Source organism: Onychomys torridus, chromosome 9 (genome assembly GCF_903995425.1).
Source record: "Onychomys torridus chromosome 9, mOncTor1.1, whole genome shotgun sequence".
Classification (NCBI taxonomy): Eukaryota; Metazoa; Chordata; class Mammalia; order Rodentia; family Cricetidae; genus Onychomys; species Onychomys torridus.
In genome coordinates, this window is record NC_050451.1 from 41935499 (window position 1) to 42066706 (window position 131208).

At 40.6% G+C, this 131208-nt stretch overlaps 1 protein-coding gene and 12 gene segments (V, D, J or C); all 13 read left to right on the plus strand.

Moving 5' to 3' along the window:
• Positions 1–4663: 4663 nt before the first annotated feature.
• Positions 4664–15030, plus strand: LOC118590712. The gene is made up of 4 exons (XM_036198494.1): positions 4664–4703; positions 5147–5438; positions 7246–7328; positions 14780–15030. The coding sequence occupies exons 1-4, from the start codon at positions 4664–4666 to the stop codon at positions 15028–15030; spliced, it is 666 nt and encodes a 221-aa protein (XP_036054387.1).
• A 24-nt stretch (positions 15031–15054) lies between these two features.
• Positions 15055–16085, plus strand: LOC118590713. The segment is given in 3 exon segments: positions 15055–15106; positions 15250–15537; positions 16063–16085. Coding segments are annotated over 3 exon segments (363 nt in total).
• A 14570-nt stretch (positions 16086–30655) lies between these two features.
• On the plus strand, positions 30656–31431 carry LOC118590714. The segment is given in 3 exon segments: positions 30656–30707; positions 30875–31267; positions 31349–31431. Coding segments are annotated over 3 exon segments (528 nt in total).
• A 4781-nt stretch (positions 31432–36212) lies between these two features.
• On the plus strand, positions 36213–36792 carry LOC118590716. The segment is given in 2 exon segments: positions 36213–36264; positions 36425–36792. Coding segments are annotated over 2 exon segments (420 nt in total).
• An 8393-nt stretch (positions 36793–45185) lies between these two features.
• On the plus strand, positions 45186–45677 carry LOC118590717. The segment is given in 2 exon segments: positions 45186–45234; positions 45343–45677. Coding segments are annotated over 2 exon segments (384 nt in total).
• Positions 45678–67482: 21805 nt separating this feature from the next.
• LOC118590718 lies at positions 67483–68226 on the plus strand. The segment is given in 2 exon segments: positions 67483–67534; positions 67703–68226. Coding segments are annotated over 2 exon segments (576 nt in total).
• Positions 68227–73003: 4777 nt separating this feature from the next.
• On the plus strand, positions 73004–73703 carry LOC118590719. The segment is given in 2 exon segments: positions 73004–73055; positions 73282–73703. Coding segments are annotated over 2 exon segments (474 nt in total).
• A 1988-nt stretch (positions 73704–75691) lies between these two features.
• LOC118590720 lies at positions 75692–76183 on the plus strand. The segment is given in 2 exon segments: positions 75692–75740; positions 75849–76183. Coding segments are annotated over 2 exon segments (384 nt in total).
• A 10565-nt stretch (positions 76184–86748) lies between these two features.
• LOC118590721 lies at positions 86749–87339 on the plus strand. The segment is given in 2 exon segments: positions 86749–86800; positions 86969–87339. Coding segments are annotated over 2 exon segments (423 nt in total).
• A 6188-nt stretch (positions 87340–93527) lies between these two features.
• LOC118590722 lies at positions 93528–94098 on the plus strand. The segment is given in 2 exon segments: positions 93528–93579; positions 93731–94098. Coding segments are annotated over 2 exon segments (420 nt in total).
• A 7118-nt stretch (positions 94099–101216) lies between these two features.
• Positions 101217–101713, plus strand: LOC118590723. The segment is given in 2 exon segments: positions 101217–101265; positions 101379–101713. Coding segments are annotated over 2 exon segments (384 nt in total).
• A 14716-nt stretch (positions 101714–116429) lies between these two features.
• LOC118590724 lies at positions 116430–117014 on the plus strand. The segment is given in 2 exon segments: positions 116430–116478; positions 116665–117014. Coding segments are annotated over 2 exon segments (399 nt in total).
• A 10254-nt stretch (positions 117015–127268) lies between these two features.
• LOC118590725 lies at positions 127269–127926 on the plus strand. The segment is given in 2 exon segments: positions 127269–127320; positions 127490–127926. Coding segments are annotated over 2 exon segments (489 nt in total).
• Positions 127927–131208: the final 3282 nt, after the last annotated feature.

Below are 131208 nucleotides of genomic sequence, written 5' to 3' on the forward strand. Positions count from 1 at the left end.
AACTTTCCTAATCTACAGAAAGAGATGCCTATCAAGGTCTAAGAGGCATTTCAGAAAACCAAATAGACAGGATCAGAAAAGAAGCTCTCCATATTATGTTATAGTCAAAGCAATAGATGTACAGAATAAATAAAGATATTGAAAGCTGCAAGGAAGGAAGACAGAATTACCTATAAAAGCAGGCCTGTCTCACTTTTTCAGTGGAGATCAATGAAAACTTTAAGAGCTTGGATTAATGTTTTACAAGTTATTAAAGACCACAGATACTGACCCAAGCTATTATACCTGGCAAATTATCAATAGTAATCCAGGGATAAAGGAAAACTTTCCATGATAATAATAGATTTAAAGGGCCAGAGAGATGGCTCAGTAGGTCAGAGCACCAGCTGCTCTTCCAGAGGACTTGAGTTCAATTCCTAGCACCCACATGGCAGCTCACAACTGTCTATAACTACAGTTCCAGAGGCTCTGATATCCTCACGCAGATGTGAATGTAGGCAAAGCACCAATGCACATAAAAAAAAAAACCTTAAAAATAGATTTAAAAAATTTATGACCACTATAGAGGATACTGTAGGGAATACTTAGAACACTAAAATAAAAGTGGCCTAATAAAGCACCGTAAGACAAAATTTGACAGGAATTAATATACATTATTCAATAATAATTCTTAATATTAATGATACCAACTTTCCAATAGAAACACAGGCTAATAGATTGATTGGATTAGAAAACAGGCTAATTATTAACAGGATTATCTTTTTTGTCTAAGAAACATACCTCATTAAAAATAACTAGCTCATTTGGTAGAACATGAGACTCTTAATCTCAGGGTTGTGGGTTTGTGCCCCACATTGGGCACCATATGTAGGTGGATGTTTCTGTCCTGCCAGAAACTCCAAATATCCAGCAGCTGCTTCTCAAAATACCATGTAGAGGCTGATATTAATTATAAATGCTCAGCTGGTAGCTCAGGCTTATTACTAACAAGCTCTTACACTTAAATTAACCCATATTTTTTTAATCTATGTTTAGCTACATGGCTTGGTACATTTTCTTAGTATGATATTCTCATCTTGTTTCCTCTGTGTCTGGCTGATGACTCCTGACTCCGCCCTTCCTCTTCCCAGCATTCTTAGTTTGATTGCTCTGCCTATACTTCCTGCCTACCTACTGGCCAATCAGTGTTATTAAACCAATTCAAGTGACAAATCTTTACAATGAATTATTTCACAGCAGATATTGCCTCAGGGTGAAAGGATGAAAAAGGGTATTCAAAGTAAATGAAACTAAGAAAAAAGCAGATATAGCTATTCTAATATCTGATAAAAATAGGCTTCCAATCAAAACTAGTCAGGAGAGAAAATGAGGGACACTTCATACTTAATAAAGGAAAAATCCACAAACGGTATTAACAATCTTAAGCAAATGTGGACCAATCACAGGAAGACCCAGTTTCTATGACAGAAGCACTATAAGGTATAAAACAGCAGATTGATCTCTGCATACTGATATTGGGTAATTTCAATACCCAATAGACAGGTCATCTAAAAAACGTAAACAGGGAAACTTGGGTTAAGTGACATCATAAATCAAATATATCAAAGAGATGTCTTCAGACCATTACATACAAATAGTAAGGAATAAACATTCTTTTTCTTGGAGTTTTCTCCAAAATAGACTATATATTAGGGTACAAAGAAACTCTCAACAAATATAGGAAAACTGAAACTATATCCCACATTCTATCTGACCACAATGGAATAAAGCTAGATATCAACAACAACTGAAATCACAGGAAGTACACTTATGGAAACTAACCACCACAGAACTGACTCATAATTGGGTCAAGGAAGAAATCAAGAAGGAAAATTTAAAAATTCCTTCAGTTGAATGAAAATGAAACTACAACACACCAAAATGTATGGGAAAAATTGAAAACAGTCTTAAAAAAGTTTATAGCACTATATGTTTAGATAAAAGCTGTTAAGATTTCCAATTCATAACTTAATGATATACCTGAAGGCCATGTAAAAACAAGAGCAAGCAGCACTTCTCCAAAAAAAAAAAAAATAAGTAAACAAAAAGTAGATGACAAAGAATCAATGAAACAAAAAGTTGGTTCTTTAAAATGTTTAAGCTGGGAGATGGTGACACATGCCTTTAATCCCAGCACTCTGGAGGCAGAGGAAGGTGGATCTCTTTGAATTTGAGGCCAGCCTAGTCTACAAAGTGAGTTCCAGGACAGCCAGGGCAATACAGAGAGACCCTGTCTTGAAAAACCTAGGTGGGGGGAATAAAAAGTTTAGCAAGACTGAGAAGTCTTTAGCCAAATTAACTGAAAAAAAAAAAAAAGACACCTGGGGCCATCCAATACTTTGAATTAAGAATCTATGCTTCTCCTCAGCTGTAGCTGAAGAATCAGCTGTGATTAACAAGAGACAAGAACCACTGAAGGGCAACTTTCGCTTTGTAGGAACAATCAATATTGGCCCTCTGGGGCTAAAGCACTAGCTGTGATTAAGAAGAGGCCAGCGTCATTAAGGCAAAATCTTCTGGGAAGTGTTAGGGTCAAGCACACAAAAGCTGTGGTCTAGAGGGAGCCAAGATGTACTTTGTGCTGGCCACTGAACTTGGTAATGGGTAATAGTTTCCTGGGTGGTATTGTTTTTAAAGGTGTGAAGGGGTTATGGAGAACAGTTGAGATATTGTACCATGTGACAAGGTTAGAGTCAGTGAAGAAAGCTCAAGAGAGGCTATTGGCCAAGATACAGCCCAGTTGTAGCAGAGACCCCAGCATTGTGGAGATGCCACTACCTTGGAATGATCACTAAGGACACAGCAACTGTAGAGCAGAGGTGGCCTGAGCCTAAAAGACAAGCTGTGTGTGCTGCTTAAAGTAGAGCAGGAGAAATGGGGCCCTTTGGATCCCAGAAGACTGTGACACTGAGCTACACCCTGGCTCAAATGAGTTTTGCTTTGACTTGGTTGTGACTGTGCCCTCATTCTCCCTCCCTGAGCAAGAAAGTATTTCACTTACTTTTCATTTATTTTATTTGACTTTATTTTATGTGCATTGATAATGAAGGTGTCAGATCTCCTGGAACTAGAGTTACAGACAGTTGTGAGCTGCCATGTGGGTGCTGAGAATTGAACCTGGGTCCTCTGGAAATGCAGCCAGTGCTCTTAACGGCTGAACCACCTCTTCAGCCCCTTTAACTAATTTTTGATATTATAGGAGCCCAAGGCTGGAAGACTTAAAATTTTTAGAGAGACATTATAATTTTATAGAGATTTTGGACATTTTAGAGAGGTTTTGGATCTTGAAAGAGACTTTGGATGATTTAAAGAGACAGAACATTGAAGTGTTTGAGTTTTTAAAGACACTGGGACTTTTAAAAGTTGGGATGTTTGTTATTGTGATGTGAATATTGACATAACATCTTGGGGAATGAATGGAAAGGAAAGGCCCTCGTTGAATTGTAGTATGTTTGTGCTTCAAGTTGATAAGGGGTCAATTGTGACGCATGGTTCTATGTCAACTTTACACAAGGTAGAGTCGTTTGGGAAGAGGGAACTTCAATTGAGAAAATGCCCCTGTCACTATTCTATTATTGTGAATAGACACTATGGCCACAGAAAATCTTAGAAGAGAAAGCATTTAATTGGGGACTTATTTTTTATTTTTGTGTATATACTTACTATACAGCATAAGACAACGTTTCAGCCCCAAGCATCTATGTGGGAGCTTGCTTTTTCTTTGTTGCTTCTTCATTGAAGAAACCCCATTCTTCCTTCCATGTAATACAAGGCATTAGCACCCCCTTCACCATCTTTGCCTGTTTCTCCATTTTTCCTTTTGTTCAAAGTTGTATTTCCTTGGTTTATTGGAACTTGTCTTTCAGAAAACTTGGTATTGCAATAGACTGTAGTGCCCATTCTGTATATTTAAAACTGTGATGCTGTGTCCCCTCTCTCCTATTATTTTTACAAGAGGGGTCCCCTTTGGGGGTTCTTAGTCTCATTAATAAGTTTGTCTCATTTTCTCTCTGGTTCCATGAATGGCTCCATGACAAATATCCCAGCTACCTGGTAATGTGACCTCATTGGTCATCTGTTCATTTTCATCTGTTCTTTTTTTGAGGATGAGATTAGGGGTTCCTGTTTTTTCTTATTTGCATATTGGCCAATGAAGCATATATTTTATGGCATAGTAGGCTAGATAATGAAGATTTTGCTCCATGATATGATTGTCCATGAGTCTGTGAGTGTTGGACATCTAGAGTAGCTGACCTCCCTCTGGGGCTGTCTAGGACGGATGGGTAAAGAAGAGCATGAGTGAATCTCTGTTATGTACTTGCTTCATGATCCTCGAGTGGATTAGACCTCACCAAACATTTAGCATGAAACTCAAACTGCTGCCCTCAGAGACTGCCTTCCCCTTGAACTTCCTTTTGCTTTGAGGCTTTGAATTTTGAAGGGAAGTCTTTCTCCTAGCAGCTGCTGCCCTGCTATAGGCTGTTCTCTGGGGATCACAGCCAGGTGAGGGCAGCAAGAGTGTTATCTGGCAGTGGCTTCTGTGTTTCTCCCCTGGTTCCCATCCTAGTCTAAGCTCAGACTCAGCCAAAGAGCTGGAATCTGGGCCTGTGCTTACCATGAGAATATGAAGCAGATGGCAAAAGTGACTGTACTTCTGACCTTGGGTGAGTAATTTTTGGACTACAATAAGTGGGGACCTGGGCTTGAGAGTGCTGGACAGGGATCTTCAATGGTCAGGCAACTGTTCTTTATCCAAGATGTCTGGGAAAGCTTTGTGGTGTTATTTTGTGCTGGCAGTTACTCAACCTTTATGTGAAGCGTATGTTGGGGGTACTGAAGGTGTCTGGGGTTACCGATCACTTTACATCCATATTAGGGAGGGAGAACATAAACTGGTCCCACTGTACCTGTGATCTTGGCATCTCTTGAATAAGAGGAAAGGATAGTTTTGTCCTGAAACACAAACGGGAAGTAAATTGGGTGCATGTGTATGGTTGGCAGGAAGAGTAAGGGGTAGTTCCATCTGAGAAAGAGCCATGGGAACTGCATGGAGGCTTCTAATTATCTTGTTCCAGGATGAGAATGAGGGTTGTGTTTACTCCCACAGCCACATGGAGCCTTGCTAAGACCACCCAGCCCCTCTCCATGGACTCCTATGAAGAGCAAGAAGTGAATGTGTCCTGCAGCCACACAAACATCGCTACGAGCGAGAACATCTACTGGTACCGGCAGGTCCCCCATCAGGGACCACACTTTATAATTCAAGGATATAAGGTCCATGTGGCAAATGAAGTGGCGTCTCTGTTTATTTCTGCTGACCGGAAGTTCAGCACTCTGAGCCTGCCCCAGGTTTCCCTGAAAGACACTGCTGTGTACTACTGCATTGTGGCTGACACACAGTGAGGTAGCTGGATCTGCACCTGTGCAATATCCTGTGGCAGGGTGGAAGCCATAGTCTAGAGGGAAGCATAGACCCAGTGCTTTCCAAAGTGCCATGACATTTTCATTTTTAGAAGGTATAAGCATACGTTCTTATTGTTACCTAATTTTTTTCATGTCATTTAACTTTAAATAGGCATTTCAGTTAGATGGTGTAAAATTCAACAAGTAAGAGGGCAGGGGCTGGAGAAGTGGCTCAGTGGTTAAGAGCTCTTGTTGTTCTTGCAGAGGAGTTCAGTTTCTTGCCCAGCATCCACATGGTGGCTCACAGCCATCTGTAACTCTAGTTCCAGGGGATCCAATGCTCTTTTTCTAACCTCTGCAGGCACCAAGTGTGTGGGTTATATACAGCAAAGCCCTCATACACCTAAAATAAAGAAGTAAGAGACTGCAGTGCTGTTGCCCACAAGAGTCCTGACCACTTGTGGTCTCAGTGAGGTCATGTGCAGTGCTTAATGTTCTTCTCAGCTAACCCAGAAACTTTAGTTTTGGAGTGTAGATGTGAACACATGTGCACACACAGATATTACACGCTTGCTACGCAGACAGAAAATGTAAAATATATGCTTCAGTTTTTGAAAAGTGTAGCCTACCAGGTTGTTATTTATAATGACATAAACTTTGAATGTTTTTTTTTTTATGGCTCTGTTCAGTATGGCATCCCAAGTTTAGATCACTCTTCCTTCCCCTTCCTCCCTTACGCTGTTTGTTTCCTGACACTTTTGTAATTGCTGCATAAAGGAGAACAAGGATGATGGTAGAGCAGGGGATGGAGAGGGTTTAGTTTCTGATTAACATACAGATTTTTTTTTGTGTGACGATCTCTCACTGTGCCAAGCTGGGCCTGAACTTGCCATTTTCCTGCTCCAATTTTCTGAGTGCTTGGGTGAAAAGTGTTTGCTGACACATCTATAGATTATTTTGTAGTATGAAATCAGATTCTGGGTCATTGTTGTCTTGGCATCTTATTAGAGGTATTTCAGCTTTATCAAGACCATGAGGGTAGGGCTGCCGGTTTTGATAACAAGGAAAGCGTGTGATGGTGTTTTCTCTTCAGCCTAATGGGGCTAGACATTGGGTGGGAGGTGCTTCTGTCTCATCCCTCAGAATTTGATGGGGAAATATTATGAAAAGAAAAAAAATTACTTTAGAGTATTAGAGACCACAAACTCATCTTTTGTTAACATTTTCTTTCTCTTTTTAGTGTGTGTGTGTGTGTGTGTGTGTGTGTGTGTGTGTGTGTGTGTGTGTATGTTTCTCTGTATAGCTCTGGCTGTTCTGGAACCTGCTTTGTAGACCAAGCTGGCCTCAAATTCACAGAGATCTGCCTGCCCCTGCCTCCTAAGCACAGAGATTAAAGGCATGTGCCACCACTGCCTGGATTTGTTAACATTTTCCTAAGCAAGAGTGAGAAGTTTACAAAAGATTGAACAGAGCCTGGGGACTGAATGTCCAGGATACAGCCAGGCATCACAAACTTAGAACAGGACATGGGTTTAGGTTTTGTCACTGCTCTGAATATATTATAGGTGAACACACAATCTCAGGGGTGTGTGTGTGTGTGTGTGTGTGTGTGTGTGTGTGTGTGTGTGTGTTTTATAAAATGCTTACTAAAAACACAGGATAGGGCCTGGAGAGATGTCTCAGGGATTAAGAGTATTTGCTGCTGCAACACTTGGGAGAGTAGGCCCTGCAACTTGCCTTGGCCACACAATAGAACCAATCCTGTTGGCGGAGGTGTGAGTGAGCCAGCCCTGAAGTTGTAAGCATTGGAGAGCTGTCCCCATTACTCATTGGCATGGGTGGGGGAGAGATGACCCCCCCCCTCTGCCCATTAACATCTGAAGCAGGTGGGAGAGCTGGTCCTGTCCCTCATCTGCTGCAGCAGGGACAGTGGCCCTTATGCCATGCCTGGGCAACACAGTAGAGCCGGCCCTGAAGGTGTAGGTATGGGAGATCTGACCCTCAGGACATGAAAGCAGGAGAACCAGCCCTGCCCTTGCTCATCACTGCAAGGGGTGAACTCGCCCAGGCAATGCAGGAGAGTTCACCCTGAGAGCTGGTGGGCAGACAAACCTGCAAATACCCAAGCCCAGAACTAGAGTTATGAGTTGGCCCACCCCAGTACCCATCCAATCTGTGGTCTGCTGGAGCACATGAAGGGACTGGTTCTTCAGACCCAAAGCTGCAGGGTTTCCACAACATAGAGCTACAGCCGAATATCCAAGAGGAGTCCCAGTGAGGGGTCAGCATTGATAGTGTAGCAGAAACCAGAGGCCTGGAAGCAGACCTATGACTCTTTGCAGTGAACACTTGTAAGTAAAGATATATAGAGAAAATGGTTACTTCATGACTCACTGTGTCACACTACAGCTTCCATGATGAGATTCACCCCCTTTTCCTTTTTTCTCTTAAATTTTATTGGGTGTGTGTGTGGGGGGGGAGATGCAAGAGCAGAGGGTGTATATGCAGGGATGGGAAATGAATGGGATTGAGATGCATGATGTGAAAGACACAAAGAATAAATAAAAAGAAAGTTAAAAAAAGAGTACTTGCTGTTCTTCCAGAGGATCTGAGTTCAATTTCCAGAACCCACATGGTGGCCCACAACCACCTATAACTCCAGTCCCAGGGATTTGACACTCTTTTCTAGCCTCAGAAGGTCCTAGTCACATACATACATACATACATACACACATATATACACACAGATACACATGCATAGGTACACACATACATAGACACACACATATATGCACAGATATATACATAATAATACATATATGTATATATAATATATGAACATATGCAATCTATACTTAAAGGGAAAACACTCATTCACATAAAATAAAAATAAATAAAAAAATCAGAATATATGACTATTATTTCTTTTTTGTTTTTTATATAATTTTTTATTAAAACTGTTTTCTTTCCTTTTACATACCAACCTCTGTTCCCCCTCCCTCCTCTTCTTTCACTTCCCTGCACCTACCCCCATCCTACCCCCATCCTACCCCCATCCTACCCCCATCCTACCCCCATCCTACCCCCATCCCCTCCTCATAGAGGGTAAGGCCTCCCTTGGGTAGTCAACACAGACTGTTATACCATGTTAGGGACGGACTTAGCCCCTGTTCCCTACATCAAGGTTGAGTAAGGCATGGCACCATAGGGAATGGGCTCTAAAAAGCCAGTTCATGTACCCAGAATAAGTCCTGGTCCCATTGTCAGGGGACCCACAAACACATCAAGCCATGCAACTTTTGCCCACATTCAGAGGGCCTAGTTTGGTCCTATGCAGGCTCCCCAGATGTCAGTTCTGTAGTTGGAGAGCTTCTCTCCAGGTGCCACCAAGCCCTGTTAGTCCAACAACCCATTTGTAAAATAAACACACAGACATTTATATTATTTAAACTGCTTGGCCATTAGCTCAGGCCTACCATTGTCTAGCTCTTACTCTTATATTTAGCCCATTTCTATTAATCTATATGTTGCCACGTGGCTTGTGGTTTACCAGTACCTTATCTCTTTCTTCTCATGGCAGTGGCTGGTGGTGTCTCCCCGCTCCAGCCTTCCACCTCCCAGAATTCTCTTCTCTCTTGTCCCGCCTATACTTCCTGCCTGGTCACTGGCCAAACAGCATTTTATTTATACAGAGTGATATCCATAGCACTTCCCCTTTTCTTTTTTTTTTTTTTAAAAGGAAGATTTTAACTTTTACATAGTAAAATTACATATAACAAAATAATTATCAAGCAAGAATTACAGTTACAATATTAAAGAAGATATCCTATCTGTCTTATATTTGTGAGTCTAAGGTTTTATATCTAACTTATCTTTTATCATAATTGAGGAAATTATAACTATCTAGTATTCAACCACATCAAAGACCTCAGAAGGATATAATATTACCTGAGAACCAGGAGAAGGATGCAAGCAACTTTCAGGAGTCTTGTAGGGTAGACAGAGACAGCTGGCAACCTGAACAGTCACCTAATGTTCCTTTGTAAAGTTGGGGCATTTGTCTTCAGCCCACAGGGCTAGAGTCTCTTGGTCACTTTTTCAGTGTCCTGTAGAATGTCTGGCAGTTTCCTCTGTGAAACAGGAACCTGAAGGACCATTTTGTCAAGCACAGTTCAGTGGTCATCTTTCTATGGGTCCTGCATGTCCAGTTGATCAAGCAGTCCAGGTAACAAGAGTTTCTTGCCCAAATGGCTATTTTTGCCAAGGTGAAGATATACTCCATATGAAGTGTCTTCAATGCCCATCCTCCTCTCTGAAGTAAATCAGTGCTGCCAGGAGCAGACATGTCTCACTGTCCAGAAAGTCTAAATTTTAAAAATAGTTTAAATGCTATATTCTGTAGGTCTTTGAAGTATTTGAAGATTACCTATCTATCTGAAATATCTCTGTGTATACCTAGAAGACTTAACTAACATGGCTACAAGTATGATTATCATAGATGACTAATTATTAATCTATTTTTAATTATCCATTACAATTTTAAATGAGCTGTACAAACATAATACCTTAAACAAGAGTAGAAATATACACACAGTATAACAAAATTAGTCAATAGACTAAAATCTATACCAATGTAAAACATTTTAAACAAGTTGTTGTTCTTTAGAAGTAAGTTCCTTGCCCCCCCCCCCCCCCCCCCCCGCTGGATCAGGCCCTCTGGATAAGTGAGATAATTGAATAGCTTGAACTGTTTGGGAGGCACCCAGGCAGTGGGACCCGGACCTGTCCTTAGTGCATGAGCTGGCTGTTTGGAACCTTGGGCTTACACAGGGACACTTTGCTCAGCCTGGAAGGAGGGGACTGGACCTGCCTGGACTGAATCCACCAGGTTTAAATGAATCCCCACGGGAGTCTTGGCCCTGGAGGAGATGGGAATGGAGGGGAGTGGAAGGGAGGAAGGTGGGGCTGGGGGCAGGAGCAGGGAGGACAGGGGAACCCATGGCTGATGTGTAAAATTAAAACACCAATATAAACAAAAGTAAGTTCCTTAATCTACACTTTCATCCTATTATATCTATATCATATCCCCTTTTCTTCTTTAGAAAGAGATCACATTTATAATTAACCTATTTTAAATAAAAATATTGTTTTTTTTCTGTCCCACACAAGAGGGCTCTTCTGATTTGGGACACAAAAATCTCTTAACCTTTTCTTTTAGCAATATGTCTGGGTTTAGAGAAGGAGTGAGCCAATTCCATCTCCAAAGCCAGCTTGATAATTTTGGGAAATTGGGCATAGTTTTTCTTACTACTTCCTGCTGGAGGGGGGCGCTGTATCTTATGGGGACACAAAGAAAATTTTAGGATTATGGAGTACTCCATGAGGGTAAACCTCTGAGCCAGTTGTCTTGAAACCATTCTGGATGTTGGATCATCTGGGCCATTATGTCATTGGAGACCTTTCAGGTGGTCTTGGCTGATCAAACCTGATGTATCTTAATCTGGAACAAATCTGTGGAAACAAAAGCAGAGCCTCTTTTCCAAAGCAACATATCCTTATATCCAAATTTTGAAGTCAAGGTGTCTTTAAAATTTACAGATTTGTTTAACTCAACAGCTTTTACAATCAAATCTTTTTCTGCAGTTAAAAATCCCAAAGACAACATATTTGTTGTGTAATATACATGTTTATAAGACTGAAATGCTGCTGTGGCTGCTGGCTCTGCCCACCTCAGCTTTCCAAAGTGGTGGTGGTACAGTTTACTGCCAGCTCTGGGTCTGGAGCCATGTGTACCATCAACTATCAGAAGCAGTTCTATTAAAGTAGTGCATAGCCCAGAAACCTTTTTTTTTTTTTTTTTTTTTTTTTTTTTTTTTTTTTTTTAACTAGCAAAGGCTAAATCCACCATGCAGCAGAGTAAAGTACCGCTTGTAGATTCCTCATTCCCGCCACACTGCAGGTCAGATGCACATGCCAGGGACCCGCCATAGTAGCTCAAACTGGCAGGCTGCTGCTAACTTGAGAGAGACAACTAGGAAGCTGTATTTAGCTCCGTTTTAGAATCTTTTTTCTCTGGTTTTAGGTGGAAACTCTAGCCAATGCGTAGGGCACCATTTGTGGTTGGAGAGCTTCTCTCCAGGTGCCACCAAGCCCTGTTAGTCCAACAACCCATTTGTAAAATAAACACACAGACATTTATATTATTTAAACTGCGTGGCCATTAGCTCAGGCCTACCATTGTCTAGCTCTTACTCTTATATTTAGCCCATTTCTATTAATCTATACTTTGCCACGCGGCTCATGGCTTACCAGAGTCCATGAGCTCCCATTAGCTTGGGTCAGCTATTTCTGTGTTTTTTCCCATCATGATTCTGACCCCCCTTGTTCTTATAATCCTTCCTCCCTCTCTTCAACTGAACTCCAAGATCTTGGCCAAATGCTTGGCTGTGTGTCTCTGCATCTACTTCCATCATTCACAGGATGTAGGTTCTATGATGTAGGTCTAGAGTAGACACTAATCTGAATGCAGGGGAAGGGTAGTTCAAGGACCCTGTCCACCATTGCTGTCAGTTTTAGCTGGGGACAATCTTGTGAGTTTCTGGGGTTTTCCCTAGCTGCAGCCTTATCCCCATCCCCTTAATGGTACACTTTGTGAAGATATCTTTCATTGTTCTCTGCTATGGATATTGCTCTGTGTAAATAAAGTTCTGATTGTCCAGTGGCCAGGCAGGAAGTATAGGCGGGACAAGAGAGAAGAGAATTCTGGGAAGTAGAAGGCTGGGAGAGACATTGCCAGCCGCCGCCATGAAAAGCAACGTGTAAAGACACTGGTAAGCCACAAGCCATGTGGCAAAGTATAGACTAACAGAAACGGGTTAATTTAAGATAGAAGAAGTAGATAACAAGAAGCCTGCCACAGCCATACAGTTTCTAAACAATGTAAGTTTCTGTGTGCTTTCTTGGTTGGGTCTGAGCGACTGTGGGACTGGTGAGTAAGAGAGATTTGTCCTGACTGGGCCAGGCAGGAAAACTCAAACTACAAATGGCGCCCAACGTGTTTGCAAGAGTTTCCACGGCCATACAGTTTGTAAGTCATATAAATCTCTGTGTGCTTCCTTGGTTGGGTCTGAGCGACTGTGGGACTGGCAGGTAAGAGAGATTTGTCCTGACTGGGCCAGGCAGGAAAACTCCATCTACAGTTCTCCCTCCCTGTCTCTCCGCCATGTTCCCACCTCCCATCTCTCCCATGCACCCACACTTCTATTCCCCCCTCTCAGATTACCCAGGAGATCTTAACTCTTTCCTCTTCCAAGGGTGATCCATATGTGTTCCTCTTAGTGTCCTCCTCTTCATCTAGCTTCTCTGCGGTTGTGGATTGTAGCCTGGTTATCCTTTGCTTTTCGTCTAAAATTCACTTATAAGTGATTATCTTTCTGGGTCTGGGTTACCTCACTTAGGATGATTTTTTTCTAGTTCCATCCATTTGCCTACAAATGTGGTGGCATTGTGTTCCCCACAATATTGTGCACCCTAATAAATTTATCTGGGGTCAGAGAACAGAACAGCCAGTAGACAGATACAGAGGCTAGAAAATCACACCTTTAATCCTAGCATTCCAGAGGCAGAAATACGTCTGGATCTCTGTGAGTTCAAGGCCCCATTGGAAACAGCCAGGCATGGTGACACATGCCTTTAATCCCAGGGAGTGATGACAGAAAGCAGAAAGTTATATAAGACGTGAAGACCAGGAACTAGAAGCTTTTAGCTGGTTAAGCTTTTAGGCTTCTAGCAGCAGTTCAGCTGAGATTCATTTGGATATAAGGACACAGAGGCTTCTAGTCTAAGGAAACAAGATCAGCTGAGGAATTGGCAAGATGAGGTGGCTGTGGCTTGTTCTGCTTCTCTGATCTTCCAGCATTCACCCCAATACCTGGCTTCAGGTTTGATTTCATTAATAAAACCTGTTAAGAATTCATGCTACATACAAATTTCATGATGACTTTTTTTTTTAAACTTCTGCATAACACTCCATTGTGTAAATGTACCACATTTGATGGGCATCTAGGTTGTTTCCAGGTTCTGGCTATTATAAATAATGCTGCTATGAACATGGTTGAGCAAATGTTGTTGAATGTATTCTTGTACCGGCATCTACCCATATCTTCCTTCAAATTGGTGCAAATGGTGTCTGTGTCTCAGGGAGACACTCTTGGTCCAGTCGTCACTGGCAGTGTTTGTGTCTCAGGAAGGTGCTGGGGTCCCCAGTGGATAGGTAGGATTGGGGACAGAGTGGGGCTTGTAGATTGCAGGGTCCAATAGGGGGTTGTGATGGGAACACCTGCCCTCAGGATTCTTGCCTGCTGGCCTGCAACTGGGCATGCAATGGGTGGGGGTATGGGGGCACAGGTTGTGTCTCTGGGCCTAGTCTAGAGGCTGAGGATCAGCTAGGAGAACAATGACTCACCTCTTGATTCAGTCAGATCTGGCAGAGTCTGTGTCTCAAGGAATAGCTCTGGTCTCAGGGGATGGGTGGGTTTGGGGGGTGGAGTGGGGCTTACAGGTTATAGGGTCTGATGGGGGGTGGTGGCAGTCAGGCCTGCCTACAGGAGTCCTGCCTGCTGGTCTTCAACTGGGGCTGCAATATGAACTTGATTTCTTATACAATCCGTGACCACTTGCTGAGGGATGGCACTACACATAGGGAGCTGGACTCTCCCACATCGATAAATGCCCCAAACATTTGCTGACATGCCAGTGTGACAGATTCTCAATTGAAGTTACCTCTTCTCAAATGACCCTGGCTTGTGTCAAGTTGATAAACAAATTAAATAGCACAGTGACTTAGCCACATTTATTAAAGGACCATCCACAACACTGCCTAGTTCCTGGGATTGGGAAAATACCAGAAATTGAAGGCGCAACATCCACAATATCATAAATATGATATATTTTGTGACTCTCTGTCGCCCTAATCCAATATCTGTGCTTAAATTCTTCCCATAGGTGTAGTTTTTCCTCTGTGAGAGCTGAATCAAGATGGCCTACCCAGCTGGTTGCTATTGTTATCAATTTTAAAAATGGAAGAAGGAGGAGGAAGAAGAACTTTGCTTTTATTTGCTTAGTGGACTGGATGGTTCTCTGATTTCAAACAGACTAATCTCGTTGCTCAATAAGCATCACTTAAAACTTACTTAAATTTTACTCTTAGCTTACTTAAGGGAACTCAGCAGTGTGCAGAGAACATGCAATGCAATTCTGTACTCTCTCTTTTCACTATATTTGTTTTCTGTTACACAATGCCAGTTTTAATATTGGACACCCTTGCAACTTACTTCAGTGACCTGCTATTTAGTGTGTCAGAATATCCTGGAGATACAGGATCAAAGAGGATTGGAGCCGCTGGTGCAGCTGGTAGGACTGTCCACCAGGGGGCAGAGCATCTCTGTTGCTGCAAACTTAGAAACTTTTCATTTAACTTCTGAAAGAGCAGCTGCAGTCAGCAGCCTTCTGTGCAGACAACTGAAGAAGCTGCAGTGCAGTGGAGGACAGAGGAGCAGAGCTGATCACAGAAGCATCTCGCCTGACTGAAGGCCACCGTCCCCAGGGACAGCCATGAAGACACTGCCTGGACCTTTTGTCCTGTGCTTGTGGCTGCAGCTGAACTGTGAGAGGTTTTGGGAAACAAGGCATTTGGCAATGTTCATTTTCAGTCTGAGGGGCGGACTGGTTCCTCCAGATTGAGTGAAATCACTGTGGGAAGAAAAGCAAAGTCTGAGGAACGGTGGCCTGACGTTTCCTTTTGCACAGGTGTGAGCAGAGGAGAGCAGCTGGAGCAGCAGCCTTTTCTCCTGAGTGTCCAGGAGGGAGACAGCGCTGTCATCAACTGCACCTACACAGACAGTTCCACTTCTTACTTCTTGTGGTACAAACAAGAGCCTGGAGTGGGTCTCCAGTTCCTTATAAGTGTTCTTTCAAGTGTGGACAGAAAAGAAGAACAAGGATTGATTGTCCTACTGAAGAAGAAGGACAAACATCTCTCCCTGAACATCACAGCTGCCCATCCTGAGGACTCAGCCACGTACTTCTGTGCAGCAAGTGCACAGTGCACCCCAGGCATCTGCTGCCTGTACATAAAACTAAGACCAGGGCTGGAGAAAAACTTTACATTTTTTTTTTTGAAATAGAAGATTTTTCTTTTATTTTTGACGATTGCTTGTATGTATATGATGTATCTTAATTATATCCATTCCATGCCCCCATATTTGCTCCCCTCAATGCCTGACACATCTTCCTCCTATCTTCATGTCTTCTCCTTCTGTTTGCTTACCTCCTGAGTCCAGTCAATGCTGTCTGCTGGAACAGGACTGATGTTGACTTGGTCTTGTGCAGGGGCCCATAAATTCAGTGATTTCATGGGTGCTCTGGGCATATCACGTCCAGAAGACAGCATTTTGTAGCACTTCTCCCTATCCTCCGGCCTTTACACTCTTTCTGCTCCTAATTCTTAGATGTTCCTTGAGCCTTGAGGTCAGCAGTTGATATAGATGTCCCATTTAGGGATGAGAACTCTCAATACTTTGACCAGTTAATGGTATCTGTGTTGATTTCTGTCTATTGCAGAAGGTGCTTTCATCAAGGCTTAGAGCAGCACTAATCTATGGATATACAGAAATATTTAGAAGGCAGTTTGACATGCCCACTTAGTTAAAAATAGTAGATTATCCACCTGTTATGATCTATGACCTCCTGAGACATGGCTTTGACCAGGTTTACAATAGTAGGCAGGAACTCTCTGCTGTGAAACAAGTCTCAAATCTAGTTGGAAAGTTGGTGGTTACCCCACAGTCTTTGAGAGTCCTGCCTCTGGGACCTAGGCCCTGGGACACAGCCAGTCCCCAGGAACCTCCACCCAACTCTGCCCCAGTTGTTGGCCAGCAGGGAAAACTCCTGAGGCCTGGTTCCTCCACCAAAACCCCTCATTGGACCCTGCAATCTACATGACCCATGCCCTACCCCAATACTCATCTGCCTGAGACCCCAGTAACTTCCTGAGACAAGGAATCTGCCAGCTCCCATTGGACCAAGAGTGGCTTTCTGAGACACAGTCTTCATGCCACTCTTGTATCATGGACACATTTTTTTTTTTTTCTTGCCAAGTTGAGACTGTAACATTCAAGGTTTACAGTTGGTGATTCTACAGATAACTTTTCTCCCCCAGCAGCCTTCACAGCCAGCAGGAAGGAAGTTATCAAGTCAGCTTGATTTCTTTTTGTCCTGCCACCAAAGTGTGTTGTGTCTTCAGCAATTTTATCTCACTATGTAAATATGGTCGGTGTGATGGTTAGGTTTTTTTTTTTTTTGTCACCTTTACAAACTGTAGTGATCTGGGAAGAGGTAGCCACGATTCAGATAATGCTTCTACCAGATTATCCCATGGGCAAGTTTGTGGTGGCATTTTCTTGATTAATGACTGACTGATTTCAGAGGTCCTGGCCCACTGTGGTTGGTATCAATTCTGGGAAGGTGGTCCTGGCTTGTATAAAAAGCAATCCAAGTGATCCATAGAGAGTAAGATATTAAGCAACATTCCTACAGGGCTTCTAATAGAGTTCCTGCCTCCACATTCCCATCGTGAGTTTCTGTTCTGAAACTTAAGATGAAACAAACCTTTTTCTCCCAAAGTTGTCTTTGGTCATGCTGTTTTTTATAGCAATAGAAAGCAAACTAACACAGTGGACAACTAAGAGAAATGGTAACAGCCTAGACTCTTGTGAGGGGACTCCTAGTCCTTATTTGACCAGTAACTTCAAGGAGGTATCTATTATCTAGTACTGAGATTTTCATTTAATAGCTCATGTCTTCTGAGATGCAGCATTGTCCACTTGTGTAGGGTATTTCATTCAAACCCCCTATTTAAAAAATGTATGTTCTTCATTTAGTGTTTTGGCTTGAAAGATAAATGTCCCCATGGGCTCATGTATTTGAACACTTCATCCCTAGTTGTGGTGCTGTTTGGGGAGGCAATGGAACTTTAGGAGGGAGAGCCTTGCCGGAGCAAGTGCGTGACTGGGGGAGATTTTGAGGTTGTATACCTTGCTCACACTTTCTGTTCTCTCTCTGACTTTTGTGTGTAGATGAAAATGTGATCAGCCATGCCTTGTTCTCATCGTCACACATTCTATGACTATTGCCATGCTTTCCTTGTCATGATAGACTATATATCTCTGGATTTATAAGCCAAACTAAACCATTTCTCCCTTAAGCTAGTTTGGTTAGTGTTGTATCATAGCAACAGAAAAGTAACTGATACAATTAGCTTAAAAAGTGGTGAGTTTCTACACGTGTTTTTCATACATCCTTAGTTTATTCCCAAGTATTTTGTTTTGAAGATAGTGCACATAGGATTGTCTCCTTGATTTCTTTCTCAGTAGAAATATTTGTCATTATTGTATAGGAAGGCTAATGATTTTTATGCATTGATTTTGTTGTATTTTGGTACTTCACTGAAAATGTTCAAAAGTTCTATGAGTCTTCTAGTGACCCTTTAGGGTCTTTTATATATAGATTCATGTCACCTGCCAATAGAGACACTGACTTCTTCCTTTCCAGTTGCATTCTTTTGTTGTCTTATTTGTCTTATCGCTCTAGCTAAGACTCTAGTACTATATAGAATAAGAGAGGAGAATATGGGTCTCTTTGTCCTGTTCTGGATTTTACTGTAAAGGGTTTGATTTTAATATAATGTTGGCTGTAGATTTGTAATATGTAGCCTATATTACACAGAGATATGTTCTTCCTATTACAAATTTCTTCAGGACTTTTAACAATAAGAGAGGTTGGATTTTGTCAAAAGTATTTTTTGTGCTCAGTGAGATGACCATGTGACTCACCTATCCTTGAGTCTATTTATGTAATTTATAACACTTGATGATTTATGTATATTGAACATTCAGTGAATTTGTAAAATGAAACCAACTTGATCATGGTGAATAATCTTTTCTATGTGTCCTTGATTTCAGTTTGCAAGTATTTTATTTTAGGAATTTTTGTGTCTTGGTCCATTAGGGAAATTGATCTATCATTTTTTCCTTGTTATACATCTGATTAAATGGTTTATTTTGTGTGGATTAATTTTGGTAAGTCACATGCATCTAGATATTCATCCATTTTGTTAAGGCATCTCAATTTAGTGGAATATATGTTTTCAAAAAACTAATGATTTTTCTGAATTTCATTGGTATCCCTTTTCATCCTCTTACTCTTTATGGTCAATAGGGCTAAGAGGTTGTCAATCTCATGTTTTCAAAGAAACATCTATCTGTCTCACTGATTATCTGTATTTTTCCTTCCCATTCCATTATTTATTCTTTGATCTTAATAATTTCTTTCCATCTTCTGATTTGGGGTTTGTTTTTTTCATTAAATTATTCATTTATGATATCTCTAATTTCTTTTTATTATTTGAAACAATTTTTAAAAATTTTAAATTTATTCTTCTCTCCTATATTGCATCCTGAGTGCAGTTTCCCCTCTTTATTTCCTTCTAGTCCCTCCCACCAACCTCCTCTCTCCTCCAGATCCACTTTTCCTCAGAAAACCTTCCAGGGATATCAACCAAATATGTCATATTAAGTTGTAATAAGACTAGGCACGTTCCCTTTTATAAAGGCTGGCTGAGGCAACCAAGTAGGAGGAAAGGGTCTCAAAAGCAGATGAAACAGTGAGAGACACCCCTGACCCCACTATTAGGAGTCCCACAAGAAAACCAAGCTAATTAATGGTAATATATATCCAGGGAGTCTAGGTCAGACCCATATAGCCTCCCTGATTGTTGGTTCTGTCTCTGTGAGCCCCTATGGACCCAGGAGAGTTGATTCTGCGGGTGTTCTTGTGATCTTGACCCCTCTGGCTCCTACAATCCGTCACCCTCTTCCACAGGTTTCCCTGAGTTTTGCCCATCTAATATTTGGCTATGGGTCTCACATCTGCTCCCATTAGTTGTTGGATGAAACCTCTCCGATGATAATTATGCCAGGTTCTAGTCTACAAATACAGCAGAATATCATTAGGAATCATTTCCTTGACTTTTTTTTTCCATTTCCTTTTCTATTCTTTTTTTTTTTTGCCAGTTGTTTTTGGTTCTATTCTTGGTCTTTGGGCTTTCCAGCCTCTGATTCCTGCCCCTCTAGGCAATGCCAGGGGTAGGTTCCCTCTCATGGCATGGGTCTCAAGCTGGATCAGTCACTGATTCACCACTCCCACAAGTTCTGTGCCATCTATACCCCAGCACATTTTGCAGGCAGGACAAATTGTTGGTTAAAGGTTTTGTGGTTGTGTTGGTGCCCCAATCCTTCCACTGGAAGCTTTGCCTGATTATAGAAGATGGCCACTTCAGGCTCTGTATCCCACATTATTAGAAGTCTTAGATAGGGCGACACTCATTGATTGATGGGAGTTTCCCTTGCACTAGGCTTCTGCATTTCCCCCATATGCTCCCCAATTCCCGTTGTCTCTCTCATTACTCTCTCCCTCCATTCTCTGTAGTATGAATCTTAAAAGGTTCTTATTAATAAGAACAAACCCAGGGCCAGGTATTGGGGTGAATGCTGGAAGATCAGAGAAGCAGAACAAGCCACAGCTTCCTCACCTCAACAGTTCCTCAGCTGATCCTGTTTCCTCAGACTGGATGCTTCTGAGTCCTCACCCGAATGAATCTCAGCTGAACTGCTACTAGAAGCCTAAAAGCTTAACCAGCCAAATGCTGCTAGTTTATGGTCTTCATGCCTTATATGTCTTTCTCTTTCTGCTGTCACTCCCTGGGATTAAAGGCTCACTTCTTGGGATTAATGGCGTGTGTCACCACGCCTGGCTGTTTCTAATGTGGCCTTGAACTCAGAGGGATTTCTGCCTCTGGAATGCTAGGATTAAAGGTGTGAGTGCCACCATTTTCTGGCCTCTATGTCTGTCTAGTGGCTGTTCCGTTCTCTGACCCCAGATACATTTATTAGGGTGCACAATATTTTGGGAACACAATATCACCACAATTCTCCTGCCGCCTGGTCTCTCCTATTCCTTTCCCTCTTGCCCACAGTCCATCTGCGATATCTGTTCTATTTCCCCTTCCTAGGGAGATTCATGCCTTCACCCCTTGAGTCATTCTTGTTACTTATCCTTTCTGGGTTTGTGCATTATATAGCATGATTATCTTTTACTTTACAGCTAATATCCACTTACAAGTGAGTACATACTATGTTTATCTTTTTGGTTCTGGCTTACTTTACTCTTGATGATTATTTTCTAGTTCCATCCATTTGTCTGCAAATTTCATGATGTATTTTATTTTTAACAGTAACAAATGGAGTAACACTCCATTTTGCAAATGTACCTCATTTCCTTGATCCAATCTTTGGTTGGGGGACATCTAGGTTGTTTCCAGTTTCTGGCTATTATGAATAAAGCTGCTATGAACACAGTTGAGCAAATGTTCTTGTGGTTAAGATGGAGTGTCCTTTGGGTATATGCCCAGGAGTGGTATAGTTGTATTGAGGTAGATCTATTTTCAATTTTCTGAGAAACTGACATATTGATTTCCAAAGTGGTTGTACAAGTTTGTACTTCCACCAGCAATGGAGGTGTGTTCCTCTTGCTTCAAATCCTCAACAGCATGAGCTGTAACTTCTGTTTTTGATCTTAGCCATTCTGACAGGTATAAGATAGAATTCAAAGTAATTTTGATTTGCATTTCCCTGATAGCTAAGGATTCGGAATGTTTCTTTAATTGTTTCTCAGATATTTGAGATTTTTCTATTGAGAATTCTCTGTTTAGATCTGTGTCCCATTTTTAAATTAGATTGTTCGGGTTGTTGATGTCTAGTTTCTCCAGTTCTTTATATATTCTGGAAATCATCCCTCTGTCAGATGTGGGGGTTGGTGAAGATCTTTTCCCATTCTGTAGGCTGTCATTTTGTCTTGCTTAATGTGTCCTTTGCCTTATAGAAACCTTGCAGATTCATGGGGGTCTCATTTATCAATTGTTGATCTTAGTCTCTTCCATTGGTGTTCTGTTAATAAAGTTGTCTTCTGTGACAATTGCTCAAGGCTATACCACACTTTCTCTTTTATTAGGTCCAATGCATCTTGTTTTGTGTTGAGATCTTTGGTCCACTTGGACTTGAATTTTAGACAGGGTAATAGATATGGATCTATTTGCATTGCTCTACTTGTTGAGATTCAGGTAGAACAGCATCATTTCTGATGATGTTTTCTTTCTTTCCCAGAATATATTTCTGACTTCTTTATCAAAAAATCAGGTGTCCATAGGCATGTGGATTTATGTCTGGGTCTTTGACTTAATCAAGCTGATCAACCTGTGTTTTTATGGCAATACCATGCTGATTTTATTACTATTGCTCTATAGTAGAGCTTGAAATCAGAAATAGTGATATCTCCAGAAAGTCTTTTTTTTTGGGAGGGTTCTTTTTTTAATTTTGTAATTTAATTTAATTTTACATATCAGCCATAGGTTCTCCTGTCCTCCCACATCCCATCCCTGCCCCCACCTTCCCCTCAGCCCACCCCCCAATTTCCATCTCCTCCAGGGCAAAGACTCCCCTGGGAATTCAGCTCAACCTGGTAGATTCAGTCCAGGCAGGTCCAGTCCCCTCCTCCCAGGCTGAGCAAAGTGTCCCCTCATAGTGCCAAGATTCCAAACAGCAGCTCATGCACTAAGGACAGGTCCAGGTCCCACTGCCTGGGTGCCTCCCAGACAGTTCAAGCTATTCAATTGTCTCACTTATCCCATGGGCCTAATCCAGCTGGGTGCTCCACAGCTTTTGGTTCATAGTTCATGTGTTTCCATTAGTTTGGCTATTTGTCCCTGTGCTTTTTCCCATCATGATCTCAACAATTCTCGGTCATACAATCCCTCCTCTTTCTTGCCAATTGGACTCCTGGAGCTCCACCTGGGGCTTGGCCGAGGATCTCTGCATCCACTTCCATCAGTGAGATTTCTAGCATGAGAGTTAGGGTGTTTGGCCATCTGATCACCAGACTAGGTCAGATCGGGCTTTCTCTCGACCATTGCCAGTAGTATATAGTGGAGGTATCTTGGTAGATTTCTGGGGACCTCTCTAGCACTTTGCTTCTTCCTATTCTCATGTGGTTCTTCATTTATCATGGTCTGTTATTCCTTGTTCTCCCTCTCTGTTCTTGATCTAGCTGGGATCTCCCACTCCCCTAAGCTCTCTTTCCCTCGAATCTTGCCCTTCATTATCCCCACTCATGTCCAGGTTGTTCATGTAGATCTCATCCATTTCTCTGTCATTGAGTGATCCCTGTGTCTTTCTTAGGGTCCTGTTTTCTAGCTTCCCTGGAGTTGTGAGTAGCAGTCTAGTCATCTTTGTTTTACATCTAGTATCCTCCTATGAGTAAGTACATACCATTTTTGTCTTTTTGAGTCTGGGTTACCTCACTCAGGATGATTTTTTCTAGATACATCCATTTGCCTGCAAACCTCATGATGTCATTGTTTTTCTTTGCTGAGCAGTACTCCATGTGTATATGTACCACATTTTCTTTATCCATTCTTCAGTTGAAGGGCATCTAGGTTCTTTCCTGGTTCTGGCTATTACAAACAATGCTGATATGAACATAGCTGAGCAAATTTCCTTGTGGTATGATTAAGCATTCCTTGGGTATATGCCCAAGAGTGGTAAAGCTGGGTCTTGGGGGAGATGGATTCCCAATTTTCTAAGAAAGTGCCATAATGATTTCCAAAGTGGTTGTACAAACTTGCATTCCCACCAGGAGTGGAGGAGAGTTCCCCTTGCACCACATCCTCTCCAGCATAAGCTGTCTTCAGTATTTTTGATCTTAGCCATTCTGACAGGTGTAAGGTGGTATCTCAGAGTCATTTTGATTTGCATTTCCCGGATAATTAGGGATGTTGAGCAATTCCTTAAATGTCTTTCAGCCTTTTGAGCTTCCACTGTTGAGAATTCTCTTTTTAGTTCTATAGCCCATTTCTTAATTGGATTGTTGGGCATTTTGAGGTCTAGTTTCTTGAGTTCTTTATATATTCTGGATATCAGCCCTCTGTCAGATGTGGGGTTGGTGAAGACCTTTTCCCATTCTGTAGGCTGTTGCTTTGTCTTGTTGACCATGTCCTTTGCTCTACAAAAAGCTTCTCAGTTTCAAGAGGTCCCATTGATTGATTGTTTCTCTCAGTGTCTGTGCTACTGATGTTATATTTAGAAAGTGATCTCTGGTGCCAATGTGTTCAAGAGTACTTCCTACTTTCTCTTCTATCAGGTCCAGAGTAACTGGATTTATGTTGAGGTCTTTGATCCACTTGGACTTAAGTTTTGTGCAAATGGTGACAGATATGGATCTATTTGCAGCCTTCTACACATTGACATCCAGTTATGCCAGCACTATTTGTTGAAGATGCTTTCTTTTTTCCATTGTACAGTTTTGGCTTCTTCGTCAAAAATTATGTGTTCATAGATTAATATCAGGGTCTTCAATTTGATTCTATTGGTCCACATGTTGGTTTTTATGCCAGTACCAAGCTGTTTTCATTACTGTAGCTCCATAGTAGAGCTTGAGGTAGGGGATTGTGATGCCTCCAGAGGTTGTTTTATTGTACAGGATTCTTTTGCCTATCCTGGTTTTTTTGTTTTTCCATATGAAGTTGAGTATTATTCTTTCCAGGTCTGTGAAGAATTGTGTTGGAATTTTGATGGGGATTGCGTTGAATCTGTAGATTGATTTTGGTAAGATTGCCATTTTTACTATGTTAATCCTGCCTATCCATGAGCATGGGAGATCTTTCCATTTTCTGACATCTTCTTTAATTTCTTTTTTCAGGCATTTAAAGTTCTTATTATATAGGTTCTTCACTTGCTTAGTTAGAGTTACCCCAAGGTATTTTATATCATTTGTGGCTATTGTAAAGGGTGATGTATGTCTGATTTCCTTCTCAGCCTGTTTGTCTATTGTATATAGGAGGGCTACTGATTCTTTTGAGTTGATCTTGTATCCTGCTATGTTGCTGAAGGTGTTTATAAGCTGTATCAGTTCCTTGGTTGAATTTTTTGGGTCACTCATGTATTCTATCATGTCACGCAATAGGGAAAGCTTGACTTCTTCCTTTCCAATTTGTATCCCCTTAATCTCCTTATGTTGTCTTATAGCTCTGGCTAGAACTTCAAGTGCTATATTGAATAAGTATGGGGAGAGCAGACAGCTTTGCCTTGTTCCTGATTTTAGTGGCATTGCTTTGAGTTGCTCTCCATTTAATTTGATGTTGGCTGTTGGCTTGCTGTAAATTGCCTTTATTATGTTTAGGTATGTTCCCTGTATTCCTGATTGCTCCAAGACTTTTATCATGAAGGGATGTTGGATTTTGTCAAATGCCTTTTCTGCAACTAGTGAGATGATCATATGTTTTTTTTTTCTTCTTTGAGTTTGTTTTTATGGTGTATTACATTGACGGACTTTTGTATGTTGAACCACCCTTGCATCCCTGGGATGAAGCCTACTTGATCATGGTGGATAATTGTTTTGATGTGTTTTTGGCGTCTGTTTGCCAGAATTTTATTGAGTATTTTGCATCAATGTTCATGAGGGAGATCGGTCTGTAGTTCTCTTTCTTTGTTGCATCTTTTGTTTGGTTTAGGAATCAGGGTAATTGTAGTCTTATAGAAGGAGTTTGGTAATATTCCTTCTTCTTCTATTGTGTGGAACAATTTAAAGAGTATTGGTGTTAAGTCTTCTTTGAAGATCTGGTAGAATTCTGCAGTGAAACCATCAGGTCCAGGGCTTTTTTTGGTTGGGAGACTTTTAATGACTGATTCTATTCCTTAGGGGTTATTGGACTATTTAGATGGTTTACCTGGTCTTGATTTAACTTAGGTATGTGGTACCTATCCAGAAAATTATCCATTTCTTTTAGATATTTCCAGTTTTGTAGAGTATAGGTTTTTGAAGTATGACCTGATGATTCTCTGGATTTCCTCATTGTCTGTTGTTATGTCCCCCTTTTCATTTCTGATTTTGTTAATTTGGATGCTCCCTCTCTGTCTTTTGGTTAGTTTGGATAAGGGCTTGTCTATCTTGTTGATTTTCTCAAAGAACCAACTCTTTGTTTCATTAATGTTTTTGTATTGTTCTCTTTATTTCCATTTTATTGATTTCAGCTCTCAATTTGATAGTTTCTTGGTGTCTGTTCCTCCTGGGAGACTTTGTTTCTTCTTGTTCTAGAGCTTTCAGGTGTGCTATTAAGTCACTAGTGTGAGAATTCTCCAGCTTCTTTATTTGGGCATTTAGTGCTTTGAATTTCCCTCTTAGCAGTGCTTTCATAGTGTCCCATAAGTTTGGGTATGTGGTGTATTCATTTTCATTGATCTCTAGGAAGTCTTTCATTTCTTTCTTCATTTCTTCTTTAACCCATTGGTGATTCAGTTGAGCATTATTCAATTTCCATGAGATTGTAGGATTTCTGTAGTTTTTGTTTTTGTTGTTGAAATCTAACTTTAAACCATGGTGGTCTGATAGAACACAGGAGGTTATTCCAATTGTTTTTTATCTGTTGACATTTTCTTTGTGGCCAAGTATGTGGTTGATTTTAGAGAAGGTTCCATGGGATGCTGAAAAGAAGGTATATTCTTTTTTGTTCAGGTGGAATGTTCTGTAGATATCGATTAAGTCCACTTGAGTCATAACATCAGTTAAGTCCATTATTTCTCTGTTAAGTTTCAATTTGGCAGGTCTGTCCAGTGGTGAAATTGGGGTGTTGAAATCTCCCACTATTAATGTGTGGGATTTTATATATGATTTAAGCTTCAGTCAAGTTTCTTTTACATATGTGGGTGCCCTTGTGTTTGGGGCATAAATGTTCAGAATTGAGACTTCATCTTGGTGGATCTTTCCTGTGATGAGTATGTAAAGTCCTTCATCATCTCTTTTGATTGATTTTAGTTTGAAGTCTATTTTGCTGGATATTAGGATGGCTACACCAGCTTGCTTCTTAAGACCATTTGATTGGAAATTCTTTTCCCAGCCTTTTATTCTTAGGAGGTGTCTGTCTTTGAATTTGAGGTGTGTTTCTTGAATGCAGCAGAAAGATGGGTCCTGCTTATGTATCCATGCTGTTAACCTGTGTCTTTTTATAGGTGAATTAAGTCCATTAATATTAAGGGATGTTAATGACCAGTGATTGTTCATTCCTGTTGTTATTTTTATTATTTGGTGGTAGTGTGTGTGTACTTCTCTTCTTTGGGGTTTACTGCTGTGTTGTTATCTATTGCCTGTGTTTTCATGGGTGTATCTGCCTTCCTCAGGTTGGAATTTTCCTTCTAGTGCTTTCTGTAGTGCTGGGTTTGTGGATAAGTATTGTTTAAATCTGGCTTTGTCCTGGAAGGTCTTGTTCACTCCATCTATGATGATTGAAAAGTTTTGCTGGGTATATTAGTCTAGTCTGGCATCCATGGTCTCTTAGTGTCTGTATTACATCTGTCCAGGTCCTTCTGGTTTTCAAAGTCTCCATTGAGAAATCAGGTGTTATTCTGATGGGTTTGCCATTTTAAGTCACTTGGCCTTTTTCCTTTGCTGCCTTTAATATTCTTTCTTTATTCTGTACATTTAGTTGTTTAATTATTATGTGGGGAGGGGTCTTTTTGGGGGGTCTAGTCTGTTTGGTGTTCTATAGGCTTCTTGTATCTTCATAGGTATTTCCTTCTTTAAGTTGGGAAAGTTTTCTTCTATGATCTTGTTAAATATATTTTCTGTGCCTTTGAGTTGGTATTCTTCTCCTTCCTCTATCCCTATTATTCATAGGTTTGGTCTTTTCATGGTGTCCAAAATTTCTTGGACATTTTGGATCATGAGTTTGTTGGCTTTAGTGTTTTATTTGACTGATGCATCTATTTCTTCTACCATATCTTCAACACCAGAGATCCTCTCTTCCATCTCTTGCATTCTGTTGGTTATGCTTGCAGCTGAAGTTCCTGTTTGTTTACTCAGATTTTCTATTTCCAGCATTCCCTCTGCTTGTGTCTTCTTCATATTTTCTATTTCCCATTTCAGGTCTTGGACTATTTCCCTCATCTGTTTCATTGCTTTTTCATGATTTTCTTTCAGGGATTTATTGTTTTCTTCTGCTTTATTTGTCCTTTCCTCTAGTTTTTTTTTAAATAGCGTTCTTCCCATTTTTTGTTCGTCTGTTCCTCCACTTTATTTTTGATTTCTTCTATATAAGGCTCTAGCATCTTCATGATGTTACTCATAAGGTTGTTTTCTTCTGCTTCTTCCATTTTGTGATGTTCAGGTTCAGCTGTTGGAGGAGGGTTAGGTTCTGGTGATGGTGTATTGCTCTTTATTTTGTTGTATGTACTTCTGCCTTGATGTCTTGCCATCTCCTCATGGATTTGTTCTTGATCTTATCAGTGTACTTGGTCCAGACAGAGCAGACATATTCAGGAAGCCTCTCTCTGGTCCAGATGGAAGCTCTGGGCCGGATGGGAGCTGGGGGCTGGGCTCTGAGTCTCAGGCAGTGGCTGGGGTCTTGGGTGGATGGGTGTGGTGGCAGGGTGTGAAGATTGCAGGGTCTGCTGGGGGTCTTGGAGAAGGAGAACCTGGGGCCAAGTTGGGCAGGCTTTCCCGGAATGGCTGGTGCCCAGGGATGGGACCTAGGTACAGGCCTCTCTGAGTATGACCCCAGGCACTCACCTCTGGTCCAGATGGTAGTGCTGGCTGGCTGGGATCTGGGGGCTGGTGTCTGAGTCTCAGGAAGTGGCTGGGGTCTCCAGCTCTTGTCCAGATGGGAGCTCCACTGGATGGGAGCTGGGGGCTGGTCTCTAATTCTGAGGAAGTGGCTGGGGTCTCGGGCAGATGAGTGTGGGGGCAAGTTGTGAAGATTGAAGGGTCTTCTGGGGGCTTTGGAGAAGGGGAACCTTCTCGGTGGGGGTGGGAGTGTCCTGCCCGATGGCCAGAACCTGGGGCCAACTTGGGCAGGTCTTTCCAGAATGGCTGGTGCCCAGGGATGGGACCTAGGGCCTCTCTGAGTATGACCCCAGGCACTCACCTCTGGTCCAGATGGGAATTCTGGGGCAGATGGGAGCTCCAGAAGTTCTTTTATTGTACAGAATTGTTTTAGATATCCTTTGTTATTTTTATTTTGTTGAGTATTGGTCTTTAAAGAATTGTGTTGGAATTTTAATGGGGATTTCGTTAAACCTATAGATTACTTTTGGTAAGATGGCCATTTTTACTATGTTAATCCTACCAATCTGTGAGCATGGGAGAGCTCTCCATCTTCTAATATCTTCTTCAATTTCTTTCTTCAAAGACTCGAAGTTCTTGTCATACAGGTCTTTCATTTATTTGGTTTAAGTTACCCCAACATGTTTTATATTATTTGTGAGTATTGTGTAGGGTGTTGTTTCCCCAAATACTTTCTCAGCCCATATGTCATTCATATATAGGAGGCCTACTGGTTTTCTTGAGTTAGTCTTGTACCAGCTACTTTGCCAAAGATATTTATCAGCTGTAGGATTTCCCTGGTAGAATTTCTGGGGTTGCTTATGTTTACTATCTTATCATCATGCCTGCCTTCTTCAGAGTCTGACCATGTGCATGTGGGCATTTCTCCTCTTCCTGGAATCACACAACTCTCAGCATTCTCTTCCCTGATCTTATTTGTTTCATTCAGATCCCTGTATTACAGTCTTCTTCATTAGAGACTAAACAAGTGTCTCCTCCATTTTTATGTGTTCTTATTATTCACTTTCAGTAAAATTTTAGTTAATGCTTATGGATTTATTTTGAATTAAATTATGTAAATCTAATAAATATCACACAATAAAAAGTATCGGCTTATTTAGAGGTTTAATTTCCACAATGTACTACTTTTAAAGTGGTTCATCTTTACCCCCCATTCCATGCAGACTGTCATGTCTTCTGACCATCTTGCATTTCCTCCACCAGGAATTAAAGAAGTGAAGAGGGTTTCTTTTGTGTGACTTGTAAAGTTATGGCCTGAAGTCACCTTTGCTGATGGTCTTGGTCCACTAGGGGGCACTGCAGGCTTCCCGGAAATGACTTTCTGAAGTGCCTGAAGGGTTGGACAGTTAAAGAGACCAGAGAACATGTGAGACTATTAGTCACAGAGAGCAAAGTTTATTCGTGGTCCTTAGCTTTGCTATTCTGTGGAGCTATAAAACTAGAGGAGCCTGAAAATCCACTGTGAGGATGATTTCTCGAGCAGAGATAAGGAAATAGAATTTTACTGGGCAACATGAAGTGTGAAATTCAATAGAAAATATCTAACTCCATGACTTTAAGTTTTAATATTTTATGATGAAAATCCCCAGAGTTCACTGATCCAGGATTATTCCTATATCTGTGATAGCCAAAGTTTTCATTGTCTTCACTCAGGATAGCAGGAACAAACATAATTAGTTGAGAGGAGAGAAAGTACTGAGGCACAAAATAGAAGACTAAAATAAATACAGAGACCAGCACTGCACTTGACCATCAATGTGTGGGTCTGTAGGGTGCAGGGAAGGGACTGGGGAAGGACAGAGGTGGAAAATGAATCAGGGTGAACGTTGTGTTCATAACCTGCTTGTTTACACAAATGAAAGTTTCATTGGAAACATTTTCTTTGCAGATGGTGATCTGCTGATTTCAACAAAGTGTATTTATTCTCCAGCACAAATTGCACTCCTTTAAAGAGTTTTTTAATAAGACTTTTCATACAGCTGATCTCTCAAATTCTGTCAAATTATAGATCAGAAATGGCTTACTCTATCTACTCTTCTATGTTCTGTGATGTACAGAGACTTTGGCTCTTTCCTGATATATCATCCTTTCCTCACAATTTCTTTCAAATGTCTCTTACTTTAATTGTTACAAACAAACAAACAAACAAACAAACAAACAAACAAACTCAAACAAACAACCCAACCAACCCTCTTTAGTTTTCAAGCTGGAGGTGACATAGCTTCCTGTTCCCTGCAGGGTGTTCATCCACAGCTAGGGAGCAGTTATTGTGAGGACTCACTGGGCTGCTGTGGGTGGGGATTTCCATCAAGATGAAAGAGCTCAGATTTTATTGGTGCTCAGTGGGTGAGGGAGAGCCTGCTGCTTGTTGGAACTAAGCTAGACACTGTCTGGAGCTGGGTGAAGGCACTTCAGCAGTTTGACAGGATCCATGGAGAGGAGCCTGGGAGCTGTGCTGGGGCTGCTGTGGGTGCAGGTTTGCTGTGAGTTGTGGCTCTCCCAGATGGGATAGGGGTGCTCCAGAGCTGCCAGAGGGAGGGCAGAACACAGGTGACCCAAAGCTCCTCATGGCTGCCCCCTGGGATATCTGACAGGGTGGAAACTAAGGAAGGATTGCTGGTTATATGATTTCTTTTCTCTCTTTGAGCAGGGGTCAGAGGGATGCAGGTGGAGCAGAATCCTCCAGCCCTGAATCTCCACGAGGGTGCCAGCTCTGCTCTGAGATGCAATTTTTCTATCACCATGAGAAGTGTGCAGTGGTTCCAACAGCATCCCAGGGGCTCCCTCGTCAATCTTTTTTACCTGGCTCCAGGAACAAAGGAGAATGGGAGGTTAAAGTCAACATTCAACTCCAAGGAGCTCTACAGTACCCTCCACATTAGGGATGCCCAGCTGGAGGACTCAGGCACCTACCTCTGTGCTGCTGATGCACAGTGCTCCCAGCAAGCCTGCAGCCTGGCTCCAAACTGCAGCTGGGTGTGCAGCTACCACCCTGCCACAGGGAGACACAACAGGAGGCTTTGCACAGCTGTGGGGTTTCCAAGTTATGTGTGTCTCTGTCATCTCTGCTAACACTACACAGTTGAGGATTGCTGTTTCACATCATTGTGCCCTTTCCTTACAGATACCCATTTTCAGGAAGAAATTCTCATGAAGAGTATTCGAACAACTGACAAATATAACAAGGTTCACAGTACTGTCAGGTAGATCCACTGCACAGTGTTCACTGCTCTTTATTGTTCTACAAAAGCATCAAACAGGCATGCTGTTCAGGGAACAGAAAAGAAATGATCCAGTGTTTCAGTCAATTGCAGATCTTTCAGTTATCAGAAGAATGAGACTCTTATTAGTTTTTTTGAGAATTTCATACAATGCACTTTGATCATATTCAGTTCTCCACCAATTCCTACCAGTTCCCCCCTCGTCCTTACTTTTCAGCTTTTCTCTCTTTGTTTTTGGGAAAAACCAAAACTTTCAAGTACTGTGTGTGCTGTCCTTACCTCATGGATGTGTGGCCTTCACTGGAGTGTGGTTGACCTACTGGGGCCATACCCTTAAAGAAAACAGATTCTCCATCTCTTAGTAGCTATCACAGGCCAACATGCCCTTAGTTAGGGGTGGGACTCTCTGCCCATGCCCCTACACTGGAATTTTGTGTAGCCTGAGCTTATGTAGGTTTTTGTGTGTGCTATTCCAGCTGTTTTGAGTTCAAATAAATTAATTTTCCTCATAATTGAAGACTTAATGATAAAATGCATCGATAATGATTCTCAATTACATGCAAATTACATTCGTTTAAATGAAAATTGCCCCCATGGGCTCATATATTTGCATGCTTTGTCCTCTGTTGATGAACTGTTTGGAAAGCATTAGGAGGTGTGGTCTTGTTGGAGGAGGCGTATCTCTGAAAGCGTTCTTTGAGGTTAATAAGCTCACACCTGGCCCAGTGTCTCTTTCTCTGCCTGCTGCCTACTGATAAGGATGGAAAAATTCTCAGCTACTTTTCCAGTACTATGCCAGCCTGCTGCCTTGCTCCCAGCCATAATGGTAATGGACTAACACTCTGAGGCTTTAAGCAAGTCCTGAATTAAATTTATTTTATAAGTTGCTTGGTCATGTTGTTTCTTTACACCAAAAAAACAGTAACTAAGACACAAGTAATGTAGCCATTTTTACTTTATCAGATTTCCACAACTTACAAAAAATGTCTGAGAAAGTAATATTTCATTAAAAGATAAGTTTATGTTTGCACTAAAAGAAGACTTACACAAAACTCATTTGTATTAGTAATTAAATCATTTTAGAAACAGTGTTCCACTACAATCATCAAACCTAGATTCAATAAAGTCCATGTCTTCAACTGTTCATCAGATGTGTGCTGCTATTGCACAGTACACAAGATAGCTGTAAGAGCTCAAGTGTCAGCTTCGTCATTTCCCTCATTCAGAAACTGTCACATGTTCTTTTTGCAGTTTTACATTTCTGAGGAGCACCTGACATCATCTAACTATACACCTTGAAAAGGAAGTTGCTAAAAGAATAACACTGTAAACACTAGTGAGTGAAATTGTACAAGGTCAGGCAAAAAAGTCACAGGATATCATGCACCATTGCACCCAAACTGAAGAAACACTAACAGAGCAATGTCAGTATATTTTATGACAATTTTTATTATTTTTGAACTGTTTATATAATGTATATGGATTACATTCTTTCCTGTCTCTCTAGTCCTCCCTTATCTCCCTTCTTGCCTAACTCAATCAATGTTCTCTAAAATAATCCTCAAAAACAAACAAACAAACAAACAAAACCCCAAAAACCAAGAAGACAAAACAACGTCCCTCCAAAAACAAAATCCCACTACAACATAACAATAACAATAACAACAAAAGATTCACACAAGCATGTTTGTGTTGGTCAACTACTCCTGAACTTGAGGTCTGCCCTGGTATGTGATTAAAATACCTATTATCACTCCACTGGAGAAAACTGATTTTTCCCTCTCACAGCAGGTATCAGTGGCAAAAGGTTTCTGAGTTAGGGATGGGAGTTCGTGTCTGCTTCCCCATCTCTGTGCTGAGATTTTGTGTGACTTGGGTTTGTTCAGATTTTGTGCACACTGTTATAGTCTCTGTTAGGGTGTATTTGCATCAGCAATGTCCTTTCATTTTGCTCAGAGACAAGTTGATGTAGTGTAGTGAATTCAGAGTGGTTATGTAGTGCTGGCCTGTAATCTCAGCACTTAGAAAGCTGAAGCAGGAGAATCATAAGTTAGAGGCCAGCCTAGATTTCATAGCAAGATTTATCTTAATTCAATGAGATAGAGTGTGTCAGTTCATTCAAAAGTAAGTGAAGGCCCAGAGGTAATGCAGAAATGGTTGTGCTGCACCCAAACTTGATGCTATCTGAATGTATTCTAAACTTGAACCAGCCTTTCTGCAGTACTCTTTGTAGGGCTTGCGCTGTACATGAATCAGTTGTCATAGGCACCCAACTGTAGCAGGCTTTCTTTGCCTGTCAGCCTGCAAATCATGATAAGGAGACTTATTATTAATTATGAATGCTTGGCCTTAGCTTTTAGACTTGTTTCTAGCCAGGATTTTTTTATGGCTTACTAACTCATTTCTATTAATCTATGTACTGCCCTGAGGCTTGTTTACCTCATTTATGTACTGTTTATCTTGCTATCCTGCTTCCTCCATGTCTGGCTGACCAGGCCGCTCTGGATGGTTCTCCCTCTCTTTCTCCTTCCTTCTCTCCCCAGAACCTAGATTCCTCCTCCTACTTATTTTCTCTGCCTGCCAGTCCCACCTATCCCTCTCCTGCCTATCTATTGGCCATTCAGCTTTTTATCAGATCAATAAGGTGTCTTAGGCAGGCAAGGTGAAACAGCAACACATCTTTAATCTTTACATTATTAAACAATTGCAGCACAAACAAATGTAACATATCTTTTTTTTTTTTTTTTTGGAGCTGAGGATTGAACCCAGGGCCTTGTGTGTAACACATCTTTACGTCATTAACAAATGCAGAAGAAACAAATGTAACACCTTCACATAGTTAATGTAATACTCTTCAGCATAGACAAATGTAACACATCTTTACATAGTTAGAATAATATTCCACAACATCTGTGGGCTTAAGGATAAGTATTTAGAATGTGATTATGGATTATACTGGCTTAGGAAAACGACAGTGGGAAGTTCTCTTTTAGAGTTCCTGACCTCTCCAGCCATGGGTGCTTGTTGAAGTTGACAGTACCATCCCATTGAGTGAGCTGTAAGTTCAATTCAATGGATGTTGGTTACCTCCAAGATATAAGTGACACTATTGAAGACTTGGATGATGGTCATTGTTGTGGCTCTTAGGTATTATAGCGGGATAGAAGTATTGACTGCCTCTTTCCTTGGCTGGTTTCAGAATATCTCTGGAAACTATGAGAGTCCTCAGGAAATAGACTCCTAGGCCAGTTGTAGCCCATTCTTCCAAGTCCTATGTCCAAAGTGTGTAACATCTCTAGGAATAGGGGCTTATCTTCAAATCTGTGAGTCAAGTAAAGACAATGGCAATAGTCTATGTTGTTTTGGGAGTCTTGTCTAGGGATGTCCTGACTGAACACTTGAAATGAGGTTTCTCATGCCAGGTATTATGTTAAATAGTCTATGGCTATAGGGGAACTTTATCACCCCAAGTGGCATAACATCATTTTAATTATTTATTTATAATACAAAGTGCATTGTATACAAATGCACTTATATATATTACATGTAATTTTGGGTAAATAGAAAATAATATGATTGCCTGTGACTTTTTCAAACACCCTGAATGTTATTTATCCCTCCTGTCTCCCTGCTGCATTGATCTATGTCCTCATTCTCCATTTAAAGCCCCCTTCATTTTTTACATTTCCCACTTCGTAGAAACTGTGTCCTGCTATTGCTCTTTTTCCCATACCCTCTCAGTCCCTGTTTACTGTCCTGGGGTTCATCTAGGAAATTACCACTGGAGAACATTTCTATAGCACTGGTTGGTTTTGTGGGTGTGCGGGTTGTCTTGCCTTTCATAATGCTTGTGTGTTTGTGATATGGTATAGGCATGTAGACTTCTTTCACTGTGTCTGATACTGTAGCCTGCCTTTGTTGAGCAGAATTTGGTTTCTCTTTTTGCTGTTGCTCAGATCAGGTTAGTTTCAGATCAGGACTGAAGTGTTTGTATGTCACTCAGAGATACTCATTATTAATGGCAGGGATGAGAGTGATGCTAACTCAGTGGTTATCAAGTGAATCTGTTGATAAGATTCAAGGTCTATGTTTGTGTGCTGTTGCCAAAGCTGTTAAAGTCCAGCTATGCCTGAGAGTGTGGTGGTCACACACACATGTTCTGGAAGACTTAACAGTCTGGGTTGATATGAAGGCTGCAGAACCGACAGCAAGCTTTCTGGGAGTGTGTGGAAGATATGAGTGGATGGGGATCTAGATACTCAATAGGCTAGACTGGTGCACAGGATGTGTAGCCATAGGTAGGCCTGGGGATATGAAGATTGAGTGTGATAGTGGGGATCTGGAGCACTCACCTGGCTAGATTGGTTCACAGTTATGTGACCCTAGGTATGAGAATGTGGTCCTTACATGCATGAGTGGGGGTTAGTGCACTCAGCTGGTTGAGCAGGTGCACAGGCTGTGTGAGCACAGCTAGGCTGGAAGAGCAAGGATGGCAGAGGAGGGCTGACTTCAGAAACTTTCCTGGAGTAAGAGAAAAACAAACTAGATTTCTGCAGTGAGAAATCTGACCACAGGATGGCAGTACACCTCAGCTGATGCACAGAAAGGCCATCTTAGTGAATTCTAAATGAACAGGCTTTTTCTTATTGGCTGGGCAAATAATTCAGCATGTATTGTTTTTATAACAACAAAGGACCAATTGGAACTTTCAACTTGCTCAGCTGGCTAGAGACTGATCACCTACAATTGATCCAAGTAGAAATCACAATGAGGACAGCTGTTTATGCTTCATTCATTTTCCTCTGGCTGCAGATGGACTGTGAGTTGAGGATGTGAGATGATTGTGTATGTTAGTGGGAGGTCTGTGGATGTTCAGAAGAATGGCTCATTTGGGCTTTCTCTATTTACTATAGGAAAAAAAAATAAGGAAGCATAATGATTTGGCAACCTTTCTCCTTTCTCTCCATCTTTCTGCACAGGGGAGAGCAGAGGCGAGCAGGTGGAACAGCACCCTTCCACCCTGAGTGTCCAGGAGGGAGACAGCGCTGTCATCAACTGCACTTACACAGACAGTGCCTCAGTCTACTTCCCTTGGTATAAGCAAGAGCCTGGGAAGCATCCTCAGTTCATCATTGACATCCGTTCAAATGCGGAAAGAATGCAGAACCAAAGACTCACCCTTCTATTGGATAAGAAAGCCAAGCATCTTTCCCTGCACATCACAGCCACTCAGCCTGCAGATTCAGCCATCTACTTCTGTAGAACAAATACACACTGCTCCCCAGGCACCTGCAGCCTGTCTTCAAACCTGCCACCAGGGCTGGAGTGGCACCTTTCTTTTTGCTAAGCCAGACATTCTAAGACAACATTTGTCACATTGTTTGAGAGTGAAAACTAACATGTAGGTATTAATAGGACATAAGATAAGACCCGGGATGACCCAGGAAGTTTAGTACTTGTTGTTGTTTGATGCTTAATATTTACTTGGAAATTCATATTCCTTGTATATAAAACTGTACTGTGCACTACGATATCTTGATTTAAGTAAACAGTGGTAATGAATAATTTGATGAGTAGGTGCAGAGAGTAACGTCTAAAGTAAAGGGTCTGCCTTCACCTTCTTTCTGTGTGAGCTAATTCTAACATGTCCATGTGTTTAGCAATCCAAAAGCTCTGTATAACATATTCTTACAGGAGTTGATGATATTCTGCTTAGAAAATAATGCATCTAGTGAACTTAAATTTGTCATTCAGATTTCTATCTTGTGTAACACCCTGTAGTTTCAATAACATAATCCCTAGTACCCCTGGGATTTTGACTCTTCAGATAAATGCTTTTGCAATTTTTGTGACTATAATTGACTTGCCAAATATACATATACATAAAAACAAAATGTATCAATGTGATTGACCTTTTACTCAGACTATAAGTTGCTGAAGTTTGTTCAAAGGTGAGTAACATATTGTATCAATATAGTCAATGATCTATTATACAATGTCAAGGCCATATACAATTAAATTATAGTAAAATAGGATTTTTATTAAATAAATAGTTTTGGCTGTTCTTGTCAAACATCCAGAAAGTAACTAAAAAGGACAGGGATGTTGATTCAATCCATTGTGTGATCATGTGATTACACACATGTATCTTATACCAGCCATACTTTGGGAACATCAAATATGAGCAGCACAGTATATTTTAAAGAAACACATTATTTCTTTCCATTCATATGTTTTACTAAAGATTCCACATCTTCAAGAAAACCAACTCTGTTTCTGTTGCTACTTTATCTTTCTGGTGTATGTGAAAAAGTGTGTGTATCAATCACTTATTCAACTCTAGCAGTGGATAGAGAAGGAAATGGACTGGTGGTCTATTTACCAATAGTTTTCTACAGATTTCTCTGCTCTATATTCATGTTCTGGAGGAATCAAATATTAGTGCCATATAAGGTGTATTTTTGATGGTGGATTAATCAATGGTAATAATGTATAAAAACAATTCCTTAATATTCCTACTTCTGACAAAGTTGGGATAATTTCAGAAGCATCCATATTCTTCTAAGAATAGACATAATTAACTGTTGGTTTGCTGAGTGTGATTCCCTCTTGACAGTCTAACCCTCACTGACTTATCTTACTTGCCCCTCTGTAACACTTGGTCCTGTTCTAGAGAAGCAAGTTTACTCTTGATTAGCCTATTTGCCCTGTAGTTGATAATGCTATGAAGGGCAAATATGGCTTACATTTTACTATTATAGGAGATAAAGTATAATTAAATGATTATTGATTTTCCACAGTAGCATTTAAAGTCATAGCTAATAATAGCTAGGGTTGTAGCACTAGTGATGGTTTTGTAGAAGTGAATACCTTGTTAGTGTAGCTACTGCCTAAGTAAATCCTGTATTAATCAAATTAGTAAAAAAAAATAAGACAAACTAGAAACACATAGCCTTCTAGTATTATTAAAGTAAGAAGAAACACCTAAAGGAAGAAAAGCAAGTGATTCTGAAGGAGAATTTGACAAGTAGTGTCTACTGTCATTGAAAATTCTACTATGACAAGCCTGGTGGGCTGTCTAGTTCATGCAAGTGCACATGTGTTTCAAAGATTCAAAGCCAGTTCTCTTCTTCTGTGGACTATGTAGATTTGCTGGAGATTAGTAAATATCTTAACTATAAGTAACTTTTTGGTTACTATTATTTTAGGATGAATGAAGTCATACTAGTTGGCAAAATGCAACCAAGGGGAAATAACTCTTCTTTTTCTGCTGACCTGGTTGAAAACTGTAGTGATGAGGTAATTTCCACAATATTCAGTGATGTCTTTCTCTTGAACTGTTTTAAAGTACCACCTCATCAGGGTTCAGGTCATACAAAGAAAGAGTAGGAAGGTCAAATTTTTGGTCTGTTTATGAAGGTACTGTTCATTATTTTATCTTGCTAAGTCTATGGATGGATTTCTGTATGTGTTGTGATAAACATGAATGTGCAGGCACCTCTCTCCAATTATGTTGACTTTGATTCCTTCAAGAATTTATATAGAGTGGTAGCATGGAGCCATATGGTAATTCTATGTTTAGTTTTTGACAAGCCTTCATAGTGATATCTATAGTGGTTGTAAAAATGTACATTACCACTAGTAGTGTTCAAGGCTTCTTTTTCTCATATATTCTCATCAACATTTGTTGATTTTTATTTTCTGGAGATTATCATGTTAATCCAAATAAGTCAGACTTGGAAAGACAAATACTGAAGGTTTTCTCTCACATGAAGAATCTAGATTTGAAAACAAAAAGATATGAAATTGGAGGGATACTATTTGGGACGACTAAGAGGAATATAGGATATGAGAGGGTAGGTAAGACTGCGTTATAGCAGAATGGATCTGATTAGAATATGTTATACACACATGTTATCTGTGCAATTAGCATAGAGTAAAGAAGTAAAAATACGTATGATTTGATGTGCCTGTTAGTGACCAGTTCATGGAAGACAACATAAGACTCTCTGAGGAAGAGAAATGCAAAGGGAAGGAACACTTTGCATAGCCCGTGTGGTTCAAGAACAAACACAGCGATGCGTGAGAGCCTTTGCTTGTGGTTCTGAGGATTGAATGTAGAGTCTTGAAAACACTCAGCAAGTGTTCTAGCATTGAGTTATGACCCAGCATAATATAATAATGAACTTCAGCTTTAGCATATCCTTGATTGTTTCCACTTTTTCAGAAGATAGCAGGTGATGAAAAAGTGAAATTTCTGAGTGAGTGTAAGGTATAACTTAGTGCTCCAGGAAACCTTTCTCAGTGAATAGAATAAATACAGGTAGAGAGCACAAAATGAAACTGGATTTTAGCCATTGTGAGTTTTGTAGATGGGATTGTTTCTACTTTTGATGAGCACAAAACTATGTATTATTACTAATATATACTTACTATTGAAACAGGGAATGAAATTTTATAAAATCACTGTGGAGATATTTAAATGATCCCATTGGATCGAGCTATTATTGAAACACCAGCCTTTAAGTTTTTATGGGATTTTTGTCATTTCAAAGACAGAGTTGCACATTTCCTGCTATTCTAGAAAACATTTCATATGAGCAATGAAGTTTCATCTGTTATATCCATGCTGTGATGAGCTGCCTCTGCAAGATTCACTCCGCCAGACTGCATTTCTGGCTTTGATCATTTCCTTCTTCTATTGATGAAACAAACTAGTCCTTTGTCATGTTTCTGTACAACACGTTGGATCATGTGTTAGATGCAGGTATTCCTGTAAGTAAGATAGACTTACAACACTTCCCCATGCATTTTGTTTTTTCGCTTTTAGACATCCTTTATTAAAGATGGGAGTAACTAGGTCATGTTTAATTACCTAGGTCATCTGTTCACGTGATGGCCAAGTTTCAATATTGACTCTCCTTTTTTTTGTTTTGTTTTGTTTTTTCGAGAGAGGGTTTCTCTGTGTAGCTTAGCACCTTTCCTGGATCTCACTCTGTAGACCAGTCTGGCATCAAACTCACAGAGATCCACCTGGCTCTGCCTCCTGAGTGCTGGGATTAAAGGCGTGCCCCACCACTGCCCGGCCTTCAATATAGACTCTTAAGTTGTAGGATTTTTAATGGAAGAAATCTCTTTGAGTAGTATTAAGATTTCAAACAATTCACACATTCATTGCCCATTTACAATAGGAATACATAGTTTCAAGAAGGTTAGGAAATACCACTGTCACTATAATACATGGAAGTTTTAGATATCAGCATTTTTATCCTATCTCTGCATATATTTATAATTTGATATACCCAAGAGGGAGCCATATGTTTAGCTGCATGATTAATTTTCCTTCTCTGCAAGAATTGGATTTTATAATGGAGTCAAGAGTAATTGTTTGCCTTAGCCACATCCACAGCCAGCATGTTATAACAACCCCCTGCGAGTAATAGTGACTCACACATATTGTAGCAACCAACTAATTTCTAATTGGACTTAAGACCTACTCAACAAGAGGGATGCTATGCCTTCTACTTGAAGGTTAGGTAATTACTCAGTGCTAGTGAAATTATGGCTATATAAGGAGAATTTATTATCACTAATTTACTACACCAGCATAATTCCTAAATATAATCTATAAACATTTATCCTTATGCCCACAGGTACTTGTATTCTCCATTCCTCATCAAGGAAACTTCTCTTTGCAGTAGATGGAGACTACTACATAAAACTACAACCAATCAAACTGCAGAGTTGTGGAGCCCAGTTCTCTCAAATATTATTTAAGAACCAGCCTTAATATTCTTCCCAGGGGCCCAGAAGAGGAGCTATGAATGGCAAGATTTATTTTTCGGAAAAGAATACACCGAGCTCTTTTGTCCATATACTTTTTCCCTCTGGGATAAAATTTTGTCTACACAGCTTCAGTTTAGCTCTTATGCCTTGCTCTTTTCTTGCCTGATTTCTCTCTACATTTATCTGCTGTCTCTTCTAAGTTCTGTCTTAATTCTCTTACCTTAGTTCCGCCCCATCTAGGTTATCCATCTAGTTCTTTCCCATCTCAGCTCCTCTCCCATCTCCTTCTTTCCCATTTTATTCTCCCTCATCTTCTTCTTCCCCATCTGGCTCTTCCTCATCTTCCATCTCATTCCTCTATACTCTCTTCTAGCCTTTCATTCTACTTCTTCCCATTTAGTTCATTCTTCCCCAGTTCTTACCCATCTAGTTCTTCCATTCTCTTCTCTCTTCTCCATCTTGTCCTTCTCTGAAAACAAAACTGCCTTTTTAACCCTTTGACCCTTATCTCTCCAAGCCTTCTCTGCTTCCACCATTTCTGGCAAGTGTGCTCAGTCACTAGGCAACTTGGCTAGGCAACTTCTATGACAGCTAGATGTACCTGTAAGTTGGAACCCTTTAGTTCTTATTTAATAGTTAACTCTCTAAGACTAGAGATAAGACTTTGGAAAGGAGAAGGTTAAGCTTAATTAGCACATCCACCAGATCTTCTCAAACAGGTAGTCTGGATGCTTAAGTCTGTTCTTAGAGGGTATAGAGGTATCTCTGATAAGATACTTTTGTCCTTCTGGGAATGGTCCTGTCCAGATGCTGCTAATGACAATAATTACAGAAGGTCCTGAAATTAGGGATCCTGACTGTGATAGTGCTCAGAAGGTTATCTAAATATTCCTTTAGTAGAGGGGAAATTGTGCCCAAAGAATGATGGAAAAGCTACAATAGCACACGAGAAACTCATAGTAGGAAACAGCTAATAATCAAAATCCAATTTCACCAAGACTCCTTGAGCCTCAGCTTGACTCTGGAAGGCCCTTGGCTTCTTCCAGGTATTAGCTTGTCATAATCAGCTGAAGTCCTACTTCATATATTTTCACGGCTTGCAATACAGTTCCAAAGGATACCTCCTCTTCCAATTTTTAAAAAATGATTTTTAATTATAAATTGTGTGTGTGTGTGTGTGTGTGTGTGTGTGTGTGTGTGTGTGTGTGTGTATTACATATGTACCTGGTAGTCATAGAGGTCAGAAGAAGGCATCATGTCTCCTGCAATTTGAGTAACAGAGAGTTGTGAGCTGGCATGTGGGTGCTGGGAATTTAACCTGAGTCTTCTGCAAGAGCAGCAAGTGTTCTTAACTGCCAACTACACTCTTTTTTAAAAGATTTATTTATTTATTATGTATGCAATGTTCTGCCTACATGCACGCCTGCAGGCCAGAAGAGGGCACCAGATCTCATTACAGATGGTTGTGAGCCACCATGTGGTTGCTGGGAATTGAACTCAGGACTTTTGGAAGAACAAGCAGTGCTCTTAACCTCTGAGCCATCTCTCCAGCCCTATACTCTTAATTTTTAAGATAAGACTTACTAAAAAGGGATCTGGGGAAATGACTCAGCCATTGAGAGAATTCCTTACTCTTGCACAGGACTGGAGTTCAGTACCCAGTGATCACACCAGGAGGGTGCACAACCTCATGTAATTTCAGCTGAGGAAATCCAATGCCCTCCTGTCTCCATGGACTCCTGCATTTCCTGCACAGACCATGCATAGACATACAAGCATGCACCCAAGTTAACAATACCTTGAAAAGTCTTTTATAAACTCAAAATTAATTTAAATTTTGGCATGGCAGTATCAAAACATTTTAGAATAGACATGACCACTTTTTGATTGGCTGAAGTAGAGTTATGCAAGCCCCTTGAGTGGCATATATAATGGAGTTATATTCTATGAGCAGAAATTAACATTCTTAGCTAACCTGCCTCTAGACAGCTGTCAATTATTTGCAGAGAAGATAAAGTTATGCATTCAGTGTGTCATCAGATTGGATGGAGATTTCAGCACAAAGTCTGGAGGTCTTCAGTCAAGTTAGACAATCCTGAAATTACTTGGAGACAAGGAGACTAGGCTCTGACTAGTATACCTGTCCTAGTTTGCTTTCTGTTGCTATGATGAAGTATTCTGAGAAAAAGCAAGTGATGGGTGGTGACCCAGGACCAGAAATTAAATTACCATACTGTCTGTCACCTATGGATCCTAGCTTCAGATGTTTACATTTTTGTCTTTAAAAGAGTCACTGTAGAAGCCAGGAAACTACAATAGGGTCACTGGAGAAAAAAAGCATATAAATCCAATGGTGACATGACTGTCTTTAGGGGCAACTAACTACCTTCTCATTGGACTTGAGGCCTACTCTGTGGGAGAAGGCACATATTCAGTGTGTCATCCTGTAAAACAGCCTATGGCTATGAAATTGTAAAAAAAAGGAAAAAGGAAAGAAAGAAAGAAAAATGACAAGAAGAAAGGATATATTTTTTAGTACATGATTCTACATCTTATTTAGAAACACAGTGTGAAGAGAACATTCTGAATCAACTATAGTCCTGATGATCTCAACCTCTATTACCTTGAACACAAAGGTTCTGAACCAAAGGCTGGCATTTACAGACTACAATTATAACTTTAAAAAAACAAACAAACTAGAATTAGGAAACAGATGTGGACAAAGGTGAGAAAGAACACCTTTGTAAGAAGACCAATTCTGTCAGTGAGGAAAAATTACTAAGACCAAATTGAAGAACAGAAAGACCTCCCACAGAAACATGGTATCCACGAAAGCCAGACTCATGAGTAGAAGCTTTGACACCTGAATGAAGAAGCTTTTCTGAAGACACTTATGTGAGCTGGCTGCTTAGAATGCCCTCATCAGATCTGCAAGGAAGATTCACAAATGTCTCCCCAAACCCAAATGATAGTCAGCTTTGTGATTCCTAACAGCACACACCACTGGTCACAATGACATTTACAGGAAAGAGTTAAGAAAATGGTCATAGCCTATGTTTGATGTAGAGTCTGGAACAATATGAGTCCTACATGCCAGTCACAACTGCTTCCTTATTGTGGTTGTGCTGTACAGTTAACCCTCAAACATTGTTTCAAGATACCAATGACCTCTAAGTAAATGAGCAGCACGAACCCATCATTTCAAATTTCTAGAATGTAAAAGAGCAGTTCCTAGTCATTACACATTCTTAGAGCCATTAATAATTATTGCATTTCATAATAAAGTAAAAATTTTAAAGGTATGTTTATATCACTTTATACACATGAATGTTTTGCCTGCATATCTTTTTAGTACCCATGTGTTTGCCTGGTACCCACAGGGGTCAGAAGAGAGAGTGAGTTCCCCTGGAACTGGAGTAACAGATGGTTATGAATCACTATGTTTGTTCTGAGTATCAAACCTGCATCTTCTGTAAGAGCAACAAATTTTTTCAAGTGCTGAGCCATCATTCTAGGTCCACATAGTATCTTAATACAAATTCGAGTCATTGGAAATAAACTAGGAAAATGTACTTCTTTACTTTCAATTTATATGCTAAATACCCAAACAGAAAAACCATCAGTTGCTCCACTACAACACTTTCATGTCAGGAAGAATCCCAAGAAGGGCAACATTGAATATGTTAATGGCCACTGTTTATGTTCTTTACATTGATAAGGGCCACTTGACTTCTGACATGTGTCTTGCAAATGATATTGAGGATGAGAGCACATTTCAGACTTCTGGGAGGTATGCAAGGGTCCCTAGTTTAGTCTCTGTCCACCAGGGGGAGAAGTTTCTTTACACAAGATCATTATCTTTGTGAATTATAAGCTTCCTAGTTTCATCATTTGATATCATTTCATCATTTCTTCATGTGAAGAGTCAAGCACATTACTTGGGTGACACTAAAGATGAATATTTCCCCAGCTTTAGTGACTGTGGTGCTGCTGTTCATGCTTGGTAAGTGAAGTGACTTAGAATTTGCACTCTTCTATGCTGTCAGAAAAATATTTAATCATCTAAGAGCTTTGTCCTTAGTGTGACACAAGTATCCTTTTCTTCCTTCAGGGAGGACCCAGGGAGACTCAGTGACCCAGAAGCAAGGTCAAGTGACTCTCTCAGAAGACGACGTCCTATTTATAAACTGCACTTATTCAGCCACATCTTACCCAACTCTTTTCTGGTATGTCCAGTACCCTGGAGAAGGTCCAGAGCTGCTTTTGAAAGTCGAAACAGCCAACAACAAGGGAAGCAGCCGAGGGTTTGAAGCCACATATGATAAAGGATCCACCTCCTTCCACTTGCAGAAAGCCATGGTCCAAGAGTCAGACTCGGCTGTGTACTACTGTGCTCTGAGTAACACAGTGCCACAAACTGCAGGGGGAGCTGAGCACAAACTCTGAGAAACAAAAGAAAGCCTGACTTCTGATCACCTGTTTCCACAGTCTGTATGGTGTGCCCCAATATTTCCCTGAATGATGTAAATCATACTAATAGTCAGAGCAGAACAAGAAGTAGGTGTTACCACAGCTGGATTTCATAGGGGAAACTGCAACCCTAGGACATTGGTGGTTCCTTCTAGAGGGTCACAGTGATTTCACAGGAGAGCCATGGAAGCAATGAAATGCTGTCTTGATCTCCATATACAAGTCACTGCCTTCATATTGTTGCATGTCACCTCTGGCCTAACTTATTAAAAGAGGGCTAAAATGCCAGAAAAGGTGGCATCTTGATAATGTCTACCTAATACTATGGAAGAAGACGTTATAGAGGGCTACAGCCATTCTATACCTCACAATTTCTAAGAGAGACATAAGGGTAACTAGAAAGGAGAAAGGGAAGCTGGAGCAGGTACATGATCTTCAGGGTTTCTGTGTGCCCCTCTTCTCTAAATCCTCCCCAGTCTCATCACCAGCTCTGTAGCTGACCATCAGCTGTGGCCTCTCCCCTCTCTTTGTCCTCATTCCCAGAGCACTAAGCAGATCCTGATGGCACACAGTAGATTTCTCTCTTCTGTGGATCTCCTCACCCCACCCCTGTTCCAGCTCAACTCCTTGCCTAAGTTTCAGCACCCAGTACCAAGAAACACGTTATATCTGGAATCCTAGTGGCCACACCAGGCAGGATCTCAGAAACATTCACTACCAGGCAACCCACAGCCACCACACTCTTCTTATGACCAGAGAGGGCAAGAGCAACAAATATCCATCAAAGACAAGACCAGATAGCAGCACCAGGAATTACAATGATTCCCAACCCAGATGCCTAGATTCCAGCATAAAAATCAATAACAGCCAGATGATCTATCTCCACTAAAGCCCAGAAACCCTGCTATAGAAGGTCCTAAAAAATGCAATGTAGCTAGAGCATTAAACAAGCACTTCAGAATAGCCTCCATGAACATGTTTGAGGTTTTGAAAGTGGAAATGAGTAAATCTCTAAAGGAAATCTAAGAAAACACAAACAAGAAATGGGATGAAATGAAGAAAATAGTTTAAGATTTGCAAATGGATAGAGAATCTAAAAAGAAAGCATAAACTGAGGGTATTCTGGAAACCAAAAGTTTAGTAACTCAAACAGGAAGCTCAGAGACAAGATGGAAGAAAAAATTTCAGCCATTGAAGACCTGACAGAAGACATGGTTTATTGGTGAAATTATTAAGGCCACTCCATGTAGTTAAAAGGGAGGTTTATTTTGTGGGGTAACTTACAAATGAAGGTTTAGGTTGCAGGGTCTGGCAAAGGTATAGCACAGTCTGGCGGTGTTCTCTGGAGAACTCTGCTTGGTCTACCTCCAGCATCCAGGGTCCCGGAACCAAGAGAGAGAGACCTCCTCTCGAACCTTGGTCTTCTGCTTCCTCCTCTGCCCTGTCTTGTGGGTGTGACCATTACCAAAGCCTCAATGGGGGTTGGAACTTCCAGGCCAATGCTGGGATGGCTACCCACTACATCTTCCCCTTTTGTCTAAATAAGAAAGTTGTAACCTAATACAAGACTATATACAAAGAGATGGTTATCAAATATTGTCCAGGAGTAATGAGGGATAATGACTTAGATAAGTTGGAATTACAGTAAGTGGAAACAATATCAAGCAAAAAACATATAGTAAAATCCAGGGAAGTCTAGGGCATGGGTAGGTGGCATGTTATAAAGATCATTCCAAAAGGTGTCCTATCCTAAAGAACCTGAGTCTAATATTTAATATATTTTATTTAAGATATTGTATATGTATATATATTAAGTTGTAACTATAACTGTTAATCTTCAACCTCATCAAAGACCTGAGAAGGAATATAATAATACCTGAGAAATGGGAGAAGGATGCAAGCAACTTTCGGGAGTCTTGTAAGAGTAGACAGAGATAGCTAGCAGCCTGAACAGTCACCTAATGTTTCTCAGCATCATTGGTGCATTCAAATTGGCTACAGGCCTAGAGTATCTGACAGACCATTTTCAGAAGCAGGAATTCTGAAAGACCATCTTATCCTGTCTTGGCAAAGCATAGTGGTTGTTTTCCTTGTGTCTCGCTTATCCAGAAAGGACAGCATTTGTACTGTTAGCAGTTGAGGCAAGGGCAGTTCTTTATCCAGTAGGCCATTTTGTGCCAAGAAGACAAATTTCCAAGTGGAAATGTCTTAGAAGCCCAACATTTTCTTGGGATCAAATTGGTATTGCCAGGAGCAATTGTGTCTCACGTCAACAGAATTCTAAGTTATTTAAATGCCATATTCTCTAGGTCCATGAAGTGTTTGAAGATTACCTGTCCATCTGACCTATGTATTTATAAATCTGGATAACCTAACTAACATAATTATAGAGATGACAAGCATAGGTGACAATAACTCTGTAAGTCTTATCTATCTAAACAACCTAAGGACTAAGGCTTCCTATAAATAAGGCGAACAGTCTGTAAGCAAATGTACAGTAAAAGGACAATGACTTTAAATTGTGACAATACACAAAATATCTTTAACAGAGGCAGGAATGTACAGTGCAATATGTAATATGATAATAATCCTAAATATATATCAGTATACAGAATATCTTAAACAGAAGTAGAACATACATAAAGTATGACATATAAATTTACATTTGTATCAATATAAAAATATTTTAAATAAGAGTAAAAATATGTGTACATTTTAACAAACATAGTTCTGTATTTGTATCAATATACAAATTATCTTAAATAGGAATATAAAAAGTTTATATTTGTATCAACATGTAAGAATTCATAACAGTGCAAAATTTGTTTACTAATATATATGATAGTCTACCATAATATCTTATACCTATCCATTCCATTTCTTCTTTTCCCTTTTTTTTTTTTTTTTTGTAGGTGTCCCCTGGTTAAATGGAATTTTGTAGGCGGGTTTAGGTACCCGCCAGCCAGGGAGGAGGCTGAGGGAGGGAGCCGCCTAGGCCTTTGGAATTTGCCCCACGTTGGGTGCCAGATATTGGTAAAATTATTAAGGCCACTCCATGTAGTTAGAAGGGAGGTTTATTTTGTGGGGTAACTTACAAATGAAGGGGTAGGTTGCAGGGTCTGGCAAAGGTATAGTGCAGTCTGGCGGTGTTCTCTGGAGAACTCTGCTCGGTCTACCTCCAGCGTCCAGGGTCCCGGAACCAAGAGAGAGACCTCCTCTCGAACCTTGGTCTTCTGCTTCCTCCTCCGCCCTGCCTTGTGGTCGTGACCATTACCAAAGCCTCAATGGGGTTGGAACTTCCAGGCCAATGCTGGGATGGCTACCCACTACAATGGTTACCTTGGTCAAATAAAATGTTAATCTAAAATGATCCAGGCACAAAGCATCAAGGGAATCTAGAATACATTGAAAAGACCAAGTCTGTGAATAATAGGAACATGGAAAGGAGTAGAAACCCAAGTCAAAGGCACAGAAAATACTTTTCAACAGTATCGTAGAAGAGAAATACACAACCCTAAAAAAGAAGCGCCTATCAAGGTACCAGGAACACACAGAACACCAATTATACTGGACCAGGAAAGGATGTCTCATGATGCATAATATTCAGAACACTTAATGTACAGAAAAAAGAAAGAATATTAAATATCCAAAGGAAAAAGCCCAAATAACATATAAAGGCAGACTGTTAAGACAACACCTGATTTCCCAGTGGAGACCCTAGGAGCCAGGAGGCCCTGGGCAGATGTTGTACAGTTTCTAAGTGACCATAGATGCCACCCAGACGACTATATAAGCAAAATTTCAATCACTGTAGATGGAGAAAGACATTCAATGATAAACCAAATTAAACAGATGCTATGTACAAATCAGTGCTATAGAAGCCACTAGAAGGAAAACGTCAACCCGAAGAGGATAACCATACCCAAGGAAACACAATAAATAAATAATGCCAGACTAGCAAATCAAAAAAAATGGGTGAAAGAAACCCACTACCACGACAAAAACAGAGAATCAATAAACAGTGTTTATTGATAACTCTTAATAGAAAATAGTCCCAATTCCCCAATAAAGAGACACAGACTAACAGAATGTGTTAAAACAAAACAAAACTAAACAAAACAAAACAAAACAAAACAGGATCCATGTTTCTGCTGCATCCAAAAAACACACTGTAACATCAAGGACAGACATCACCTCAAGGTCTAGGGATGGAAAAAGATATTCCAAGAAATTGGACCTGAGTAGCAAGTCAGTGCAGTCATTTTAATATTTGACAAAATAGATCTCTAACAAAAACTGCTCGGAAGAGGTATGTGTACTACATATGCATCAATGGAAAAATCCACTAAGAGTACATTACAATTCTTAGCATCTATGAACCAAATACATGGGAACCCAAGTTCTTTAAGAAATGCTACTACAGATTAAATGACATATTGACATTTACACACTGTTAGTGGGAGATTTCAATACCCCATTCTCACCATCAGACAGGTCCTCCAAACAAAAACTAAACAGAGAGATGCTGGAGCTAACTGATGTCATCTGGTTCTGTTGTATACTTTGGGACTCCCACACTTCTGTATATTGCTCCCCTCACCTGGCAGCCACACATGTGATGCTTTGTTTCAGGTTCACAGTGATGCAGGAAAGTGCTGTGTGTTTCTAGTAGGTCATCTTCCTGCTCTTCCATGAGAACTGTTAATCCAGTCTTATACAAGTTTAGTTTCATGTTTCTTTTTGGACATTTCCCAAGGCCACTGTGCTTGTTCTCTTCAATCTGGTCTCTTGTCCTTTAGTTTTTCTGAGACAAGTTCTCCCTGTATGCTCAGGCAGGCCTCAAGCTCACATTCTCTTGCTTCAGACTCTCAAACCTTAATCCCTTCTGGGATTATAATCATGTGACACTATGATTACCTCCTTTTTATAGTTTCACATTTACTGAGAAATGATTGCTGTTATTATTGTCATGGACAATGCACTCTTGCAGAAAGCAGTTTGAGTCTGAGCATTTTCCCTCATTCTGTTCCCTTTGTACTTGTTGACTGCAAAGGAAGGGCATGATCAAACCATGTTTTGTGTATGCTGATCCATGGCTCTTGAATAGGAAAAGGTCTGAGAGACAGAGTAGGAGGCACAGAGATCCTTGAGTTCACGGATATTACTAGAGGAACCTGGAGTGTGAAACACACAGAGTTGGTCCTTCCAAGGAAGAAATGCATTATCTTTTATCTGCCCAGAAGGCTGGGAGCATAATGGATGAATAGCCTGGTGACCTGTGTGCTATCTGTGTGGCCAGAGACCTCAGAATCTTCCCCCACCCCACACCATTATTGTCAACTTGTTTTTCTTAGTCAATATATTGAACACATCTTTATGAAAAGTATCCCATGTACTTTACAAAGACTTTCAATATTGTAATTTCCAGTCTTTATTTAGCTTACTTTCTTCATCAGGGAGATTTATGTATGCCTTTTTGATAACACAGGATTGAGTTAATCATCACCAATAATTCTTTAATGGAAATGTGCTGTGCTTGAATATGTCTAAAATAAACTACTAAATATCAGACTACTAGAGAATGAACCAATACCTGCTACTTATCTGTGTTGAACCAAACTGCCTTCTTACCTCCCACAGATCTTTACTGGCTTTGGAGGTCTCATATACCTCTGGAGGACAGCTGTTTCCTGACTTCTTCTGGACCCAGCTCAGCTGTGACTTAGATGTTCCCCTGGTCCACAAGTCTTCATGACTATGTTAGAAATGGAGAGTGAGAGAAAGTGACAGTGTTAGGGAAGAAGAGAGAGAAGGAAGGAAGGGGAGGAATGGAGAGGGGGGTCTGTCAGAAAGAGGGAAGGTGACAGAAACCGGATCTAGAATTTTCATAGATCATTCTCTACACAAAAGGACTTTATTCAAGAAAGGAGGGCAAAAAATTAGAAAACGAACACGTTTCCTGGGTTTTATTAGGAGTTTAGGTACTGAACACAGCTCCATCTCTTCTGGTCTATGCACATTAAGTTCTGTTTACACACAACTGTGCCCTTGGCACAAAATGGAATGAAGATTTCCAGGCCTTTCTAGGCTCTGGCGAGATAACCAGCCTGTCCAGGCCATCTGTAAGCCTTGAAGAAGAATTTGTATGAGGGTATCTGGAGTAACAATAGTTAGAGCTATGCAGACATTTCACAAGCGATTTTTCAGTGCAGATGACTGCCTGTGTATGATACCTATGGAAGAAGATAACATATGTTGAGTGTGCACACACGTGTTCATCTCACTTCCCACCTGACTTGAAGCATGTGTCTCTTATAAGCACCCTCTGAGGACTTTGCAGTTTCAGCATTTCTTTGGTTGCTATCATGAGCCCACAAGGTGGCAGTGTTTTCTCAGGGCTCCAGAGCAAACTTCACAAGTGGGAGAGAAGAGGGGAAGAGGGGAGGGCAGGAAGAGGAGGAGGGGGTAGAGAAAGGGTTCTAGGAAAGGCTTGGTGCTGCTGAGGTGATGAAGAGTCACTTTTCTGATTGCTAACAAAGCTGCTTTTCATGTTTCCGTAAGCAGGACATGTGGAAACTGTTGAATGTGACTCTATGAGTTTAGCGTTGAGAATCTGAATCCTCAGTGAAGAGGGAGGAGGAAAGGATGGAATCCTTGATTGTTTCTGTGGTGGTGCTGTGGCTTCAGTTAAACTGTAAGTCTGGGAATTCCTGTGGGATACATGTGTGATATGTAAAGTTGTTGCCCACTAAAGCCAATGGTAATAACACATATGTTTTTAATCTCTTGTTACGCAGTGAGAGGCTTATGAAAAGCCATATGTGTCCTGTCCTGTTTGTCTGCTATTTGTCTTTCTGCACAGGTGTGAGCAGCCAGCAGAAGGTGCAACAGAACCCAGAATCCCTCAGGGTGCCACAGGGAGCCATGGTCTCTCTCAACTGTACTTTCACTGATAGTGCTTCTCAGTCTTTCTGGTGGTACAGACAAGAACCTGGGAAAAGCCCCAAGGCACTGATGTCCATCTTATTCAATGGTGAAAAGAAAGAAGGCAGATTCACAGCTTACCTCCACAAAGCCAGCCTGCATGTTTCCCTGCACATCAGAGACTCCCAGCCCAGTGACTCAGCTGTCTACTTCTGTGCAGTGAGCACACAGTGCTCCCCAGGCACCTGCAGCCTGCACCCAAACCTACTGGGTGTGTCAAGGCTTTAGATAGAGCACAGATGATCTCAGGCTACGGAAATTCTGTTTCTATTCTATAGGCAATGGGAATTAAAAGCAAGAGTAGAGAGGACTTGATTGATTGGGAAAGTATTTTGACATTTTGAAAATAACCACCTCTCAGCCACATATGTGATCAGGTTCACAGTGATGCAGGAAAGTGCTGTGTGTCTCTAGTAGGTCATCTTCCTGCTCTTCCATGAGAACTGTTAATCCAGTCTTACACATTTTATTCGAAGTCTCTTACAGGGAGGTTTGTATCTTACAAAACTCCTTCAAGTTTAGTTTCATGTTTCTTTTTGGACATACCCTAACGCCACTGTGATTGTTCTCGTCAATCTGGTCTCTTGTCCTTTAGATTTTTTGAGACAAGGTCTCCCTGTATGCTCAGGCAGGCCTCAAGCTCACATTCTCTTGCTTCAGACTCTCAAACCTTAATCCCTTCTGGGATTATAATCATGTGACACTATGATTACCTCCTTTTTATAGTTTCACATTTACTGAGAAATGATTGCTGTTATTATTGTCATGGACAATGCACTCTTGCAGAAACAGTTTGAGTCTGAACATCATTCCATTATTCTGTTCCATTTGTACTTGTTGATTGTAAAGGAAAGGCATGATCAAACCATGTTTTTTGTTTGCTGATACATGGCTCTTGAATGGGAAAAGTCTTCAGTTATCAGTTTCTGCAAGGTCTCAAAGCCCATTGTGAGACAGAGTAGGAGACACAGAGGTCCTTGTGCTCACAGATGTTACTAGAGGAACCTGGAGTGTGTAACACAGAGCGTTGGTCCTTCACAGGAAGGAATGCATAATCTGTTGTCTCCCCAGAGCCCTGGGGATCAGAAGTGGTGAATAGCCTGGTGACCTGTGTGCTATCTGTGTGGCCAGAGTCCTCAGCAACCCACCCCTCCAAACCCATTCACACTTAGCATAAGCTTGTTTTTCTCAGCCAATATGTTGAACTCATCTTTATGGAAATTGTCCCATGTACTTTACAAAGAGTTTCTATATTGTCACTTTCAATCTTTATTTAGCTTGCTTTGTGTCTCAAAGTGATTTATGCATGCTTTATGGTGCACCACACAGGATAGGGTAGGGGAAGAGGGAAGGTTGATGGGTGAGACTGAGAGGAGAGGAGAGGAGAGAGGGAGGGAGGCAATAGTGATCAGGCTGGGAACATTTACTTAGTAAACTAATTAATTAATAAATAAAATAAATAAAAGGAATTAATATTCATAAGAAATATTTTCACCAAATTTTGCTGCACTAAATTATGCCTAAAATAGACTATTCATGATCAGGCTGCCAAAGTGTGAGCCAACATCTGGTCCTTACATGCCTTCTCATCTCCACAGAGCTTTACTCTGCCAGCTGTGGAGGTCTCACAGACTCTTATAGATCAGCTGTGTCCTGACTTGTTTCTATGAGGACCCAGTTCAGCTCTGGCATAGATGTTCCCTGGGTACACAAGCCTTCATGACCATGTTAGAAATGTCGAGTGGGAGAAAGTGTCAATGTTAGGGAAGAAGAGAAAAGAAAGAAAGCAGAGAAATGGGGAGGGCCATCTGAATTAGAAAGAAGGAAGGTAAGAGAAACCAGATCTAGAACTTTCACAGATCATTCTCTACACATTAGGACTTCACTCAATAAAGGAGAATAAGAAATTAGACAAACAAGTTTCCTAGGTTTTATTTAGAATTTAGGTACTGAACACAGCTCCATCTCTTCTCGTCTAAATGGAAGTGAAGTTCTATTTAGACACAAATGTGCACCTGGGATAAAATGGAATGAAGGATTCCAGGCCTTTCTAGGCTCTGACCAAGACAAATAGTCTGTCCAGGTCATCTGTAAAAGCTGACTATTGATTTGTATGAGGGTGTCTGGAGTAACAATAATTAGAGCTATGCTGTATGAAAGACCCACACTCAGATTTCCATGCAGACATTTCACACGTGATCTTTTAGTGCAAGTGACCATGTGTGATATCTGTGGAGGAAGATAACATGGGCTGAGTGTGCACATGCTTGCTCTCCTTACTTCCCACCTGACTTGGAGCACATGTCTCTTAAAAAAAAATACCTACTGAGCTCTCAAGGGCTTTACCTTTTGATAGGTTAGTAAAGTTTACAGTGTCATTTTGATTTGCATTTCCCTGATAATTAGGGTTGTTTGAGCAATTCCTTAAATGTCTTTCAGCCATTTGAGCTTCCTCTGTGGAGAATTCTCTGTGTAGTTCTAAAGCCCATTACTTAATTGGACCATTGGGCATTTTGATGTCTAATTTCTGGAGTTCTTTATATAGTCTGGATATCAGCACTCTGTCAGATGTGGGGTTGGTGAAGACCTTTTCTCATTCTGTAGGCTGTTGCTCTGTAGGCTGTTGCTTTGTCTTGTTGACTGTGTCCTTTGTTCTACAAAAGCTTCTCAGTTTCAAGAGTTCCCATTGATTGATTGTTTCTCTCAGTGTCTGTGCTACTTGTGTTATATTTAGGAAGTGATCTCTGTTGCCAATGCATTCAAGACTACTTCCTACTTTCTCTTCTATCAGGTTCAGAGTAACTGGATTTATGTTGGGGTCTTTGATCCACTTGGACTTAAGTTTTGTGCAAATGGTGACAGATATGGATCTATTTGCAGCCTTCTACATGTTGACATCCAGTTATGCCAGCACTATTTGTTGAAGATGCTTTCTTTTTCCATTGTACAATTTTGGCTTTGTTGTCAAAAATTTTATGTTCATAGGTGTGCAGATTAATATCAGGGTCTTCAATTCGATTCCATTGGTCTACATGTTGATTTTTATGCCAGTACCAAGCTGTTTTTATTACTGTAGCTCTATAGTAGTGTTTGAGGTCAGGGATTGTGATGCCTCCAGAGGTTGTTTTATTGTACAGGATTCTTTTGGCTATCCTGTCTTTTTGTTTTTTGTTTTTGGTTTTTTCCATATGAAGTTGAGTATTATTCTTTCCAGGTCTGTGAAGAATTGTGTTGGAATGGCTAAGATAAAAAACACTGAAGACAGCTTATGCTAGAGAAGATGTGGAGCAAGGGGAACTCTCCTCCATTGCTGGTGGGAATGCAAGCTTGTACAGCCACTTTGGAAATCAATATGGTGCTTCCTTAGAAAATTGGGAATCAATCTCCCCCCAAGACCCAGCTGTAGCACTCTTGGGCGTATACCAGAGGAATGCTCAATCATACCACATGGGCATTTGCTCAGCTATGTTCATATCAGCATTGTTTGTAATAGCCAGAACCTGGAAACAACCTAGATGCCCTTCAAATGAAGAATGGATAAAGAAAATGTGGTACAGATACACAATGGAGTACTACTCAGCAGAGAAAACCAATGACATCATGAGGTTTGCAGGCAACTGGATGGATTAGAAAATATCATCCTGAGTGAGGTAACCCAGACTCAGAAAGAGAAACATGGTATGTACTCACTCATAGGAGGATACTAGGTGTAAAACAAAGATGACTAGACTGCTACACAATTCCAGGGAGTCTATCTAGAAAACAGGACTAAGAAAGACACAGGGATTGCTCAATGACAGAGAAATGGATGAAATCTACATGTACAACCTGGATGTGAGTGGGGGTAATAAAGGGTAAGGTTCGAGGGAAAGAGCTTAGGGAAGCGGGAGATCCCAGCTGGATCAAGAACAGAGAGGGAGAACAAGGAATAACAGACCATGATAAATGAAGACCACATGAAAATAGGAAGAAGCAAAGTGCTAGAGAGGTCCCCAGAAATCCACAAAGATACCTCCACTGTAGACTACTGGCAATGGTAGAGAGAAAGCCAGAACTGACCTAGCCTGGTGATCGGATGGTCAAACACCCTAACTGTCATGCTAGAAACCTCATCCAATGACTGAGGGAAGCATATGCCAAAAGCCATGGCCAGGCCCCACGTGGAGCTCCAGGAGTACAACTGACTAGAAAGAGGAGGGATTGTATGAGCGAGAATTTTTGAGACCATGATTGGAAAAAGCACAGGGACAATTAGCCAAACTAATGAAAACACATCAACTATGAACCAATAGTTGAGGAGCCCCCAACTGGGTCAGGTCCTCTGGATAAGTGAGACAGTTGGATAGCTTGAACTGTTTGGGAGGTACCCAGGCAGTGGGACCTGGACCTGTCCTTAGTGCATGAGCTGGCTGTTTGGAACCTTGGGCTTACACAGGGACACTTTGCTCAGCCTGGAAGGAGGGGACTGGACCTGCCTGTACTGAATCCACCAGGTTTAAATGAATCCCCAGGGGAGTCTTTGCCCTGGAGGAGATGCGAATGGAGGGTGAGCTGGGGTGGGGAGATTTTGTGGGTGGTAGTGGCAGGGGGAGGGCAGTGGAACCCATGACTGATATATAAAATTAAATTAAATTATAAAATAAAATAAAAAATGCTGAAACGAATAAAAAGAATACCAATATAAAAAATAAACGATGTTTTCTCCTCTTCTGTGTTTTTTTTTTTTTTTTTAAAGAGTTTACAGCTTGAATATTTCTTTGGTCAATCTCTTGAGCCCACCGGGTGGCAGTGTTTTCTTAGGGATCCTGAGTCAAGTGCTCAAGTGGTAGAGGTGGGGGGAAGAGGGAGGGCAGGAAGAGGAGGAGGGGGTAGAGAAAGGGTTCTAGGAAAGGCTTGGTGCTGCTGAGGTGGTGAAGAGTCACTTTTCTGATTGCTAACAAAGCTGCTTTTCATGTTTCCGTAAGCAGGACATGTGGAAACTTTTGAATGTGACTCTATGAGTTTAGCACTGAGAATCTGAATCCTCAGTGAAGAGGGAGGAAGAGAGGATGGAATCCTTGATTGTTTCTGTGGTGGTGCTGTGGCTTCAGTTAAACTGTAAGTCTGGGAATTCCTGTGGGATACATGTGTGATATGTAAAGTTGTTGCTCAATAAAGCTAATGGTAGAAACACATACATTATAAATCTCTAGTTAGGGAGTGAGAGGCTTATAAAAAGCTATTCTGGGGTGTCTGCATCCATATGCATGCAGTCCTTTTTGTCTGATATTTGTCTTTGCACAGGGGTGAGCAGCCAGCAGAAGGTGCAACAGAACCCAGAATCCCTCAGTGTTCCAGAAGGAGCCATAGTCTCTCTCAACTGCACTTACAGTGATCAAAATTCTCAGTACTTTTGGTGGTACAGACAAGAACCTGGGAAAAGCCCCAAGGCACTGATGTCCATCTTCTCCAATGGTGAAAAGAAAGAAGGCAGATTCACAGCTTACCTCCACAAAGCCAGCTTGCATGTTTCCCTGCACATCAGAGACTCCCAGCCCAGTGACTCAGCTGTCTACTTCTGTGCAGTGAGCACACAGTGCTCCCCAGGCACCTGCAGCCTGCACCCAAACCTACTGGGTCTCTCATGGCTTTAGATAGAGCACAAATCTCAGGCTACAGAAATTCTGTTTCTATTCTATAGGCAATATGAATTAAAAGCAAGAGTAGAGAGGGCTTGATTGATTGGGAACGTATTTTGACATTTTGAAAATAACCAGTCCTAAAGGGAAAGACACACTATTGGTTTGGCTGAAATAGTGTTTCTCTTCTCTTCTGTTCTCTTCTCTTCTGTTCTGTTCTGTTCTCTTCTCTTCTCTTCTCTTCTCTTCTCCTCTCTTCTCTCCTCTCCTCTCCTCTCCTCTCCTCTCCTCTCCTCTCCTCTCCTCTCCTCTTCTCTTCTGTTTTCTTCTCTACTCTTGTCTTCTCTTATGTTGATACTTTTACAAGAATGTACACACTCTTCATATGACTATCTTGGCGTGTTGGACAACATGCCCATGGCAAATGAGACTCACTCACCTCATGTCATGTAATAAAGACCATCGTCACTTCTACAGCAATGTGACTTGGTTGCTTTTTAGAAATATTTCCATTGAAAAGTTTTTATTTTCTGATTTTGACAAACTTGTTTACAAAGTAGCACTTTTTTCTATGGCAGTTTCATACATACCCTTCCCCAAGCTAATTTACTGTGCCATCTCCTTAGTTCCCAGTCCTAGTGACACCTTCTTGCTTTCAGTATCTCTGCTTCCACTTCCATATTGTATGTTCTATTATCTTCACTCACTTCTGTCTTAATGCCTCTTTTTTCCCTTTTCCTAGCTTCCTGGCATTGGCACACAGTCATAGTCCCATGAATACATACAGATAAAAATTACAAACTAATGTTTGCACATGTTTGTCTCTCTGAGGATGGAATAACTTACTTAGTATAGAATTTTCCAACTGCATCCATTTTCATGCAAATCCTATCATTTCACTTTTCTTTATTGATGAATAATATTCATATATATGTATATATTCTTGACATTTTGGTGGGCGTGTGTAGATGTTGTCTATTAGTCCTGGGATTGGAGGACCTGAAAGAATGGGATGGACTACAGTCTAATACTGTAGACAATCTTACTTCAGTTTTATTTTTACTTTTATACACAAATGTAACAAAGAAAACCATGATCCAAGGAAGGTTGTTTGAGTTCATAAAAACATAATAAAAAATGTAAGCAAATGCCAGTAAGCACATACTAAATATTGACAGAGGAGCCCTTTCTCAGAACTGTCTCAGGACAGACCAATTTAAAAAAAATTTACTATTAAGAAATTTTTTATTCATTTTACATACCAACCACAGATTCCCCTTGCCTTCCTCCTCCTGACACCTGGCCTTCTCCCCAATACACCCCCCATTTCCATTGCCCTCCAAGGCAAGGTGTCCCATGGGGAGTCAGCAGGTCAATTGAGGCAGGTCCAGGCCCCTCCCCTCGGCACCAAGGTGACCAGCCACAGGCACTTGGCTCCAAAAAGCCCACTCATGCACCAGGGATAGAATCAGATCCCACTGCCTGGGGGTCCCCTAAACAGTTAAAGCTAAACAACTGTTTTGCCTATCCATAGGGAGTCCAGTACCATGGCCGCTCCACAGCTATCTGTCTACAATTCATGCATTTCCACTAGTTTGGCTGGCCATCTCTGTACATTTTCCTACCTTAGACTACTAGCAATAGTAGAGAGGGTGTCTGAACTTGCCTACTCTGGTAATCAGATTAGTGAATATCCTAACTGTCATCATAGAGCCTTCATCCAGTAACTGATGGAGGCAGATGTAGAGATCCACGGCCGGACACCAGGCCAAGGTCCAGGAGTCCAGTTGATGAGAGAGAGGAAGGAATCTATGCGCAAGGGACATTGAGATCAGGACAGACCAATTTAAACACAATTCCCTGGCACATACATATCTGGGAAAGCATGAAAGCAAGGCAGAAGCCATATCCAGGTTCAGGGTACATTGACCAGATTGGGGTTCCGTAGCTGTGATCTGGCATCCAAGTCATAGCTATAGGATTAAACATGTCTTATGAATTGAATGTAAGTGTTTAACCCAGGAGGCACTTAATCATGTCCACGAACAGTCCTGGGAACAAAACACACCTGAGGTCAAAGGCCCTCTGCCTTTTCTCCTGCAGCCTCTCTCACAGTTCCTCAAGACTCTGTTCACCATGCGTCATTCTTTTGACTGTGTTCCAAAGATATTTATAAAATCTCCACCAAATTTTCATTATCCATTCTTTTGTTGATGAACAGCTAGGCTGGCTTCATTTTCTAGAAGTTTTGAGTAGAGCAGTAACAAACATTGTTGAGCAGTTATCTCTGTGTAGTGTGTGTAGTCCTTCAGATATATATATCCAAGAATTGCAAAGCTGGACCCGACAATCCTTCCTCTTTTAGATTTCTGAGGAATCTTCACATTGATTCCCGTGGTTGTCACATCAGTTTGTGCTTCTGCCCTGGAGAATGAAGCTCGCTGTTCCCAGCATCTTCACCAGCATTTGTGGTCATGTGATCACTTTATGATTGCTATTCTGGATGCGGTGAGATGAGTATCACATGAGTTGAACTTCCACTTCACTGATGACTAAGAGTATTCAAGGCTTCATTTATTGGCTATCTGCAGTTTTTTCTTTTGAGAACTCTCTGTTCAGCTCTATGCCCATTTTTGGTTGATTGCTTTTATTGTCTAGTGGGTCAATCCTCTGTCAGAGGACTAACTCACAAGATTTTCTCTCATTTGCAGTTGTCTCTTTGCTCAGTTAACTGTCTCATTCATTGCTTTCCTGTATGTATTTTCATTAATTCATTTATTTTTGAGACAGGATTTTATTTTGGAGCCTAGGCTGACCTAAAATTCGTGATGTTCTGTTTCACCATACTGAGATCTGGGATTACAGGCCTGTGCCACCATAAATATCTCCATTTACTACTTTTTTTTGTTTTTGTTTTTTGAGACAGGGTTTCTCTGTGTAGCTTTGTGCCTTTCCTGGAACTCATTTGGTAACCCAGGCTGGCGTCGAACTCACAGAGATCCGCTTGGCTCTGCCTCCTGACTGCTGGGATTAAAGGCATGAGCTACCACCGCTCAGCTTCAATTGACTACTTTTTAGGTTGAAGTGCTGAAATGGTCTCCTCATTTAGCATATTCACCCTGGTCCTCACTGGAGCTTTATCACAAGTTCATTCACTGGTTATGATTTTTATTATGCATCAATACATGAAAATGTTTGATACATGAACAGAGATCCTTTAGAGTTAGTAAGGATTGTTCCTTTTCTTTAGTCTCTCAAGACATGTGGATATCATATTTGGAATGCACTAACAAAACACAACTGAAACAGTTGTCAAAATTGTCTTGAGAATATCATAAATTTGAAACTAACTAGTTTAAAATATAGAGAGATGGCTCAGCAGTTAGAGCACCAACCGATGTTTTAGGACCTGGGTTCAATTCCTAGTCTTTCCATTTCCCGTCACACCAGGATTAAAAGAGAGAGAGAGAGAGAGAGAGAGAGAGAGAGAGAGAGAGACAAACTTTATAGTTATGTAACTATGTTTTAGTTATAGCTCTAATTGTATTGCTTTTCTCAGCTCCAACCACACACCTACATTAAAGAACTTCATGTATGATGAGCTAAAGGAAGGATCACAGTGTGAGTGTGAGAACTGGATGAAACAGCAAATACCACAAAACTTGTATGGTCAGAGAGATCAAAGAGAGGGTTTATGTTTTTTTTTATATATAATAAGTTCTGAGTAAGGCTCTATTCCTGTCTGAATCTTGATTTATGTGTACTGAGTGACTCCGCTTTTCTTCCTCCCTCCCTCCATCCCTCCCTTCGTTAAGTTCTTTGTTGGTGTAGATGAAAACTTAACGTGTTCTAGACACTATTGGGTTTTGTCCTGGAGAACAAAGACCTGCATAGATCAGCCTCAAAGACACATCGACAGGCTTTAGATATACTTATGTGAGTAAATGTGAAGACACTGAAGATCTTATTACCACCCCCTTCTCTGGTCCTTGGGCACAGTGGATTTTACCTGGCTTGAGTGTCAAGTCCAGGAAAGATGTCTGATGTAATTAGTTCCTGTAACAGATTGAGTTACACCTATGAAATAGGCTTAAAACTTTCACTTTTGTAAAGCTGAATTGTGGTCTGTATGTTAGAACACCATTTGTGTAGTCTGTGGTTTCAGAAAAACCAAGATAGGAGGGATAAGATATTTCATTTGGGTTTGTTGACAGACACATTTACTGAAAGGATGGAGCATAGTCAGGATTGTCTACACATTCTCCATGTTTACAAGCGGAGACTCTGAACAAATATTTCCAAACCATGGAAGAAAAATGTGAAACAAAACATTCATAAGTATATACCCACAAGACATTGTAGTTTACTCTAGGAGATAAATAAAAGGGAAGGGATAGTCATTCATTTTTAATTTTTAAAATTTTTTGTACATTGGTGTTTTGCCTGCATGTATGCCTGTGTAAGGGTTTCACGTTCCTTGGACCTGAGGTTACAGACAGCTGTGAGCTAACATGTGGGTTATGGGAATTGAACACAAGTCTTCTGGAAGAGCAGCCAGTGTTCTTACTTGCTGGGCAATCTCTCCAACCTCATGAGAAAATCATTCTTAATTAAGGACATGGCGACTGGTGAGTTTCCAGTGCTCCAGTGGATGCCCCTATCGTGGACTAGTGGTAACACTAACTAGATTTAGTAGGTTAAAAAAAATGTTTAGAGAGGAGCTTGTTCGGGAGCATATATATGTAACTATATATATGGATTAGATGCGGGAAACTGGGGATAAATATGATATATCATTGTGCATATGTATGGCATTTTTAATAGTAAAGAAGAATTGAAAAGGCATTGAGGAAGAATATACAGTGCTCTAGGATAAAAAAATTAAAAAAAATTTTCTCAGCATTTTACTGTATAATTCGTGGCTTTATGACATTTTGGCAGAATACAGGATAAGGTTCCAATCTGAGTATTGGTTCTGTTATTATAGGTCTATGGTACTTTGAATGAGAATGTTCTTCATATTCTCATTATTGAACACTTTTTTCCACAGTTGATAGCATTGTTTGAGGGAACATTCAGGAGGTGTACCATTTCTGAGGTAGTTAGTCCCTGGGCTGAGCTTTGAGACTTGTAGCCTCACCCCCTTTTAGTTCCCTCTCTCTGCATCATGCTGTGGGGAAAGATGTGATCACTCAGCTTCCTGCTCCAGCTACTACTTGCTGACATGTCTTCCATCTATGAAAAGATAGAAAGAAAAACTATTATCTACACTTACAAATTGGTGACATTATGTTGGTCTTGGTTTAAATTTAAGAAGGTAGGAGGAGATAACAGGGTATCCCTCTTACATCACTGTTGTCTCTATGCTCCCCACCAGTTTCTTCATGAATGAGGCTGTCTGGCACTGTGGGCATTTGGACGTGCACATGAATGAGCAGGCTTTGTACTATGCTGAAAGAGCAGAAACTGGCAATCCAGTTGCTTCTCTCCTTGCCTGAATCCAATGTCAATTTAAATGGATTTCAATGATGTTCTTGTTCCTCTCTATCACTACATGATCTAGGCCTTCACTTCTGCATTCTTCTCAGCATACTTATCTGGATGATCCCACTAGAATGACGATAAGCTTTGCTTTGAGCATTTAATAACCATTGTAGTCCAATGTACCAAATCCTTTCACAAAATCGTCAGAAGATGTAAAAGCCACTTGGTCAGACCTGTCACTGTAATGACCCACTTTCTTGGCACCAATGTCTATATTTTCTGTTGCTGAGACAAAATACCCTGACAAGAAGCAACGTGGACAGAGAGGATCTCTCATAACTTACATTTCCAGCTTATAGACCACCACAGGTGGGAAGTCAAGGCAGCTAGCACCAAAACAGACTAGGGATGTAGAGTGTAGAGAACTAAATGTGAGGTTGCTTATGACTCAGTGTCCTTTGTCTACAGTTGAAGGTCCCTGATGAGGGAATGTTGCTATCCACTTCCAGGCAGGGTCTTCATACATCAATTATGTCAACAAAATATATTCTTCAGACATGCCCACAGGCCAGCTTAAACTAAACAACTCCTAATTGAGACTCTTCTCAGGTGAGTGTGTTCCTGGCTTTTTAATTTCCTCCTTTGTAGTCCCATCTTCTGTCACATTGACAGATACTTGTGTCTTTACCAATTTAGCACATACAATGTATATTTTCATCTTATAATAACCAGTCTTCGGTTAGATGTCTGTATACATGAAGTTGCTTCAGTACTGTATATTCCCCTCTGTATCATGCTGTTCTTTTTTCTTTCCATAGGGTTGTTCTTTGAAACTATATTTGTTATTTCTCCATTTATATTTTTCCCTTTCCCAATCTTCTGTCATAAGAATCACTCAGTGGCTGCTTACCAATACTGCACAAGAGCGATACACAATGTAGTTATTTTAGAGTTCCTCAAGAGAGCTGATAAATTACAATTCACAAATTACTAAGAAAAGCAAAGCAATCACACCATATGAGAGCATGATTCCCCTCTGACCTCAGGGACCATCCTTTCCCTTCATCCTTGTCCCTTCTGCTAGAAAAACATGCTAGTGAATAAAGAGGAAAACATGCTACATGCGAATAAAGAGAGGATTCTTAAACAGCTGTAGGGACTCTGGATCACTAGCTAGCCAAACAGCAATATCTGTGCTAATCAGTAGAAGCTGATACAAGGGAGCAGTAGGCCCTATGTGTGCTAATGTATACCCAGGAGACTTATTATTACATTTGGAACCTTTTTATAACTTTTTTTGAGATTATAGTACAATTATATCACTTCTTCCTTCCCTTCCCTCTCTTCACACCCTCCCACGTTACCTCCCTTTTGCTCTCTTTCAAATTCATTGCCTTTTGAAAATAAAGGTGTGTGTTTGTATGTACATGTGTATGTATATATATTCCTAAATACAACTTTCTCACTTTATAAAATGTTACTTGTATGTATATTTTCAGGGTTGACTATTTGGTATTGAATAATCAACTGTTGCCCTATCCTCTGGGGAATACTATTTTTCTGACTTCAGCAATCTTAGTTGCCTGTAGGTTGTGTTTTTTGTTTTTTGTTTTTCTCTGTGTGTGTGTGTGTGTGTGTGTGTGTGTGTGTGTGTGTGTGTAGGGAAAAAGTGTGGTCTTTGTCCATTCATTTAGCATGTCTATCATTGTTGTCCTTGGTAAGGTTTTGTCTAGACAGTGATGTTTTACTAAAAGGTATGCATTCAATATATCACTTTCTATGAATAAATACTGTAAATAGACTAGTATGAATTTTTGATCATTTCAATATTCTTGCCCATTAATATAAATCTACAGCAAAACTATTGGCAGCCTAACCCTCAAATCAAGAAAATGGAGACAGAGTTTGAGTATGAGTGATAAAAAATTGGATAAAAATAACATTAGAGGAATTTATCCTTGATGCAATGTTTTTTTTTTATTTTGATAGTTCATGTTCTCATGCATTTTATATTCACCAATAAAATCATAAAAGCTATCAATGATTCATACCAATTTTTCCCATTATTTCCATAAAAGTGAGAGTGGAAATAAACTGTACCTGCCTTCCTCAGAGTCTGACAATCTGCATGTGGGCATTTCTCCTGTTCCTGGGATCACACAACCCTCAGTTTATGCTCTTCCCTGATCCTGTTTGTTTTATTCAGATCCCTGTATTTTAGTCTTCTTCATTAGAGAGTAAAGAAGTATCCCCTCCCCTTTCATGTGTTCTTAGTATTCATTTTCAGTGAAACTTTAGTCAATGCTTATGGATTTCTTTTTAACTAAATTATAAAAAATCTAATAAATAGCACAAGATAAGAAGTATGGGCTTATTTAGAGGTTTAATCTCCATGATGTATCACTTTCAAAGTGGTTCATCTTTAACCCCCACTCCATATAGACTGTCATGTCTTCTGACCATCTTGCATTTCCTCCACCAGGAATTAAAGAAGTGAAGAGGGTTTCTTTTGTGTGAGTTGTGGAGTTATGGCCTGAAGTCACCTTTGCTGATGGTCTTGGTCCATTAGGTGGCACTGCAGGCTTCCTGGAAATGACTTTCTGAAGTGCCTGAAGGGTTGGACAGTTAAAGAGACCAGAGAACATGTGAGACTTTTAGTCAAAGAGAGCAAAGGTTATTCCTGGTCCTTAGCTTCGCTATTCTGTGGAGCTATAAAACTAGAGGAGCCTGAAAATCCACTGTGAGGATGATTTCTTGAGCAGAGATAAGGAAATAGAATTTTACTGGGCAATGTGAAGTGTGAAATTCAATAGAAAATATCTAACTCCATGACTTGAAGTTTTAATATTTTATGATGAAAATCCCCAGAGTTCACTGATCCAGGATTATTCCTATATCTGTAATCGCCAAAGTTTTCATTGTCTTCACTCAGGATAGCAGGAACAAACATAATTAGTTGAGAGGAGAGAAAGTAATGAGGCACAAAATAGAAGACGAAAATAAATACAGAGACCAGCACTGCACTTGACCATCAATGTGTGGGTCTGCAGGGTTCAGGGAAGGGATTGGGGAAGGACAGAGGTGGAAAATGAATCAGGGTGAACGTTGTGTTCATAACCTGCTTGTTTACACAAATGAAAGTTTCATTGGAAACATTTTCTTTGCAGATGGTGATCTGCTGATTTCAACAAAGTGTATTTATTCTCCAGCACAAATTGCACTCCTTTAAAGAGTTTTTTAAATAAGACTTTTCATACAGCTGATCTCTCAAATTCTGTCAAATTATGGCGTATAAGAAATGGCTTACTCTCTCTATCCTTCTATGCACTGTGATGTTTGGAGACCTTACGTGATCATCCCTTCCTTCTCTCAAATGTCTCCTACTTTAACTGTTACAAACAAACAAACAAACAAACAAACAAACAAACAAACAAACAGGACAACCCAACCAACACTCTTCAGTTTCAACCTGTAGGTGGCATGACTTCCTGCTTCCCTGCAGGGTTTTCATCCACAGCTAGAGAGCAGTTATTGTGAGGCCTCACTGGGCTGCTGTGGGTGGGGATTTCTATCAAGATGAAAGAGCTCAGGTTTTATTGGTGCTCAGTGGGTGAGGGAGAGCCTGCTGCTTGTTGGAACTAAGCTAGACACTGTCTGGAGCTGGGTGAAGGCGCCTCAGCAGTTTGACAGGATCCATGGAGAGGATCCTGGGAGCTGTGCTGGGGCTGCTGTGGGTGCAGGTTTGCTGTGAGTTGTGGCTCTCCCAGATGGGATAGGGGTGCTCCAGAGCTGCCAGAGGGAGGGCAGAACACAGGTGATCCAAAGCTCCTCATGGCTGCCTCCCGAGATATCTGTCAGGGTGGAAACTAAGGAAGGATTGCCTGTCATATGGTTTGTGTTCCTTTCTCTGAGCAGGGGTGAGAGGGATGCAGGTGGAACAGAGTCCTCCAGCCCTGAGTCTTCCGGAGGGAGCCGGCTCTGCTCTGAGATGCAATTTTTCTAAAACCATGACAAATGTGCAGTGGTTCCGACAGAATCCCAGGGGCAGCCTCCTCAGGCTCTTCTTCATGGCTCCAGGAACAAAGGAGAATGGGAGGTTAAAGTCAACATTCGATTCCAAGGAGCGCTACAGCACCCTGTACATCAGAGATGCCCAGCTGTTGGACTCAGGCACCTACCTCTGTGCTGCTGATGCACAGTGCTCCAGGCAAGTGTGCAGCCTGGCTCCAAACTGCAGCTGGGTGTGCAGCTACCGCCCTGCCACAGGGAGACTCAACAGGAGGCTTTGCACAGCTGTAGGGTTTCAAATTTATGCTGCATCTCTGTCATCTCTGCTAACACTAGAGAGTTCAGGATTGCTGTTTCACATCATTATACCCTCTCCTTACAGATACCCATTTTCAGAAAGAAATTCTCATGAGGAATACTGGGACAACTGACAAAGATGACAAGGTTCACAGTACTGTCAGGCAGATCCATTGCACAGTGTTCACTGTTCTTAAATTATTGTTCTACAAAAGCATCAAACAGGCATGCTGTTCAGGGGACAGGAAAGCAATGACCCAGTGATTCCGTCAATTGCAGATCTTTCAGTTATCAGAAGAATGGAACTCTTATTAGTTTTTTGGAGAATTTCATACAATGCACTTTGATCATATTCAGTTCTCCACCAGTTCCTACCAGTTCCCCCCCTCGTCCTTACTTTCCAGCTTTTCTTCCTTTGTTTGTTTCTGAAAAAACCAAAACTTTCAAGTACTGTGTGTGCTGTCCTAACCTCTTGGATATGTGGCCTTCCCTGGAGTGTGGTTGACCTAATGGGGCCATACCCTTAAAGAAAACAGATTCTCCCTCTCTTAGTAGCCATCACAGGCCAACATGCCCTTAGTTAGGGGTGGGACTCTCTGCCCATGCCCCTACACTGGAATTTTGTGTAGCCTGAGCTTATGTAGGTTTTTGTGTGTGCTATTCCAGCTGTTTTGAGTTCAAATAAATTAATTTTCCTCATAATTGAAGACTTAATGATAAAATGCATCGATAATGATTCTCAATTACATGCAAATTACATTCGTTTAAATGAAAATTGCCCCCATGGGCTCATATATTTGCATGCTTTGTCCTCTGTTGATGAACTGTTTGGAAAGCATTAGGAGGTGTGGTCTTGTTGGAGGAGGCGTATCTCTGAAAGCGTTCTTTGAGGTTAATAAGCTCACACCTGGCCCAGTGTCTCTTTCTCTGCCTGCTGCCTACTGATAAGGATGGAAAAATTCTCAGCTACTTTTCCAGTACTATGCCAGCCTGCTGCCTTGCTCCCAGCCATAATGGTAATGGACTAACACTCTGAGACTTTAAGCAAGTCCTGAATTAAATTTATTTTATAAGTTGCTTGGTCATGTTGTTTCTTTACACCAAAAAAACAGTAACTAAGACACAAGTAATGTAGCCATTTTTACTTTATCAGATTTCCACAACTTACAAAAAATGTCTGAGAAAGTAATATTTCATTAAAAGATAAGTTTATGTTTGCACTAAAAGAAGACTTACACAAAACTCATTTGTATTAGTAATTAAATCATTTTAGAAACAGTGTTCCACTACAATCATCAAACCTAGATTCAATAAAGTCCATGTCTTCAACTGTTCATCAGATGTGTGCTGCTATTGCACAGTACACAAGATAGCTGTAAGAGCTCAAGTGTCAGCTTTGTCATTTCCCTCATTCAGAAACTGTCACATGTTCTTTTTGCAGTTTTGCATTTCTGAGGAGCACCTGACATCATCTAACTATACACCTTGAAAAGGAAGTTGCTAAAAGAATAACACTGTAAACACTAGTGAGTGAAATTGTACAAGGTCAGGCAAAAAAGTCACAGGATATCATGCACCATTGCACCCAAACTGAAGAAACACTAACAGAGCAATGTCAGTATATTTTATGACAATTTTTATTATTTTTGAACTGTTTATATAATGTATATGGATTACATTCTTTCCTGTCTCTCTAGTCCTCCCTTATCTCCCTTCTTGCCTAACTCAATCAATGTTCTCTAAAATAATCCTCAAAAACAAACAAACAAACAAACAAAACCCCAAAAAACCAAGAAGACAAAACAACGTCCCTCCAAAAACAAAATCCCACTACAACATAACAATAACAATAACAACAAAAGATTCACACAAGCATGTTTGTGTTGGTCAACTACTCCTGAACTTGAGGTCTGCCCTGGTATGTGATTAAAGTACCTATTGCCACTCCACTGGAGAAAACTGATTTTCCCTCTCACAGCAGGTATCAGTGGCAAAAGGTTTCTGGGTTAGGGATGGAAGTTCGTGTCTGCTTCCCCATCTCTGTGCTGACATTTTGTATGGCTTGGACTTGTTCAGGTTTTCTGTACACTGTTACAATCTCTTTTAGGGTGTATTTGCATCAGCAATGTCTATCAGAGAATATTATTCAGAGACAAGTAGATGTAGTGTAGTGAATTCAGAGTGGTTATGGTAGTGCTGGCCTGTAATCTCAGCATTTGGAAAGCTGAAGCAGAAGAATCATAAGTTAGAGGCCAGCCTAGATTTATCTTAATTCAGTGAGATGTTGTGTGTCAAGTCCTCCAAAAGTAAGTGAAAGCCAAGGGGTGATGCAGAAATGGTTCTGTTGCATCCTAACTTGACACTATCTGAATGTATTCTAACCTTGGACCAGCCTTTCTGCAATGCTGTCTGTAGGGCACGTGCTGTACATGCATCGGTTGTCATAGGCACCCAACTGCAGCAGGCTTTCTTTGCCTGCCAGCCGGCAAATCATGATAAGGAGACATTATTAAATATGAATTCTTGGCCTTAGCTTAGGCTTGCTCTAGGTAGTTTTATTTTTAACTTAAATTAACCCATTTTCATTAATTTATGTACTACCCCAAGGCCTGTTTACCTCTTGTATGTACTGTCCATCTTGCTATCCTGCTTCCTCCATCTGGCTTGCTGGCCAGCCCATCCTGGATGGCTCTCCCTCTACTATTTCTCTGTGCTTTTCTCCCCAGAGCCTCGATTCCTCCTCCTACTTATTCTCTTTGCCAGCCAGCCCCACCTATCTCTCTCCAGCCTACCTATTGGCCATTCAGCTTTTTATTAGATCAATCAGGTATTTTAAGTAGGCAAGGTGAAACAGCAACACATCTTTACATAATTAAACAAATGCAGCACAAGCAGATGTAACACATCTTCACATCATTAACAAAGGCAGAAGAAACAAATGTACACACCTTCACATAGTTAAAGTAATGCTCCATAGCATAAATAAATGTAACACATCTTTACATAGTTAAAATAATATTTCACAACATCTGTGTGCATAAGGATAAGCATTTAGAATGTAGTTAGGGATTATACTGGCTGAGGAAAATGGCGGTGGGAAGTTCTCATTTTGAGTTCCTCCTATCCAGCCATGGGCGGTTGGTGAAGTTGACAGTACCAGGGATGAATTCCCTCCCATTGAGTTACCTATGGGTCTAATTCAGCGGTTGTTGGTTACCTCCAAGACAGAAGAGACACTATTGATGATCTGGATGGTGGTCATTGTTGTGGCTCTTAGGTATTACAGCTGGATAGGACTATTGACTGCCTTTTTCCTTGGATGGTTTCAGAATATCTCTGGAAACTATGAGAGTCCTCAGGAAATAGACTCCTAGGTCAGTTGTAGCTCATTTTTTTCCAAGTCCTATGTCCAAAGTGTGTAATATCTTTAGGAATAGGGACTTATCTTCAAATCTGTGAGTCAACTAAAGACACTAGCAATAGTCTATGTTGTTTAGGGAGACCTGTCGTGTGCTGTCCTGACCGAACACTTGAGATGAGGTTTTTCCTGCCAGGTGTTATGCTAAACAGTCTATGGTTGTAGGGGAACTTTATCACCCTAAGTAGAATAACATCATTTTGATTTTATATATATATATATATATATATATATATATATATATATATATATATATATATATATTAGAAAATAATGTGATTGCCTGTACCTTTTTCAAACACCCTGAGTGTTATTTATCCCTCCTCTCTCCTCTCTCCCTGCTGCATTGATCTCTGTCCTCACTCTCCATTTAAAGCCCCTTCACTTTCCATCTCCCACTTCCTAGAAACTGTGTCCTGCTATTGCTCTTTGTAGAGCTTCTTTTTCCCACACCCTCTTAGTCCCTGTTTACTGTCCTGGGGTTCATCTAGGACATTCCCACTGGAGAACATTTCTATAGCACTGGTGGGTTTGGTGGGTGTGCGGGTTGTGTTGCCTTTCATAATGCTTGTGTGTTTGTGAAATGGTGTAGACATTTAGACTTCTTTCACTGTGTCTGAAATTGTAGCATGCCTCTGCTGAGTAGAATTTGGTTTCTGTTTTTGCTGTTTCACAGATCAAGTTGGTTTGAAATCAGATTTGAAGAGTTGGTAGGTCAGCCCTTCAAATAGAGATGCCCAATATTGATGGGAGGGATGACAGTGATTCTAATTCAGTGGTTTTCAAGAAAGGGTGTTGATATGACTCAGGTCTATGTCCGTGTGCTGGCACAAAAGGTGTTCAAGACTAGCTTTGCCTGGGAAGGTGGGAATGACACACAGAGGTTCTAGGGAACTTTCCACTTTAGGTTGGTATGAGGCTTCAGGTCCCAAAGTAGCCTTCCTGGGAGTCTGGGGAGGTTGTGAGTGGATGGAGATCTGGGGCTCTCAACTGGATGGGCTGGTGCACATGAGGTGTAACCATGGGCAATGCTGGGACTGTGAAGACTGAGTGGGATATTGGAGATCTTGATCACTCACCTAGTTAGACTGGTTCACAGGCCATGTAACACAGCTAGGTCCGACAACCTGGTCCTCACATCGGTGAGCAGGGAGTTAGTGCTCTCACCTGGTTGAGCAGTAGCACGGTCTGTGTGAGCACAGGTAGGTTGGAGGATGCAGGATGACAGAGGTGGGCAGAATCTTTCCTAGAGTAAGATAAAAAACAAACTAGATTTCTGCAGTGAGAAATCTGACCACAGGGTGGCAGGGCACCTTGGCTGATACACAGAAAAGTGGTCTTAGTGATTTTTAAATGAACAGGCTTTTTCTTATTGGCTGGGCAAATAACTCGGCGTGTATGATTGTTATAACAAGAAAAGGCCAAGTGGAACTTACTAGATGTCTGACTGACTAGAGACTGAGCATCTACAACTGATCTGAGTTGGAAGCACAATGAGGACAGCTGTTCATGCTTTATTCATTTTCCTCTGGCTGCAGATGGACTGTGAGTTGAGGACTGTGAGATGACTGGCTATGTTAGTGGTACACACACACACACACACACACACACACACACACACACACACACTCATATCCCACGGAGCTATGTGATGTCTGTGGATGTTCAGAAGAGTGGCTTCATTTATGTTTTCTCTATTTACTATAGGAAAAAGATAAGGAAGCATAATGACCTGACAATCTTTCTCCTTTCTCTTCATCTTTCTCCACAGGGGAGAGAAGAGGCGAGCAGGTGGAACAGCATCCTTTCACCCTGAGTGTCCAGGAGGGAGACAGCGCTGTCATCAACTGCACTTACACAGACAGTGCCTCAGTCTCAGTCTACTTCCCTTGGTATAAGCAAGAGCCTGGGAAGCATCCTCAGCTCATCATTGATATCCGTTCAAATATGGAAAGAAAGCAGAACCAAAGACTCACCCATCTACTGGATAAGAAACACAAACACCTTTCCCTGCTCATCACAGCCACTCAGGCTGCAGATTCAGCCATCTACTTCTGTGCAGCAGATACACACTGCTCCCCAGACACCTGCAGCCTGTCTTCAAACCTGCCACCAGGGCTGGAGTGCCACCCTTTTTGCTATGTCATACATTCTAGGACAACATTTGCCACATTGTTTCAGAGTAGACACTAACATACAGATATTAAAAGTACATATGATAAGGTCCAAAATGACCCCGAAAATTTAGATTATATTCTTGATTGATCTTACTGGTTACTTGAAAATTCATATTTATTGTATATGTTAAGCATGTATTGTTCACTATGATATCTTGGTTTAAGTAAACAATGGAAAATGAATAGTTTGGTGAGTAGGCACACAGAGAAACATCTGAAGTTAAGGGTCAACTTTCATCTCCTTTCTGTGTGAGCTGATTCTAGCATGTCTATGTGTATGGCAATCCAAAAGCTCTGTATATCAGATTCTTAGAGGAGTTGGTGATATTCTGTTTCAAAACCATGCTGTGGCCCCACTGTGCTTAGTGATCAACATGACAAGCAAGGCATTCCTGCTGCTGCAATAGCGACCTGACCATTTGTAGGGGTAACCAAATACTTTCTCCTGGGATTGAGGCCTGCTTTGTAGGAGGGTGTACATATGCAGTATGTCAATGTGTGCAAAAGTCTAAGGCTGTGAAATTGTAAACATAAAAGAAGAATGAAGAAAGAAATTGCTGTTTTAATAACGATTATATATCTTATATAGGAAAACAGTGTGAACAACACATTCGGAAGCAAGTACCAAAGTTGTAAGTGAGGAAAATCCAAGTGGGCTCAACATTTATTACCTTGAACTGCAAAAGACAAAGGTTCTGAAACAAAGACTGTCTTTTACAGATTATATTTCTAAGTTAAAAACAACAAGAATTAGGAAACAGATGTGGACAAAGGTGAGAAAGAATGGCTTTGTGAGATGACAAATTCTGTCAGTGAGGAAATATGAGTAATACCAAATTATAGAACACAGGAGCTTCTACAGAAACATGGTAGTCATGAAAGCAAGACTCATGAGTGGAAGCTTTAACACTTGAAGGAAGAAGCTTTTCTGAAGACACTTATGTGAGCTGCTTGGAATGCCCTCATCAGGTCTGCAAGGAAGATTCACAAATGTCTCCCCAAACCCAAATGATAGTCAGCTTTGTGTTTCCTAAAGCATGCACCGCTGGTCACAATGACATTTACAGAAATGAGTTAGGAAAATGGTCATAGCCCACATTTGATATAGAGCATGGCACAGCATGTGGATCCTGCATGCCAGTCCCAACTGCTTCCTTTGTTGTGGTAGTCCAGTATGGTAATCTTCAAACATTGTTTCAAGACACCAACGACCTTCTAAGTAAATGGGCAACATAGACCCTTTATTTCAAATTTCTAGAGGGTAAAAAGAGCAGATTTTAGTGATTACACATTCCCCAGGCCAGTTTGTAATCACTTCATTTCACAATACCTGTAAGAAAATTTAAAGATTTATTTATGATATTTTATGCTTATGGGTGTTTTGCCTGCATTTGTGTTTAGGTACCATGTGTGTGCCTGGTGCCCATGTTGGTCAGAAGAGAGAGTCAGTTTCTCCAGAACTGGAGGTACAGATGGTTGAGACCGCTATGTGTGTTCTGAGAATCAAACCTAGGGATTCTGTCAGAGCAATAAGTGCTTCCAAGTGCTGAACCATCACTTTAGGCTCATATAATATCTTAATACAAATTCATATAAGTGAACATGAACTGGTAAAATCTACTTCTTGCCTTTAATTTATCCCATGGTAAAAACCAAAACAGAGAACCCATCAGTAGTTCTACTGTAAAACTTTCATGTCAGGTTGAATCCTAAAAATGACAACATTGAATATATTAATAATCATTGCTTATATCCTGTATATTGATAATGGCCACTTGACTTCTGACATGTGTCTTGCAAATGATGTTGAGGATGAGAGCACATTTCAGACTTCTGGGAGGTATGCAAGAGACCCTAGTTTAGTCTCTGTCCACCAGGGGGAGAAGTTTCTTTACACAAGATCATTATCTTTGTGAATTATAAGCTTCCTAGTTTCATCATTTGATATCATTTCATCATTTCTTCATGTGAAGAGTCAAGCACATTACTTGGGTGACACTAAAGATGAATATTTCCCCAGCTTTAGTGACTGTGGTGCTGCTGTTCATGCTTGGTAAGTGAAGTGACTTAGAATTTGCACTCTTTTATGCTGTCAGAAAAATATTTAATCATCTAAGAGGTTTGTCCTTAGTGTGACACAAGTATCCTTTTCTTCCTTCAGGGAGGACCCAGGGAGACTCAGTGACCCAGAAGCAAGGTCAAGTGACTCTCTCAGAAGACGACGTCCTATTTATAAACTGCACTTATTCAGATACAGGGTATCCGACTCTTTTCTGGTATGTCCAGTACCCTGGAGAAGGTCCAGAGCTGCTTTTGAAAGTCGCAACAGCCAACAACAAGGGAAGCAGCCGAGGGTTTGAAGCCACATATGATAAAGGATCCACCTCCTTCCACTTGCAGAAAGCCTCAGTCCAAGAGTCAGATTCAGCTGTGTACTATTGTGCTCTGAGTGACACAGTGTCACAAACTGCAGGGGGAGCTCAGCACAAACTCTGAGAAACAAAAGAAAGACTAACTTCTAATCACCTATTTTTTTTGGATGACTCTGTTGTCCATATAGTTTTGAAGTGTGCCCCAATATTTTCCTACTCTTTCTTTATTATGTATATTATGTATTTAACTATGATATTCTATGTGGAATTGTAAATGTAATTTTCAACAGTCTAATTAAATAAGAAACACAGAGCCAAATAAAGAGTTAAAAGCCCAGGAGGTCAGATCACTAGCGAATAGCCTTTAGCTTACCAGCTGCTGCTGTAATTCCCCTGAGAAAAGAGACCTACTTCCTGTGTGTCTGTATTTTTATTGACTTTCTGTTCTGCCTTTTCATTGGTTCTAAACCCAACCACATGACTTCTTCTTCACTCCCTGTCTATATAGACCTCCAGGTCTCTATGGTTGGTACTTGGATTAAAGGCGTGTGTCACCAAGCTGCCTGTGTCCTTGAACACACAGACTCTACTTGCCATGTGATCAGATTAGGGGCGTGTGCTACCACTGCCAGACTTCTGCTAAATAACATACAAATAAAATAACATTTCAGCACAAATAAAATATCGACATATGGAATATCTTTTATTTTTTTTATTAATTCAGTATTTATGTGTTTCTTGTATTTATATGAGTTTGTCTTTTCTTAATTTAGGGATGTTTTAATCTATAATCTCTTTGAAGGGCCATCCTATGCCATTGACTTGGGATTTTTTCAACTAAGCCAAGAATTTGAATACATCATTTTTTAAATGTTGTTGTTATTATTATCATTATATGTGTATGTGCATTTTAGCTGTATGTGTGACCCTATCTCACATATGTGTCTGGTATGAGAAGAGGCCAGAAGAGGAGTCAGATCCCCTAAAACTAGAGCTACAGCTGGTTGAGAGCCAGTATATGGGTGTTTAGAATTGAATCCAGATCCTCTGCAAGAGCAGTTGGTACACTTAACTATCAGGTCATCTCCCCAGCTTTAAAATGTGTCCTTTCTATGGTGTCCTACTCTTCTTGTGTTGGAATGTAGTTTTTATATTCTTTCCTTTTCTTTGAGCCCTGATATTCTATCTTCTATTCATCCATTCTACTTGCAAAGCTTTTCCCCGAGTTTTCTCATTGGCTTATTAAGCTTTAATTCCATGCTCATTTCAGCTTGACTTCTCATCAATATTTCTGTATCTCATTGAATTTCATTTTCAAATCCTGGATTATCTTCATCATTTCACTCAGCCTTATGATTTACTTTCTTGGGCATCACTCAAGCATTTATTTTACTCAAGATAATTATCTTTAAGCTCATGAAGCTGCTTGTGTCATTTTTAAAAATCCTTGAATTCTATAATGAAGTTTATTATTGTTCTTTTAAGTTCTATGTTCTGAGGTTCATCTAGGTAATTCTGGATTTGGGGGATGGGAGAAATACTGTCTTGACCTTTCTCATTGTTTATGTTTTGTGATTAGTCTTGGGCATGTAGACTTCTTTGACTGGTTGTGTTTTTTGTGATGATACAGTAGTAGGCTGAGCTGGTACACAGGATTTGTCACCTAGATGAAACTCAGAGGTTGGTCATGATACACATGGGACTCAGCAGTCTTGACTAGGTCCCTGGTTGTAGACATGGGGCAGGTCTGGGGGTTGGGGAGGGTACAGGAAGAGTCAGGAATACTCAATATGCTATGCTGGTGTGTAAGGACTGGGCTGGGCCTTGGAGGATGGATATCAATCGTAAGACTTTCCTAAAGAAGATTCTCCACCATGGCTCCAGTGAACAAGCTAGTAAGTGGAGAGGCCCCATTCTCCAGTTTCTGCTTGCTGTGCGGATCACAGATCTCTCTTCTTAGGTTGTATCATTGCAGAGTGTCAGGTTGTACACCTGTGGATCTCACTGAGACTTTTGTTTAAGACCCCATCAAGGGAAGTCTCCCCTCCCCTACTGTGCTGTCAGCAGCCAGCATTAGGATCCTTAGTTTCCTTTATGGTTTATAGTTTAGCAATTGGGATTTCATCTGGCTCTGTTGTTTACTTTGGGACTCCCACACTTCTGCATATTGCTCCCCTCACCTGGCAGCCGCACATGTGATGTTTTTGTTTCAGGTTCACAGTGATGCAGGAAAGTGCTGTGTGTCTCTAATAGCTCATCTTCCTGCTCTTCCTTGAGAACTATTAATCCAGTATTACACATTTTATTGGAGGTCTCTTACAGGGAGGTGTGTATCTTAAAAAAAAACTGTGCTTCAATTTTAGTTTCATGTTTCTTTTTGTATATTTCCCAAGGCCACTGTGCTGTTCTCTTCATTTTTGTCTCTTGTTCTTTAGGTTTTTTGAGACAAGGTCTCCCTGTATGTCTCAGGCAGGTCTTAAACTCACATTCTCTTGCTTCAGCCTCCCAAACCTGAATCCCTTCTGGGATTATAATCATGTGACACTCTGATTACCTCTTTCTTCTAGTTCCACATTTATTGAGAAATGAGTTTTGATATTATTGTCATGGACAATGCACTCTTGCAGAAATCAGTTTGAGTCTGAGCATCTTTCCCTCATTCTGTTCCCTTTGTACTTGTTGACTGCAAAGGAAGGGCATGATCAAACCATGTTTTGTGTATGCTGATCCATGGCTCTTGAATAGGAAAAGGTCTTCATTTACCAGTTTCTTCAAGGTCTCAAAGCCCATTGTGGGACAGAGTAGCAGGCACAGAGGACCTTGTGTTTACAGATATTACTAGAGGAACCTGGAGTGTGAAACACACAGGGTTGGTCCTTCCAAGGAAGAAATGCATTATCTTTTATCTGCCCAGAAGGCTGGGGGCATAGTGGATGAATAGCCTGGTGACCTGTGTGCTATCTGTGTGGCCTGAGACCTCAGAATCTCCCCCCACTCCACACCATTATTGTAAACTTGTTTTTCTTAGTCAATATATTGAACACATCTTTATGAAAAGTATCCCATGTACTATACACAGACTTTTGATGTTGTAATGTCCAATCTTTGTTTAGCTTACTTTCTTCATCAGGGAGATTTATGTATGCCTTTTTGATAACACAGGATTGAGTTAATCATCACCAATAATTCTTTAATGGAAATGTGCTGTGCTTGAATATGCCTAAAATAAACTACTAAGTATCAGACTACTGCAGAATGAACCAATACCTGCTACTTATGTGTGTTGAACCAAACTGCCTTCTTACCTCCCACAGATCTTTACTGGCCTTGGAGGTCTCATAGACCTCTGGAGGACAGCTGTTTCCTGACTTCTTCTGGACCCAGCTCAGCTCTGACATAGATGTTCCCCTGGTCCACAAGGCTTCATGACTATGTTAGAAATGGAGAGTGAGAGAAAGTGACAGTGTTAGGGAAGAAGAGAGAGAAGGAAGGAAGGGGAGGAATGGAGAGGGGGGTCTGTCAGAAAGAGGGAAGGTGACAGAAACCGGATCTAGAATTTTCATAGATCATTCTCTACACAAAAGGACTTTATTCAAGAAAGGAGGGTAAAAAATTAGAAAATGAACACATTTCCTGGGTTTTATTAGGAGTTTAGGTACTGAACACAGCTCCATCTCTTCTGGTCTATGCACGTTAAGTTCTGTTTAGACACAACTGTGCCCTTGGCACAAAATGGAATGAAGATTTCCAGGCCTTTCTAGGCTCTGGCGAGATAACCAGCCTGTCCAGGCCATCTGTAAGCCTTGAAGATGAATTTGTATGAGGGTATCTGGAGTAACAATAGTTAGAGCTATGCAGATTCTCATGCAGACATTTCACAAGCGATTTTTCAGTGCAGATGACTGCCTGTGTATGATACCTATGGAAGAAGATAACATATGTTGAGTGTGCACACACGTGTTCATCTCACTTCCCACCTGACTTGAAGCACGTGTCTCTTATAAGCACCCTCTGAGGACTTTGCAGTCTCAGTATTTCTTTGGTTGCTATCATGAGCCCACAAGGTGGCAGTGTTTTCTCAGGGCTCCAGAGCAAACTTCTCAAGTGGGAGAGAAGGGGGCAATAGGGAGGGGCAGGAAGAGGAGGAGGGGGTAGAGAAAGGGTTCTAGGAAAGGCTTGGTGCTGCTGAGGTGGTGAAGAGTCACTTTTCTGATTGCTAACAAAGCTGCTTTTCATGTTTCCTTAAGCAGGAGATGTGGAAACTGTTGAATGTGACTCTATGAGTTTAGCCTTGAGAATCTGAATCCTCAGTGAATAGGGAGGAAGAGAGGATGGAATCCTTGATTGTTTCTGTGGTGGTGCTGTGGCTTCAGTTAAACTGTAAGTCTGGGAATTCCTGTAGGATACATGTGTGATATGTAAAGTTGTTGCTCACTAAAGCTAATGGTAGAAACACATATGTTTTTAATCTCTTGTTAGGGAGTGAGAGGCCTATGAAAAGCCATATGCATCCTGTCCTGTTTGTCTGATATTTGTCTTTCTGCACAGGTGTGAGCAGCCAGCAGAAGGTGCAACAGAACCCGGAATCCCTCAGGGTCCCACAGGGAGCCATGGTCTCTCTCAACTGTACTTTCACTGATAGTGCTTCTCAGTCCTTCTGGTGGTACAGACAAGAACCTGGGAAAAGCCCCAAGGCACTGATGTCCATCTTCTCCAATGGGGAAAAGAAAGAAGGCAGATTCACAGCTTACCTCAACAAAGCCAGCCTGCACGTTTCCCTGCACATCAGAGACTCCCAGCCCAGTGACTCAGCTGTCTACTTCTGTGCAATGAGCACACAGTGCTCCCCAGGCACCTGCAGCCTGCACCCAAACCTACTGGGTGTGTCAAGGCTTTAGATAAAGCACAGATGATCTCAGGCTATGAAAATTCTGTTTCTGTTCTATAGGCAATTGGGAATTAAGAGCAAGAGTAGAGAGGGCTTGATTGATTGGGAAAGTATTTTGACATTTTGAAAATAACCAGTCCTAAAGGGAAAGACACACTATTGGTTTGGCTAAAATAGTTTTCCTCTTCTCTTCTCTTCTTCTCTTCTCTTCTCTTGTCTTCTCTTCTCTTCTCTTCTCTTCTCTTGTCTTCTCTTCTCGTCTCGTCTCGTCTCGTCTCGTCTCTTCTCTTCTCTTCTCTCCTCTTCTCTTCTCCTGTCCTCTCCTCTCATCTCTCTTCTCCTCTCCCCTCCCCTCCTCTCCTCTCCTCTCTTTCCTTTTCTCTCTTCTCTTCTATCCTCTCCTTTCCTCTGCTCTTCTCCTCTCTTCTCTTTTTTTACGTTGAAGGTTCTACAACAATGTACACACTCTTTATGTGAATATCTTGGCAAGTTGAATGACATTCTCATGGCAATGAGACTCACCTCATGCCATGTTATAAAGACCACCATCACCTCTACAGCAGTGTGACTTGGCTTCTTTTTAAAACCTTTCAATTAATAAAGTATTTGTTTTCTTCTTTTCAAAAACTTGCTTTCAAAGTAGACTTTTTTCTATGGCAGTTTCATACATACCCTTCCCCAAGCTAATTTCCTCTACCTTCTCCTTAGTCCCCAGTCCTACTGACACCTTCTTGCTCCCAGTATTCCCGCTTCCACTTCCATATCGTATGTTGTATTATCTTTACACACATCTGTCTTAATGCCTCCTTTTCCAGCTTCCTGGCATTTACACACAATCAGTCACAGGAATACATGCAGATGAAAATTAGAAGCTAAGGTTTGTCTCTCTGAGGCTGGAATAGTTATCACTTAGTATAGAATTTTCCAACTGCATCCATTTTCATGCAAATTCTATCATTTCATTTCCTTTGTGATGAATAATATTCACATATATGTGTATATTGTTGACTTTTTGTCAGGCCTGTGCAGATCTTGTCTGTTGGATCTAGGATTGGAGGACACAAAAGAGTGGGGTGGACTACAGTCTAATGCTGTAGACAACCTTATTTTAGTTTTGTTTTACTTTTATACACAAATGTAACAAAGAAAGCAATGATCCAAGGAAGGTTGTTTGAGTTCATAAAAACGTAATCAGAAAAAATGTTCGCAAAGGCCAAAAAGCACATACTAAATATTAACAGAGGAGCCCTTTCTCAGAACTTTCTCAGGACAGACCAATTTTTGTTTTAATTTTATTATTAGGAAATTTTCCATTTATTTTACATACCAACCACAGATCCATTTCTCCTGCCTCCTTCTGATCCCCAGCCTTCCCCCCAATCCACTACCCATTCACACCTCCTCCAAGGCAAGGTCTCCCATGAGGAGTTAGCAGTTGGCCTCATCACTAGGGATGTTGAGTTGTGGAGAACTGAATGTGAGGTTGCTTATTACTCAGTTTCCTTTGTCTACAGATGAAGGTCCCGGATGAGGGAATGCTGACATCCACTTCCAGGCAGGGTCTTCACACATCAATTATGTCAACAAAAAATACTCTTCAGACATGCCCACAGGCCAACTTAATCTAAACAACTCCTAATTGAGACTCTTCTCAGGTGAGTGTGCTCTTGGCTTTTTAATTTCTTCCTTTGTAGTCCCATCTTCTGTCACATTGACAGATACTCGTGTCTTTACTACTTTAGAATATACAATGTATATGTTCATGTTATAATTACCAGTCTTCAGTTAGATGTCTGTACACATGAAGTTGCTTCAGTACTGTATATTCCTCTCTGTATCATGCTGTTCTTTTTTCTTTCCACAGGGTTGTTCTTTGAAACTATATTTGTTATTTTTCCATTTATATGTTTCCCTTTCCCAATCTTCTGTCATAAGAATCAATGGCTACTTACTAATACTGCTCAAGAGCTACATACAATATAGTAATTTTAGAGTTCATCAAGATAGCTGAAAAATTACAGCTACAATTCAGAAATTATTAATAAACAAAGCTATCACACCATATGAGAGCATTATTCCTTTCTGACCTCTTGGACTGTCCTTTTGCTTCATCCTTGTCTCTTCTGCTATAAAAACATGGTAGTGAATAAAGAGGAAAACATGCTACATGTGAATAAAGAGAGGATCCTTAAACAGCTGGAGGTACTCTGGATCCCTAGCTAGATAAACAGCAATATCTGTGCTAATCAGTAGAGGCTGATACAAGGGAGCAGTATGCTTGTGTGTTAATGTGTACTCATGAGACTTATTATTACATTCTACAACTTTTGTTTTTTTTTTTGAGATTACAGTATAATTACACCATTTCTTCTTTCCCTTTTCTCCCTTCAAGCCCTCCCATGTTACCCCCCTCTTTGAAAATTTACTGCCTTTTGAAAATGAAGGTATATATTTGGATGTACATGTGTATGTATATGTATTCCTAAATATAACTTTCTCAGTTTATATAATGTTTCTTGTATGTATATTTTCAGGGCTGACTATTTGCTATTGAATAACCAACTCATGCGCTATTCTCTGGGGAATACTATTTCTCTAACTCTCAGAAATCTTAGTTGTCTGTAGGTTTTTTTTTTTGTTTGTTTGTTTTTTGGTTTGTGTGTGTGTGTGTGTGTGTGTGTGTGTGTGTGTGTGTGTGTGTGTGTAGGGAAAAGGTGTCATCTTTGTCCATCCACTTTGGCATGTCTATTGCTGTTGTCCTTGGTCAGGTCATGTCTAGACAGTGATGTTTTACTAAAAGGTATGCATTCAATATATCACTTTCTATGAATAAATACTGTAAATAGACTAGTATAAATTTTCTATCATTTTACATATTTTTGCCCATTAATATAAATCTACAGCAAAACTAATGGCAGCCTAACCCTCAAATGGAGAAAAGGAAGACAGTTTGAGTATGAGTGATGAAATAGCCAGAATGGATAAGAATAACATTAGAGGAATTTATCCTTGATGCAATGCTTTATTATTTTGATAGTTCATGTTCTCATGCATTTTTATATAAACACCAATAAAATCATGAAAACCATTCACACCAATTATTTTCCATTATTTCCATAAATGTGAGTGTGGGTAGAACTGTACCTGCCTTCCTTAGAGTCTGACAATTTGCATGTGGGCATTTCTCCTGTTCCTGGGATCACACAACCCTCAGTTTACGCTCTTCCCTGATCCTGTTTGATTTATTCAGATCCCTGTATTGTAGTCTTCTTCATTAGAGAGTAAAGAAGTATCCCATCCCCTTTCATGTGTTCTTAGTATTCATTTTCAGTGAAACTTTAGTCAATGCTTATGGATTTATTTTTAACTAAATTATAAAAATCTAATAAATAGCACAAGATAAGAAGTATGGGCTTATTTAGAAGTTTAATCTCCAGGATGTATCACTTTCAAAGCGATTCATCTTTATAACCCCCGCCCCCACACTCCATGTCTTCTGACCATCTTGCATTTCCTCCATCAGGCACTAAAGGAATGAAGGGGGTTTCTTTTGTGTGACATGCCTGAAGTCACCTTTGCTGATGGTGTTGGTACACTAGGGGGCACTGCAGGCTTCCCGGAAATCACTTTCTGAGGTGCCTGAAGTGTTGGACCATTAAAGAGACCAGAGAACATGTGAGGCTGTCTGTCACAGAGACCAGAGAACATGTGAGGCTGTCAGTCACAGAGACCAGAGAACATGTGAGGCTGTCAGTCACAAATGGCAAGGTTTGTTCCTGGTTGTTAGCTGTGCTATCTGTGGAACTGTAAACCTAGAGGAGCCTGGAAATCACTGTGAGGATGATTCCATAGGACAGATAACAAAATAGAATTGTACTAGTCAACATGATCTCTGAAGCTCAGTAGAAAACATCTAACTCTGTGACTTCAAGTTTTAACATTTTATGATGAAAATCTCAAGAGTTCATGGACCCAGAATTATTCTAATACCAGTGATAATCAGACTTTTCATTGTCTTCTCTCAGATTAGTAGGAACATGAATAATTAGTTGAGGGAAGGAAAATAATAAGGAAAAAATAGAAGAAGAAAATAAGTCTAGTCATCTTTGTTTTACATCTAGTATCCTACTATGAGTGAGTCTGGGTTACCTCACTCAGGATGATTTTTTCTAGATCCATTCATTTGCCTGCAAACCTCATGATATCATTGTTTTTCTCTGCTGAGTAGTACTCCATTGTGTATATGTACTACATTTTCTTTATCCATTCTTCAGTTGAAGGGCATCTAGGTTGTTTCCAGGTTCTGGCTATTACAAACAAAGCTGCTATGAACATAGCTGAGCAAATGCCCTTGTGGTATGATTGAACATTCCTTGGGTATATGCCCAAGAATGGTAAAGCTGGGTCTTGGGGGAGATGGATTCCCAATTTTCTAAGGAAGTGCCATATAGATTTCCAAAGTGGCTGTACAAGCTTGCATTCCCACCAGCAGAAAGCCTGATCTGACCTAGTCTGGTGATCAGATGGCCAAACACCCTAACTGTTGTGCTGGAACTCTCATCCAATAACTGATGGAAGCAGATGCAGAGTTCCTCGGCCAGGCCCCAGGTGGAGCTCCAGGAGTCCAATTGTCCAGAAAGAGGAGGGACTATAAGAGTGTGAATTGTTGAGACCAAGATTGGAAAAAGCACAGGGACAAATAGCCAAACGAATGGAAGCACATGAATTATGAACCAAAGGCTGTGGAGCCCCCAGCTGGATCAGGCCCTCTGGATAAGTGAGACAATTGAATAGCTTGAACTGTTTGGGAGGCACCCAGGCTGTGGGACCAGGATCTATCCTTAGTGCATGAGCTGGCTATTTGGAACCTTGGGCTTACACAGGGACACTTTGCCCAGCCTGGAAGGAGGGGACTGGACTTGCCTGTACTGAATCCACCAGGTTTAAATGAATCCCCAGGGGAGTCTTGGCCCTGGAGGAGATGGGAATGTAGGGGAGGGGCTGGCGGAACAGGGGGGGTGGGTGCGGGAGTGGGGGAGGACAGGGCAAACCATGGCTGATGTGTAAAATTAAAACACAAATATAATAAATAAATAAAGGGAAAAAAAAGAAGAAGAAAATAAAAAGAATGCTATTGAACTTGACCAGCAATGTGTGAGTCTGCAGGGTGCAGGGAAGGGACTGGAGAAGGACAGAAGTGGAAAATGAATCAGGGTGAATGTTGTGTTTATGACCTGATTGTTTAAACAAATGAAAGTTTCATTGAAAAACATATATATTTTTTTGCAGATGGTGATCTGCTGATTTCAATAAAGTGTATTTACTCCCCAGCACAAATTGCACTCCTTTAAAGAGTTTTCTTTTATAAGAATTTTCATACAACTGATTTCTCAAATTCTGTCAAATTATGGAATTTAAGAAATGGCTTACTCTATCTGTCCTTTTGTACCCTGTGTTGTATGAAGACCTTGGCTCTTACCTGATACATCATCCCCTCCTTCTCACAATTTCTCTCAAATGTCTCTTACTGTAACTGTTAAAACAAACAAAGGAACAGGTCAACCCAACCAACACTCTTCCCTTTCAAGCTGTAGGTGGCATGACTTCCTGCTTCCCTTCCCTCTTTTCATCCACAGCTTGTGAGGCCTCACTGGGCTGCTGTGGGTGTGGTTTTCCATCAAGATGAAAGAGCTCAGGTTTTATTGGTGCTCAGTGGGTGAGGGAGAGCCTGCTGCTTGTTGGAACTAAGCTAGACACTGTCTGGAGCTGGGTGAAGGCACCTCAGTAGTTTGACAGGATCCATGGAGAGGAGCCTGGGAGCTGTGCTGGGGCTGCTGTGGGTGCAGGTTTGCTGTGAGTTGTGGCTCTCCCAGATGGGTTAGGGGTGTTCCAGAGCTGCCAGAGGGAGGGGCAGAACACAGGTGACCCAAAGCTTCTCATGGCTGCCTCCCGAGATATCTGACAGGGTGGAAACTGCCAAAGGATTGGTGGTCATATGGTTTCTTTTCTCTCTTTGAGCAGGGGTCAGAGGGATGCAGGTGGAGCAGAATCCTTTAGCCCTGAGTCTTCTGGAGGGAGCTGGCTGTGCTATGAGATGCAATTTTTCTACCACCATAAGCAGCATGCAGTGGTTTCTGCAGAATCCCAGGGGCAGCCTCCTCAGACTCTTCTTCATGGCTTCAGGAACAAAGGAGAATGGGAGATTAAAGTCAACATTCGATTCCAAGGAGCGCTACAGCACCCTGTACATCAGAGATGCCCAGCTGTTGGACTCAGGCACCTACCTCTGTGCTGCTGATGCACAGTGTGCAGCCTGGCCCCAAACTGCAGCTGGGTGTGCAGCTACCGCCCTGCCACAGGGAGACTCAACAGGAGGCTTTGCACAGCTGTAGGGTTTCAAATTTATGCTGCATCTCTGTCATCTCTGCTAACACTAGAGAGTTCAGGATTGCTGTTTCACATCATTATACCCTCTCCTTACAGATACCCATTTTCAGGAAGAAATTCTCATGAGGAATACTGGACAACTGACAAAGATGACAAGGTCACAGTACTGTCAGGCAGATCCATTGCACAGTGTTCACTGCTCTTTATTGTTCTACTAAGGCATTAAACAGACATGCTGTTCAGGGGACAGGGAAGCAATGACCCAGTGATTCCGTCTATTGCAGATCTTTCAGTTATCAGAAGAATGGGACTCTTATTAGTTTTTTTAGAATTTCATACAATGCACTTTGATCACATTCAGTTCTCCACCAGTTCCCACCAGTCCCCCCCCCCCCCCCCCGTCCTTACTTTCCAGCTTTTCTCTCTTTGTTTTTGGGAAAAAAATAAAGCCTTCAAGTCCTGTGTGTGCTGTCCTTACCTCATGGATGTGAGATCTTCACTGGAGTGTGGTTGACCTACTGGGGCCATACCCTTAAAGAAAACAGATTCTCCCTCTCTTGGTTGCTATCAGATGCCAACATGTAGTTTCTTAGGGGTGGGACTCTCTGCCCATGCCCCCATGCTGGAATTTTGTGTAGCCTGAGCTTGTGTAGGTTTGTGTGTGCTATTCCAACTGCTTTGAGGTCATAGAAATTAATTTTCTTTACAATTGAAGACTCAATTATAAAATGCATCAACAAGGATTCTCAATTACATGCAAATTTTATTTGTTTAAATGAAAATTGCCCCCATGGGCTCATATATTTTCATGCTTTGTCCTCAGTTGATGAACTGTTTGGAAAGAATTAGAAGGTGTGGTCTTGTTGGAGGAAGTGTTGGAGGAGGTGTGTCACTGCAAGTGGACTTGAGGTTAAAAAGCTCACACCTGCCCCAGTGTCTCTTTCTCTGCCTGCTGTCTACTGATCAGGATGGAAAAGCTCTCAGCTACTTCTTCAGGACCATGCTGACCTGCTGCCATACTACCAGCCATGATGATAATGGACTAACACTCTGAAACTTTAAGCAAACCCTAAATTAAATTTCTTTTATAAGTTGTTTGGTCATGGTGTTTCTTTACACCAATAAACAGTAACTAAGACACAAATAATGAAGTCATTTTTACTTTATCAGATTCCCACAACTTACAAAAAAAGTCTGATAAAGTAACATTTCATTAATATATGTTTGTGTTTACAATAAAAGAAGACTTACATAAAACTCATTTGTATGAGTAATTAAATGATTTCAGAAAAGTGTTCCACTACAATCATCAAACCTAGATTCAATAAAGTCCATGTCTTCAACTGTTCATCAGATGTGTGTGCTGCTTCTGCTTAGTACACAAGATAGCTGTAAGAGCTCAAGTGTCAGCTTTGTCATTTCCATCATTCAGAAACTGTCACATGTTCATTTGGAGTTTTGCATTTCTGAGGAGAACTTGACATCATCCCACTATACAACTTGAAGATGCAGTTCCTAAAAGAATAACATTTTAAACACTAGTGAGTGAAATTGTACAGGGTCATGCTCGAAAAGTCACAGGATATCATACATCATTGCACCCAAATCCAAGATACACTAACAGAGCAATGTCAGGTTTCTTACTACTGCTTCTATTATTTTTTGAACTGTTTATACAAAATGACTTGATTATGTTCTTTCCCATCCCTTTAGTCCTCCCAGATCCACCTTATCTCCCTACTTGTCCAACTCAATGTTCTATCAAATAATACTCAAAAAAAAAAAAAAACAAAACCAAAAACCAAAAAGCCAAGAAGACAAAACAACCTCCTCCTCAAAAAAAAAAAAAAAAATCCACCACAGTAATAACAGCAGCAGCAGCAACAACAAAAGATTCACTCAAGCATGTTTGTGTTGGTCAACTACTCCTGAACTTGAGGTCTGCCCTGGAATATGATTAAAATACCTATTGTCACTCCACTGGAGAAAACTGATTTTCCCACTCACAGCAGGTATCAGTGGCAAAAGGTTTCTGGGTTAGGGATGGGACTTCCTTCGTGTCTGCTTCCCCATCTCTGTGCTGAGATTTTGTGTGACTTGGGTTTGTTCAGGTTTTGTGTAAACTGTTACAGTCTCTGCTAGGGTGCATTTGCATCAGCAATGTCTATCAGAGAATATTGTTCAGAGGCAGGTTGATGGAGTGTAGTGAATTCAGAGTGGTTATGGTCGTGCTGGCCTGTAATCTCAGCATTTGGAAAGCTGAGGCAGGAGAATCATAAGTTAGAGGTCATCCTAGATTTCATAGCAAGATTCATCTTAATTCGATGAGATGGAGTGTGTCAGCTTATCCAAAAGTAAATAAAGGCCAAGAAGTGATACAGACACTCCTGCACTGTTGGTGGGGATGCAAACTTGTACAGCCACTTTGGAAATCAGTATGGCGCTTTCTCAGAAAATTGGGAATCAATTTTTCTCAAGACCCAGCTATACCACTCTCTGGCATATACCCAGGGAATGCTCAATCATACCACAAGGACACATGCTCACCTATGTTCATAGCAGCATTATTTGTGACAGCCAGAACATGTAAACAATCTAGATGCCCTTCACTGAAAAATGAATAAATAAAATGTGGCACATATACACAATGGAGTACTACTAAGCAGAGAAAAACAATGACAACATGAAGTTTGCAGGCAAATGGACGGAATTAGAAAATCCTGAGTGAGGTAACCCAGACTCAGAAAGACAAACATGGTATGTATTCACTCATAGGGGGATACTAGATGTAAAGCAAAGGATAACCAGACTGCAATCCACAGCTCCAGGGAGGCTAGCTAGTAAAGAGGACCCTAGGATAGACACAGGGATCATACAGCGATAGAGAAATGGATGAGACCTACATGAGCCACTGCTGGTGAGGGAGGGTAATGGAGGGCAAAGTTGGGGGAAAGAGATCCTAGGGGAGCGGGAGGTCCTAGCTGGATCAGCAACAGAGTGGGAGAACAAGGAAAAAGATACTACAATAAAGAAGACACCATGAAAATAGCAAGAAGCAGAGTGCTAGAGAGGTCCTCAGGAATCCACAAAGATGACTCCACTAGAGACTACTGGCAATGGTCGAGAGGGTGCCTGAGCTGACTCATTCTGGTGATCGTCTGGCTGAACATCCTAATGTCATATAGAACCCTCATCCAGTGAGTGATGGAAGCAGATGCAGAAGTCCATGGCCAAGTCCCAGGCGGAGCTCCAGGAGTCCAATCGATGAGAGAGAGGAGGGATTATCTGAGCAAGAGATTTTGAGACTATGATTGGAAAAAGTACAGAGACAACTAGCCAAACTAGTGGAAACACATGAACTGTGAACCAATAGCTGAGGAGCCCCCTTGGTACTGACTAGGCCCTTTGGGTAAGTGAGACAATTGATGAGCTTGAACTGTTTAGGAGGCCCCCAGGCAGTGAGACCAGGACCTGTCCTTAGTGCATGAGCTGGTTATTTGGAACCTACTGCCTATGCTGAGACACCTTGCTCAGACTTGGTGCAGAGAAGAGGGGCTTGGACCTGCCTCCACTGAATGTACCAGGCTTTTCTGACTCCGCAGGGGAGACCTTGCTTTGGAGGAGGTAGGAATGGGGGGAGGGAGGACAGGGGAATCTATGGTTGGTATGTAAAATGAAGAGAAAAATCTCTTAGGAAAAAAAATTTAAAAGGATGTGATGCAGAAATGATTCTGCTACACCCTAACTTGATACTATCTGAATGTATTCTAAGCTTGGACCAGCTTTTCTGCAATGCTCTCTGTAGGGCTTGTGCTATCATGTATCAGTTGTCATAGGTACACAACTGTAGCAGTCTCTCTTTGCACACTGGCCTCCAAATCATGATAAGGAGACTTATTATTAATTATGAATGCTTGGCCTTAGCTTAGGCTTGTTTCTAGCCAGCTTTTTTTAAAGCTTAAATTAACCCATTTCTATTAATCTATATACTGCCCCAAGGCTTGTTTACCTCATGTATGTTCTGTCTATCCTGCTATCCTGCTTCCTCCATGTCTGGCTGGCTTGCAGGCCAACCTGTCCTGGATGGCTCCCCTCTCATTTTCCTTTCTCTCGCCCCAGAGCCTAGATTCCTCCTCCTACTTATTCTCTCTGTCTGACAACCCCACCAATCCCTCTCCTGCATACCTATTGGCCATTTAGCTTTTTATCAGATCAATCAGGTGTCTTAGGCAGCCAGGGTGAAACAGCAACACATCTTTATATAATTAAACAAATGCAGCACACACAAAATGTAACACATCTTTACATAGTTAAAGCAATATTTCACAACATCTGTGGGCTTAAGGATAAGTATTTAGAATGTGGTTAGGGATTATACTGGTTTAGGAAAATGGCAGTGGGAAGTTCTCTTTTATAGTTCCTGACTATAAAAGCCATTGGTGGTTGTTGAAGTTGACAGTACCCTCCCATTGAGTGGCTGTAAGTGCAATTCAATGGATGTTGTTTACCTCCAAGATATAAGTAAAACTATTGAAGATCCAGATGCTGGTCATTGTTCTTAGGTATTACGGCTGGATAGGACAATTGACTGCCTTTTTCCTTAGCTGGTTTTGGAATATCTCAGGATAGTATGAGAGTCCTCAGGAAATAGACTGCTAGGTCAGTTGTAGTCTATTCTTCTAAGTCCTATGTACAAAGTATATAATGTTTTGGGAATAGGGACTTATCCTCAAGTTTGTGAGTCAACTAAAGACAATAGCAATAGTCTATGTTGTTTTGGGAGTCCTGTCTTGGGTTGTCCTGACCAAACACTTGAGATGAGGATTCTCCTGCTGGGTGTTATGCTAAACAGTCTATGACTCTAGGGGAGCATTATCACCCCAAGTGGAATAAAATCATTTTGATTATTCATTTATGTATTCACATGGGGTTACATATATTACATGTAATTTGGGTTAAATAGAAAATAATATGATTGCCTGAGGCTTTAAAAAAGAACCCTGAATGTTATTTATCCCTCCTCTCTCCTCTCTCCTTCTCCCCCTACATAGATCTCTGTCCTCACTCTCCATTTAAAGCCCCTTCACTTTCCATCTCCCACTTCACAGAAACTGTATCCTGCTATTGCTCTTTCTAGAGCTTCTTTTTCCCACACCCTCTTAGTCCCTGTTTACTGTCCTGGGGTTCATCTAGGACATTCCCACTGGAGAACATTTCTATAGCACTGGTGGGTTTGGTGGGTGTGGGGATTGTCTTGGCCTTTAATAATGCACATATGTTTGTGACATGGTGTGGGCATATAGATTTCTTTTATTGTGTCTGATATTGTAGCCTGCCTCAGCTGAGTAGAATTTGGTTTCTGTTTTTGCTGTTCTTCAGATCAGGTTGGTTTGAGATCAGGTTTGAAGAGTTGGTAGGTCAGTCCTTCAAATAGAGATGCCCGTTATTGATGGCAGGGATGAGAGTGATTCTAAGTCAGTGGTTATCAAGAAAGTTTGTGACTATACCTCAGGTCTATGTCTGTGTGCTGGTGCAAAAGCTGTTCAAGTCCAGCTATACCCAAGAGTGTGGGGATGACACACACGCACAGGTTCTGGGACAATTCCCAGTCTGGGTTGATATGACCCAAAGCAAGCTTTCTGGGAGTGTGGGGAAGATATGAGTGTATGTGGATCTGAGACACTTAACGGGCTGGGGTGGTACACAGGACATGTAACCATAGTTAGGTCTGGGAATGTGAAGACTGAGTGGGATAGTAGTGATCTAGAGCACTCACTTGATTAGATTGGTTCACAGTTATGTGACCTTAGGTATGAGAATGTGGTCCTTACACGCATGAGTAGGGGGTTAGTGCACTCAGTTGGTTGAGCAAGTGCACAGTCTGTGTGAGCACAGCTAGGCTGGAAGTGTAAGGATGGCAGAGGAGGGCTGACTTCAGATTCTTTCCTAGACTGAGAGAAAAACCAAACTAGATTTCTGCAGTTAGAAATCTGACCACAGGGTGGCAGGGCACCTCAGCTGGTGCATAGAAAGGCCATTTCAGTGAATTCTAAATGAACAGGCTTTTTCTTATTGGCTGGGCAAGTAACTCAGCATATATGATTGTTATAACAACAAAGGACCAATTGAAACTTTCAGGATGCTCAGCTGGCTAGACACCGAGCACCTTCAATTGATCCAAGTAGAAATCACAATGAGGACAGCTGTTCATACTTTATTCATTTTCCTCTGGCTGCAGATGGACTGTGAGTTGAGGACTGTGAGATGACTGGGTATGTTAGTGGGAGGTCTGTGGATGTTCAGAAGAATGGTTCATTTGGGTTTTATCTACTACAGGAAAAAGATAGGGAAGCATAATGATTTGACAACCTTTCTCCTTTCCATCTTTCTGCACAGGGGAGAGCAGAGGTGAGCAGGTGGAGCAGCATCCTTCGACACTGAGTGTCCAGGAGGGAGACAGCGCTGTCATCAACTGCACTTACACAGACATTGCCTCAGTCTACTTCCCTTGGTATAAGCAAGAGCCTGGGAAGCACCCTCAGGTCATCATTGGCATCCGTTCAAATGCAGAAAGAGAGCAGAACCAAAGACTCACCCTTCTATTGGATAAGAAAGCCAAGCATCTTTCCCTGCACATCATAGCCACTCAGGCTGCAGATTCAGCCATCTACTTCTGTGCAGCAGATACACACTGCTCCCCAGGCATCTGCAGCCTGTCTTCAAACCTGCCACCAGAGCTGGAGCAGCACCTTTCTTTTTGCTAAGCCAGACATTCTAAGACAACATTTGTCACATTGTTTGAGAGTGAAAACTATCATGTAGGTATTAATAGGACATAAGATAAGACCTGAGATGACCCAGGAAGTTTAGAACATGCTGTTGCGTGATGCTTAATACTTACTTGGAAATTCATATTTATTGTATATAAAGGTGTACTGTGCACTATGATATCTTGGTTTAAGTAAACAGTGGAAATGAATAGTTTGGTGAGTAGGTGCAGAGAGTGACTTCTGAAGTAAAGGGTAAGCTTGCTTCTCCTTTCTGTGTGATCTGATTCTAGCATGTCCATGTGTTCAGCAATCCAAAAGCTCTGTATAACATGTTCTTACAGGAGTTGATGATATTCTGCTTAGAAAACAATGCATCTAGTGAACCTAAATTTGTGATTCAGATTTCTATCATATGTAAATCCCTATAATTTCAATAACGTAATCCCTGGTACCTCTGGACTTTTGGCTCTTCAGGTAAATGATTTTGCAATTTTTGTGATTATAATTAACTTCCCAAATATACATGTACATAAAAACAAAATGTATCATTGTGATTGACCTTTTACTCAGACTATAAGTTGCTGAAGTTTGTTCAAATGTGAGTAATGTATTGTATCAATATATCCAATAATCTATTATACAATGTCAAGGCCATATTTAAATAAATTATAGTAAAAATAGATTTTTATTAATTAAATAGTTTTGGCTGTTCTTGTCAAACATCTAGAAAGTAACTGAAAAGGACAGAGATGTTGATTCACTCCATTGTGTGATCATGTGATTACACACATGTATCTTATACCAGCCATACTTTGGGAACATCAAATATGAGCAGCACAGCTTATTTTAAATAAACACATTATTTCTTTCCATTCATATGTTTTATTAAAGATTCCACATCTTCAAGAAAACCAACTCTATTTCTGTTGTTACTTTATCTTTCTGGTATATGTGAAAAAGTGTGTGTATCAATCACTTATTCAACTCTAGTAGTGGATAGAGAAGGAAATGGACTGGTGGTCTATTTACCAATAGTTTTCTACAGATTTCTCTGCTCTATATTCATGTTCTGGAGGAATCAAATATTAGTGCCATTTAAGGTGTATTTTTGAGTGGTGGATTAATCAATGGTAATAAACTTGTATAAAAATTAATTCTTTAATATTCCTACTTCTGACAAAGTTGGGATAATTTAAAAAGGGCGTCCATATTCTTCTAAAAGTGGACACAATTAAGTTTGGTTTGCTGAATGTGATTCCCTCTTGATAGTCTAACCCTCACTGACTTTTCTTACTTGCCTCTCTGTAACACTTCTTCCTGTTCTAGAGAAGCAAGTTTACTCTTGATTGGTCCACTGTGGTGATATTGTGTTCCCCAAAATATTGTGCACCCTAATAAACTTATCTGTGATTAGAGGTCAGAACAGCCACTAGATATACAGACATAGAGGCCAGAAAAATGGTGGCACACACACCTTTAATCCTATCACTTGGGAGGCAGAGATCCATCTGGAACTCTGTGAATTTAAAGCCACACTGGAAACAGCCAGGCATGGTGACTCACGCCTTTAATCCCAGGAAGTGATGGCAGAAAGCAGAAAGGTATATAAGGTGTGAAAACCAAGAACTAGAGCTGGTTAAGCTTTTAGGCTTTTGAGCAGCACAGTTCAGCTGAGAGGCATCCAGTCAGAGGAAACAGGATCAGCTGAGGAATTGAGAAGGTGAGGTATCTGTGTCTTGTTCTGCTTCTCTGATCTTCCAGCATTGACTCCAATACCTGGTTCCAGGTTTGTTTTTATTAATAAGACCTTTCAAGATTTGTGCTACAGTCCATTTCCCCTATAGTTGCTAATGCCGTGAAGGGCAACTATGGCTTACATTCTACTGGTATAAGAGAAAGGGTATCATTAAATAATTATTGATTTTCATGGTAACATTTAAAGGCACATCTAATACTATCTAGGGTTGTAGCACCAGTGATGGTTTTGCAGAGTGAATACCTCATTATTGTAGCTACTGCCTAAGTAAATCCTGTATTAAGCAAATTAGTTTAAAAAAAAGGATAAATTAGAAACATATAGCATTCTACTATTAAAGTAAGAACAATACCTAACGGAAGAAAAGCGAATGATTCTGAAGGAGAATTTGACAAGTAGTGGCTGCCGTCATTGAAAATTCTACTCTGACAACCATGGTGGGCTGTCTACCTCATGCAAGTGCACGGGACGTGTGTTTCAATGATTCAAAACCAGTTCTCATCTTCTGTGCACTATGTAGATTGGCTGGAGATTAGTCAATATCTTAACTCTGTGTATCTTTTTGGTTACTATTATTTTAGGATGAATGATGTCATACTAGTTGGCAAAATGCAACCAAGGGGAAATATCTCTGCTTTGTCTGCTGACCTGGTTGAAAACTGTAGTGATGAGGTAATTTCCACAATATTCAGTGATGTCTTTCTCCTGAACTGTTTTGAAGTACCACCTCATCAGGGTTCAGGTCATACAAAGAAAGAGCAGGAAGGACAAATTCTTGGCCTGTTGATGAAGGTTCTGTTCTTCATTATTTTATCTCACTAAGTCTGTGGAAGGATTTCTGTATGTGTTTTGATAATCATGAATGTACAAGATGTCTCTGTCCATTTATGCTGACTTTGATGATTTCAAGAATCTCCATAGAGTGGTAGCATGGATCCATATTGTAATTCTATGTTCAGTTTTTGACAAGCCTTCATACTGATATCTATAGTGGCTGTACAAGTGTACATTCCCACCAGTAGTGTGTAAGGCTTCTTTTTCTAATATGTTCTTACCAACATTTGTTGATTTTTATTTTCTGGAGATTATCATGTTAATCCAAATCAGTCAGACTCAGAAAGACAAATACTGAATGTTTTCTCTCACATAAAGAATCTAGATTTGAAAACAAAAAGATATGAAATTGGAGGGATACTATTTGGGACGACTAAGAGGAATATAGGATATGAGAGGGTAGGTAAGACTGCGTTATAGCAGAATGGATCTGATTAAAATATGTTATACACACATGTTATCTGTGCAATTAGCATAGAGTAAAGAAGTAAAAATACGTATGATTTGATGTGCCTGTTGGTGACCAGTTCATGGAAGACAACATGAGACTCTCTGAGGAAGAGGAGTGCAAAGGGAAGGAACACTTTGCATAGCCCATGTGGTTCAAGAACAAACACAGCGATGCGTTAGAGCCTTTGCTTGTGGTTCTGAGGATTGAATGTAGAGTCTTGAAAACACTCAGCAAGTGTTCTAGCATTGAGTTATGATCCAGCATAATACAATAATGAACTTCAACTTTAGCATATCCTTGATTGTTTCCACTTTTTCAAAAGATAGCAGGTGATGAAAAAGTGAAATTTCTGAGTGAGTGTAAGGTATAACTCAGTGCTCCAGGAAAACTTTCTCAGTGAATAGAATAAATACAGGTAGAGAGCACAAAATGAAACTGGATTTTAGCCATTGTGAGTGTTGTGGATGGGAGTGTTTCTATTCCTTATGAGCACAAAAATATGTATTATTGCTAATATATACTTGTAATTCAAACAGGGAATGAAATTTTATAAAATCACCGTGGAGATATTTAGTGATCCCATTGGACTGAGTTCTTGTTAAAACACCATATTTTCAGTTTTTATGGGATTTTTGTCATTTCAAAGACAGATTTGCACATTTCCTGCTATTCTAGAAAAACACTTCATATGAGCAATTAAGTTGCAGCTATGATGCCCATGCCATGATGAGATGCCTATGCAGAATTTCACTCCACTAGACTACATTTCTGGCTTTGATAATTCCCTTCCTCTGTTGATAAAACAAACAAGTCCTTTGTCATGTTTCTGTACAACCCATTGGATCATATGTTAGATGCAGGTATTTCTGTAATTAAGATGGACTTATGACCCTTTCCCATGTATTTTTTGGCTTTCAGATGTCCTTTATTAAAGATAGGAGTAACAAAGTCATGTTTAGCTACTACAATCATCTTCTTATGTGGTGGACTAGTTTCAATATTGACGTTGATGTTGTAGCAATTTTTAATGGAATAAATATCTTTGAATAGTTAAGATTTCAAACAATTCATGCATTCATTGCCCATTTACAATAGGGATATATAGTTTCAAGAAGGTTAGGAAATATCACTGTCACTATAATTCATTGAAGTTTTAGACATCAGCATTTCTATCCTACCTCTGCATGATTAATTTTGCTTCTCTGCTCGGATTGGATTTTATACAGAAGTCAAGAGTAATTGCATTATCCACATCAACAGCAAGCATGTTATGACAACCCTCTGGGAGTAATAGAGACTCACACACATTGTAGCAACCAACTAATTTCTAATTGGACTTAAGACCTACTCAACAAGAGGGATGCCATGCATACCTTGTACTGGAAAGCTAGCTAATACTGAGTGCTAGTGAAATTATGGTTATATGAGGAGAATTTATAATCGCTAATTTACTACACCAGCATAATTCCTAAATACAGTCTGTAAACATTTATCCTTATACCCATAAGTATACCTTCATTCCTCATCAAGGAAACTTTTCTTTGCAGTAGATGGAGACTACTACAGAACACTGCAACTAATCAAAATGCAGAATTGTGGAGCCCAGGTCCAAAGCATACACCCTCTTCTAATTTTTAAAAAGTATTTATTAATTACAAATATCATGTGTTGTTGTTGTTGGTGGTGGTCATGGTAGTTTTGTGTGTGTGTGTGTGTGTGTGTGTGTGTGTGTGTGTGTGTGTGTGTACACATGTGCCTGGTAGACATGGGGGTCAGAAGAAGGCATCATATCTCTTGCAATTAGAGTAACAGATAGTTGTGAGCTGCCATGTGAGTGCTGGGAATTTAACTTGAGTCTTCTGCAAGAGCAGCAAGTGCTTTTAACTGCCAACCACACTCTTTTAATTTTTAAGATAAGACCTACTAAAAAGGAATCTGGGGAAATGGCTCTGCCATTGAGAGAACTACCTGCTCTTGCAGAGGACTGGAGTTTAGTACCTAGTGATCACTCCAGGAGGGCACACAACCTCATGTAGCTTCAGCTTAGGAAATCCAATGCTCTCCTGTCTCTATGGACTCCTGCATTCCCTGCATAGACCATGCACAGACATACAAGCATATACCCAAGTAACAATAAAACAAACCTTGAAAAGTCCTTTATAAATCCAAAGTTAATTTAAAATTTGGCACGGCAGTATCAAGACTATAGAATAGAGTGACATACATAATGAAGTTGTATTCTATGAGAAGAAATTATCATTCTTAGCTAACCTACCTGTAGAAAACTGTCAGCTATTTGCAGAGAAGATAAAGTTATGGAGTCAGTGTGTCATCAGATTGGATGGAGATTTCAGCACAAAGTCTGGAGGTCTTCAGTCAAGTTAGACAATCCTGAGATTACTTGGAGACAAGGAGACTAGGCTTTGACTAGTATACCTGTCCTAGTTTGCTTTCTGTTGCTATGATGAAGTATTCTGAGAAAAAGCAAGTGATGGGTGGTGACCCAGGACCAGAAATTAAACTGCTATGCTACCTGTCACCTATGGATCCTAACTTCAGATGTTTACATTTTTGTCTTTAAAGTGGAGTTACTGTAGAAGCCAGGAAACTACAATAGGGCCACCAGAAAAGAAAAATTATTGAAATACAATAGTGACACAATTGTTTTTAGGGGCAACTAACTAGCTTCTCATTGAACTTGAGGCCTACTCTGTGGCCACCTTGAATTGTAAGAGACAAAGTTTCTGAACCGAAAGCTGACATTTACAGATTACATTATAACTTAAAAAAAAAAACAAAAACAAAAACAAAACAACAAACTAGAATTAGGAAACAGATGTGGACAAAGGTGAGAAAGAACACCTTTGTAAGAAGACCAATTCTGTCAATGAGGAAAAATTACTAAGACCAAATTGAAGGACAGAAAGACCTCCCACAGAAACATGGTAGCCATGAAAGCCAGACTCATGAGTAGAAGCTTTGACACCTGAATGAAGAAACTTTTCTGAAGACACTTATGTGAGCTGGCTGCTTGGAATGCCCTCATCAGATCTGCAAGGAAGATTCACAAATGTCTCCCCAAACCCAAATGATAGTCAGCTTTGTGATTCCTAACAGCACACACCACTGGTCACAATGACATTTACAGGAAAGAGTTAAGAAAATGGTCATAGCCTATGTTTGATGTAGAGTCTGGAACAATATGAGTCCTACATGCCAGTCACAACTGCTTCCTTGTTGTGGTTGTGCTGTACAGTTAACCTTCAAACATTGCTTCAAGATACCAATGACCTCTAAGTAAATGAGCAGCACGAACCCATCATTTCAAATTTCTAGAATGTAAAGGAGCAGTTTCTAGTCATTACACATTCTTAGGGCCAGTTAATAATTATTGCATTTCATATTATAAATTTTTAAAGACATATTTATTTCACTTTATATACATGAGTGTTTTGCCTGCATTTCTGTTTAGGTACCCATGTGTGTGTCTGGTACCCACAGAGGTCAGAAGAGAGAGTCAGTTCCCCTGGAACTGGAGTAACAGATGGTTATGAACCACTATGTGTGTTCTGAGTTTCAAAACTGCATTTTCTGCAAGAGCAACAAATTCTTTCAAGTGCTGAGCCATCATTCTAGGTCCACATAGTATCTTAATACAAATTTGAATCAGTGAAAATAGACTAGGCAAATCTACTTCTTTACTTCCTATTTATATGCTAAAGACAAAAACAGAAAAAACTATCAATTGCTCCACTACAACACTTTCATGTCAGGAAGAATCACAAGGAGGACAACATTGAATATGTTTATGGCCACTGTTTATGTTCTTTACATTAGAATGGACTGCTTGACATCTGACATGTGTCTTGCAAATGATGTTGAGGATGAGAGCACATTTCTGACTTCTGGGAGGTATGCAAGAGACTCTAGTCTCTGTCCACCAGGGGGTGGAGTTTCCTAACACAAGATCATTATCTTTGTAAATTATAAGCTTCCCAGGTTCATCATTTGATGTCATTTCATCATTTCTTCATGTGAAGAGTCAAGCACATTACTTGGGAGACACTAAAGATGAACACTTTCCCAGCTTTAGTGACTTTGTTGCTGCTGTTCATGCTTGGTAAGTGAACTGACTTAAAATGTACACTTTTTCTTCTATGATGTCAGAAAAATATTTAATCATTCTAAGAGCTTTGTCCTTAATGTGAGACAATTATCCTCTTCTCCCTCCAGGGAGGACACATGGAGACTCAGTAACCCAGAAGCAAGGTCAAGTGACTCTCTCAGAACATGAAGTCCTATTTATAAACTGCACTTATTCAACCACATCTTACCCAACTCTTTTCTGGTATGTCCAGTACCCTGGAGAAGGCCCGGAGCTGCTTTTGAAAGTCACAACAGCCAACAACAAGGGAAGCAGCAGAGGGTTTGAAGCTACATACGATAAAGGATCCACCTCCTTCCACTTGCAGAAAGCCTCAGTCCAAGAGTCAGACTCGGCTGTGTACTACTGTGCTCTGAGTGACACAGTGTCACAAACTGCAGGTGGAGCTGAGCACAAACTCTGAGAAACAAAAGAAAGCCTGATTTCTGATCACCTGCCTTTCAGACGACTCTGTTTTCACACAGTCTGTGAAGTGTGTCCAGATATTTCTCTGGAAGATGAAAATCATACAAATGGTCAGAGCAGAACAAGAAGTAGTTGTTACCACAGCTGGATTTCATAGGAAAAACTGCAACCCTAGGACATCAGTAGTTCCTCATGGAGAGTCACAGTGATTTCACAGGAGAGCCATAGAAACAATGAAGTGGTCAGTTGTCTCGATCTCCATTTACAAGTCTCATCCCCAGCTCTGTAGCTGACTACCTGCTATGGTTTCTCCCCCCTCTTGGTCCCCATTCCCAGATCACTAAGCAGATCCTGATGGGATACCCTGGTTTCCTCTCTACTGTGGATATCCTAACTCTACCCATCTTTAAGCCAATTTCCTTGCCTAAGTGTCAGCTCACAATTCCAAGAAATTCATTATATCTGGAACCCTAATGACCACACCTGGCAGGATTTCAGAAACTTTCCCTACCAGGCCACCCACAGCCACTACACTCTCCTAAGAACCAGAGAGGGCAACAGAAACCAAAGAACAGAACATGCATCCAATAAACACAAGACTAGTTATCACCACCAGAAATTACAGTGATTCCAAACCCAGATGCCTAGATTCCAGCATAAAAACAATCCATAACAGCCAGATGACATGTCTCCATTAAAGCCCAGAAACCCTACTACAGTAAGCTCCAAGAAATGCAGTATAGCCGAAGCATAAAACAAGAACTTCAGAATACCCTTTACGGATATGTTAGACCTACTGATATCAGATATGAGTGAATCCCTTGAGGAAACCAAGAAAATACAAACAGACAATGGGTTGAAATGAATAAAAGAGTTTTAGACTTGCAAATGGAAAGAGAATCAATAAAGAAACAAAAACTGAGGGAAAACTGAAAAGGAAAAATTTAGGAACTCAAACAGCATGCTCAGAGGAAGCCTCTGCAAGAGAATAAAAGAGATGGAAGAAAGAATTTCAGCCAATGAATGTATGATAGAAGACATGAATACCTTGGTCAAAGAAAGTGTTAGTCTGAAATTATCAAAGCACAAAACATCCATGAAGTCTAGAATACTTTCAAAAGACCAAGTAAATGAATAATCATAACAGAGGAAGGAGTAGAAACCCAGGTCAGAGGCACAGAAATATTTTCAACAGAATCATAGAAGAAAATTACCCAGTCTTCAAAAAGGAGGTGCCTATCAAGGTACAAGAACATATGACCTTCAAATAGACTGGACCAGGAAAGAATGTCTCATGGTGCATAATATTCAGAACATTTAATGCACAGAAAAAAGAAAGAGTATTAAATATACAAGAAAAAAAGGCCAAATAACATATAAAGGCAGATAGTTTAAAACAATGCCTCAGTTCTCAATGGGAAACCCTACAAGCCAGAAGGCCCTGGGCAGATGTTATACAGGTTCTAAGCGACCATACATACCACCCAGACTACTATTTGCAGCAAACTTTCCATCACCATAGATGGAGAAAGACTTTCAATGATAAACCAAATTAAACAGACTCTATCTACAAATTCAGCCCTACAGAAGCCACTAGAAGGAAAACTTAAACCTGAAAAGATGCTGTGCCCCAGTTGCGAGCAAGCAGGGAAAACTCCTGTGGGTAGGCTCCCACACCAAAACCCCCCATCGGACCTTGCAATCTACAAGACCCACACTCTACAACAATATCCAACCCCTGCCACCCCACTGGCTTTCTGAGACATGGAATCTGCCAGCTCTCATTGGACCAAGAGGTGAGTGACTCTTCTCTGACCCAGAGAGTCCTGCCTTTAGGACCTAGGTCCTGGGACACAACCAGTCCCCGGGAATCCCCATCCATCTCTGCCCAAGTTACCATCCAGTAGAGAAAATTCCTGCAGGCAAGCTCTCCCACCCAAACCCCCAACCAGCCCCTGCAATCTACAACACACATGCCATACCTCAATACCCATCCCCCTGTGACACCAGTGGCTTCCTGAGACACAATCTGCCAGCTCTCATTGAACCAAGAGTGGCTCCCTAAACCACAGAATCAGTTGGCTTGGATTGGACCAAGAGCAGATCCCTGAGATATAGGATTTGCCAGCTCCAATTAGACCAAGAGGTAAGATTGGACCCAGAGGGGCCTGTGAGACACAGTCACAGCAAGCACAGATTGGACAACCGTAGCTAACTCAGTCACAGGCACCTCTTGCACCTACTGGAGGGAGAGATGAGTAGACATAAGTGCAAAACTATATACAACAACATAAAGACCAATATGGCATCACCAGAACCTAGCCTTTCTTACAAGCAAGTCCTGAATATCCCAATGTAGAAGAAGCAGAAGAAAGCAACCTTAAAAATAATTTCATGAAGATGCTACAGGTCTTTAAAGAGGAAATGAAAAAATCCTCTTAAAGAAATTGAGGACAAGACAAACAAAAATTTGGAAGAAATCAATAAATCCCTTTAAAAAAGTCAAGAAAACCATGAAAAAGCAATTAAACATGTGAAGAAACAATTCAAGACCTGAAAAGTGAAATAGAAACGATGAAAAAAAGACATAAACAGAGGGAATGCTGGAAACAGAAAATCTGAGTAAATGTACAAGAACTACAGATGGAAGCATAACCAACAGAATACAAGAAATGAAGAGAGAATCTCTGATGTAGAGAATACAATAGAGGAAATAGATTTGTCAGTTATAGAAAACACCAAAGCCAAAAGAGTCATACCACAAAATGTTCAGGAAATCTGGGACTCCATGAAAAGGCCAAACCTAAGAATAATAGTGATAGAAGAAGGAGAAGAATAACAACTCAAAGGCACAGAAAATATGTTCAACAAAACCATGGAAGAAAACTTTCCCAACTTAAAAAAGGAAATACGTATGAATATAAAAGAAGCTTATAGAACACCAAATAGACTAGACCCCCCCAAATAATAATTAGACCACTAAACATGCAGAAAAAAAGAAAGAATATTAAGAGCAGCAAAGGAAAAAGGCCAAGTGACTTATAAAGGCAGACCCATCAGAAGAATGCCTGACTTCTCAATGGAGACTTTGAAAGGCAGAAGGTCCTGGACAGATATAATGCTGACACTAAGAGACCATGGATGCCAGCCTAGACTAATATACCTAGCAAAACTTTCAATCACTGTAGAAGGAGTGAACAAGACATTCCAAGAAAAAAACAGATTTAAAAACTACCTATCCATAAATCTAGCCCTAAAGAAAGCACTACAAGGAAAATTCCAACATAAAAAAGGCAGATGCACACATGAAAACACAGGCAATAGATAACCCCACAGCCGTAAATCCCAAAGAAGGGAAATAAACACATACTCATCACAGGAAAGATCTACCAAGATGAAGTTTCAGTTCAGATTTCAACATCCCATTCTCACCACTGGACAGATTGGCCAGACTGAAACTTAACAGAGAACTAAGGGACCTAACAGAAATTATGACTCAAATGGACTTAATAGATATCTTTAGAACATTCAACTCTAACACAAAAGAATATACCTTCTTCTCAGTACCCCATTGCACCTTCTCTAAAATTGACCACATATTCAGTCACAAAACAAATCTCAACAGATAGAAAAAAAACTGGAATAACCTCCTATATTCTATCAAACCACATGGCTTAAAGTGAAACATCAACAACAAAAATTACAGAAACCCTACAATCCAAGGGAAGCTGAATAACGCTCAAATGAATCACCACTGGGTCAAGGAAGAAAGAAATAGATAAATTAAAGATTTCTTAAAATTCAATGAAAATGAATGTACTTATGGGATACCATGAAAGCAATGCTAAGAGGAAAATTCATGTCACTAAATGCCCACATAAGGAAGATGGAGAAATCTCACACTAGTGACTTGACAGCACACCTGAAACCTGTAGAACAAGAAGAAGCAAAGTCACTGAGGAGGAATAGATGCCAGGAAATAATCAACCTGAGAGCTGAAATCAATACAATAAAAACAAAGAGAATAATACAAACAATTGATGAAATAAAGACTTGATTATTTGAGAAAATCAACAAAATAGACAAGCCCTTATCCAAACTAACCAAAAGGCAGAGAGAGTGCATCCAAATTAACAAAATCTGAAGTGAAAAGGGAGACATAACAAAAGACAATGAGGAAATCCAGAGAATCATCAGGTCATACATCAAAAACCTGTACTCCACAAAATTGTAAAATCTAAAAGAAATGGACAATTGTCTGGATAGGTACGACATACCTAAGTTAAATCAAGACCAGATAAACTATTTAAATAGACCAATAACACCCAAGGATATAGAAACAGTCATTAAAAGTCTCCCAACCGGAAAAAAAAAAAAAAAAAAGAAAAAACCTTGGGATCAGATGGTTTCAATGCAGAATTCTACCACAGTTTCAAAGAAGAGCTAATACCAATATTGTTTAGATTGTTCCTCACAATAGAAACAGAAGGAACATTACCAAACTCCTTCTTTTTTTCATTTTTCTTTTTATTATTATTATTATTATTATTATTATATTTGTGTTATAATTTTGCACATCAGCCATGGGTTCCACTGTCCTCCCCCTCCTTTCCCCGTCCCCACCTTTCACCCATCCCCTTCCCTCCATTCCCATCTCCTCCCGGGCAAAGACTCCCCTGGGGATTCATTTAAACCTGGTGGATTCAGTATAGGCAGGTCCAGTCCCCTCCTTCCAGGCTGAGCAAAGTGTCCCTGTGTAATCCCAAGGTTCCAAACAGCCAGCTCATGCACTAAGGACAGGTCCCGGTCATACAGCCTGAATGCCTCACAAACAGTTCAAGCTATTTAATTGTCTCACTTATCCAGAGGGCCTTATCCAGCTGGGGGCTCCACAGCCTTTGGTTCATAATTCATGTGCTTCCATTCGTTTGGCTTGCTGTAGATTGCCTTTATTATGTTTAGGTATGTTCCCTGTATTCCTGATCGCTCCAAGACCTTTATCATGAAGGGGTGTTGGATTTTGTCAAATGCCTTTTCTGCATCTACTGAGATGTTCATGTGGTTTTTTTCTTTGAGTTTGTTTATATAGTGTATTACATTGATGGACTTTTGTATGTTGAATCACCCTTGCATCCCTGGGATGAAGCCTACTTGATCATGGTGGATAATTGTTTTGATGTGTTCTTGGAGTCTGTTTGCCAGTATTTTATTGAGTATGTTTGCATCAATGTTCATGAGGGAGATCGGTCTGTAGTTCTCTTTCTTTGTTGCATCTTTGTTAGGTTTAGGAATCAGGATAATTGTAGCCTCCTAGAAAGGAGTTTGGTAATATTCCTTCTGCTTCTATTGTGTGGAACAATTTAAAGAGTATTGGTATTAAATCTTCTTTGAAGATCTGGTAGAATTCTGCAGTGAAACCATCTGGTCCTGGGCTTTTTTTGGTTGGGAGACTTTTAATGACTGATTCTATTTCCTTAGGGGTTACTGGACTATTTAAATGGTTTATCTGGTCATGATTTAACTTAGGTATGTTGTACCTATCCAGAAAAGTATCCATTTCTTTTAGATTTTCCAGTTTTGTGGAGTAGAGGTTTTTGAAGTATGACCTGATGATTCTCTGGATTTTCTCATTGTCTGTTGTTATGTCTCCCTTTTCATTTCTGATTTTGTTAATTTGGATGCTCTCTCTCTGTCTTTTGGTTAGTTTGGATAAGGGCTTGTATATCTTGTTGATCTTCTCAAAGAACCAACTCTTTGTTTCATTAATCCTTTGTATTGTTCTCTTTATTTCTGTTTTATTGATTTCAGCTCTCAATTTGATAATTTCCTGGCATTTGTTCCTCCTGGGAGACTTTGCTTCTTCCTGTTCAAGGGCTTTCAGGTGTGCTGTCAAGTCACTAGCATGAGATTTCTCCAGCTTATTTGTGTGGGCATTTAGTGCTATGAATTTCCCTCTTAGCACTTCTTTCATAGTGTCCCATAAGTTTGGGTATGTGGTGTATTCATTTTCATTGATCTCTAGAAAGTCTTTAATTTCTTTCTTATTTCTTCCTTAACCCATTGGTGATTCAGTTGGGCATTATTCAGTTTCCATGAGATTGTAGGATTTCTGGAGTTTTTTCTGTTGTTGAAATCTAACTTTAAACCATGGTGGTCTGATAGAACACAGGAGGTTATTCCAATTGTTTTGTATCTGTTGAGATTTGCTTTGTGGCCAAGTATGTGGTCGATTTTAGAGAAGGTTCCATGGGGTGCTGAGAAGAAGGTATATTCTTTTTTGTTTGGGTGGAATGTTGTGTAGATAACGATTAAGTCCATTTTAGCCATAACATCAGTTAAGCCCATTATGTCTCTGTTAAGTTTCAATTTGGCCGATCTGTCCAGAGGTGAAAGTGGGGTGTTGAAGTCTCCCACTATTAATGTGTGGGGTTTTATATGTGATTTATGCTTTAGTAATGTTTCTTTTACATATGTGGGTGCCCTTGTGTTTGGGGCATGAATGTTCAGAATTGAGACTTCATCTTGGTGGATCTTTCCTGTGATGAGTATGTAATGTCCTTCATCATCTCTTTTGATTGATTTTAGTTTGAAGTCCATTTTTCTGGATATTAAGATGGCTACACCAGCTTGCTTCTTAAGACCATTTGATTGGAAAGTCTTTTCCCAGCCTTTTATTCTTAGGAGGTGTCTGTCTTTGAATTTGAGGTGTGTTTCTTGTATGCAGCAGAAAGATGGGTCCCGTTTTCTTATCCATTCTGTTAGTCTGTGTCTTTTGATAGGTGAATTAAGTCCATTGATATTAAAGGATATTAATGACCAGTGATTGTTCGTTCCTGTTATTATTTTTATTTTTTGGTGGTAGTGTGTGTGTACTTCTGTTCTTTGGGGTTTACTGCTGTGGTGTTATCTATTGCCTGTGTTTTCATGGGTGTATCTGCCTTCCTCAGGTTGGAATTTTCCTTCTAGTGCTTTCTGTAGGGCTGGGTTTGTGGATAAGTATTGTTTAAATCTGGTTTTGTCTTGGAAGATCTTGTTCACTCCATCTATGATGTTTGAAAGTTTTGCTGGGTATATTAGTCTAGGCTGGCATCCATGTTCTCTTAGTGTCTGCATTATATCTGTCCAGGTCCTTCTGGCTTTCAAAGACTCCATTGAGAAATTGGGTGTTATTCTGATGGGTCTGCCTTTATAATTCACTTGGCCTTTTTCCTTTGCTGCCCTTAATATTCTTTCTTTATTCTGTACATTTAATTGTTTAATTATTATGTGGCAAGGGGACTTTTTTGGGGTGTCTAGTCTGTTTGGTGTTCTATAGGCTTCTTGTATCTTCATAGGCATTTCCTTCTTTAAGGTGGGAAAGTTTTCTTCTATGATCTTATTAAATATATTTTCTGTGCCTTTGAGTTGGTATTCTTCTCTTTCCTGTATCTCTATTATTCGTAGGTTTGGTCTTTTCATGGTGCCCCAAATTTCTTGGACATTTTGGGTCATGACTTTGTTGGTTTTAGTGTTTTCTTTTACTGATGAATCTATTTCTTCTACCGTATCTTCAACGCCAGAGATCCTCTCTTCCATCTCTTGCATTCTATTGGTTATACTTGCCTCTGAAGTTCCTGTTTGTTTACTCAAATTTTTTATTTCCAGCATTCCTTCTGCTAGTGTCTTCTTCATTTTTTCTATTTCCCACTTCAGGTCTTGGACTGTTTCCCTTGTCTGTTTTGTTGCCTTTTCATGATTTTCTTTCAGGGACTTGCTGTTTTCTTCTGCTTTATTTGTCCTTTCCTCTAGTTTTTATAGTGTTCTTCCCATTTTTTGTTTGTCTGTTCCTAAACTTTATTTTTGATTTCTTCTATATAAGGCTGTAGCCTCTTCATGATGTTACTTATAAGGTTGTTTTCTTCTGTTTCTTCCATTCTGTGATGTTCAGGTCTAGCTATTGGAGAAAGGCTAGGTTCTGGTGATGCTGTATTGCTTTTTATTTTGTTGCATGTACTTCTTCCTTGATGTCTGCCCATCTCTTCATGGATTCGTTCTTGGTCTTATCAGTGTACTTGGTCCAGACAGAGCTGACAGATTTAGGGAGCCTCTCTCGGGTCCAGATGGAAGCTCTGGGTCTGATGGGAGCTCTGGTCCAGATGAGAGTGCTGGACAGATAGGAGCTGGGGGGCTGGACTCTCCTGAGTCTCAGAAAGTCCCTGGGGTCTCCTTATCTTGTCCAGATGGGAGCTCCTCTTGTCCAGATGGGAGTTCTCAGACAGAATGGAAGCTCTGGTCCAAATGGGAGTTCCGGGGCAGGATGGAATGCTGGACACTGCTCTCTAAGTGTCTGGAAGTGGCTGGGGTCTCAAGCAGATGGGTGTGGGGGCAAGGCATTGAGGTTGTAGTGTCCACCAGAGGGTTTCTCTGGTCCAGATGGGAGTTCTGGGGTGGATAGGTGTTGGGGGCTGGTCTCTGAGTCTCAGGAAGTGGTTGGTGTCTCAGACAAATGGGTGTGCAGGCAGGGTGTGGAGACTGCAGGGTCTGCCTGCTGCCTTGGAAAAGGGGAGCCTTCCCACAGGGCCGGCAGATTGGTCAGAGACTGGGGCCAAGTTGGGCAGGTCCTCCCAGGATGGTGCCCAGGGGTGGGACTCGGGCATTTGCCTCTGTGAGTATAAACCCAGGCACTCACCTTGGTCCAGATGGGAGTTCCAGGGCAGATGGGAGCTTGGGGCTGGTCTCTCAGTCTCAGGAAGTGGCTGGGGTCTCGGGCAAATGGGTGTGGGCACAGGGTGTGGAGACTGTAGGGTCTGTCTGCGGTCTTGGAAAAGGGGAGCCTTCCCACAGGGCCCATGGATTCCCAAACTCCTTCTTTGATGCTACAGTTACCCTGATTCCCAAACCACACAAAGATGCAACAAAGAAAGAGAATTACAGACCAATCTCCCTCATGTACATGATGCAAAAATACTCAATAACATATTGGCAATTAGAATCCAAGAACACATCAAAAAGTTATTCACCATGATCAAGTAGGCTTTATCCCAGAGATGCAAGGATGGTTCAGCATATGAAAATCTGTAAACCTAATATACCATATAAAAAGCTGAAAGAAAAAAAAACATGATCATTTTATTATATGCTGAAAAGGCTTTTGACAAAATTCAACACCCCTTTATAATAAAGGTCTTGGAGAGATCAGGAATACAGGGAACATACCTAAACATAATAAAGGCAATTTACAGCAAGCCAACAGCCAACATCAAAGTAAATGAAGAGAAACTCAAAGTGATTCCACAAAAATCAAGCACAAGACAAGGTTGTTCACTCTCCCCATATTTATTCAATATAGTACTTGAAGTTCCATGTAGAACAATAGGACAACAAAAGGAGATCAAGGGGATACAATTTAGAAAGGAAGAACTTTCACTATTTTCAGACAACATGATAGTATACACAAGTGACCCCAAAAATTCTACTAGGGAACTCCTACAGCTGATAAACACCTTTAGTAATATGGCAGGATACAAAATAACTAAAAAAATCAGTAGTCCCTCTATACACAAATGATTAAAGGGCTGAGAAAGAAATCAGAGAAACATTACCCTTTACAATAGCTATAAGTAATGTAAAATACCTTGGGGTAACTCTAACAAAGCAAGTGAAAGACCTGTATGACAAGAACTTTAAGTCTCTGGAGAAAGAAATGGAAGAAGATATCAGAAAATGGAAAGGTCTCCCATGCTCATGATAGGTAGGATTAACTTAGTGAAGATGGCAATATTACTAAAAGCAATCTACAGATTCAATGCAATCTCCATCAAAATCCCAACACAATTCTTCACAGAACTTGGAAGAACAATACTCAATTTCATTTGGAAAAACAAAAATTCTAGAATAACTAAAAGAATTCTGTACAATAAAAGGATACCTCTGGAGGCATCACCATCCCTGACCTTAAGCTTTTCTATAGAGTTATAGTAATAAAAACAGCTTAGCATTGGCATATAAACTGACATGTGGACCAATGGAATCAAATTGAAGACCCTGACATTAACCCACACATCTATGAACACCTGATTTTTGACAAAGAAGCCAAAACTGCATAATAGAAAAAAGAAAGCATCTTCAATAAACGGTGCTGGCATAACTAGATGCCAACATGTAGAAGATTGCAAGTAGATCCATATCTGTCACCACACAGAAAACTCAAGTCCAAGTGGATCAAAGACCTTAATATAAAACCAGTTATACCTAACCTGATAGAAGAGAAAGTAGGAAGTAGTCTTGAATGCATTGGCACAGTAGAAGACTACTTTCTAAATAGAACATCAGTAACACAGACACTGAGAGCAACAATTAATAAATGGGACCTTCTGAAACTGAGAAGCTTCTATAAGGCAAAGGTCACAGTAAATATGACAAAATGACAGCCTACAGAATGGGAAAAGATTTTCACCAACACAACATCTGACAGAGGGCTGATCTCCTGAATATATAAAGAACTCAAGAAACTAGACATCAAAATACCTAATAATCCAATTAAAAAATGGGCTACAGAGCTAAACAGAGAATTCTCATAGGAAGAATTTCAAATGGCTGAAAGACATTTAAGGAATTGCTCAACGTCCTTAGTCATCAGGGAAATGCAAATTAAAATGACTCAGAGATACCATCTTACACCTGTCAGAATAGCTAAGATAAAAATCACTGAAGACAGCATTAGGATGTGGAGCAAGGGGAACACTTCTCCACTGTTGGTGGGAGTGCAAACTTACATAGCCACTTTGGAAATCTGTATGGCAGTTTCTTAGGAATTTGGGAATCAATCTTCTTCAAGACCCAGCTATACTGCTCTTGGCCATATATCTAAGGAATGCTCATTCATAACACAAAGAAACATGCTCAATTATGTTCATAACAGTATTATTCATAATAGCCAGAACCTGGAAACAACCTAGATGCCCCTCAACTAAAGAATCGATTATGAAAATGTGGTACATATACACAATGGAGTACTACTCAACAAAGAAAAACAATCACATCATGAAATTTGCAGGCAAATTGATGAAACCAGAAAATATCATCCTGAGTGAGGTAACCCAGACTCAGAATGACAAACATGGTATGTACTCACTCATAAGTGAATACTAGATGTAAAGCAAAGGATATCAGACTATGACCCACAAATCTAGGGAAGCTAGCTAACAAGGAAGATCCAAAGAGGGATACATGGATTGCCTTGGGAAGGTGAAATAGATGATATCTCCATGAGTAAACTGGGGATGAGGGGTGGACAATGGAGGGTAGGGGGTAGGGGATGAGAACATAAGGGAATGGGATGGTCAAGCTGGAACAGGGATGGAATGGGAAAGCAAAGAAAGAGATACCGTGATAGAGGGCAACATCATGGGGATAGAGAAAAACCAGGTGCTGGGGAAATTCCTAGGAATCCCCAAGGATGACTCCAGCTTGGACTACTAGAAAGAGTGGAGAGGGTGTCAGAACTGAACTGACTTACCCCAGTGTCATAATAGAATTCTCATCCAGTGTCTGATGAAAGCAGATGCAGAGACAGAGATCCATGGCTGAGCCCCAGGAGTCCAATCAGCAAGAGAGAGGAGGGATTGTATGAGCAAGAGATATTGAGACCATGATTGGAAAAAGCACAGGGACAAATAGCCAAACTAGTGGAAATGCATGAACCAATGGCTGAGGAGCCCCCATGGAACTGGACCAGGCCCTCTAGATAAGTAGGACAGTTGATTAACTTGAATAGTGGAGCTATCCTTGGAGCATGGGCTGGCTTTTGGAGCCTGGGGCCTATGCTGGAACACTTTGCTCAGCCTTGGTGTAGGGAGGAGAGGACTGGACCTGCCTGAGCTGAGTCTACCAGGCTGGGCTGAATTCCCAGGGGAGACCTTGCCTTGGAGAAGGTGGGAATGGGGGTGGATTGGGGGATGGAGAGCTGGGAGATGGAAGGAGGGAGGATGGGGGAATCTGTGGTTCATATGTGAAATTAAGTTAATTATAAAATATAATTTTTTTAAAAAGAATATTATTAACCATGGCCCCAGTGAGAAGAGGGGAGGTTGTTGGGTGTGACTAAAAGGAGAGGAGGGATCTGTGATCAAGCTAGTAAGTGGAGAGGCCCCATTCTCCAGTTTCTGCTTGCTGTGAGGATCACAGATCTCTCTTCTTAGGTTGTATCATTGCAGAGTGTCAGATTGTACACCTGTGGATCTCAGTGAGACTTTTGTTTAAAGCCCATCAAGGGAAGTCTCCCCTCCCCTACTGTGCTGTCAGCAGCCAGCTTTAGGATCCTTAGTTTTCTTTATGGTTTTCAGTTTAGCAATTGGGATTTCATCTGGCTCTGTTGTTTACTTTGGGACTCCCACACTTCTGCATATTGCTCCCCTCACCTGGCAGTCACACACTTGATGCTTTGTTTCAGGTTCACAGTGATGCAGGAAAGTGCTGTGTGTCTCTAATAGATCATCTTCCTGCTCTTCCATGAGAACTGTTAATCCAGTCTTACACATTTTATTGGAGGTCTCTTGCAGGGAGGTGTGTATCTTACAAAACTGTGCTTCAATTTTAGTTTCATGTTTCTTTTTGTACATTTCCCAAGGCCACTGTGCTTGTTATCTTCATGCTTGTCTTTTGTCCTTTAGATTTTTTTGAGACAAGTTCTCCCTGTATGTCTCAGGCAGGTCTTAAACTCACATTCTCTTGCTTCAGACTCTCAAACCTGAATCGCATCAGGGACTATAATCATGTGACACTATGATTATCTCCTTCTTATAGTTTCACATTTACTGAGAAATGAGTGTTGTTATTATTGTCATGGACAATGCACTCTTGCAGAAAGCAGTTTGAGTCTGAACATCTTTCCCTCATTTTTTTCCCTTTGTACTTGTTGACTGCAAAGGAAAGGTATGATCAAACCATGTTTTGTGTATGCTTATCCATGGCTCTTGAATAGGAAAAGGTCTTTAGTTACCAGCTTCTGCAAGGGTCTGAAAGCTCATTGTGGGACAGAGTAGGAGGCACAGAGGTCCTTGTGCTTGCAGATATCACTAGAGGTAACCTGGAGTATGAAAAGTACAGGGTTGTTGCTTCAAAAGAAGGAATGCATAATCTGTTGTCTCCCCAGAAGGCTGGGAGCTGAAGTGGTGAGTGTGCTATCTGTGTGGCCAGAGTCCTCAGAATTCACCCCTTCAAACCCATTCACTCACATAAGGTTGTTTTTCTCAGCCAATATATTAAACCCATCTTTATGGAAGGTGTCCCATGTACTATACAAAGAGTTTCAATGTTGTCACTTCCAATCTTTTTGGAGCTTACCTTGTGTTTCAAGGTGATTTATGTATGCTTTATGGTGCACCACACAGTACTGGAGTGTGAGAAGAGGGGAGGTTGTTGGGTGGGACTAAAAGGAGAGCAGGGACCTGTGATCAGGCTGGGAACACTTAACTTAGTGTTAGCTAATTAATTAATAAAAATAAATAAAAAAGAGTTAACATTCATTGGAAACATCTCACCAAATTTTCTTGCACTGAAATATGCTTAAAATAATCTATTCATGATCAGTCTGCCAAAGTGTGAACCAGTGCCTGGTCCTTATCTGTGCTGAACCAAACTGCCTTCTTGCCTCTCTTAGATCTTTACTCTAATGGCTGTGGAAGTCTCACAGTCTGCTTCAGGATGGTTGTATCCTGACTTGTTTCTATGTGGACCTAGTTCAGCTCTGGCATAAATGTTCCCTGGGTACACAAGGTTTGATGACTGTTGTAGGAATGGTGAGTGGGAGAAAGTGAAAATATTAGGGAAGAAGAGAACAGGAAGAAAGCAGAGAAATGGAGAGGGAAGTCTGTATCAGAAAGAAGGAGAGTAAGAGAAATTAGATCTAGAACTATCACAGATCATTCACTACACAACAGGACTTCACCCAAGAAAGGAGAATAAAAATTAGATAAACCAACAACTTTCTTAGGTTTTATTTAGAGTGGAGGTTCTGAACACAGCTCCATCTCTCCTGGTCCAATGCAAGTAATGTCCTGTTTAGACACAAATGTGCTCCCAGTACAAAATGGAATGAGTTCCAGACCTTCCTAGGCTCTGGCCAAGATAACCAGTTTGTCCAGGACATTTGTAAAACTTGAAGATGGACTTGAATGAGGGTGTCTGGAACCTAGCAATAGTTAGAGCTATTCTGTATGAAAGAACCACACTCAGATTTCAATGCAGACGTTTCATAGGTGATATTTCAGTGTAGGTGCCTGCCTGTGTATGATACCTATGGAAGAGGATAATGTACTGGGTATGCACACACATGCTCACCTCACTCCCCACCTGACTTGGAGCACACGTCTCTTAAAAACACCTACTGAACTCTCAAGGGCTTTATTTTTGATAGTTAGAAGAGTTTGCAGCTTGAATATTTCTTTGGCCACTCTCATGAGCCCACAAGGTGGCAGTGTTTTCTTAGGGATCCTGAGTCAAGTGCTCAAGTGGTAGAGGTGGGGGGAAGAGGGAGGGCAGGAAGAGGAGGAGGGGGTAGAGAAAGGGTTCTAAGAAAGGGTTGGTGCTGCTGAGGTGGTGAAGAGTCACTTTTCTGATTGCTAACAAAGCTGCTTTTCATGTTTCCGTAAGCAGGACATGTGGAAACTTTGAATGTGACTCTATGAGTTTAGCGTTGAGAATCTGAATCCTCAGTGAAGAAGGAGGAAGAGAGGATGAAATCCTTGATTGTTTCTGTGGTGGTGCTGTGGCTTCAGTTAAACTGTAAGTTTGGGAATTCCTGTGGGATACATGTGTGATATGTAAAGTTGTTGCTCACTGAAGCTAATGGTAGAAACATCCATTTTCAATCTCTATTTAAGGAGTGAGAGGCCCATGAAAAGCCATTCTGGGGTGTCTGCATCCATATGCATCCAGTCCTGTTGGTCTGACCTTTGCCTTTCTGCACAGGTGTGAGCAGTCAGCAGAAGGTGCAACAGAACCCGGAAATCCTCAGTGTCCCACAGGGAGCCATGGCCTCTCTCAACTGTACTTTCACTGATAGTGCTTCTCAGTACTTTTGGTGGTACAGACAACAGCCTGGGAAAAGCCCCGAGGCACGGATGTCCATCTTCTCCAATGGTGAAAAGAAAGAAGGCAGATTCACAGCTTACCTCAACAAAGCCAGCCTGTATGTTTCCCTGCACATCAGAGACTCCCAGCCCAGTGACTCAGCTGTCTACCTTTGTGCAGTGAGCACACAGTGCTCTCCAGGCACCTGTAGCCTGCACCCAAACCTCCTGGGTCTGTCAAGGCTTTAGATAGAGCACAGATCATAGGCTGGGGAAATTCTGTTTCTATTCTATAGGCAATGGGGATTAAGAGCAAGAGTAGAGAGGGCTTGATTGATTGGGAAAGTATTTTGACATTTTGAAAATAACCAGTCCTAAAGGGAAAGGCACACTATTGGTTTGGCTGAAATAATTTCCACTCCTCTCCTCTCCTCTCCTCTCCTCTCCTCTCCTCTCCTCTCCTCTCCTCTCCTCTCCTCTTCTCTGATGTTGATGGTTCTACACGAATGTACACACTTTCATGTGGTTATCTTCGTAAGTTGGATGACATACACATGGCAATGAGACTCACCTCATGCCATGTCATAAGCACCACTGTCACCTCTACAGCAGTGTGACTTGCTTGTTTTTTTTTAATCTTTCAATTAAAAATATTTGTTTTCTAATTTTGAAAAACTTGCTTACAGAGTAGCACTTTCATAGATACCCTTCCCCAAGCTCATTTCCTCTGCCATCTTCTTAGTCCCCATTCTTACTGACACCTTCTTGCTCCCAGTATCCCCCTTCCACTTCCATATCATATGTTCTATTATCTTCACACTCATATTTCTTCATGCCTCCTTTTCATTCTTTTTCTAGCTTCCCAACATCTACACACAATCATAGTCACATGAACACATACAGATAAAAATTAGATGCTAAGGTTTGCATGTGTTTGTCTCTCTGAGGCTAGAATAACTCAGTATAGAATTTTCCAACTGCATACATTTTCATGCAAATTCTATCATTTCATTTCATTTATTGATCAATTATATATATGTATATATATGACTTTTTGGCAGACCTATGCTGAATTTTTTTGGACCTGGAATTGGAGGACCTGAAAGAATGGGGTAGACTACAGTCTAATGCTGTAGACAACCTTACTTCAGTTTTATTTTACTTTTATACACAAATGTAACAAATAAAGCAATGATCCAAGGAACGTTGTTTGAGTTTATAGAAACACGATGAGAAAAAAAATATAAGCAAATGTCAATAAGCACATACTAAATATTAGGAGAGGAGCCCTATCTCAGAACTTTCTCAGGACAGACCAATTTTTAAAAATTTTATTATTAAGAAATTTTCTATTCATTTAACATACCAACCACAGTTCCACCTCTCATGCCTCCTCCCACTCCCCAGCCTCCCCCCAGTCCAAACCCCATTCCCACCTCCTCCAAGGCAAGGTTTTCATTTGGAATTAGCAGAGCCTGGTATATTCAGCTGAGGCAGGTCCAAGCCCCTTCCCTCTGCACCAAGGCTGCACACTGGTCTCCAAAAAGCCAGCTTATGCACCAGGGATAGATCCTGATTCCACTTCCAGGGGAGCCCCCTAAACAGTTCAAGCTAAACAACTGTCTCCCCTATCCAGTGGGAGTCCAGTACTATGTTGGCTCCACAGCTATTGGTCCACAGTTCATGCATTTTCTCTAGTTTGGCTGGCCATCTCTGTACATTTTCCAACCTTATACTATTAGCAATAGTCAAGAGAGTGCCTGAACTGGCCTACTCCAGTAATCAGATTCGTGAATACCCTAACTGTCATCATAGAGCCTTCATCCAGTAACTGATGGAAGCAGATGCAGATATTCACGACCAGGTGCCAGGCCGAGCTCCAGGAGGCCAATCGATGAGAGAAAGGAGGGATTCTATGAGCAAGGGACATCAAGTTCAGGACAGACCAATTTAAACACAATTGCCTGACACATACATATCTGGGAAACCATGAAAGCAAGGCAGAAGCCATATCCAGGTTCAGGGTACATTGACCAGATTGGGTTCCGTAGCTGTGATCTGGCATTCAAGTCATAGCTATAGGACTAAACATGTCTTATGAATTGAATGTAAATGTTTAACACAGGAGGCACTTAATCATGTCCCACGAACAGTCCTGTGAACAAAACGCACCTGAGGTCAAAGGCACTCTGCCTTTTATCCTGCAGCCTCTCTCACAGTTCCTCAAGACTCTGTTCACCCCATGCGTCATTCTTTTGACTGTGTTCCATAGATATTTATAAAATCTCCACCAAATTTTCATTATCCATTCTTTTGTTGAACATCTAGGCTGGCTTCATTTTCTAGAAGTTTTGAGTAGAGCAGTAACAAACATTGTTGAGCAGTTATCTCTGTGTAGTGTATTTAGTCCTTCAGATATATATCCAAGAATTGCAAAGCTGGACCCGACAATCCTTCCTCTTTTAGATTTCTGAGAAATCTTCACATTGATTCCCGTGTTGTCACATCAGTTTGTGCTTCTGCCCTGGAGAATGAAGCTCACTGTTCCCAGCATCTTCACCAGCTTTTGTGGTCATGTGATTACTTTATGATTGCTATTCTGGATGCGGTGAGATGAGTATCACATGAGTTGAACTTCCACTTCACTGATGACTAAGAGTGTTCAAGGCTTCATTTATTGGCTATCTGCAGTTTTTTCTTTTGAGAACTCTCTGTTCAGCTCTATGCCCATTTTTGGTTGATTGCTTTTATTGTCTAGTGGGTCAATCCTCTGTCAAAGGACTAACTCACAAGATTTTCTCTCATTTGCAGTTGTCTCTTTGCTCAGTTAACTGTCTCATTCATTGCTTCCTTGTATGTATTTTCATTAATTCATTTATTTTTGAGACATGATTTTTTGGAGCCTAGGCTGGCGTAAAATTCGTGAACTTCTGTTTCACCATCCTGAAATCTGGGATTACAGGCCTGTGCCACCATAAATATCTCCATTTACTACTTTTTAAGTTGAAGTGCTGAAATGGTCCCCTCACTTAGCGTATTCACCCTGGAGCTCACTGAAAAATTCCCACAAGTTCATTCACTGGTTCTGATTTTTATTATGCATCAATACATGCAAATGTTTCATAATTAACGAATGTCCCTTATGGTTAGTAATATACTTCTCTTTTTTTAGTCTTTCAAGATATTTGGATATAATATTTGGAATGCACTCACAAAACAGAACTGAAAAAGTCATCAAAATTGTCTTGAGAAAGTTGTAAGTTAGAAACTAACTTTATAATTATAGTTATGTAACCATGTTTTAGTTACAGCTCTCACTGCATTGATTTTCTCAGCTGCAAGCAACACACCCACATTAAACAACTACATTTATCATGTGCTAAAGGAAGGATTAGAGTGAGATTTTGAGAACTGGATGAAACAGCAACAACCACAAAACTTGTATGGTCAGAGAAATCAAAGAGAGGGTTTGTGTTGCTTTGATATAGTAAGCGCTGAGTAAGGCTCTATTCCTGTCTGAATCTTGATGCACTGCATGTGTCTTTCTTCTTTCTTCCTTCCTTCCTTCCTTCCTTCCTTCCTTCCTTCCTTCCTTCCTTCCTTTCTTTCTTTCTTTCTTTCTTTCTTTCTTTCTTTCTTTCTTTCTTTCTTTCTTTCTTTCTTTCTTTCTTTCTTGGTGTAGAAGGAACCTTAACATGTTCTAGATACTAGTGATATTTGTCCTGGAAAAAATAAACCTGTATAGATCGGTCTCAAAGACACATTGACAGATTTTAGATATATGTATGTGAGCAAGTGTGAAGACATTGAAGATCTTATTACCACCCTCTTCTCTAGTTCCTGGACACAGGGGATTTTACCTGGTTTGAGTGCCAGGAAAAATGTCTTATGTAATAAGTTCCTGCAACGGATTGAATTACTTCTATGAATGAGGTTACAACTTACACTATTGTAAAGTTGAAGAGGTCTGTATGTTAGAACACTGTTTATGTAATTTATGGGTTCAGAAATGCAGAAGGATTGGATATTTAATTTGTGGGTTACTATAGGAGAGAGATATAAAGGAAGGGATAATCATTCATTTTTAGTTTTAAAGATTTTATGTACATTGGTGTTTTGCCTGCACATATGTCTGTGTAAGTGTTTCAGGACCCATGGAACTGAAGTTATATACAGCTGTGAGATGCCATGTGGATTATGGGAATTGAATCCAAATCATCTGGAAGAGCAGGCACTGTTTTTACCTGCTGAGCAATCTCTCCAACCCCATGAAATAATATTCTTAATTAAGGACATGCCTAGTAGTGAGGTTCCTATTCTCCAGTGGATGCCCCTATCATGGACATGTAGGTAGCACTAACTGGACCTAGCTGGTTAAACAAAAGTCATGAAGTTTGAAGAGGAGCTTGTATATATATATATTGGATGTGGGAAACTAGTGGTAAATATATTTCATTGTGTACGTGTATGACATTTTCAATAATAAAAAAATTAAAAAGGCATTGAGGAAGAATAAAATGGTGTTCTAGAATAAAAAAATTAAAAAATTTGCTCAGTTTTTTTATTGTATAATTCCTGGCATTATGACATTTTGGTAAGAATACAGGGTAAGGTTCCAATTTGAATATTGATTATGTTATTATAGGTCTGTGGTAGTTTGATTGAGAATATTCCTCATATTCTCATTATTGAACACATTTGGTAGTATTGTGTGGGGAAACATTCAGGAGGTGTACCATTGCTGATGAAGTTAGTCCCTGGGCTGGGCTTTTGAGAGGTGTAGTTTTCTCTCTCTGCATCATGCTGTGGGGAAAGGTATGATCACTCAGCTTCCTGCTCTAGCTACTGCTTGCTGACATGGCTTCCATCTGTGAAAAGATAGAAAGAAAAACTATTATCTACACTTATAAATGGGTAGCATTATGTTGGTCTTGGTTTAAATTTAGGAATGTAGGAGGAGATGGCAGGGTGCACCTTTTAATGTCATTGTTGTCTCTATGTTCCCTACCATTTTCTTCATGAATGAGGCTGTTTAGCAATGTGATTATTTGGACATGCACATGAATGAGCAGGCTTTGTACTAGACTGAAAGAGCAGAAACTGGCAATTCAGTTGCTTCTCTTCTTCCCTGAATCCAATGTCAATTTAAATGGATCCCAATGAAGTTCTTGTTCCTCTCTAAAACTACATGATCTAGGACTCTACTTCTGCATTCTTCTCAGCATACTTATCTGGATGATCCCACTAGAATGACCATAAGCTTTGCTTTGAGCATTTAATAACCTTTTTAGTCCAATGTACCAAATCCTTTCACAAAATAGTCAAAAGATAGAAAAGCCACTTGGTCAGATCTGTCACTGTAATGATCCCACTTTCTTGGCACCAATGTCTATCTTTTCTGTTGCTGAGACAAAATACCCTGACAAGAAGCAACATGGGCAGAAAGGATCTCTCATAATTCACAATTCCAGCTTATAGACTATTAAAACTGGGAATTAAAGGCAGCTAGCACCAAAACAGATGGTCTCATTACCATTGTAAGTAAATTTGTAGCAACTCTGTGGGTTTGATCCCAGGTTTGGCACCAAAATGTAGTTTTGCAACTCTGGGGAAAGGTATCCTGACTACTTGGGGAGTCAGGCAACACTTTCAGCTGCTGAGGATAGTTCTGCCAGCTGGAGCTACAAAGAGGCAGCCCAACCCTGGAGGGTGAAGTATCCTGGACACCTGGAGCTACTCAGAGGAGCTCTACCCTGTAGATGTCCTGGACACTTGGAGCTGCTTAGGACAGCTCTTATGGCTGGGGCTGCAAAAAGGCAGCTCAACTCTGGAGTTGAAATTTTCTGTCTGCTTAGGAGAGCCAGGCCTGGAACTGCTTCAGCAGGAAAGGTTATCCTGACTGTTTGGGAAAGTCAAGCCTGGAACTGCTAGGACAGCTCTTCAGGGAAGAGTATCCTGACTATTTGGGAGAGTCAGGCTATACCTGGTATGATGGGAGACTGTCTCCCTACACAATATAGTAATCGTACTCCTCTCCTGGAGAGCCACTACAGCTGAGCTTTGCTCAACCCCCACTTATTGAGGCTTCCTAGCAGAGCTCTGTTTCTCCAGCCTAAGAAATTGCAGAAATGTAACCATCTCCTCTGTCTTCAGAGAAAAGCTCTCTCTTGTTTTGTCCACTAAGGGATGTCACAGCAAATATCTTCTGTTTATCTCCTCCTTGCTCTGTCCACTATGGGATGTCTCAGCAAGGTTCTTCTCTGCACCAGTGAATGAAGATCTTCAAACCCAAAACTCTTTGGAGAAAGAGATTTATTTGGGAAGGAGGAGTTCAGGAGAGTAGCTGCCTCTACCAGGGTGGAAAGAACAGTTCACAACTGACCAGGCAAGACAGTTTATATAGGATGTCTTGGGGGCAGAGTCAATCAGTGATTGGCTAGTTTTTTTTTTCTGCCCAGGGATTGGCCAGTTTTGTGGGCTAGGGACAGAGATGGCCCTGATTTCAGGACCAGACTGTATTTCTTTCACTAGAATTACTTATATTTTTGACACTAAATCTAAGGCCAGGACACATTTCTTTCACTGACTCTAATTATAGGGACTAGAAGTGTTTCTTTGGCACTAGTTTCAGAGTCAGAGTGTATTTCCTTGATTCTGGGTTTGGGGATAAAGTGTTCATTTCTCTGGCTCAGGTCCTAAATCCTAGGGCCAGGATTCTACTGTCCTGCTCTGTAATTGGTTGGTTTCACAAGTCAGTTCACCAGGGGCAGAGATGGCTCTGATTTGAGCCAAACTGTGTATCTTTCACTGGCCTTATCTGAGCCATCTTTCCCTAGTTCTGGGCTCCAGGGTCAGGGTGGGTTTCTTTAGCCAGCCCCTTTTCCTTACAACCATTGAGAATTGAACATGAGAATGCTTATTACTCTGCTAGCTTTCCCTTCAGTTGAAAACCCCAGAGCAGGAAATGTTGCCACCAACTTCCAAGCAGGGTCTTCACACATCAATTGTGTCATCCAAAAAAAAATCCTCCAGAAACAGGCCAACATGATCTAAACAATCTCGCAATGAAGCTCTTCTCAGGTGAGTGTGTTCTTGGTTTTTCATTATTTCATACTTTATAGTCTTATCTTCTATCACATTGACAGGTACTTAAAATTCTTTAACACTTTAGAACATATAATGTATATTTTGTCTTATAATAATCAGTCTTATTAGATGTCTGTATACATAAAATTGCTTCAGTGCAGTACATCTCCTTCTGTATCATGCTGTTCTTTTTTCTTCCCACATAGTTGTTCTAAGAAACTCCATTCCTACTTTCACCTTTCCCAGCCTTCTATCTTCAGAATCATCTCAGTGGTTGGTTACAGATACTGCACATGAACTATACAAAAAGGAGTAATTTTAGAGTTCCTCAAAATAGCTGATCACCTATAGCTACAATTCACAAATCACAAATAAGAACAAAACCATCATACCATATGACAGCATGATTACCCCTGACCTCAGGGACTGTCTTTCCCTTCTCCTTGTCTCTTCTGGTAGGAAAACATGCTAGTGAATAAAGAGGAAAACATGCTACATGTGAATAAAAAGAGGATCATTAAACAGCTGGAGGATGCTGGATCCCTAGCCAGATAAACAGCAGTGTCTGTGCTAATCAGTAGAGACTGATACAAGGGAACAGTATGCCCTATGTGTGCTAATGTAATGAAGCCCACAAGATTTATTAGTACATTTTAATTATGCTTTTATTACTTTTGTTATTATGAGATTATTACATAATTATATCATTTCCTGTTTCCTTTGTGTCTCTTCAAATCCTCCCACATTTCCCCTCTTTTTGCTCTCTTTCAAATTCATGGCCTTCTTAAAATTAAAGGCATATATGTATATGTACATGTTGTACATGTGTACATTTATGTATTCCTAAATATAACTTGCTTGGTCTATATAATGTTTCTTGTATGTATGTTTTCAGGACTGACTGTATTTCTTTAAAAATTTACTCTTCATTCTTTGTGGGGCCATCCACCCAGCTCCCCCCCAAATTATATGGAGTCTTATTGTTTCTTATAAATGCCTGGCTTTGACTTGGCTTGTTTCTAGCCATCTTTTCTTAACTTAAATTATCCTGTCTATCTTTTGCCTTTGGGCTTTTATCTTTCTCTACTTTATATACCTTTCTTTACTTCTTACTCTGTGCCTTGCTGTGTAGCTAGGTGCCTGGCCCTTGGTGTTCTCTTCTCCTCCTTCTTTTGATTTTCAATTTTCTCTTCCCAGATTTCTCCTCCTATTTTTTTCTCTCTGCATGCCTGCCAAGCCTATCCTTTCTCCTGCCTTGGTATTGGCCATGCAGCTCTTTATTAGGCCAATCAGGTGCTTTAAACAGACAAAGTAACACAGCTTCACAGGGTTAAACAAATTCAACATAAAACAATGCAAGACATCTTTGCATCATTAAAACAAATGTTCTACAGCATAAACAAATGTAACACATCTTAAAATAATATTCCACAACAGCTGATAATTTGTTGTTGGATAACCACTCATTGCCCTCTTCTCTGGGTAAGACTATTTATTTCTCTGATTCTCAGCAGTCTTTAGTTGCCTGTAATTTTTTATGTGTAGGGATAAGGCATGGTCTTTGTCCATCCACTTTCGTTTGTCTATTGTTGTTTTCCTTGTTCAGGTCATGTGTAGGCAGCCATGTTTTACTAAAAGGTATTTATATAATTTATCACTTTTATAAATAAATACTGTAAATAGACTACCATAAATTTTCTATCATTTCACGTACTTTGTCCATGATTATAAAACTACAGCAAAACTATTTTTTTTTTGTATAAACTCTAGGAAAATCAAAAGGCTTCACAATGATCCATGCCTATTATTTCTATAAGGTGTGCTTATGGGAAGAAACTGCACCTGACTTCTTCAGAGTCTGACCATCTGTATGTGGGCATTTTTCCTGTTCCTGGGATCACACAACTCTCTCTATGCTCTTCTCTGATCCTGTTTGTTTTATTCAGGTCCCTGTATTGTAGTCTTCTTCTTTATAGTGTAAACCAGTGTCTCATCACCTTTTATGTGTTCATACTATTCATTTTTAGTAAAACTTTAGTCAATGCTATGGATTTATTTTTAACTAAATTATAGATCTAATATATAGCACACAATAAGAATTACCGGCTTATTTAGAGGAGGTTTAATCTCCATGATGTATCACTTTTAAAAGTGGTTCATCTTTAACCCCTACTCCATCTAGACTGTCATGTCTTCTGATCATCTTGCATTTTCTCCATCAGGACTTAAAGGAGTGAAGAGGGTTTCTTTTGTGTGACTTGTAAAGTTATGGCCTGAAGTCACCTTTGCTGATGGTGTTGGTCCACTAGGGGGCACTGCAGGCTTCCTAGAAATGACTTTTGAAGTGCCTGAAGGGTTGGGCGGTTAAAGAGACCAGAGAACATGTGAGGCTGTCATTCACAGATGGCAAGGTTTGTTCCTGGTTGTGAGCTGTGCTATTCTGTGGAACTGTAAACTAGAGGAGCCTGGAAATCCACTGTGAGGATGATTTCTTGAGGAGAGATAAGAAAATAGAATTGTACTAGTCAACATGATCTCTGAAGCTCAGTAGAAAACATCTAACTCTGTGACTTTAAGTTTTATGATGAAAATCTCCAGAGTTTCATGGACCCAGAATTATTCCAATACCAGTGATAGTCAAACTTTTCATTGTCTCCTCTCAGACTCGTAGGAACAAGACTAGTTAGTTGAGAGGAGGAAACTTAATAAGACACAAAAATAGAAGAAGAAAATAAATATAGAGAACCACTGAACTTGACCATCAATGTGTGGGTCTGCAGGGTGCAAGAAAGGGACTGGAGAAGGACAGAGGAGGAAAATGAATCAAGGTGAATGTTGTGTCCATAACCTGATTGTTTTAACAAATGAAAGTTTCATTGGAAACATTTTTTTTCAGATGGTGATCTGCTGATTTCAAGAAAGTATATTCATTCCTCAGCACACATTGCACACCATCAAAGAGTTTTCTTTTATAAGAATCTTCATACAACTGATTTCTCAAATTATGGAATTTAAGAAATGGCTTACTCTGTCTATCTTTATATGCTCTATGATGTACAGAGAACTCAGCTCTTTCCTGATATATCATCCCCTCCTTCTCACAATTCCTCTCAAATTTTCTTCCTTTAACTGTTACAAACAAACAAATAAACACATCATCAACCTCATCAACCTTCTTCAGTTTCAAGCTTTAGGTAAATGTCATGGATTCCTGTTCCTTGCAGGGTGTTCATCCACAGCTAGGGAGCAGTTATTGTGAGGCCTCACTGGGCTGCTGTGGGTGGGGATTTACATCAAGATGAAAGAGCTCAGGTTTTATTGGTGCTCAGTGGGTGAGGGAGAGCCTGCTGCTTGTTGGAACTAAGCTAGACACTGACTGGAGCTGGGTGAAGGCGCCTCAGCAGTTTGACAGGATCCATGGAGAGGAGCCTGGGAGCTGTGCTGGGGCTGCTGTGGGTGCAGGTTTGCTGTGAGTTGTGCCTCTCCCAGATGGGTTAGGGATGCTCCAGAGCTGCCAGAGGGAGGGGCAGAACACAGGTGACCCAAAGCTCTTCATGGCTGCCTCCCGAGATATCTGACAGGGTGGAAACTAAGGAAGGATTGCTGGTTATTTGGTTTGTATTCCTTTCTCTGAGCAGGGGTCAGAGGGTTTCAGGTGGAACAGAGTCTGCCAGCCCTGAGTCTTCTGGAGGGAGCGGGCTCTGCTCTGAGATGCAATTTTTCTACCACCATCGTGAGGGTGCAGTGGTTCCGACAGAATCCCAGGGGCAGCCTCCTCAGACTGTTCTTAATGGCTCCAGGAACAAAGGAGAATGGGAGGTTAAAGTCAACATTCGACTCCAAGGAGAGCTACAGCACCCTGCACATCAAGGATGCCCAGCTGGAGGACTCAGGCACCTACCTCTGTGCTGCTGATGCACAGTGCTCCCAGCAAGCCTGCAGTCTGGCCCCAAACTGCAGCTGGGTGTGCAGCTGCCGCCCTGCCACAGGGAGACTCAGCAGGAGGCTTTGCACAGCTGTGGGGTTACCAATTTATGCTGTGTCTCTGTCATTTCTGCTAACACTACACAGTTGAGGATTGCTGTTTCACATCATTGTGCACTTTCCTTATAGATACTCATTTTAGGAACAAATTCTCATGAAGAGTTTTGGAACAACTAACAAAGATGACAAGGTTCACAGTACTGTCAACTAGCTCCATTGTACAGTGTTCACTGCTTCTACATTACTCTCTAATAGGCCTTAAACAGACATGCTGTTCAGGGAACAGAAAAGAAATGACCCAGTGTTTCAGTCCATTGCAGATTTTTCCATTATCAGAAGAATGAGACTTTTATTAGTTTTTTTGAGAATTTCATACAATGGACTTTGATCACATTCAGTTCTCCACCAGTTCCCACCGGTTCCACCCCTTGTCCTTACTTTCCAGCTTTTCTTCCTTTGTTTCTGAAAAAAAAAAAAAAAACAAAACATTCAAGTATGGTTTATTATGTCCATACTCTGGTTTGTGTGGCTTTCCCACAAGTGTGGTTGACCTACCAGGGACATATATAGTGGGTAGCCATTCCAGCTTTGATCTGGAAGTTCCAACACCCATTGAGTCTTTGGTAACTGTCACACCTACAAGGTGGGGCCAAGAGAGGACCCTGAAGACCCAAGATCTGGATGCACTGGCTCTCTTGGTTCCTGTATCCTGGGCTCTGAAGATAGACCAAGCTGAGTTCTCAGAGAACACCGCCTGACTGCGCCACACCTTTCCCTTACCCTGCTACCTACCTATGCCTTCACTTGTAAGTTACTCCACAAAATAAACCTCCCTTTTAACTACGTGGAGTGGCCTTAATAATTTCACCAATAGACATACCCTTAAAGAAGACAGATTCTCACTTTCCTAGTAGCTATCAAATGCCAATATCTCATTAGTTAGGGTTGGGACATTGTACTCATACCCCATGCTGGAATTTTGTGTAGCTTGAGCTTGTGTAGGGTTTTGCATGCTATTCCAACTGATTTGAGTTCATATAAATTATTTTCCTCATAATTGAAGATTCAATGATAAAATGCATCAATAAGAATTCTCTATTACATCAAATTATATTGGTTCGAATGAAAATTGACCCTATAGGCTCATATATTTGCATGCTTTGTCCTCAGTTGATGAACTATTTGGAAAGCATTAGGAGGTGTGGTCTTGTAGGAGAAAGTGTTGGAGGAGGTGTGTCCCTTGAAGTGGGCTTTTGAGTCCCAGTGTCTCTTTTTCTGTCTGTGGCCTACTGATCAGGATGGAAAAGGTCTCAGCTGTATCTTCAGGACCATGCCAGCCTGCAGACATGTTCCCAGCCATGAAGAAAATGGACTTTCCATCTGAAACATTAAGCAAGCCCCAAAGTAAATTGTTATAAGTTGCCTTTGACACGGTGTCTCTTTATACCAATAAACAGTAACTGAGACATAAATAATGAAGTCATTTTCACCTTATCAGATCTCCTCAACTTACAAAAATGTCTGAGAAAGTATTAAATCATTAATATATAAGTCTATGTTTATAATAAAAGAAGACTTACACAAAATTAATTTGTATGAGTAGTTAAATCATTTCTGAAACATTGCCCCACTACAATCATCAAACCTAGATTTACTAAAGCCTGTGTCTTCAGCTGTTCATTAGGTGTGTCTACTGCTATTGCCACAAGAGCTCAAGTGTCAGCTTTGTCATTTCCAAATTCAGAAACTATCACATGTTTCATTTGGAGTTTTGCATTTCTGAGGAGCACCTGACATCATCCTATTCTATAACTTGAAAAGGAAGTTGCTAAAAGAGTAACACTGTAAATACTAGTGAGTGAAATTGTACAGGGTGAGGCCAGGAAAGTCACAGGATATCATACATCATTGCACCGAAACCCAAGATACACTAACAGAGCAATGTCAGTATTTTTATTACAATTTTTATCATTTTGAACCTATTATACAGTATGTTTTGATTCTATTCTTTCCATCCCTCAAGTCCTCCCAGATCCTCCCCATGTCCCTACTTGCCCAACTCAGTGTTCTCTCAAATAATCCACAAAAACCAAATAATCATGACAAAACAACCCTCCTCCAAAGACAAAACCCACTAAAGCATAACAACAAGAAAAGCATATACACAAAATGTTTCCATTGGACGTTGAATCAGGAGAATCATAAGTTAGAGGCCAGCCTAGATTTCACAGCCAGATTTATCTTCAGTCAATGAGATGGAGTGTGTCAGCTCCTCCAAAAGTAAGTGAAAGCCAAGAGGTAATGCAGAAATGGTTGGGCTGTACTCCAACTTGATGCTATCTCAATGTATTCTAACCTTGAACCAGCCTTTCTGTAATGCTCTGTGTGGGGTTTGTGTTGTACATGTATCAATTGTGACTAGGTGCCCAACTGTAGCAGGCTTTCTTGGACCTCTAGCTCCCAAATCATGATAAGGAGACTTATTATTAATTATGAATGCTCAGCCTTCACTTAGGTTTGTTTCTGGCTAGCTTTTTTAAAAAACTTAAATTAACCCATTTCTATTAATCTATGTGCTGTCCTGAGGCTTGTTTACCTCAACTATGTACTGTCCATCCTGCTTTCCTGCTTCCCTCTGTGTCAGTCTGGCTGTCTGTCCTGGCTGGCTCTCCCTCTTTTACCCTCTCAATCTCTCCCCAGAGCGAGTCCCCTACTTATTCTCTCTGCCTGCTAGAGCTGCCTAACCCTCTACTCCCTAGCTATTGGCTGTTCAGCTTTTTATTAGACCAATCAGGTTCCTCAGGCTTGTAAGGTAAAGCAAAGGTAACAAACACATCTTTGTCTAGTTAAACAAATGCAATACAAACAAATGCAACACATCTTTACAAAGTTTAACAAATATTGTATTTCCACAATACCCCTTGGTCAGTTGTTCTCTGCATTTTGACTTGTTGTGTTTTCTTTTCTGGTTTCCTACTGCTGCAAAAGGAACTTTCTTTGATGAGGTACACTTATTTGTGTATAGCAGGCTTTTTCTTTTAGGCCACCAGCCAGCTCCCAAATCATGACAAGCAGATTTGATTAATTATGAATGCTCAGCCTTCAGCCTTAGCTTAGGCTTGTTTCTTGCTAGCTTTTATAACTTAACCTGTTTCTCTTTATCTACATTTTGCACCAGAGGTTTTTACTTCCCCCACTTCCTTCTGTACATATTATGTTGCTGTCTCTCCATGGCTGGGTGGCTGGCAGCTGCATGGTTTCTGGCTCTGGGTGTGTCCCTGTATTTCTTCCTTTTTCTCTTCATTCTTTTCTTTCTCACAAACCTAGATTTCTCCTCTTACTTTTTCTCACTGTCTGCCAGCCCTGCTTATCT

What these genes read in the sequence shown, in the direction of transcription:
- LOC118590712 (XM_036198494.1), top strand. Translation starts at nt 4,664, where the DNA reads ATGAAGCAGATGGCAAAAGTGACTGTACTTCTGACCTTGG. An exon ending in GACTGTACTTCTGACCTTGG is followed by an intron (nt 4,704 to 5,146) that starts GTGAGTAATTTT and finishes TTACTCCCACAG; the next exon opens with CCACATGGAGCCTTGCTAAG. An exon ending in TGCATTGTGGCTGACACACA is followed by an intron (nt 5,439 to 7,245) that starts GTGAGGTAGCTG and finishes TGAAGTTGTAAG; the next exon opens with CATTGGAGAGCTGTCCCCAT.